Here is a 144,179-nt window from a genome sequence, read left to right on the forward strand (position 1 = left end):
TTCTTTTTTTCTTTTTTCTTTTTCTTTTTTTTTTTTGGTGATAAATTGTTAGTGTGTTCTTTGAAAACAGCCCAGAGCCATTTGTTTCATTCAAAACACTGGAAAAGCTAAAAGAATTTATCAAATTGGTTTGTAATTCATCAGCTCAGATGTAATTCTGCCCCCTGAATTCCCTATAGACCTGGAGGAGAAAACAGCAGAATGGCAACATCATGGTGCACTGAGGTCTTGGCTGAGCGGTTGCTGTTCTCAAGCAGAGGAATTGAGGAAGATTCTGGTTACTTGTTCTCATGTGCTACAGCAAAGGTATATTCATAGAAACCCAGCTGCTCTGTGCAGTGCTTTTTTTTCTGATAAGACTGCAGATAGTGGGGCTGTAGGTGGTTGTCTATGAATGCTAAGTAGATGAGATACACCATAAGCGCACAGTTTTGTCCTCAAGTCCCTGGACAACCTTTTCCTCACCTTCGGTTATGCACTTGCAGTTGTGTACCTGCGTAATTCACCTGCCTGTTGCCCGTTGTTTTCCCCCATGTTTCCGTTTTGTTCCTCCCTCCCACTCATTCTGGGAACAGCCAGGGTTACATCACATTTCTCAAACAACTTTTTGAAGTTACTAACCCCGGTGTTTTTTTCATTAAATTGCTGAGCGTGCCACAAAGCAGGGGCTTCTTATAAACAGGGAGCGCAAGCAGAAATTCAGCATGACCAGTTTTTTCCATTTTCCTGTTTTGGAAAGACAAGAAAATGTGCCGTTTCGTGTGAATCATAGCGAAGTGCACAGCACCTTATCCCGCATCCTTATGTAGGCTGACCTCATAGACCGGCAGTAAGAGTTTCGCTAGGTAAGCAGTGCAGAATAAATGGTAAGATTCATGCTTGCTCTGCTCCTGCTCCCTTAGTTAGGCCATCAATATCTTCTGGTTTTGGTTTGTTTTTTTTTTTTTATTCCCCTGATAATATGAGACCTAGGGCATCATCCATGTGTCTATTTCCCTCCTCCTGTATCTTTTCAGCACATTGGCCATCACAAGTCAGGTGTGAAATGCAGAAGTCTCCGACTTGCCTGGAAGGCAGCAGTTTGGTAGGAGAGAAGAAAACCAAACCAGAGCCTCCACTGGCGGAAAGCCAGGCAGACCACAGCTGCCACCAAATAGTGCTCAGCAGCTGCCGGTGCTTCCCGGTCTGAGCATGTGCAGCTCCAGACTGTCTGTGGCACAGTGCTCTCTTGCTCAGCAGGGATGGGAAGAGATACAGAGAGGAAAGGAGGAGCAGAAGACAAAAGACAGTTCAAATGATGGTAAGAATTAATGTTCTCCCCTCCCACCACTTTTTTCTGCCATCCATGTTGCCCAGCTGTCTCCACAGCTGGTTATCTCATTTACTTGTAGAAGATCCTACAGGCACCTCTGTGTCACTACTGAAGACAGACAGATTCTTGAAACGATGAATCGTAGCTATGAAGAACAAGAGGGAGCACATTCCTACCTGTACTTCTTTTGCAAAGAAACTGAAGTGTGTTGAAGCAAAAAGGCAGTGCAGTATCCTTGACTAGGAAGATGAAGCGTTTGCACTGCAAGCAGGCAGACCACACGAAGGAGGAGGCAAAGGCAGGATGAGTTTTGCTTTTCCATTTGACTGTTTTTGATTATGTGAAGTCTTCTGGGGTAAGTGAAATCAATGTAAAGATTGAACACAATGTGACTGCCAAGTATGATGTGACAATGTACTTCTCATCAGTAGCAGAAACCAACAATGATAATAAACATCAATAATTTTTCTAACCGAACATCTTAGAAAAGCAGTTAGACTGAAAGGATTAGCACTAAAGCTCAACATATTGCATGAGGAATCCATTATTTAATATGAATTTTAAAAATAGAAAACTTTCTCGTTTCTATAGATGCCACTTCTAAAATGCTTGGCAGGAACCTCCAGCCAGGTTCACTTGAGGTTCAGGGAAAAAACATGACCTGTAATATTGTCCACAAAGGTGATTTTGTATAATTCTGTGAATTGACTCACATGAATAAACTACACACGTATGTTTAAATGTTTGCAGGGTTGAGCCTTAAACACCTAAGCTGTCTGCTTCAGTGGGATGGCAGAATTAGTTCTTTTTGCTCGGGGAATACCTGATAACACTGTCTTTTGTCCACTTGTAATGCAGTGCCTCAATTTTTTTTTCAGCACCATAGCACTGAATTTCATGAAGACTGTAAAATAAAAAATATTTATAGGACACACATATGCAGTCTTACTGAAGAAAGTGTGTTTTAAACAGTGTATGATTTAAGATGGTACTTTTCAGAGGACTAAACAGAGAGTAACCTCACATTTTTGCTGTGGAACCACCTAACTTGAGAAATTAGCAACTTTCTAAGAATTGTGTAAGCAAATTGTATGCTATGGAGGCCAAGTGGAACTGGTGATAAGAAATTTTCTCCATGCCCCAAAGCCGCTGTGAGCTCATGCAGCAGTTTTTGCAGGTGTTACTCTCTGCAATGCAGAGTGTAAGGATCATTAGTGTTTTGTTCCAACCTGTTCAAGTGTTACAGCAGTATTTCACAGTAATATACATTCAGCGTCCAAAGCGTCCAAGGGGCTTGAATGTGGTGAATTGATGTTGGTGGTGTTGCTGTTTGGGCACAATGTGTCTCATGCTAGAGGGATGCTTCTCATTCTCTTCCAAACCCTCCTGGTTTTCTTCCCTCAGAGGTTATTTTTGGGGAGAAGAAAGCTCTGAGCATCATGAGCTGAGCGTTTTCGTTAGGCAGAGTTGATGAAGCAACACCACACTCAGATGAGATTGGTGGTTGCTCACATAACTTGTACATGGAGACTGTCAGGGTAAGAGCAGAAGATCAGAGCTGCTGTTTTGCATAGACTTTGCTACAGCCTTTTTTGACTTGTCTTTAAGCCTTGGTTTATATGCCTCTGTCGCTGTCGGGATGGCCAGACTTCTCTCCCATGTCCCCAGTGGCTCATCTACTACAGGTGTCTTCTTTAATATGATCTGGATCCGGCAACAGCTCTGCCTGCTGTCTTCAGCTTCACTGGGCCCGTCCCCACGACTATTTCCAGTCATCTTCCTCAGCATCATGTTGGGGTCACCCACATTTGTGGCGATTGAAATGCACGGACTCCGATATGCAGGATCGAAATAGAAATCCAAATCCGCTTTATTAAGCAAGTGTGATCTTTATATACTTTTCTACCAAGGCCAGTAATTTTCTACTTTACTCGTTTACACCATCAAGTACTCTAAAAGATCACGTTCCCATCAAAAAGGGAATCTCTCTTCCCTGTGAGCAGCACCTCCTTATCTAGTGAGTAGTTTCACACAACTTCATCGTCTGCCAAAACAGTGCTGCAGCTGCTTATTCCTCCCTATTAGTTCTACCACACTTAACCCTTCTTTTGCCTTAGTCCCCACATGCCTCCTTCTCCTACAGCCTCTGGAGAGGTTTCTTTTGTCACTTGAAGAACTTGATTTCTTCTGAGCTTCCTCAGGTTTGGGGAGATGCGTTTGTTGGGTTTTTTCCACCTCTTTGACTAAGTCGGCCATCCCCTGTGCTGTAAACATCCCTGCAAACTCTTCTTTCCTACGTTTCAAGTCGTTTCCCCAGACAGAAAAGCCCCGCTATCTGTCTACATGGAGAGGGTGACTGAAAGTACAGCATGAGGCAGCAAATAGTGTGGAGGACAGGAGGACGATCTCCTCTATAGGGCCTTCTTTCAGCACGGAGCCTGAGCAGAACGGGGTAAATTCACACCCACTAACATGGATGGATGTAGCACCCAGAGTGCTGGACAAAGAAAGGCATTATGCTTTATGCTTTCCCTTTGAAAGATGAAAGAGCTCCCTGACTCTTTTTGCTGCTGCGGATGTAGCATGTGGCTCGACACATTCGCATCCAGCCAAGCATTTATAAAGACATTTAAGTGTGTTGAGCAGGACCCTTCTAGCTTGGTGACTTCAAACGCCTGTGTCCACACATGACTTATTTGGCTAGCAGCTATAGCAATTAAACAAGTTCTGCCAGTAGCTCGGGTCGATGTAGTCTTTTTCCCATTAAATAGGTCACAACATTGTTTTTTGATTTGTGCTCTTGTTTACTGCATTCTTACCCTGCCTGACAGATAGCCTGAAGGCACGATGTTGCAAAGGGGCAGTGGGATGGCTATAGGTCCTCTGATGAGAGATACATCCCTCCTGTTCAGGTACAGAGCTACCACGGCAATGCCCTCCGTACTTCTATGGGAGCCTCTACACAGACAGGCGGTGAGCGAGGGGAGGAGGTGGGGGGGTCAGGGCACACTGTGCGCTGTGGTTTGGCGATTGTGCAATGTAGTGTCCCCAGGGCAGAGAACTAAGCCGGTGCAGCGGTGCATTCGAGTGTCTCCCTCCACCAGACACCTCCCCTTACTTTACCAGAATGCATCACGTACGGGCTGTGCAGGAAATCGGATGTAATAGATAAGTAGTTACATTGCGAAAAAAAACCCTTGCTGTGTGAAATCACCATGTTTGTTTACCTCATGGCATGGTCAGATGAGAGACCCCTCACCTGCTTTCACAGGTGAATTGAACAAACTGTGCCTCCAAGGGTGAACGGGGATGAAATGAGACCCTCTCTCTCCCCTCCCAGAAGCAAGTGCGCTGACAGGAGTCGAGGAAGGATTGTAAAACAGCCAAATAAAGGAGGAATGTTGCAATGGTCATTTTGAAATAAACCTGTTTGTGATGAGAAGTGACTGTGGCGATATTTATGCTATGATTCATACTGAAGTGCAGCACCTGCAGTTTTAGTCTGGATGAGTTTTAGGGTAAAAGCAGCAGCAAATACTGCTCTAACATTTGAGAACATGAAAACAAGCACCAGGGGTGTTCTTGGGTCTGGGACTGCATTAACTTAGACTACAGCTTGTGCAAGAAGCGGCTGGAGCATCCTTCTGCTGCGAGGTGCAGCTTGCTTGTAACTGAGTCACAACTAACAGGGGTTGCACGGGTGCCTATCTCTGTATTGACCTGCAGTCTCTCTTTTATGTGGTAATTGCAATTACACTGGACTCTTACCTGGTGTGTATCATACCGCATTAGAGCTCCTCGAGGATGCCCTCAGTAAGTCCCTTACTCCACCTCCCTCTCTGAACTGCCTTATCTGTGTCCATGCTAGATTGCCAGCGAGAGCGTCTGCCTCTGTGTCTGTAGGCTCCAGGCCCCCCCGACAGCCTCCTTACAGCAGTCTGTGCTGAAAGACACACGTGTTATTCTCTCAGCGCTACTGATAAGTAAACTCTTACAGCCAGGAAGAGGTCAGAGATGGCCACTGCTTTGTATGCCTGGTCGTTGATGCTGTCGGAAGGCAGCTCTGGTACGTGCTTGTAGAAACTCATTATATTCCAGTGGGCACCTGTGGGAGCTGCACATGGTAACACTGGAGAAACAGCTCTTTTGGCGGAATCAAAAAGTCAGGCTCTCATTTCTTTACAGAAACACAGCGTGGAGACTTCAGAATATGGGACTGCGCTCCCACTCCTGGCTTAGGACAACTGCTAAATATTGAGTTAGTGGCAATGCCTGGTTTACTGCCCACCTTACCACAGGGAAATGAGATCAGGAAAGGAAGTGTCCAAAGATTATTTACTCCAAGAAGATATTTGCTTCCAACAAAATCCACAATGCACAGGCTTCTCAGTTCAGTCCCTCAAGGGTATTCAGTGTTTTTTCCTACAAGTGCTTAAAATACTTGAAAGTGCAGTGAAAAATCTTTACACAGGCTGGTTGGATGACTCCTCTGCTTAGCACTACACATGTTCTTTTGTTGTTTTTTTCCTGTAGTCAACCACTGGAGCTAGTTTGGAACAGTTTAAATAAAACACTTTTAAACACTTACGGGAGAAAAAAAAAAGGAAAAAAGGAGTTTGTTCAAATAGACAAATGTCTATCCAAAAGCCTGGGAGAACTGCTTCCTGTGGGAGTCCTTCTTGCTGATATCTTGCCCTTCGCACCTGACTTTAATTTGTCACTTGAAGGAATTTTTGTTTCTTTTAATTTCCATTTCAGACAAGGAAGATGACTTTCTAACTCCTAGGTCAATGCAAAGCAATGACAGATCCCTTGCCTGTCCTAAACTTAACAGCTTTTCCCCACAGCCCAGCCCAGTCCTGCTTACTTATTTATTTTCATGGGTCCTTACATTTGCTTTATAAGTGTAGAGGAAAATAATTCACAAATACAGATTCCCAAAGGCCTGCTAAATTAATGGGGTTTTCCATACATAGTAAATAAAAGACAAAACCTACAGGTAACTAGAATTACAAACAGCTTTCTGTGCTCCCTTTCCTTACGTATACAGACTACTTAGAGACACATAGACTCTGGGAGTTGTACAAACAGACACCCTCTCCCGTTCACATGCAATGCGACCTTCCCAACCTGCAACTCTTCTCAATGAGCTAGACCCAACGCAGACAACATCATGTGGCAGGGAGACAGGGGGTGGCTGCATCACTGATATCTCTGCAGCTAATGCTGTTACACAAGAGAAATCCTCTTCCCTACAAGCAGGGTCAGGGGGGGTGAGAGGTTCTGTGACTTTAGTGAGAAAACATGGACCACCCAGAGAAAAGCTCACCCTAATCTGTGGTTATGGGAGTCTGGTATCCAGCTGCCGTACCTCGGGAACCCACTGTCTGAAAGTAATACCCTGATCCTTGGTCACACCTAACCCGGTGTCAGGGACCAAGTTGTCCTCTGCTCTAGCTCTTGGGGTGGTGCCTTCCTGGGAAGTTTGGTCCTGGAGCATGAATCCTGTGGACAACCCGTACTGTGTGTCAGCCACAGCATAGCAATCCCTGCTGCTTTGAGGGTGAAGAATGAACAGATTAAATGAACGTTGTTCTTCAGAAGCAGGACCACAGAGCATCCTTTAAATTCAACAGGGTTTGTTAAAATACTAGGCAAAGTGCTTTGCAATTCACTTGCAGAGTCAGCATGGTTTGTTGGTTTGGATTTTTAGTGCTCTCCCAGGCAGAGTGACCTAGACTGAGGTCTTGAACCCAATATTTGGTGTGCAAGAAATGGGAGATTGAGCCTTGCTTCGAGACAGTACTTTTATTTTTAATTCAATTTGTTTATTATATTAGTTTAAGAAGCGACATTTACAGCTGTTGCTACATACCTGTTTTTTTCCCTTTTTTTTCTGACTGAAAGGAAAACAACAAATCCAAATGCCAATAGACTAAAAATATCTGCTGGGTATAATGAAAGAGATGAAAGCGGTCAGATGACACACAGATGAGTTTTACTCAGAAACGTTTAATGGCAAGTAGTACTGTGTTTCTTCTTCATGGTCTGTGTCTTTCCATCCACGTCTCCAGCTACCCTCTCTCCTCTCTCCTTTGCCTTTTGCAGCATGTAAAGCCCAAGTCCCACTGAGCTCGGGTGGTACGGCTTGCATCTACGTCTCTGTGACAGTGCTGCAGGACCAGGGCGTGCCCTGTACAGCACTGAGGAGTTTGGCAGAAGCATTGGCCACCTGAAGGCGTACAGCTCCTGCAGCGCTGAGACTTCCACCACTTTTAGAAACATTCCCTGCGCCGAGGCTCAGCCCAGCCCAGCCCTCGCAGGCAGGGCAGTGCTATTATCTGCCTGCATCCCGCGGAGGGCTGAGTCAAGGGTGGACTCTGCGACTTCAGCAATGCCACAGGAATCCTGCAGCGCAGGCAGGAGCACAGCAACCTCCCTTTTTCGTGCTTCAGTACTAACCTTGCCTTCATTACCAGAGGGACCAGAACTAGCTGTACCGAAAGAGAGGTGAGGAGAGAAGGAAAGGGCTATGGACAGCATTCTTCACTCCCTAGCAGGAGTAAAACAAATTGCAATTCCTAGTACTTCAGGGATGGCCGTGAGTCAGGAGGGCTCGTTCCCACAGTGGTGCGTTTGCATGCTGCTTTCCCCTCCACAGCAGAGCTGCTGTAATCATTTCTTGGGGCTGGCTTTCCTGGTTAAACACCCCCCAGGGTACAGGCTCTACCATCTCACTCATGTTCACTGGTGTTCCTGGCTTTGGGATTCCCTGATTCCCTGGAAGAGGGTAGACGACTGTTTTAGCTTACTGTGGTCTTTTTAAAGTGTCTTTTCTGCCAAGGGCCTCTGATATCTGCCCAGAGTTTTAACAGAGCTTGTGGAAATGCTTTTAACTAAAACAAATATTTAAGTCGAACTTTTACAGGGTTTGAAACTATTTATGGGTGTGGTTTCCCAAGCAGCTTAGGCAGATTTGAACAAGCATTACTGCTGGAAAAAAGGCAGTCTGGCCCTTCCCCTCACCTGTGACTTCTCATTTCTGCTCTAAGCCATAGCAGCAAGCTCATCAGGCGGCAGACAAAGCCTACAAAACACAGTGATAGCTTCCTGCTGGGTCAGGGAGCTGAACTGGCTGAGCACGCAACCACATGGGTACTGGTGCAAGCCCAAAAAGACTGCAATGCAAGGGTGGAGAGGACAGGACTTCCCCTTTCAGTGGAGCACAGCTTTTGGTTAGTTTAAGATACTTGGGAAAATGGACCATCAAATTGTACCATGTTGAGACTAGAGTGCTGACTTGAGATAAGGCAGAACTTGGTTAAAGTCTCTTCTGTGTCAGCTGAGCAGGGATTCAGACCAGCCCGCATCAAATTCACCTGGCCTTACATACACACACGCTCTGTTTTTCTCTCTCCATTATTGAGAAAATATTCTGGATTAAAGATAAAAAGAAGAAAAAGCAAAATGTCAGAAACACAGAAGTTGCTGCAAGAGTGTCTCCAACCCCCACCTGCTGTCCCGAGTGTAGTTACAAAAGCACGTGCACCACCCGCACACACCAACTACCCTGCAAATGAGAGATGTCAGCCCTTGATGGATTTGCTGATCAGTTGCCAGCAGTCTCCTGACCAAAATACATGTACTAAGGCTTTAAGTTGTGGCTGTTGGCCAGAAGAGCACCTGCTCCCCGCTCTCTCTGCCCCAAACATGTAGCTACGTTAGTAAACAAAGCTAAGCATGCACCAGCTGTTTCCTACTGCTGTGCTTCTTTTCCAGGACAGCTTAGATAAAGGTGAACACAGCGCTTACGAAGCTGGCAGAGATGGACTCCCTCTCGCAATCGATGCAAAGGAGCTCTGCCAGAACTGGACGTACAGGGCTCTCCAGGAACCTGTACCAGAACATGATCTGGTTTTAGAAAGTGTTTAATCTTACTTCTCAGGTGCACTCAATGCTTAGTAAATACCTATGACTACGGATGAATCAGGGCCTCGCTGTCCTGTCTGTGTCATGGAGGGTAATGCAGAGGATTTGTCACTGCCTGCTGCTGCCATTTAAAATCGTTTCTGCTCCTTACAGAAAGCAGCGGAGATGTTTCACAAAGGTGAATGCCATCAATATGCTTTCTAATCTGGCTATTTCAACACTTAATTATTACATCCCCAAATGTTTTCTTTATTTGGCTCCTCGAAGCTGGCAATCACAGATAGGCTTCAGGTAGCAGGGGTTAGGAGAGCACATCTGGCTTTCCAGGTTTGAAATTGTCCTTGAAGTTTGTTGACTCAATGGACTAACAGGCAGAAGACAGGACGATAGCTATTTGTGATACAGCAAAGCCAGATAGCTTTTGAAATTTGTTCTTTGTGCAAGAACACCAACCTTTTTTTTGACCCTAGACTCCAATTTCAGTCCTTGGTATCTGAACACTGTATCTTTGATCAAAAGCTGTATTTAATGCCCCAACTATGTGGCAAGGGCACATAGGTCAAGAAGCCACTGATTTCACAGATTTCCTTATTTTTCACGTTCCTGTTCTACTCTCATCACCAGCCCCCTTCCATATAATTAATAGAAATGGCCTGAGGTGACAGAGAACACTGAGTAAAGTCTTTCTCACTTATGGCTTACACTGCAGCCCTCATCACTTCACAGGGGAGTCCAAGATATTCCCTTGGTCACACCACCTACCACATCTCTGCCCATCAGGAATAAGATAGTGCCACCCCTCTCTAACTCTGGGAAACGTGAGGAGACAAAGTGTCAAGAGTCTGAACTTGGCTCTACCATAACACCGTGACTGTGGCTGTAAATAATTTTTCTGTAATGTGATTTGGACAACATCCCTCATCAACAGTTGGACTGATTCAAACGCCAACAATAGGAAGGACATCCTGATAATTAAGCATGTGTCAGATGAAAACTAAGTGGCAGAAGCAGTTTAATAACCTACCACCACACCCTGCCTGATGGCAACACTGCATGTCAAGAAGTCACTGTTGTTGGCAGTGCTGATGGAGGCCTTGTCTAAATTACAGAAATGTGCACCTACAGAGTACATCTCCAGATGGGATTTGTAAGTGTTGAGAATCACCCTCAAGCATTGATAGTGGCCCAGAGCCACATATGATAATCATATTTGTGGGAGATGCATGTTTCTGCTGGTTATTCTGTTGGCCGGTGGTGGTCCAATGTACTCTTCTGCTGGACAAAGATGGGAAACTTTTCTGCCAAGCAGAGGAGACAGAAGTCAGACTCTGGCTTGGAGAGAGAGACAGTGCTCTTGGATAATGTTTCCAGTGAGCAATTCCAGACCAATTTCTTAATAGTCGTATTTCAGAATATAGCCCCAGTTGCTTACACTATGAGATTTCAGGACTCTGTTACATTTCCTAGATTCAAAAAAGACAAATTACTTTACTTGGAAGCTTTTTATTTTTTAAACTGGAAATTGCAGAAAGAATAAAAACAACTTGTTGTTGCAACTGACATGACCTTAGAGCTTGTCAGAATCATCATTAGCGCTGTTTGCACACTTTACTTTTTGAGGCTCACCTCAGCTGAATAAACACATGGAGTTGCGGGCAGATAACAGGAGTAAAAGGACAGGCAGAGAAACACAAGCCCTTGAATAGGACTGAGACCAGGTCTGTGAGTCAGTTCCTCCAAGCTACAAATGGCAGGTTGGGCTGCAGCTTATGCACGTGTCTCTTGGCCCGGTGTGTAATAACAATAAGGTTGCAATGGCAGAAGCGGTCCTTGTAGGTCTGACCACCTGTAGAAAGAACAAGCTTCATGCCTGCTGCATATGCATGGATCTACAAGCGTCTAAAGACCTGTTACGGAGGGTAGATGTCATTCATGTCTATCTATTACGCAGAGGCACATGGAAGTCATGACTCTGCTGTGGTAGTTACTATGTAGATGCATAACAAGGAGTTGTGGCTCCAGATTGATAGTGGATTAAAGGAGGTTCATCTATCAGGTTTTGAAACTAATTCTTCTAATGACAGAAACAATTTGCATATTACTTCACTCACCAGTCAAAGTAACAGTCAGCAGCAGTGTCTATTAGTAGCTTCTATGAGTAGAAAATTGCTGCCAAAGGGTTTCTCTCTCCATTGGGGAAAACGTTTCTGTCAGAGATTTCATTGAAAACACATCCTCAAAACAATGTGGACCAGAGATGGAGATGATAAACACTTGCTGAAAACAAGTGGTTTCCTGCTCTTGTACAGAAACCAGCTTCACTTCTGGGAATAAAAAAAGTGTAGCCCAAAGAACACTGAGCAAGGCGAGAGTGTCCCCCTTATTGCTTTACACAGGGGTGCTGGGCTTTATACAAACACATGCGAATGTCAAACCTGAATTTCAGAGAGATCCCTTTGTGCCTACAGTGCCTGTTCCTGAGCTCACTGGTACAATGTGGAAGATGCTTCAAGTCAATCACACCATAAAGAAAAGCACAAGATAGTTTCCCCTCTATTCTCTTTAATGTATGTGATATTTTGCACTTACTGCTAATGCCCCAGGAAATCCAGAGAGATCACATCCACACGGCACAGCTGAATTGTGCTGGAGTCACGAGCATGGTTTGACTGACAGCAGAGAAAGGTCCTGTGACCATAATAAAAAACATGCATTTATCTGTCCAGTGTCAGCAGCCGCCACGTCCATTTGCTTTGACCTGTGCTCTTCCTCTATGCAAGACCTGACTCACCTTGTGCTGCAGATGGCATTTCACACACGTGACATAGCACTCTCCTGTGGTGAGTAAGTTAAAGCAGAAAGGCAGGTCCAGTAGGGGAACTGCGAAACTACTGCACTAGCACGGAAGACTGGAATATTTAAATAACTGAATGTCATTAGTCAAGGAGAATTTTACATAAAGCAAGCCAGATTTTCTCCCTGTCACTTACACCTTCCTTTTGTGGCTACAGAGGTTCCTACAGAGCTTTCCTAGCCACCATGGTGGTAAGAAATATGGTGTCTGCAGAGCGCTAAGTCACAGCTGGGGAAGTGGTTCTTCCTGTAACACTCCTTGACTTTCCACCATTCTTGGAAAGACCTCTCCCTGTTTCATTAAGTACAAATGAACACTGACCCTTGAAGAATGAATGGCAAATGTAGAGGTCACTTGGTGGCTTTGCCTTCATTCTTTACACCCATCCTGTACACCCAAACTGCTACCAGTAGATTAGGCTCCTTCTCATGTTTTCCTGAGAAGGCAGCAACAACCCTTTGGCAAAGCACTTCTCAGCCAGGTGATATTACCTGGGATAAAAAGGTCTGGAAGTCCTCCTGGTAGCACTTCCAAGCTCTGGGCCTTGATTCAGTTCCTGAAGCGTACATGGAAACTGTATTAATCCATCAGTTTAAACACTCACACAGCTCCTCGCTGAACCTCTGTATGCTGCAGGCCTCAAGCTTCCTCTGAAATCTTTACTGGCACTTGACTGCCAGGTCTAACAGCTGCAAGCGGTATTTCCTTCTGACTGTGAGCAACCAAGGAAATTTAGCCCATCCTATCTGATGCTAATTTGGTTACAGTGACTCACCCCCTTCCACGATTTCCAGGGTAATTGCTACAACATTCTCCAGCTGCCAACACAATCCCCAGGGGTCTGTAGAAAACTGATTCAAAGTGTTCTAGTTGTAGAGGATGGTGGTTTAAATCCTTATGTATAACCAAATCAAAGAATCAAAACCTTTAATGGGTGGAAATGCCTCCAAAATAGTATCTTTGATGAATCTTCTGCTGATACATACCTTAGGAATAATGAAATAATTCACACTATAGGCTTAGGAAAGTAGGATCTGCTTCTGTCCTGCAACTCACCTGGGCTTGGCACTGGCTTTCATGTGCACTAACAAATTGCCTTCAGCACAAAATTCAAGACCTATACGCTCTGTTTTCCACAATAATAAAAGTTTTGGCTTAGCAGTAGTTGCTTGCACTCAGCACTCCGCAGAATATTTATTTTTCATGTTTGCAGCCAATAGATAGAACTTAAAAAAAAGATGCCAATGCTACAAAGTTGTAGTGCTTTGTAGGTAAATTTAGCGATAGCAGGATTTGCTGATGTTATCCCAAAGTTCCCAGCAGATGGCCCTTCTCTCTGCACTCCCTTTGCTCAGCTGATTCTCTGCTACATACATTTTGGCTTGTAAGCAGTGCTGTGTAAGGGGTGTGCAAGTGAGACTGATTCATCTCTTGGGGGAAACAGACTATAATGATCAAAGTATCCTTCTTCGTGGCCAGACTAAAATAGCAGATTTTGCAATGCAATGAGCAGCACAAAAAGTGAAGCACACAGTGACTCAGAGAGTCATAAACACGCGATCTTTTACCAGCATCAGCAGTCCAACCCTCCCTCCCTTCTCTCCCATGTTTCCCTGAGAACTGTTTGGAAAAGCACAACTTTATTCTCCCCTCCCTGTGCACCACATGCTGGTGGTGTCTCACCCGACCTTTACTCACTCAGACAAATTTCACCCCCTTGGCTGGGTAACCCCCACCCCAGCCTCAGCCACTGAGAAGCAGCAGAAAGCATCCCGACTATACTTCCAACATATATGGCCTGAAGCTTCTCTAGGTCAGTTACACTCAGCTGTGACAATACCCGAGTCCGCAGGGAAGATGCCTCACCGAGCTGCACTCCTCGGATCCTGTCCAGATGCAAGACAGTGTATATTCCCGAACCTGGACATAGAGACACTAGAAATGACCATTGCAGCAGTTGCTGCGACCTTTCAGCAGAAGGAAGAAGTATGAGCTCAGGCAGCCAACATCTCTTTGCCTGCAAAACCATGCGAGAAAGATGCAACGTGTTTAAGCATTTACTCCTCTTCAAGACCCCTTATCATCCTGCACAGGATTCTTGCTAGTTTTCCTCTCTGCCTGGGAGATGTTGAGTGCATATTAGTTGTGTAGGTGTCCTAGGCTTAGTGACAGCAGGACCCAGAGTTTGGGCAAGACAGTCCAGGTTTGCCCTGTCTCAGGGCAGGGCTGTAATTTTTAAGGTACAACCAACTGACTCAGCAACATGGTTGCATTCTGAAGAATGATCTTTAAATATGCATGTTTCGGATTTGGACATCACCCAGGGTAGTCTGGCTGGTGCAGAAACGCCAGGTCAATTTGGTTAATGCACAAGATCCTCATCTGGCTCTCAGGCAGCATTAGCTGCTGGCCCCACTGTTCCTGTAAAGCCTGTTACGATAAACAGTGCATCCACACAGAGGAATACCATCAGCCCTCTTCTATCTACAGCTCATCTGACTTTTGGAGACCCAAGCACTTCTACCTGCAAAGTCTGAGTGTCTTGCCTGTCACCCTTTTGGAAACCAAGTAACTCAGTCATTGTTAAAAAAAAATCTATTTTCTTCCTTTTTTTCTACCCGCTACCTTCCCTTGCCTTCTAAGCCAGACAAAGACTGAAAAGATATGGGAGTGAATCTATGAATCTGAATCTGTAGTCCTGTTTAATGTTTTTTGTGACCTGCTGGACTGAGTTTAACAAAAAGTAAAATAGAAATAAATTTTAATATTGTACATAATGCATTCAGGCCACCTTCAAAGAAGATACTGCACTGCTCCATCTCCTCTGACCTAAAGAGAGGTTTCAGTCAACAGCACGCTTCATTTACTTTGCTTGAAGTTACAAGTTGGACATTCACCCTCCATTTCATTGGCAAAACTGAAATAGTGATGCGATTCAAATTGAGGCACCTGTTTTAAACAATGATGCTGCAACACAGAATCTTTGGACTACGAAGGTTGCAATGAACTAACAGGTAACTTCTCCTTGGAGTGGGCAATGAAGCCAGCACAGGCTTACGACCTGGAATTGGCTCCAGCACAGCCAGCTCTAACAGCTTCACCATTGCTGTCTCTGCCGACCTGACCATTTAGGAAGCTGCACTCTGGCTCCTTTCTAAGCCTCCTGGCTCTGTCAATCTCTTGACACTTGGGAGTTGCTAAACCCTTGTAGTTTCATAACTCTTTCTCAATCATTTGAATCACAAGGATCCTCAAACCTGTGGCTGTCTCCAGTTTATATCCTCTTAAGGTGAGAAGAATCGTATATATCCACCTCCACCCAAGGTCACCTTTGGATGCCCTTCCTGAACCACCCTTGAAATGATTTGCATGTAGCCACTGATCCCTTGTGGCTTTCCAAACTCACCAGTCAGGTCAGAAGCAAAACTCCCACAGAGAGTATAACCTAATACAAATAGCAGTATGAAGCACTTTTCTATCCTATGCATGCTGCTGCGTGCCAGGGAGGAAAGAATCTACCTGGAAAAATGGTTTGCACCAAAATGATCACTTTCTCCCTGTCTTCGTCTTTTTCTTGAGAATTTGAGTCCAGATGCCAGTAACATACATTTCTAAACTGCAAGATCATCTGTCATGCATTTTGGCCTTGAGCAATTGTGTTGCAAGCTTGAGACTTTGTCTGCATTATGGATTTTGAAGACAAAATGAATGCTGGGGCTAATCTGCTTTATCCTCAAAATTGTGTTTCAGAAGCTCTGCTCTGAAGCTACAAAGAAGTGCAAGGAAGAAAGTCTCCTACTGGTTAGTATCCATATTCACTCGTTTCACCGGCAGGAGCTGAGCTTGGCATGTTCCTTGCACAAACTATGCATAATTAACATTTATGGCTAAACTTTTTTTGATCTTGCAAAGACTTGCATTTCCTCTATTTCTGGATTGAGTCAGAAATGCAAGTTTGACTTGCAGGCAGGATCAGTGCATTTTAAACACAGTTCTAAAAATTGTGGAATGACACTCTTTAGTTGCATTCACAAAACGAAACTGGAAGTCAGTACAAGTGAAGCAACTGAAGGGATGGCTGCTTGTATCACTTTGCTACCTTTTTCTGTCAAAATATTCATTTAGGACAATGATTTTTTTTTTTTCTTCTTCAATGCCAGTGACACATGATTTATAGGAAAGCAATCCAAAGCTATCCTATGACTATGATTCACTTTCCTGAACCTATTACCATGAAAACTGTAAATGATGCAATAGGCTGTTACTGCCATTCAAAGATCCATCATAGCATCCGTTAAGTAACTTATACTCCCATGGCTACATTTTACAGTAAATGAAAGCAGACAATTGTCAGGAATATACTGTTGGGAGAAAAAAAGTAAAAAAAAAAAAAAAAATAGCAAAAAAAGGAAGAAAAAGACTACTGCATCAATGTTGGTAAGCCGACCATGCATCTTGAGTGCACATAAAGCATCTGGGGAGGCAGGCAGGGGAGTAGCTAGCTGGTATCTCAAAATCTTGCCACTCCGCCAACAAGCAGTACCATGGCAAATTAAATTCCAAACTAACAGACACCACTGACAGCCCTGCATGGGAAAAGCATTTCACAGTAGTCTTTGCTCTCACAGGACTTGCGATATCAAGCCCCACTCCTCTGCAGGCACACAGACTCAGTGAAGGCAAGTCCAAGTTTGGTACCCAAGGAACAGGCCTAAAGAAACCAGCTAGAAAACCAGAAAGCCTTACGAGGTGAGAAAAAACCCTCCACATACCAGAATATGACAGAAGTGCTGAACTTGTCCACAGCTGGGAGGTGAAGCGTGGTGGTGGCCATGAAGCAACACAGGCACATACGGGCTGTGGAAAGCTGGGCTCTTCGCTGAGTGACTTTGAGCAGCGGTGGGAGATGCTGAACGTGGTTCAAGAGAAGCAGGAGAATGTCAGAGCAGAGACGCTCAGGGCAGGACTGCTCATTAACCATACTTCTCACTGAGGACTAGACTTTTAAAAAAATTAAACAAAGGAGCACAGTAATGCCTGGGGAAAGTTTTAATAAAGCAAAGGTAAAATATGCAAAGAAAGGCAGTAGGAAACGGCAACTAGCATTTTAAGAAGAGTCTTTTTAATTCCTTTGCAGCATACACAGGGTGGAGGTATTGTGCAGAGCTGCCTGCACAGAGGCTGCGCAGCTATTAGTGAGTGATGCTGAGAGTTTAAATAAGCAGCAGCAGCAGCAGCACAGTCCCTAGAGTGATGAGGGAACCCTTAATGTGAAGGACCTTTACTGCAGCACAGGCTCTAACGCAGTGTTCTCCCCCTTTGCAACACAAAATAATCTGGAAGATTCTCGATGACAGACTTGCATGTGCTGTTCTGGTTTGCATTGTTAAAAAAAAACAGAAAGGAAAAGCTTTGTAGCAAACTGCTTTGGCTTGCCACTTGTCAAAATGAATGCAAACCCCTCTGCTGCAGAGAGACCACCTCCGCAGTAAACAAATAATTAAATATTCCTTCTGCATACTGAGAAATCCCCCTGAAGTGAAACAGGATGTTCCCAGAACTTCAGAAGCCAGGCATTGCCTCTCCAGGATTGCCACTGTAAGGAAGAGAGAAGTTTTAGTCCCTTTTGGCTACAGAATACAAATGACAGGGATGCAACAAGCAACAGTTTATTTGTAGAAAAATCCTTCAAAATTTTACTACATTGTAAGATTAAGGAAAAAATAGTATTAATATATGTACATACAATATATATAAACAAACACACATCGCACCATTAAAATTACATGCTTTTTTAAACAGAGAATGGGTCATATTCCCTCATATCAATTTTAAAATTATCACTGCAAGAAACCTTGCTTCCTTTTAGTTTTTTTATCCCCATCAAAGTTTTCAAGTACAGGAAGTAAGTAATGCAGGATCTAATAGTAGAAAACTTTTGTTATACACAAATTACAATGACAGCTATACAATATTATTCTGCAGTATCCAACACTTGTGTTTTTTGAACTCTATAACGATATGAACTTTTACCTGAGGTGCATGGAAATAATGAAGCATGATGATTGGCAAGTTTAAGAGATTTTCACATTGTGATTTGACTGTAATTAAGTTGATTAGGTATCACACATCTATACCCATAGTACTGGCACAAGAATGCTCTGCGTGAGTCATCACCAATGTCTTAGAAGTGCAGGAAAAATTAAAAGGCAAGCACCACTTGCAATGATAAGCATGCAGACAATTTAAGTGAAACAGAGGTAGCATGTTCTTGTAAATCCAGCAGGGTCATTCAAATCAACTGCACCCTCCCTTCTGCAAAAGGCACTCACTTTTTCAGCTATAAACAACATGGTTTTAAATTCAGTCAGATTGACCACAAATGGTGGATTTCTCTGCTTACAAATATAAAAAATGTTAAGCAGAGGACACAATGAAAAGAAAAAAAAAATGGGTGTAAGAAATACACGTTTCAGGTAATATGTGCTATTCTTCTCCTCCTATCTTTTATGTGGAGAATCAAAATATTTTATAAAACAGTTGCAGGACGTAATCCAAAAATTAAGACTTTCCAGTTAAAATGGCAGTATTAAGCAGCACATTATGTATCAGGAGTAATTTTGAAACACCAGAAGTACACCAGCCTTTTTAATAGATAAAAAGCAACAATTCACAGTTAGAAGTAGAAAGTTTATGCACAAAAAGGTGGTGCTGGAAAAGGATAAAGATCCTTTGATGTAAAAATCTCATAAATGAAAATGCACTGAAACTCTTGTACTGTATCTTTTATCTTTTCTCCAATTTGAAAAGATGTCCATGCAAAACACCTGCTCTTACCGTGACACTACAGAGCTAATTGAGTTATAAGATGTGCCACTGTTGCAACTGGAAGCATAAGCCTCTTGACCATTAGCATCTAAGTTTATTTTAAACACAGAAGATGCCTTCAGTAAAAAGTCTGCTGCATCTCTGCGACCTAATTCCCTCAGCTTAGACATTAGGATACCTACAGTGCTCTCAGGAGCATTACTCCACTCCTGCAGAAGAGCATGGACTGGGCTTGAGACAAAGTCGTTTTGCGTTCCATTATTTGTATTGTACTTTGCAACAAGATCAGGCAGGCCCAGATTCATGGCCAGAAGGCACCAATCTTTGCCCATAGGATCAGGTGGATCCAAAAGTCGACTTAGTTTTCGCCTGGTAAGTAGATTCAGATCAGAAACATGAATATCCATTCCTAGGCTGCCCTGGGAGTAGACATCAAGACACCCGAAACACAGTATACTGCTAAAGCTCTCTTTATATCCCCCCATAGTGTTAGTTAGTGATGTCTCCTTTTGACTCTGTGCACGGAAAAAGTCTCTAGGCTGGTAGACCATTACTGGTTCATGATGTTCCCTCAGCTGCTGAGGACTAAGGTAGTATTTGACGGTCAGAAGGCCTGGCAAGGTTGTGGCCATTAAATTATCAATGGTGCTGCATACAGAATCCAGAAGTAAGCAGCACTTGATCTTCTCTGTTTCCAGTCCTCTAACTTGAACCTCTATACCCTGACCATGGTTGACCAGCAGCACTAAAAGCTCTGCTCCACGATTCATAATCTTTGATCCATTTACCCACAGACGTATATCAGCATCTCCCTCTGTGCTTTGCTGATGAATCCACCTGCAGAGATTCACCTGAACTTTATGAAAAATTCCACAAGGAAATGGGGTAAGATGTTCCACAGGAACGATTCTAACACCACCATAAATCAGCACCTCATCCTCCTCATCTGTCCAAGACCTGTGGAGATTGTCAGTCTTTATGAGAGCAGGAATATCCACCATTGCTCCACTGCTCAGGTCCCTTGCACAAATATCCATGGCATCCAAAATCTGTATCAGTTCTTCAACATCACTGTCTGTCACCAGACGCTGGATGTCCTCTATAGTGTACCGACCTCTGTAGTGATGGAGGGCTTTTGGGTTCTCCACTGACAGGATTTTTGCAAGGACATTTGAACAGAGCCAGCGAGGATCCAGAAGTACAACATCTTGGACAGTTTCACTCTGCATAATGTTAATCTGTTTATAAATATGAAAGTTATTATTTACATCTTGTGAAGTACAAGATGATACCGCATATTATCTCCTTCGTAATTTACTGACCAAATCATTTAACTATCACTTCTGACAGGAGAAAAACAAATAGTGCATTTTATTTTCTTGCAAGTATTTGGAACAAAGGACAGTTCTTTTTCTTCATTTCCACCAGTAACGAAGCCACTATAGCTCCACAGCTGTAAAGCCTAGCCATGCCTTGCAAGCTATTTATGCAAAGGTGTTATCCTGTGATTCAATTTCTAATGGACACACATAAATTTCTCATGTGCAGTGAACAGATTAGGCAGTATGTCATTTAAGATGACAGCATACTTATCCTTTCTGGGTATTTTATAGCCTTACAACTATAGCAATAAACTGTAATTCTCCCTGTTTCAAAAAAACAACATTGAATGAAACAGGAGCCACAACACAGTAACAATATCAAAAAGCATTATTAACTGGTCTCTACTTCTTGCGATGTCTTAAGAGGGAGAAGAAAAATAAAAAAGTATAGACATTTGCTTAAATCCCATTAAGCAATATTCTAGCAGAGCAGTACCTTGCAAATAAAAATATGCAATTCAGATAAAACCACTTACTTCCCCTATGCTATGCAACTGCTGTGCAATATGCCGTAGGTCATCTTCATTTGCTAGGGGATTAAGCTGTTCCTGTACGTCATATACGAACTGCTGCAAGGACATCAGCTGGTTGGGTCCATTCATTTTTCTCCATGAAGGCAGTGTGGAGATTATTTTTTCACACAGATGAGTCATAGGTGGGCAAGTCTTACAAAAGCACAGAAAACATCAATTTGTAATTCTACTCTGCTGATAATAACAGTACTATTGTTGTTTTGGGGTTTTTGTTTGTTTGTTTGGGTTGTTTTTTTGTTTTTTTGTTTTTTAAATGGAGGTTACAAGGTCTAATGCATTCATGATGTATATTTGTGTCTAAAGAGAAATGCTTGTAGTGGACCTTTACTCTTCTATCTGGCATTCGCTTGCTGTAAGATCTAACTTTTCTTAATAAAGTGAGTTCCAGAAACAACTTTTTCACTGAAATATGCAACCTTTCTAAACATCACCATGGTTACCAAAGGGAATCCTGACAAGTGGAATAAAGTTTGGTTTATTTAGTCCTGCCTTGTCAAATGTACTGACTGCTTGAAACAGTGAGTTCAGGATGTATCAATTGCCTTCATGCATCTAGAAGTTAATCTTTCTCTCAGAAATTGTCAACATTTAATTAAAATCTGTACTTATCAGTATCTGTACAGGATCAGTTTACTTCAACAGGTGAGACAGCAGAGTACCAGATAAGAAGTAATCTGTTGATTGTCTTGGATATCACTGATGCCTTCATCCTACACTGTCAAGCCATAGCACGTACTTCTTATGCGGCAAAGCCCTCCAGATTTCAAGCTGCAATTGAACGTTGACTGACTCTTTGATGTCAGGAGTTTGTTTATCACCAGGTCTGTCATGCATGCTGCCAAAAAACCTGAAGCAGCACTCATTTCTTTAAGTTTCATAACGTAAGTACTAAATTTACAGTAAATTATTACACACGATTTTCATGTTTTGGCTGGCCCAACTCAGACCATTAGACTTTACTTACAGAAATTATCTGGCTTCTTATTTCTTGCAAGTGATTTCGGAGAAGCTTCATATCTTTAGACCCAGATGCTCCAGCATCCAAGACAAATAACTTATCTGAAATTTGCAGATCATTTCCAAATCTAAAAAAAGGTAAGCAATTATTTCCTTAGTCCCAAATCCAGTTTTATTTCTTAATACGGTTGTACTTCAATCTTAAATTACACAAGAGTTATTTTTCTTCAAGGAATGATGAAAGATGTTAAGTTAAGTACTGATTATTTTATAAGCATAGACAGTATAGCTGCTCTCAAATTTTCCTGAAAATAAACAGAAATGTTGAGAGATAATTGTTGTCTTTCCTAAGGAAGATGGCTGAAGATGCATAAGAAAATTACAACTGCATCACAGGACTTGTAATTACAAACCCAAACTTTTTACTAGAGAAGGCACAGCAGGAATTACTTCTTTTGAAGGTCTTCATATTTGTTGCTTGCATTCTTCTCACTTTAAATAGTTCAGTTGTCATTGCTATTGACACCATCTCTATTTCTCCCTTCCTTTTGACTTTCCAAGCACACGTACTTGTTTTCTTAGCTCTGGACTTATATGCGTGTAAAAGGATTCCAGCGCCAAAGATTACACACAGGTATTTTCTGCTGGTTTATTTCAATTTAGATACTGCCCTGACACTATTGTGCTGGAATTCATACATTTGTTTCTTGTACAGTCCAGAGAAGTGTCTGTGTTCACAGATGTGGATGCTTCCCCACTTAGGTGCACTGTGAATATAAATTATTGTTACTTTATATAATAGTATGTTTGTGAAAAAATCCCTATTTCCATCTACAATTTGCATGCTCTCCAAACATTTGCTGAAGGAGGCTAGAAGTTTCCATAACTTCTAGGTACCTCTTGTCTGATATTGTCACCTGTGTGACTCTACAATGTCCAGCTCTTCACAAACCGTGTAGAGAGTATTCCTCCATGCCTGTTTAGTTTTTTTTCCTACCCTTCCTAAATCAGTTCAGAGCAAAGGCTCACTCTCCTGTAAGGCTTCCTCTTTTTCACCCAGAGGTTGTAGCTAAGTACTGCCCGTTTTTCTGAGACTGGTGCAAAACCTTGAGCACCAAGATGTTAGACAGATGGTTGATACGGGCCTTTGGATGTATCCCAGTGTTTACAGGGTAAGACTCCCTGAGCCCCAACTCACCACTTGACCCGTTTTAGCTCACTTAAGGCAGGTCGCTCACTTTAATATTGGTAACTGTTTCAATTTTTGCACAATATAAGCTTTCTGAACATACTCAAAGTACTATAATATCACATATCATAAGCTACATAAAAACCTTTTACATATTCCTGTGCATTTTAGTATTCTTTCTTTTCAATTGACATGTTTAAACACTAAATATAAATATACTCCTCTCTTACCTGTTCCTGATTTCTTTCAACAACGATATGTCTTTGTCATACCAAAACTCTCCGGCAACGGGCCGAGGAAGATTCACTATGTCAGCATGTGTGGCGACCAAAACAACACGCAGGGGACTCTTCAGCTTCCCACCGAATGCTAGAAGAGAAACAAGAGCACTCCCTCACTATGACACATTCTTATGGAGATGGCTGTCTTACTGAGCCAGGAAAGTAGCAATACATTTTACATTATTCGTACCAATCACTTTTCAGTGGATTTACCAACTCTAAACATAGCCATACTGTGCTTACACCACTGGTGCTTTGCCTGTTATCTACCTACAGGATTATCTATATAACGTCCAGTTTGAATAGCTAGACTCTTTGAATAACGTCAGATACATTGATATGACATGACTTTATTGACTAATGTTTTTATTAAAACAATAATGCTAATGATATATCTATTAACTACAAACTATAATAGTGTGAAGAAAAACAATTAAAAATAACAGCTTCTTGAAAGGGTTTCTCATAATCTTAGGATGGTCCTTAATATTACAGGTGTAGAGTAGAGGATAAGTAGAACACAAAATGTCTACAGCATTCATACATTGGTATGAATGCTATTTTGCAGTACTTACACAAATAATGACCTCTCACTTAGGTGAGAGTTAAGTAGGAAAGCCTGGCAGAAACCATGAAAAAGAATAAGAAAGAAAGAAAGATACAAATGGCATGAATGAGGTGACAGTATGGAACACAGTTTTCAATCTTTTCTCAAACTGATCTTCCAGAAACGAGGAAACATCATTAGATTATTTTTTAAAAAAAAGATAGTACATCCAATCCTGCTATTTTAGTCTGACAAAACTTCACATGGAAGAAATATGCTTACATATTACATATCACTTCTCAGGTTTCATCAGCTAAGCTACAGAATCTTGGTTCATTCATAAAAAGCCACATTTTTCCAAATCAAATCTCTGCGTAGCACTTCAAGGTAAGTATTTTAAAATTGTAAATATTTTTTTGGCAGCTGAAGGCATGGGTACCCAAACTGAGCTGACCAGTATAAACACTGATTTAAGGAAAATATCTAAATAAGGCCGATAATTAGATTAGAAGGAGAAACTATTAGCTCAAATTCTAACTCAGTCAGACCAAGAACTAAGTATCCTTGCTAGACTGAGAAGCCATGAAAAGCTTTCAGCAATTGTAAGTTAAGTTTTGATACTTTTCTGCAAATTTCTGAGTTTTTACTCCCAGAAGTAATTTCATGTTGGTTAGATCCAAATACTCATATTGTTAACCTTGTGATTGGACCTAAAATGGCAAATGAAAGACATGCAGACGCCTGAACTGAAAAGGTCTGCCTTGGCTTATCATTATCATTATCTGGCTGAGACTATGCGTGCAGAATTGAACCAAAAACAAAAAGAGAGGGGAAATAATCTTCGCACAATTTAAGTATTTGTTTTGATTGTGTGGTGAGTCCCTAGCAGCCTTGTCAATGTCCATGAGCACTGAGTTAGCTCCACTGGCTGGAATAACATTTCGGTTCATAGAACCAAGACACATGTCAGACCGTGGCTCATCCATGAAACTGTCACAGTGCTCAGCGACAAACACAAACAAGTTATACTGTATATATACCTAGACCTACAGACCCTTTAAGGGGAAAAAAAAATGTTGTTGTTTGCCTGCCAAGTAACTTTCAGTTTGTTACAAAGCTTGCACGTAAAACAAGTAAATTCACCTAAAAATTGTGCAAAGTCTGAGAATATGTGAAGTGAAATTTACTAAACACTGGTTTCTGTAATTCCAGATGCACCAGAAGGTTAACATATTTGAAGCCCAAATACAACTCTAGTTAAGCACATTAAAGTGGTATGTGCTGAGAGGTAATGCCACTCCACAATGTCATTTTGTCCTGTTCTCACTGACAAGACTAATTTATGCTGGAAACTCTGTTAATTGGAGTTAGATATAAGTAGAATTTCAGCAATGCATCTAAAACTGGTTTTAAATGGTTCCAACTCTCCAAAAAACCTTTCCACGCAGGTTATCTGGCATAAAACCTCATCTGCCATTTACAGATGTAAATCCCAGTGCCACAAGAGTTGGCACTGTACTTCATGACCCTTTTTAGTTGGACTGATTGTTGTGTACAACTCTTCAGGACTGTTCCATAGAAAATTCCCTTTCTCTAAAAAACCTTTTGTAAAGTTTGTTTGAATACATGGGGATGAAGACACATAGCAGCACTCAACATGGAGGATATACAAACTTGCAGAGAAACACAAGAAGCTTTATCTTATAGTCCCCTAACATTTCATTAACAGGCAGAAGAGCATACCTATTGGCTCCTCAACTGGGACTAGTGATTTCAGGAAACTGAGCCAAAAGGTCACTTGGTTTAACTGGATTTCGTAAGGCTCCTCAAGACTAAAAAGCACTATGTGAATTGAAGTGGGATCATTTGCAGCAAAATAATCGTAACAGCAGAAATACACAGGATTCCCAGAGAATTCCCAGATGCTGAAATCACCAACTCCTGAAAAAGAGGCAAACAGATGAAGAGATCAAATCATATGTTGTCAGTAAGTGTGAAGCATCTTTCAGCCACAGAAAGACAAACAAAAGTGTTAATCTGATTTAAACTTTCACAAGGATAAATCACATGCACGTGAGAAAACAAGACTGCAAAAACAATCATGAAAAAAGGGAATGGGTTTCAGTCAGTCTCAGAGGCTGAGAATTTGGATCCTCACCATCTGTTCCCCTCTCACATTCACTTCTCTAGGACATTCAGCTGGGTGCCACATGGAAGCACCTGTGTGTCAAATGCATACAGCCTCACACATTAAATTGCCTTTTGCCTTGCACAACAGCAACGGATTTTGCAATTCCCTTGAAAAACAAGAATAAAGGCTGCCATTCTTTTTCTGCTCACCCCAAAAAGCTTAACTTTTTTTATTAATTTTTCTTCTTAACATGCCACTGCTGGTATTAAAAACAGCTGAAGGACATTCTCAAAGAAGCCACTTTGCTTTACAGAATTGTACTATCTATATCACATTGTTAAGTCAGGACTGAAGAATCACCACGTTAGGGATACCAACAACAACATGCTTCTTTTTGCCATCTCCTTTAGCTTCAGGTGGGAAAAGTATAAGCATGTTGCCCTGTATGGCACTTCCCAGACTCACCATCTGATTAGGGTGAAGTCTGATGAACCTATACTACCTTTATTTACATAAACGCTGATGAAGACACACCTCAAATCTCTAGAAGAAAAGCAGCCAGAAACCTCAAATCTGCTGTTATGAGTACAGCTATTCAGAGTTCACCCATGTGCACACTTCCCTTCTATATCAAGACAGCACAGAGAAAGAAAAGAAACCCCTACTGACAGTCTGTTGCACAACTCTATTTCACTGCAGAATTTGACTTGGTTTCAAATTGCACTGAAAGAGGAAATTAGCCTGGACAAAGAAGGAGGTTTAGCTACATGCCAAACTCTTCAACATCTAGGACAAACATTTTGTCACTGCATGTTTTAGTGTGCAGATACTGCGTTCGTAAATAGGTTTCTCTCTCCAAAATAAAATCTTGATTAACCCTAATTCAGCCTCAAAATTGCAAATGCTAAGGCATGCAAAACATTTTCCTTATTAAGAAGAGATCCTACTGGGAGATCTATGTAACAATTAGTATGGCTGATGGTGTATATGCACCATTTGTATGGTCTTCTTAGTCAAAAAAACCATATATGTACTTATGACAACTTCTCTGACTGACCCCCCCCCCCCCTTCCCACTAACTGGTTCCAATTGCAGAGCTGTTAGCCTCCTTTCAAAAAAAATTAGATCAGAAGCTCCATTCCCCATGTTGGGTGAGCTCCAGGACTCACCAAACATGTTCCAGACCTGTCATGGTGCAGGAATGGTAGGTCCTTCATACATCTGGGAACCACTTGAGTCTATGGGACCAGATTAAATCTGGTAAAATCCCCAAACAACATACAGTATAGGTGAAGGAGCTTTCACACTAGTAGCTGGTCTCCCAATCCACTCCTATTGCACCAAATCCCTCCTTCCAGCTGCCCCACTTACTCATCTCAAAAACATTTCTATGTGATACTATAAGGATCTGACACAAGTGATTACTATGCGTATTACAGGTAGAGAACAACACGTAGATTTACTTTCTGCTTAAACAAACCAAAGTCCACCAGTGTTGGATTATCAACCACTGTCACTACCATACCAAGTCAGATTTTTTTTTGTTTTTATTTTTAAAAAGAAGCAACATGGCATTAACTGTCCCACAGCACTAAGGCGTGACAGCCCAGGGCTCTGCTTACCATGCAGACAGGCATTTTGAACATCAATGGCCTTGGTGGACTGGTCATCAGCAGAGAAGTGAGAGTGATGAGCAGGTGAAACAAAAGCTTCTAATACTCCTTTGGTCAGGCCCGGCTCAAACATCATACTACGGCTTCTTACGCTGACATTCTCACAACCAGGATAAAGATTCATAATGCTTACTGAAACTGGGTCAGGGAAAGGAAAATGAGATTACAAACCATGTGAAAATCACAACTAGATCACTTCAAAATAAGTATGCAAAACATAAAAGCTGAGTAAAAAAAAAAAACAAACTGCGCTTCAAAGAAAGGTGATGCCTACCAAGCTGTGAGCATACACAAATACATCCTCATTCTGAATGATGAAAAGGAAAACATTAGAATGATCCCATGTGGCACTTATTACCCTTCAGCAGACAGACCGCTGGGTGGGAAGCATAGAACAAAAATGGAATGATTTGGAAACAAAAGGTTTCAATAGTTAAAGTTCTTCTATATTGCAAAGTTCTACTGCTTTTTTAGCTAAGGGCTGCAGTTTCATAGCATGGGCTATTTTTATTGGCATGAAAATGCTACACATTCATATAGTTGATTCCTGTAAGGATAAAAATAGCACCATGTAACACCTGTTTCTGGGGAGGTGGAGGAGAAAAGCAGGCCCTTAACCAAAATTATTTTACTAATAATCAATTTGTTTAGTTCTTTTTTAATTCAAATTCCCTAAGAGTAAACGCAAAACAAATGGGCTTTTTAATTGACTTGCACCATCTAGTGGAGAAAGTAAAGATTTCTTTCCTCCAATAGGTTCTGAATTCTAATAGTTGGGTTTTAATATAGAAAGAAACTACCTATCCGCTGTAAAACTATACTTTCATGTTTGATCTTCTACTGTAATATTTAGGCTTTTGTAAATAAACGCATGACGAATTCCCATGCTTATTGTTACAGAATTTAAACAAACATAAGCACACGATCAAGTATAGACCAAATTGTGCTGGTTTACATGTTTATCTGATTAGGTCACACAACCCATAACATTATTGACATGTTATATAACGATTTTCATCCAAAAAGAACAGATACTGAAACAAGCCAAACCCCCAAAATCCAAATGTTATAACACCACTACAGTAGCTTTTTTTTTGGCGTAGTACTGCATAACTTTCAAGCGTGCATAGCACTGCACAAATTTCTGGATTTACATCTAGGTAGCCTATTTTTAAGTGCATACTTCAAATTCACCATTATTTCTATAAACAGTTGCTAATGTGACTGGCAGTCTTGTTTGATTTTATGATAGTGTGAGTGCATAACACTTATTCTCTGGTTCTGGTACCAACCAACATAAAAACATCTGTCTTCAGTCAAAACCTTTCTGTCACTGCCTCCAAGAACTGATATTTTATGAGTGACTTATCTGCCCTTCTGTGACACAATAAATTAAGATAAATAAATCAAGAACTTCTGACTGATTCATTTAATCAGTTTCTTTATTCTGTTGTCACAGGTGTGAGCCCCTTGTGTTAAGTGAACAGCAAATAAAGTAACAATCTCTGTGCCAGGTATCTTGTCTTATTAAGCCACTCTGAGTGTACCTTATAGCTTTCTCAGGTGACCAGAGAGAGATATGAAATCTACTACTAGCACTGTTCTAACGCTACCTAAAAATGGTAAATGAAACCTACACCTGCAGGTATTATCCAAATGTTTTTAAAGAAAAAGGAAACCCTGACCTCATCTAAAACTTCCATAGTAAGACTACTTCTAAACACCAACTTAAACTTGAGCTCCTTGAAGTGCCTGCTTAGCTTTGTATACATGGCACAGCTCCTCAGTGTTAGAAAAGGGACCTGGGCAAAGGATTCACTACTTTTTCAAGTGTACTGTCACAACTGTGGGTTCTTCCAAAGCTGGGTACATGTTGAAGTATAAACTTAGCTAGTTCCTCCACATCCTAACGCTCTTCCCACTTCACACAGACCAACTGGTGCTACATGGGCAAAGTTTCCTTATTATTTGCACCTATTTACTTCAGTTTAGAAAACCTTCATTTTCACCTTGTTTGGAGACAATTTTAGACACCTCTCACTGGTCTAATCCACTCCTGTACCTTACAGAAAAGCATTCCAAGGCATCAGAGGCAGTACTGAATCCTCTGTTGTTACTTAAAGATCACATACAGATGCAGCACATCAAACAAAAAGGCTGACAGAACGTACTGCACAAACCCATGATGGTGGAATCTGGTCACGACACTGGCATTCATAGCCTAGGACTTCCTGTGAAAAATAAATGCCAGTGTTCAAGAGTCCTGTCCTCCACTCTCCAAGTTCATGTATGCAGCATGTGAGTAAACAAAACCTTAACTACTCCTACACCCTTCACACCCGCTGCTCCTCTTTGCTCTCAGGTCTCTTGTGCACAGAGAAGTCAATACCCTCTCCACTTTGCTTTGGTTTCTTACATGCTTATCTTGTCCTATGTTTTCCAGTACACCCAACAGCTCTTCCTTAGGAGCTACACAAAGAAGAAAATGTTTTCTTGTTCAATCATTACAGCTCTGAAGTCATACCTGAAGGTTTGGAAGACAAAGGAGATGGAGGGAATCTGGTTGAGTTTGTGGAGGAGAGCCTAGGCCTACGTCTTCGGAAAAAGCTTCGTATCAGGCCACACTTGAGAGACTCCACAAGAGTGGTTTTCCCAGCACCAGAGTGTCCAAACAACTTCAGTTTGATCCGGGGCTGTGGATTCTGTGTGTGCCGCAGCTGCTGGATAAAAAGCCCCCGGTGCGTATCCTAAAATTCAATATAAAGGAGAAATCAGAACACATGGCACAGAAATTCTGCCTCCCAACAAACTCAAAACACGGGGTTTAGGTAATGTTTTCTTGCCAGGTTGGTGTTCATCTGGATCAGTTCCCCCATCTGCTTCATCATACTAATGATCAGTTACTGGCAGAAGGGCAGGGACAGGTAGACAAGGCACAGCTGAGTGCTTGCTACCTTGAGCCTTCATGAAAATCACATGACTTCAGGCTCAATATCAGTGAATGGGATAATTTTGACCTTGTTGGAGAGGGCAAAGTAAGAAAAACTAGCCTCTTTCAGTGCTCTTTCTCCTTACCTATGAGTCTCAGTAGCATAACAAATATCCATAATCTTATATTATATACATATGCAGCATTGAAGAATTTTGCAGTGACAGCTACCACCTGAGCAATCTGAAAACTCAATGTGCATTTCTCCTCTTCTTTACATCAACTTTTTCTGTACTACTTGTATTTGGGGGAATTCTCCTCTTTCCTCTCCCTCTTCCTCCCACCCAGTTCTCTGTTTATTTCCACTTCAGTTCTTTGCAAGGTAAATATTGCTTTTCCCAGACCACTCTTATCTCTCCCCACACACTTATTCTTCTTTACCTTAAAAGACCTCTTGTGTAACTTCCATTTTTCTACCCCTCCACTGCAAGTGTACAACCTTCAGCCTAGTTTCCCTCTTTACTCCCAGGCCTCAATAGATCTGCCTCTCTACTTAATTCTCCTCTCACTGTGTGCATCCATTGTCTCTTCCACAGCTGTGTCTCATCCTCCTACACAGGCCTTCCTCAAACCCAATCACATTTCCTACACAAGACCTTTCCAGTTTGAGCTCCCCCATTACCCCTCTGCATCTTGTCTTGTAGTATCTGAAGGATACTCCTTCTGTTCCTGTCAAAGACAGAGTCAGGAACAAATAAATCAAACCTGTATTTTCTCTTTGCCCAGCAAGAGGCAATCAGACATGAAGGCACTATTTTCCACACAAACTGAGCTTGAAAGATCAAGTCAGCAAGAGGACGCAGTGCAGGACAGCAAACTACCAAAAGTCTCTCACCACAAAAGACATCTTTTATGGAAACAGGGAGATAGCAGAAAGGGAAGGGCAAAGGAACTAGTTTCATCTTCCCTTCCTTCATTCCCCCATTTGGAGCTGAGAGAGAGGGTCTGTTGTTCTGCGTTTGTACTCACTTTAACATGTAGGATGACTCATTAAATGAGCACCTACAGCCCCCCAAGATTATAAGCATGCAGCAATTAAGCCGAGAAATCTGACAGAAATAGTAGCACATATAATTTAGTTTCTTCCTCGCTAACAGGCATTTATTAAATAAGTTAGTCACAATGCAAATACTGCACACCCTCATGGTTCCAGAATCCTCTGCAAGAGCCACTATGACAGTAGATTCTTCATGTGTGTGCTATCTGGGACAAAACCCTCCACAGGCACTAAAAATAAAACAAGTGTAAAGTACACTCTACTAAATGATATTGACAATCTTGAGAAGTACTAGACTATTTTCAGTGGTTTGATGTAGTCTATTAATTTCGATTGACCAGATTCTCTGTTGAAAAGTATACTTTGATAAAGTATATAATTATTATACATTTTCCCCACGTATATAGGCAGGCCTTCAATAATTAAGTATACTCTGCTATCAAGAAGAGAGTTACCGGCTACTAACATCTCTTTCAGAAGAGATTTAGATTTATCTGACCTTCTCTCTTTTGCTCTAGGTCAACTTCTATTATTTCCATATTTACATCATGACTAAACCACAAAATTATCCACCTGCATGCAGACACAGGCAAGGGTTCAGTATGGTGATACAATTAAGCAAAATGGATCCTGTTATGACAAATGTTTACAAAAGCTATCATTGCAAAGGAAGCCCAAGCTTTGGCACTTTCTGACGTCTTCATTGACATATTTTACAATCCTAGCAAGTACAGATTTGCTAGCAGAACTGAAGGACATGATTCTACTTCCACCTTGACAATGCCTGCTATACACCGTCTTGTAGTGCTACTCTGAAACGGTCATTTATTTCAGTTTTCCACAGACCCATCAGGATAATTAAAACAGGATTGTTTTAATTGGTCTGGCTCTTGCCTGTAATCTCCAGGCAAGTGCTCCCTGAACCTTCATGGTATGAGGGATACTGCCGATCTAGAATAACCAATGCATATCAGATATGTCAGACTCACTGCCTTACAACAAACTCAGATCACCTTTGCACTCTAGTTGACAGGGGATCTGGAAATAGTGAAATTGCAGAATTTAAAAAAAAAAAAAGACATTAAGAACTTATGCAACTATTCCACATGGCATTAGAGTACCAGAAGGGGCAGAAACCCCTCATACTTCATAACCCTAATGTAACTAAAATGGTGATGGTGGGGAACTAAGTCCTCTTGTGGGATGTGCTAATTCTTAACCATTTATTTTCCAGTTCCTTCTAAACACCTTAAATGCTTTATTAGGCATTGTCATAGACAGGATAAGATAGATCACTGGTGCAGGCTAGCTTAGCCATTTTTGTTAGTATGTAAATACTAGCTTTAACTAAGGGCATCGTTTCAAATAAAAAATGAAAGAAAAAAAAACAAACACCATTCCAATAAGGATTTTTGCAACAGCTTTTTAGAATGGCTTTGATGACTACCTTATAGTTTCCCATGGTCAAACTTTTCTTGGTATCTTGGTATCTTAAAAACATGAAAACCTCAGTTAAAATTAATGCATTCCCAACCTTTTTAAGTCTTGCGAGCAGACTGGCTACATGTTCATGCTGCTCCGCTCTGGCGAGATCTTCTGCTGTTTTCCCATCCTGTTAAAACAAAAATTATTAGCAGCAGTTCCTTCCTTTTGCCCTGTTCTGGTTCCAGCAAGGATGGGGTTAATTTCCCCAAGGAGGCAGGTATTCCATACATGTGACCCATGCCCAGCTATAAGAGGCACTAGCCATGGAGAGGGGGGCAGTTGCCACTAGGGTCGAAATCACACTATTTCAACCAACGAGTTCTGCCTTTTTCTGCCGATTTTTCCCACAGCTGTGGGAGTCGAGTGAGCAGCTGTGTGGTTCTTTGTTGCTGGCTGAGGCCAAACCACGACATGCACACAATAAAAAAAAATAATCACACACAACATTGCTTATCTGCTCAAGGCAGTAACAGAATTGCTGTCAGATGTAAATGAAATTGGGAGAAGAAAAAAAATCAATAACCAACAACCAGTAACAATTAACCCCTACCAGAATCCCTGGTTTTTTTTTAATTGTCAAAAAAAAAAAAAGTACAATGCAGAACAATGGCAGAACAATTTCTTTTACAAATTGGTATCTGGATGCCACTGCAAAAAGATACTTTGAATTCAGAGCTTGAGAGAAACACCAATAGTCGTCCCCCCCCATCTGAATTCCTCTTCTCACCAATTAGATGATAGTGATTTCTAGATATTACATACTGAACAGATCTAAAAGTTTAAAGAGTTCACAAAGAAGAAACACATCAGCATATTCACTAACATGAATAGCAGGTGAATTTTGTTTACTAATGGATAAAGAATGACAGTGGCATACCAGTCACTGGAGGTTTACAGAAAGCTAGAACATTGTAAGGCATGTGGTTTAAATTGCATCAGCAAATTTAAAAGGAGAAGCAAAGCTGCCTTCAGCATTCTGGTCTTGCCATTTAATCACGCATGTGTCACAGGTCAGCAGTTTAATATTAAATGGGCTGAAAGAAAATTTGCTCACTACTTTCACTTTTATGACTACACATTAATGCTATTATGTTGTTTTAAATTTGGGTAACAGGTAACTAATTTACAAGCACTTTGCTTCTTTCACGCTCTTGGATAAGAGCTTTCAAGTATTAAGAAGAAGTACTGTAAAACTAAGATCTCTTTCTTGGGCTTCTATCTTTGACTTTACTAGTTTTTCATGTGAACTTACTAGTTTTTCATGTGAAATCTGCATTGTCTTAAGTAGCTCCCCAAGGTTACTGTAATTATTATCCCTACATATGAGATAAACACCTTTGACAATAAACACCTTTGTCCACCTACAGAAACCATTTTCAGGTTTCCATAAAAATTATTATGTACTCCAGAACTTCAGATAATTCAGGCAGAACAGGAACAGAACATGAGCAAGAAACAGCCAGCCAAAATTGTAGTTGATGGTGTGAACTGACTAAATTTGAACCAATACTTTACCCTTAAATCCCTTCCATAGTTGACATTTAATTGCAGCTTTAGTAAAGAAACATCTGAATGTATTTTTTTAAATTAATTTTCCTTACAGAAGATGCATCAAAGTGGAAGAATCTCTTTGTCTGTGCTGACCCTACCCTCTAAATCCCAGTTAATCCTGACTGCCTGCTGTATGAGAAGAGTGGTCTAGCGGCTGGGCAGCTAGCTTCCCTCAGGACAACTGCTTGAATACTTCTAGTACTTCCTGAGTTTCCAGTCTTGAGCACATCCAAGGGAATCCAAAACCTTCAAATAAAGGGGAAATCTTAATCCCCTTCCCGAGAATCCCTGTGGTAACAGGATGCAACCCTCATAACCTAAAGCATTAATTTTATCTGGATCCTCAAATATTTGGCCTCGGCTTTAGTCCAAAGTAGGACTGCTGCAGCCTGGCCCTGCATTCTTCCAGTCTGCAGTATGTTCCTGTTGCAACATAAGATTGGAGACAGCCTGGCAAACTCTAGCACCAAGCACACATGCAGTGACAGATCCCTGCACAGGCATTGTCCCTTTGAATCACAGCAGGTCCCACACTTCTCAATGGGTATGGCACAGCTGCCGTGGCATGGCTTTGGTAAGTTGCCACCCTGCCTGCTTTGTCTCATTGCTTCACAGAGGTTTGTTCTGGCTTCAAGCCTGGCTTTGGCTAAACAGCTGTACTCTGATACATCATTTGTTTAGCTCAGTCACAGCTATTTGGGCACAAACACAAAGGAAATAACTGTCTGGTAAGTATTTGGCTAGGAGTATGGCTCAGCCAGAGACTGATTGGTGAGCATGGTTATAATGGGATGGAGGTGACTGCTCCCAAAACTGGAAAAATGGAAAAAGGAATGGTTCAAATGGCTAAAAGTCTAAATAAATGTGTGCACAGAGCAAGCCTACCCATAACAGTAGGATGGCACTGTCATGATCCAGAGCTCCCTCCACGCTTCCTAACAGGTTCCTGAGCTCAAGATTGGCTGTCTGATACAGCTGTCTAATCTTGGTTCAGACTGCTGTGAAGGAAGAAGACCTGAAAACAAGCCCCATCAGGGACTTTCACGCTACCTTTTGCTCAGATGTTGCTTTCAGGCTGAGGCTTTTGCCCTGGATTCTCACCTGAGCAACACTACAGTTATATACCTGCATGTGGCCGTGTATCCCATTGACCCGGACCCTGACTTCCAGGTTTGATTTTGAACCTGTCTCTTCACTATGAACTTTCCTGGTGATCACTAGACCCTTGGCTGACCATGGTCATCGAGCTCAATTCCTGACTTTGACTTAACCTCAGACCTGTCTCATTGTTATGGACTTGTCTGGTGGCAAGTCTCAGACTTCACCCCAGACTCTTGGCTGAAGCTGGCTGCCATCACTGGATCTGCGTTGCTTGCCTTGCTTGGGTACTGTGGGGCTGGGCCCCTGTTGATGAGGACACCATCCCTGCTTGCCTTGTTTACTCTTGGCTCATAGCTCACACTCCCTTATGGAGCAATGCCTTAGCAAGGGCATTGTCTGACAAGCATCATTGTTGAAGTTCATGGTCATCAGACCGCACAGTAAACAAGACAGGCAGAAAGGCCCATGGAGTAGGTGAAGGATACCCCAGAGCACTGACAACAAGCACCAAGAACAGCAGAAAGACGTCTAGCTCAAATTTACCCCCAAAAAGCATTTTGAGATGTTTACATTGACAAATGCTAGCAGTTCAGTTCACACATTGGTTGAAAATTTAGACTCAGATCTGGAAGCTCAATTTATTGATTTAACAGGTGGAAAAAGCATTTGCTTCCATGAAAAAGAAATGAACAAAGTTCCCTATATTTGTCCAAAACTATGAACAAGATGAGGCTGTGTAATTCTCTGGATGTACACTGCAGGATGAACTGTAGAGCCCAACAAGAATTAGAAAATACATACAGAAGCAAAACAGCAAACAGGTTTCAGTAAGTCATTTTCCTGCTCAAGTTTTCTTGAAAAGTACAAGGCATCTATACAGTGGAATATCAATGTGTAAGCAAAGCTGGCATCTGAAAAGGGCTTGGTTACATAATCCATAAAAGCATATTTGACACCTGGTGGTAATATTTCATTGCAATTGCTGACTTGCTCCTTAGCTGTAAATCAGACAGCTATACCTGCAAGAGCTGGTCCCGAGTTTAACTGGCCATTTGCAACCATCATAGAATGGTTTGGGTTGGAAGGCACATCAAAGATTACCTAGTTCCAACCCCCCTGCCATGTGCAGGGACACCTCCCACTAGACCAGGTTGCTCAAAGCCCCATCCAGCCTGGCATTGAACACTTCCGGGAACGGGGCATCCACAACTTCATTTACAGTTTTTAAGCAATCTGACAATTGGTGCGATTTTAGAAACCTCTATGAGGTTTCTAACATAGTGCCAGCTAGCATGTGAGCACAAAGATTTTTTGGGGTGATATTCAAACACTGGAAATGATTGTATGCTCCGGGAGCATACCATCTTCTAAGGTCATGTAACAACATTCACGCAATCAAATTAAAAATCAAACTAGTCCTAAAATGGGCTTTAGCCTGGGGAAGAGGCAGGTAAATTGTACTGCAGCCCAGTTAACACTGCAGAAAAAGTTAGCTCCTTAGAAATGGCATTCTGAGAGAAGAAAAAGGTAATTAATTCTACTGCACTGGCTTGGAAAGAGCTGTTAATAAGACTTTTCAGAAAAGTTTGACATTCACCTAGCAAACTAATGCAAAACTGAAATGCTATTAAAATCACCACACACACTTCCTCCCTTTGTCTCCTTGTTTTCCCTTCTCTCTGCCACAATGCTGCTGGAATAATGTTATTTATATTCAGTCTATTTCTCCTACCAGATGCAATATCAGCATGATTTACTTTATCGCCTTCCAACTGATTTAACTAAAGAGATATAAAGTGCTTTTATCTTGGAAGGACAGGGTCTGCACAGGCAATTATACCAACATAGCCATCATGACATAAGTGATGTTAGCTCAAGATACAGCTCAAGAATTCCCTCATCACCTTTTTGTTGTATCTTATCTCTACAGTATGTAGTAGTGAAACATACAGATACACAATGGGACACACCAAGGAAAAAAAAAGAAAAAAAAAAGGAAAGGGACAAAAACAGGTGACAAAGGAAAATCTGTAAAACACCTCACAAAGTCTACTGCACATACATTTCATTATTACTGATCAACAGGGTACATGCAATCTACAATCTAGCATTATCTAAGAGTTATTTTTAGATACTAAACTCGTTTAAGCCACCATTCCAAGTTCACTGGTTTTGATGCCTGCTTTTTGAAGGCTTCCTCCTGCCACATGAGATACACACCGTAGAGGAAAAAAGCACAGTGCTAAATGTACAGGAAAACAACAAACAGATTTGTATTTTCTACCAAATGGCTAAAGCAAATCGAACAGAAGTTTTCTCCTTTTCCCTCCATTTCAGCCATCTCAAGTATATTTTGTAAGAAGAACTTTGAAAAATATGGACTCGACTGAAGTCTAATCACATGATTTCAATATATACAGCAATAGTTATTTCCATGGAGAATGCTTTGGTTACAGGGAGTAGCAATGTAAACTGATCCAACGTATCCGAAAATAAAACATGGTTAGTTTGTTCAAAACACAGGTAATGGTGTGTATGATGCCTATAATGTATCACGTGTCCATGAAGTGTGCATGATGAAGGACACTTCATTCCTGCTGTGTATATGACAGCTAGGAGGACGTTTCTCACTTTAGTGAGAATGAAAAATACCTTCAGTGGTGCTAATTGGATGCAGTGGTGCTGACTGATCTGACAAATTATTTGTTTTACAAGGATACTTGCATGCTAATTCACTCATCCATGCACCCACACATCTCCCACCATGAAAATAAAACTTTTTAATCTCCCGAAAGGAAGAAAAATATTTAAGATATATAGATACATTTGTATGGTAATGTTACCTGACGTGGGATCACACACATCTTAATAACAGTGGCCCACTGTGCTTACAGAAAACACAATGCCACAAGTGATTCTTAGGTGAAGAAATTCTTAGGTCTATATGAAGTGGTAGCTGTACTGTACCTTAATCAGTTTCAAATTCAGTTGTAAGAAGGGAACAAGTCGACAACAGAGAATGCTTTTCAAGCTGTGAACATTCAACAGCCTAACTGTTTTTTTTTTTTTTAATTTCAAAATGTTACTATGTTCGACCATTAGGGTACCCCCTCTCCCTCCCCTGAAGAGATTAATTCATTTCCTACTATCATACCTAAAAGAAGAAAGAAGCATAACACTATCTGTCAGTACTTACAGAGGTTAAAGCTTCTACGTTGGCACCAGTAAGACACAGGAACCGGACAACATCAAGAATGCCATTGTTCGCTGCCAGATGTAAAGGTGTTCTTCCATACTAACATGGTAAAAAAGTATCATTATGTCAACACATTGCTCCAAATTTTATGACTAATAATTAAACATATTGACAGTCACACATACTGATACACAGCAAAGGTCTTGCAAAAACTCCCAAGAAAAGTACAAAGCAAAAATTGTAAGAAAAAAGCTTATGCACAACAGCTTAAAGCTCAATTAGAAACAAAGACTAGATTGACAAAAAATAGGGAACAATTTTATAGTTAAATGCCCCACAACTGTGAAGGAATCCTTTAGAGTTTTTTATCTATATTTGAGAACGTCTTTCTAATTTCCTGTAAATTTAATTCCATTTTGCTTAATTAAATATGAACCAGTTAAGCAACACTAAATCCTTAACCTTTAAAACTCTGGATTCTGTTTCAATGCAGGTATTACTGAAGATCACTTACGTGCAGTCTCCCCCCCTTCCACCCAAAGGAATAAAAGGGATGAATGCAAAAGTCAACCTGAAGGAATTTGTGCTTTCAGTGACAAAGGGAAAGAGCTGTAAGTATTCCTTCCCCAGTTGTTGCTTCCCCCCTAAATCTCTCCACTGACAACAGATCCTCATGACACCCACTTCTGGTCTTTCATGTTCAGAGCTACTTTATCTACTACCTATCTAAGATCACTACGGTGTGTTCTCTGCTTGTAACTCATCTTACTATACCTTCACACATTTTTGTGCTTTCAATACTGTTCTCCCTGTTTCAACCCTTCATTCAGAAACAAATTCACAAACTTACTTCACAAATGAATATTTGAAAGCAAAGCTAACTTTCTAAGAACCGGAAACTGAAAAGACGCCTGGCTCCTCAAAACCATACAACACAACTCAAATGCATATGATGTTCTACTGCATATAAGTCTCCTAAAGAAACAAACAGTGCCTCCAGTCAGTATTATGTACACATGGGACAATGCTAGATGTGGACCAAGAATAGACAGTTGTTATGTTAATGCACTCCCATTACAGGACTCACTGGCTGAAGACGACCAGTAGAAATGAAGACTCTATTTGGTAAGACTCAAACTCCGCCTTTCAAACAAAAAGCACTCTAAAAAATCACTCTAGTATATGACTCATAAAAGCATAACAGTACACAAACTTTAAACAGAGTTTCTGTGGCCATGATCCCACCCCTACTGAAGATTCAAAAATTACTTTTTCCACAGCATGTTTGCAGCCAGGCCATGAATCCTAGCTCAGCATTCTCCATTATGAAAAGAGGTGCTAATCCAGCCTTGTGCTGCATTAACTCACCTTTCCCAAAATGTATTCTCAGCTGTGGATTTGGATTTAATTGCCTAGTCCATCAGGTTTAAACTCAAAGGCAGGACTGGGGAGCTCATTATTGTAAATTTTTTGACTTGGCAGCTGATGATTTTGATTATTAAAACCAAAAGTGATTGCACTGGACAACCCTCAAGCCAAAAGCCTCACAGCTTTCTTTAGTTGACTAATACAGAGAAGGTCAGTGCTTTGGTAATAAATGGAAGTGTTAACTAGCAAAATGTTATTGCCAGAATGCGTACTTTTCCAGAAAAACAAAGAAGCTACACCACCTTAATCAAACAAATTGCAGATTGCAACATAAAGACTTTTACGAATAACTTTTAAACTTAGAGCATACAAAAATTAAATAAGGCAGAGAAAGACATTCAGAGCTAAATATCAAGCTCTAAGCCCCACAGCCTGTCAGCAGAGTCCAACGGCTAACCTTAACCTCGTCAAACAAACCAAAGGAAAGTTTCCTGAAGCAGCTTACTTTTCTCTTAAATATCTCTAGGAAGAAAGCCAGAATGTTAATCCTGTAAAGCATCACATTCAGTTACCCCGTACACTGCAGCAATAACACAGCAGAAGCAGCACACGAGGTGCTAGTATCAAAGTTTACAGACAAGCTATTAAATGCTCTTGTTGGAGACGTGCTTTTTAATTCTGAAGTGCATTTTAATTCTGAGATTTCCTGTACCCTGCCAGTGACAATTTGTTTAATAGATAAATTAAATTCTATTCTAAGATAAATGTTTGATTAGGATTTATTATAATAAATCAACTCAATGCAGAAAACAAACTAGCCAATATAACACTTATTTTCATAACTGGGGATAGAATCTGCAGTTGATTTAAATCTCTTGTTAGATGACAGCACAGATCTTTTCATGTAATTTGGAAGAATTCAAGGCAGATTTCATAAAAATGTACCGGCCTTCAATTCTGTGTATGAATTACTGTCATTAAATCACATAAATTCCAACACCTGCTTAGGTGAGCAGCAATGTATTTCATCTGTTCTTCAGTGCCTAGATGTAATCTGCACAAAGCAAAGCTATACAGCAAGGGAATAAGGTTGGCATAGCCTTCAACATTAGAACTGAGTGACAAAATACACTGTGATAATTCAGTTGGGTTCTTTAATCATGGATCTTGAATCATCTATTCAGCTCAAACAAATTTAGGTAAATTTGCAAGTCATTTAATACTTTGCATTTGGCCATTTTAAGAGAGAAGAAATAAAAAGAAGACTATTTTTCATATGAGAGAACTGGAAAAGGTCATCTAATAAAATAGATGAGCTATTAAACAAAGTAGTTCAGTACCCGTATTCCATTTACCTTATTAGTTACATCCAAATTACAACTTGCTTCACAGAGTGCCATCACAATAGGAACATTCCCATCTTTGCAGGCCACATGCAAGGGAGTGTTGCCATGTCTGTCTTGGAAATCTACAAAACATCCTTGACTGATGAGAGTTTTAACTACTTCTATTTGACATCTTCTCACAGCAAGGTGCAGGGCTATATGACCATCCTGAAATCACAAGACAGCTTGTGAGATTTAATAATGCTAAAAATCAAAGCGTTTTGCAAAGTCACAATCATTTAATGTAACTGGGTGCATAACCTTTCCTCAAGAATCACAATGTTTTTCGTTTTTATTTTGAGGGTGGAGGCAGGGCAGTGCACGGTATCTGTCAGAACAAATGAGCTACGGGATGAAAGCAAATTTCTATTAAGCCATGGGGCTTTACAGTGGAATGGATGAAAAGCAAACACACATTCTCTACTGACATCTTCCCTAAGAGGTGGGAGAGTGACCAACTGTAACAACCAGCTGAGTATTGTAAACCACCCTACGTTTACTGACAGAAGTTAGTGCTGCAAAAGTCATGCAATCTGCTTAGTGATCAGTAACTTTAGAGACAGAGCTTTCTCTCGCCGTGGAACAACTTAAGGAGACAATGTGACTGGAAAAAATAATTTAATTATTTTAGAAAAAAAAAATTCTGAAATTGCTTTAATAGTTATTTAGTAATTATGAGCAATAAAGGTAGCTAAAAGCATACCAGAAGTGTAAGCAATGAAATGCAAAATTTATTTGTTGTGACTACACCATGAAAGACAAAAAATGATTCTGAATCAAATGGAGCTATATTTTTTTAAATAGTTGGAATTTAGCTTACTGGATTTGTCCAGCCCACTGGAATCAAAGGCAAACAGCAAATCAATCTTTTTTCTCTGAACTTAATAGTTTATTGCCAATTACAGAACCCAGTGTTCCTGCCATTTTTCATAGAGTGTTACTCATAAGGTGATAATTGATAAGGTGATGATGAATCAGAAAAAAAATCAATCGTGGAAAAATAATCAGTGGGCAATTAAAAAAAACTACTGCAGTCATCAACAGTTTCTGCATGAACTGCTCAGAAAACCTGCATCATGGAAACAAAGCTAGCTTGCAGCATTCAAACGAAGCAATTCAGAGATATGGCTCTGCAACACCTCTGATCTCTGAACATAATGCCCGACCAAAAGCAACGCAAACTAACCTTGTCTGTTGCATCAAGGTCAGCCCCATGTTCTGCCAAGCATTCCACAATATCATGGTAACCCCTAGCAGATGCTGTCAGGAGCGGAGTCTCCCCTTCTTTGTTTTTAATGTTCACATTACAACTGGCTTCACAGAGTGCTTTGGCAACAGAGTAGTAGCCATGCCAAGCAGCACAATGCAGTGGGGTTTCTTCTTCCTGTCAACATGGAAAATTAAAAAAAACAGCACACCTGAACCAAATGCTGGGAGGAACAATTCCCCAGCTTAACTTAGAAAGACAGGAAGATGACATGCAAGAAGACAGTGTACTAGCTAAGCCATATAAAAGATGTTGCAATTTGTAATGCTGACATTCTCAAAGCAAGAATAATTCCTGCTGCCATACTAAGTGATTACAGTAATACACGAGATTTTCATGATTACCTGGATTCAGACAGTCTGTATTTCTTACCATAAAACTATCTACTGACAACACCTCGCATGTCAGCAATCTTAGTATAGATGTTTCCGTGCTCCTGAAGGTAACTATCTTGGTTCTCTCACTTGAGAACTGATCCTCATTCATAAGCAACTGTTACATCCTGTGTGCTGAGGGACTAATTCAGTGTTTAAAACAGATCACTCACCAAGGAGATGCAAATCCCACTAGACTTGCAGTTTGAGGCATATCACTCTGCTTACCATGTTCAAAAAGCACATCCTCATGATTTAGGAGTGTAGACAGTGACTTGGATACTTAGAAACCCGAGTCCTTTAAACATGCATCACAACAAGCATTTGAACCTGTGGTCATTTTGAGTTCCATTGTGACTGAAGTTCTAATTTACTTTTTGCTCGAAGCCAGGAAGCTTCAAAATACTCACCTTCAATCTCCACAACTATGTGGAACTTCATTAAGAAATTAAAATATATTACAAAAATATGCTATTGAAAGTAGCCCACTGAAAACCAGGTATGATTAAAACCTGCCAAAAAAGTCATTTTATCAAATTCCAAGAAGTGGGACATCCTTTATGTACCTGGCAAATATCAATAAGTAGACAATCGATGTTGATAATATTAGAAGACTTAGCCTGTATTCAAGGTTTCTGTAAAAATCTGAGGAAAAAGAAATACTTGAAAAGCACACCCTGCGGTCCCCTGGTCTGCTGCTGCTTAAGCAATATAAAGGTAGTCCTAGAGGATGTGGCACTTGAGGAGGCTTGTGTAATCCCCCCCCCAGTTAAATTTGGGTCAAATGGATTTTTTTTTCTATTAAGGCTTTTCTTTCCTGTTTTTTCACAAGAGTTTTTAGAGCTCTAAAAGAAGCCCTTCTGAGCTCTCCTCTCATTTTCAAAAATGAGCGCTTGACACCAGAAAAGTCCCATGATGGCTAAAAATAAGCTGAAGTCAAGGCAAAAACTAATAAAAAGCTTTGGCTGAACTCACAGAGCACACACCACCAACCCATACCTTCACAATGTTGAGTTTCTCCATCCTTAAGCTTTCATTTTTGAGAGAACCTGTGTTTTATAACAGTAGTTGGTTCATGTATACTGGTTTTTGAGTAGTCTTCAGCTATTAAAATGTACCAAAACCTCCATAATTCTGTTTTTTCTTTTTTTTTTTTTTTTTCACATGCAAACATGCTAGAGGCTGCAAGGCAAGACTAGGAGTTTTGACCACTCATACTACAGCCTTATTTGTTGATGAAAAACAGTGTCCATGACTCACCTTGTCTTGAAAGTTTGGATTGGATCCAACACTACAGAGAAACTGAACCACATCCACATGCCCATACCGAGCTGCGACGTGGAGAGCGGTCTCCCCAGACTGCAATTACACAAGAACATGTCAGTGTAATTTCATACGTCAGCCCCAGATATACACTGCCGTGTACAGCCAGAATGCCTGTATGCTGCATGGGATTCTCCCCACTCCCCATAACACAGCTGCGGTCAGCAGAGATATGACAGATACACCACCACCTGACAGGTTATTTCTTCAAAGGCCTTCCTTTTTCAGAACTTATTTTCCTACTTAGTTTGTTCCAGGTCACAGCCACGATGGGATTTCTGTGCAATATGAGGTGGCAACTGTGTGTGTAATTGGTGTTGAAACACCATTCATACTACTGCCATGCAGATCCCCCCTGCCCTGTACATACAAATGTAAGGAGTTGGCCAAACAACTTGGTATATCTTGACGTATTTTGGTCATTGCATGTAATTACTTGCAATCTTTTGTTGAAATTATATGAAAAAGAAATGTTATTTTTATTAAGAGAGTAACCTTTTTCCTGGTAGCCCTATCAGGAGTTAAACACTAATTTTGCTAACGTGCCTTACCTTGCACTAGTTCCCTCAACGTAGCAAACTGTTTCACAAGTATAATTGCCTCCGTACTGAAGCTTTGTCTAGTATAAAAACATCGCTATAGTATAAGGTTTTAACAGCAACTAGTTTCTAGGGCAAATGTTGCTCAAGTAATACTGCTGGAGACGAGGTAAGTGCTCATCAGCTACAAATTGTTAGGCTTCATTATACTCAATAATAGTCAAATTTACTTGTCAGACAAAAGTGATTTTCAATCAAGAGGAATGAAAAACAGAATCACGATTTTACCCTAAGTTCTAATGAGAAATCTAGTCTTCAAGCGAAAATTAATTTAGGTTTGTACTTTCCCACCTACCCACCATGTACTCACCACATTTAATATTCACGCTTGGTTAACATTTGTCAGGAAAATAATCAGTACATCCAGCTACTTTAAAGCTGTGTTATCACAGCCCTATATGTCAGCTTATGAAACCACAATAACAAAATCCAGTCACATTCTCGGAATTATGGAAGAGCTGAAAATCATTCCAATTGAAAGACCTCTCTCTTTGCTAAGATAAAGTTATTAAAAAAAGGCTCACTGTATGAAAAAGGAAAAGAATTATTTTCTTACCTTATCCTTAACATCCAAAGGACATTTATTATCATTGAGAAATTTCAGCGTTTCTACATGACCATGTCGAGAAGCCCAATAGATTGCATTAGATCCCGCCTGTCAAAAATATTTGATTACAGATGTTAGTGATAAATTTAGAATCCCTATTCTAGATTTTGAACTGAGGAATACATACACTTAGATGGACACAGATGAATTGAACAGCTATTCAAGCTTATATGAACATATTTATTTTAAAAAAAAAAAACCAAACTTCAAATTGGTTCAACAAGCCCCCATACCAACAATGACAACAACCCCCCCCAATGCAAGGATGATTAACAGGATCACTAATTGCAAGAATAATCCTCTTCCCCCTTGCAAGGGTTTTTTTTGGAAAGAACAGTCATGAGATAAAACCCCTTCTGCTGCTTACTTTATGAGCTATTAGACAGAGAAGCAGTCAGTGCTTCAAAAGTTTGCTTTAAATGAACCCCAGACCATTACAACACATTTTGGAAAAAAAACCCAAACAACTGTTGCAAAGCATACCCTCCATCACATACAAGTTTTAGTTGTGCTGTTCGCCATCACTAAAATGTGCATTTATCATTACATATTAAATAAGGTTCACCATTGTGTTTTAGGACAATCACTAATTTGAACTAATTGAGGCAATTTTGTAAGCACGAACTATATTTTAAAATTAGTATAATTCAAATTACTTCAGCTAATAAGTAATTGAAATCAGAGGATATTCACTAGTAATAAATGACATTGTTAAAAATTTGCTTTTATCTTTTTGCTGTGGAAGACACAAAAGAGGCTTTACAGCCCAGATTTTTTCATTTCCAATACAACTTGGCCTGAACTGCTTGTCCTCTGCTAACTGTACTGAAAAAACTTATACAGTGACAAGGCAGAACCCTGACCTTATCTTGAACATCAATACGGGATCCACGCTTTAAAAGCAACTGAAGCATCTGAACGTTTCCACAGCCAGCAGCAATCAGTAGCGGAGGTGTTCCATGCTAACAATGAAATACAAGAAAGAACGTTATACTTAATTTTTGAAGGATTAAGAAAAGACAGTGGAATAGAAGGCAGGCATTGAGTGGCATCTCTGGATTTCCAGTTTCAAATTAAGTCTTCAGGGAATATTATATAGAAAATAGTTAGTCCCTTTGGTCCAGAGAAAATGATTGCACAGCAATCTTCCATATTTTTGGGATGAATTCATTTTTACTACATGACATACCACATGTTAAAAGGTATGCTTTTCAAATTAGGAATATTAATATTAAGCTCTCATTGGCCCAATTTGGCAAGTATGTTCCCCTCTGCAACTTCTTTATATCTACATTTTGAGCCAGATTACCTAAGGCATTTCCCACACGCCCTCAAAGACACAAGCCACCAGCAACACATGGGAAAGTTCAATGGGACTACACCATTAAACCAAAAAACCACAGGGTTTTCTTGAAAAGGTCAAGACCCCATCACAGTAAAATAACAGGTGCTTTACTTTTATAGTGCTCTTCATTAATATTTCTCAAAGTGCTTTGTAATGAAGGTCAGTATAATAATTCAAAAAAGTGAAAATTAGAGCAGAGACGATTTATCCAAGGTTAAACAGCAAAGCCAGCAAAAGAACTTTGATCTCTTGGTCTCAGTTCCAATACTCCTGTTGGTACAACAATACTGCACTGAAATACTATAGCAGACAAGTAATTTCATTTCTGAAAATTAACACCACCATCTAACATTATGTTCACATAACCAGTTTCTGCAGTATGGGACTTTTGTTTCTAACAGTGCTTTGCAAAGTCAGTTTTGGCAGTTTGGTTATTCCTACATATTCTGCCATCTTCATCCACTGCAAGAAACAAGAACTGCAAACAAAAGCAAAGGCTGATATCTAATATACCACAGCTCTATTTTCAAGAGCTGTTTTCAAAGGCCTAGGCTTTTGAAAAAGGAAAAAAAAAAAATTAGACTCCATTTTCAGGTAGTTTGAGAAGACTGAACACAGAACACATTAAAATTTCTCCTAAAGAAAGGCAGAAGTACTTCGCATCCACTTGTCTTTTCCTTTTCATTTCAGGTGTTACTTTTCTATTTTATAACCATGTTGCTCTATTCAACAGGGTGATAGCTAGTCCCCCGCGCACCTCAACATAGACCCACACTACCTTGTTGGGTTGATTGACATCGTAATTTGCCAGAGATCCCAGAAGGTGCTGTAATCCAGGAACATTGTCATCATTGATGGCATGAATAATAGCTTTCATCACAAAAGAATCTTCCTCATCCTTGTAATTAAATGAGAAAGAAGAAAAATTGTTAGCTTCAAGGAAAAAAAAATCCCTATCTCAACAGCTGCCAAGACATCTAAAAAAATTTTAAAAGTAAAATTTTTAAAGTCTTAAAGAGTTCTTCAGCTGCAAGTTGTAATCCTTTGTAAAGCATATGGCTAGCACGTATGTGTGTTATTTGAAAACCCACACCAAAAACCCCCACACTTCTTCTAGTACAATATGCTTCCCTCTTCTTCATACACGAACCTGTTACTCACTGAGATTCCAAACAGGTTTCTTTCATTAGATATATTTTCTTTTTCCTCCTAGGACTTTCAATAGATGCAATACTTGTGTTAAATGAAACCAATTCCATACATATATATGAACATTAAAAAAAACAAAGCAGTACACAAATACAAGTTGGAGTATCAAGTTTCATGCCATCCAGGAATATGACACAGGAGAGGTGCTTCGGATGAAGCTTTCGTCTATTCAAATGGACCAGTTAAAAATCTGGAATATAAGTAATGAACCTAGATACCTCTGCAGGTGTAATTTTATTTTTCTCTCCTACACTAAAACGTCAAAGAACTGAAATTCACTGAGCCAAATATTTCGATCACTCTTACCTCCTCTCTCTTGAGGTTTCATATTTCTTAGAACACTAACATTAGGCTACAATCTTTTCTGCTGCAACAGAGGTGTGAAATGCTCATCCAGTGCTAAAAGGCATACTGGTAAATGAGGTGGGGGAGGCAGGGAAAGGAGGGCAAGACAGAGAACAAAGAGAATGGAAGCAGAAAGGTAAGAGGAGAAAAAGTGGGAACAAGAGTGTGGAGGTGCACAGGGGGGACACAGGGAACATAATGCGGATAAAAAGGGTTTTGCAGAATATTTGAAGTTTGATCCTATTAATGTGCAGAAAAGATGAGGTTACCCAGCTCTAAACATATTGACATACATACTTTGCTGATCACAGGGAATTTGTGAAGCATGTATTAAAACCTGGAGAGTAAGTTAAATAAGAATGCTTTTGGATTTACAAGCATTTGTAATTACAGAGCGTATAGCAATTGCTCCTGACTGCTTAAATCTAATAGATGTATATAATACCACAAACTGTACACTGGCCAACTTTAAAATTTTCTCCTTAAACAACTGCTTGTTACTATACTGCTGCCTAGCATTCATTGGGTCTAAGCGGGTCTCAATCATTTTGAATATTACATTAAAAAAATACAATATTGTTTTACTGTACACAGTGCCATGAAAAATTCAGATGCAACTTTTTCACATTATAATAGCTATAGTGCAAAAAATCTTCCTGATTTAAAACTTCAAAACCAAGACAGATGACGTTCTGACACTAGCTAGAAGCCTCACTCTGATAATTAATCGATTAAATTTCAGGTTTGTGTCATGCGGAAGATCAGACTAAGGATAACTACCTAAGCCTAAAATCTATTTCTTCTTAGATATGAGGTAAATTAATTATGCACATTTTCAATAGCCCAATATTTCTGTTAGAAACACTTCAGAAAATATATGTCTCAGATGTAGTAAAGCATTCTAAGCATGTAAGTACACACTTACCAGAGTATCATCACTCCTAGCGACGCTCATGTTACTTCTGGACAAGAAAGATCTTGATAATCTTTGGCACAAGGATATTAAGCGCACTGATTGCTTTTTAAAAATAAGAAGAAAAAAGCTATATGTAAAAAAAAATCAAAACAGAATACTTGTGATAAGATGCTGTTGCAGAGATTTTAAAGGAATACTGTTGTATTAGCAAAAACAAATTGGAGTTTGACTTCAACCACCTCCATCTCCTTTTTATATTGCATTTCAACCTTCAATTTCTTTTGACCATATGTAATCCATTCATATGCACTAAGCAAAGCCACATAATATTTTTGGATTGCTACTATTTCACCAAGCTGTTCAAATACAAAGCAAAACAGATTTGTATTACATCCTTTTGTTTACATTTAAAACATTTAAATGTAGATATTCTAAAGTATGTACAACCAGAAAACCTAAACTGCACACAAATTAGCTGCCAGCATTCCTTTAAACGCCATATTACAAAACAGGTTAAGATATTCCTATACACACCATTTCATTCTAGGGCAGCAGACAGGTAATTTTATAAATACCATAGATGTTCACCTAATGCAGACACTAAACTGCAGCAAAAAAATTTTACTGCAGAGTAAAATGGATATTTTGTGTCTTTGGTCCACAGCTTAGCAAAATCATCCTATTTCTTGGACGCTGTGACAATGAATGAAACTCCTTTTCTAATAATAGCAGCCTCTGTTCTCATGTGTCATCTCTCCATGCTAAACAGATTTTTCATACAACAGTCCTGCCCTTGCTTAGCATCAGCATGAATTCCCCTATGTGCACGCTTAAGGAGGAGGCATAACTGTGTTATCCCAACTTCTCCTTGCACAGATCAACGCTTTCAGCTAATACCTTCCCCCCAGCTTCTGGAAAGATTAAGTGATGCCAAACTTCTGAACAGGTTGGCAGTCTCCAAGCAAAAATCCTCTGCGAAAGAGACTAGTATTTCCATCCTACTCTGTTGATTGTTGTCATAACTACCGGAATAACTAACTCTGTGGGACCTGCTTAAGGGATGTTTGATTTACTGGGATTAATGTCACAAAAACACGTACCTACACTTAGAAGTGCTTTTCTCTGGAAACATTACCAAGACAGATAATGACAGCATACAGCTAGATGTGTAAAACAAACAATCCACACACACGCATTTGTATGCAGATCATTAACAAAGAAGTTTTCTCCCATACCACCATACTCAAGCACCTAATTTATTCCAAATAACAGAGGAATGGGTTTCTTCTTCCTTCTTCTCCACTCTTAAAGTCACTGATGTGTCCCTGGAGCAGGTAACACTACTGCATTTATATGTCACCAACATTTTGAAGATTTATTGATCAACTTACTTTCCATTTTCGTCGTGCTGCGAACTTTTTGAATTTCTCCATGTTCACTGCAGACGCTTTTCTACTAAGTGCTTGCTGGGTGTCTTTAGGCTATGCACAAAAAGAAAATAAAGCTGTTGTAAAATATCCCACAATTACAACCAGAACTTTCATAAAGCACCTTCCTGTATGTAAGATTCTGTCCTTCAGTGATTACTTCCATTTACATTATAATAATACTGTAATCATAGTGTAATAATAAAGTAATTGTAAACAAATCACTTTAACATCCACAGCCTAGTGGGGCATGCAGATGGAATTTCTTGAGAAAATGCCGTAAAGGAAATCCAAATCTAAGAATATTTCATGCAGCACTAAAATTTGGGTTTTTTCCTTTTAAACAAAAAAAGCCAACAGAACATTCAGCTTTATCCTTCAACTCCCTCTGTGATGGAGGCATCGGATATCATCTCCTAGATAAATCTTGTCTTCTGGGAAGATTTTCTGGCTGATTTTTAATGCAGTCAAACTTTGTTCCAGTCTCAGTGTAATCAGCTGGATGCCGCTGGGACCCCACAAAACTTCACATCCCACCTACCTGTGCAGCACAAGCTTTAAGGTGCTTCACCCTTTGAACTTTCTCACAGGCTAATACTAAGCACCAGTTCCTGGTGGAGCATACCAAATTTTGCATTATATGATCCCATATTTCAAGTCATTTTTACGGAGAAACGAAGGTAAAGATAGTGATGCGAAGTGGGAAAAGAGGATATGACCAGTGGGATGAGGGAAATTTAGGACAGGAAATTTAGGATGCCTGGAAATTTAGGACATAAAGGAACATAACAAGGTACAAAACAACATGTCTTGATGCAGGAGTGGAGACCTTGGCCTCTGAGAGACAAACTTGGACAAAACTTGCTTCAGCAGTTTAAAAGATTATTTCAACATGTTCAACATGTTTCAACTGTTTAAGATTACCCAGCCAAAGAAGTCAGCAAAGCACAGTGAAATCTAGTTTGGCATAATGGTGTAGAAATGTCTGCCCTAGGATGCTGAACTGTGAACTGGAGCAGCTGTGGCATGGATAAACATTCTGCTAACTGGTTCTCTAGGAAGTGGAATGAGGTCAATACCCACTGTGCATCCCCAAGACCTGGGAAATCAATGGCACTGAAGAGGTTTACTACTCACGATCAGAATGCGATAAGGAAATGAAAAAATTAAGTGGCACACATTAAGGAGAATGATAGGTCCCATTTTCTCCCTTTCAACCTAGGGGCACCACAACAGCTTGATCCAATCACTGTGGAACACTGAAAAAAACGGACCACCACCCCACATCAGCTGCTTTCTTCAGTCTAAAGCAGAAGGACAGAGAAGAGATGACTGTTTTTTTCCCAACCTAAATAAGGAGATTAGAGGATGAAAAATGTGAGAGGAAATTGGACTGGAATCAGAGAATGTATCTTTGTCAGTACAATGCTCCCTGAAGATTAGCTTCTCTGCCTAAGCATGATTTTAATCCCAATAGTGGGCTACTTCCCTATTGCTAACACATATAGAGGATATGTTAATGAAGTCCACATTCTGCATGTATTAGTTTTTGTACAGACAGCTTTACAAAACAGTAAGGTATATTAAACAATTATGAGAATTTTCCTTGTTAAGGAACTTGAAAAATGAAAGCTAAGTATGAAATGAAGAACAATTAAAACCAGGACAACAGAGAATGAATTACATGCTAACCTTGATCCAAGGATGCAGCAAACTATCTTGAATAGTCATTCTCTTCCTTTAATAGAATAAAAGATAGAACTATTTCAGATAGCAAAAAATACATACTGCTATATGTTTATTAAACTAACATCACAAAATATCATGTAATTTGAAATACTAGAGACATAAGATGCAACAGTGTATACACAAGAGAAACAACTCACTTTGGATCCTTGACTAGAAGTCTTCGTATAAAATCTTTAGCTAGGGCACTGGTATTACTGAAGAACTCTTCTTCAAATTCATAATTCACAGCAGACACATTTGCTAATGTTTCCTGTTTGGTTTCTCCAAGAAATGGTGATGCACCACTTAGACTGCAAGAAAGACAGAATATTCCTCTCATCAGATGTTGTAACATTGCTGTTTCAATCCTCCGAGATCAAATAACAGCAGAAAGTGAATGTTTTTCTTTTCTGCTTTAAGACTGCAAATGTACTTTCAGGAAGATGTGCTCTAGCAGGGCATAAAGCTTTGCTGTAATTTCAGAAAATATTAAGATAAAGCCACTGTGGAAAATCATCTACAAATTTGAAGACAACTTACTGTGCTATCCCGATGCTGATTAATGGCTATTCTTTCAATAATTATACTATTGCTTTTACAATCATTCAACTTGAATCATGATGTGCAGTCAAAATGGTTTGACTTTGTATAGACACCATCAAAAACCCAGAGGATAGAGTCAGAATTAAAAAAACAGCATTTGCAAGAGCCGCTCATAGATTTTGGTACTTACAGAATATAAGTTATTACACCAATGCTCCTGGAGTGAAGAGAAGAAGAAAAAAAAAAAAAAAAGGATGAGGGAGAGGGGAGAGAAACAGATGGAGGGAGAGAGAGGAGAGAAAAAAAAAAGGTTAGAACATAAGAATAATCACGAGAGATTTAGTTCAAGTAAGATGCAATAACTTACCACATATCTGCTTCAAGACCAAGAGGCTCATAGTTTACTATTTCAGGAGCTAAAGGAGAAAGCAGAAAGATCAGTACCTAGTCAAAACTCAGATCTGTGTCACTCTGAGCCTATGTATGTCAGAGATAATAAGCTAAGATGCTGACAGATAAAAACACCTTAATGCAAGTCTAAATTGGAACTGAACGCTACAGATTACTTATTTAAATTCCATAATGTCATGAATTACACACAAATTGCATAATCTGTAACTCAGCCAAACCAAGCTAAGCCACATACACTGTTTCACAGACTGAGAAAGCGTAGTTTGAAGGAACAACAGTTTTCTCACCAACAAACTCCGGCGTTCCGAAGATATTTTTGAATTCATTTCCAAAGTCAATTTTGTGTGCTAAACCAAAGTCTATAATCTTGATTCGAGGCTTTGGTACGTTCCTGTCCAACAACATTATGTTTTCAGGCTTTGAGAAGGAAGAAGGGGGAGAGAAAGAGAGATTATAGGCAGGTACAAAATGTCTGACACATACCAACATTCTTCTGCACTGAACACTTCTCTCTACCTCCTTCAGCTTCTTGAATTGTGTCTTCAGCAGAAAAATCCTGTTCTTTCCTATTATGATCAAACTTATGCTAAAAATTAACTACAGTAAATTAGGATTTCATGTTGATGACAGAGTGCTATGATTTCCACAGGGCCAAGATTTTACCTCTTCTGGATACAACAACAGCAGTTTTCACATGGACTGACACTAAGTGAAACACGCTGCCTTCAGTAAAGACCACAGCCCTGAGCTACAGCCACTCAAGCAGTGCTAGGAGCCTGCAAGAAACAAAGTCCTATAAGCTAGCACTTGGGCTTGGTTAACATTACTTCCTGAAAGTAAAGGTTTCTTTCACGCTGCACAAGCAATCAGGGAGGTATATCTTGTTGCCTCTGGCTCTCCAAGAGAAAGTTCAGGAGTGGTCCAGCTCCCAGATTTTGAGGCTCAACATACTTACAAAAAAAGATTAAGAGCAGGTTCTCACATCTTTTCTAACTATACTTTAAAATACAGGCTCTGGATTATTTTATAACAAAGACTTGCAAAACCAGAACAAAGTTAAAAGATAAAATGTCGAGATTATTATCAATGGAGCCTGCTTCTGTACTCCATCACTTTAACTAGCATACAGAACCAGCTACTTAGTCTCCATATCCTGTCAAGTCCATTAGCTGGCATGCTCTGAAGAGTTCCTGGAGCTACATCCATCCAGTTAAGAACTTCTGGAGTCATTAAGGACAGCTCTTCATCATCACCCTTCTTTCACCTCTCTTCCCCGATTACAGGGGCTGAAATCTGCAATTGTAATTTTTTTCCTTCCCTCCCTACATTTCTATTGCATATTTCTATTGTTTTGCATACTTTAATTCACATATTCTTGGTATTTGGTGTAAGGATGCTTTGTTTTATTACAAGCACATTGGTAAAAATTTACATTTCATATTGTAAGAAATGTATTTCTTACTAGATTCACAATTCTTTTCTCTTGCTGACTGTCACACAATGACCAAACATATTACTGTAGGTAATGAGGATGAGACTGGAATGCTTACCCTGAAAGTGTTCCCTTCCCTACCACATCCCCAGAACACAGCACACCTTTCAGAACTGCATTGCCATATAATAATTTTGCCTCCTTTTCCTCCTATAGACATAACTGCTGACTTCAGCAGACTTCAGGGAATGTTCATCTGCCTACCTCTGAAAAAAAATCTTACAGAGGAAAACATTCTGAAATCGAAATATTAAAAAAGCGATAACTGAGTTTAGATACAAGAGCTCTCTTTTCACTGCCAAAAGGATGCAATTAACAGTTTTTGTAAAGACAAACAAAAAAGCCCAGCAAACAAAAAAAGAGGAGGAAGTTATCTGCTCTGTCTGCTCCACAAGAATCTTTGTACTTAAGACTGTACTGTTTCAATTTAGTACCTATAAATACTGTTCACATGAACATAGGATGTATATAACAGCAAAAAAAAAAAAAGTTGAAAAAGGGGCATCCAGTTCAGAATGTTTCATCCAAATCCCATTCACATTCCATAAAATCACAATAACCATTTTTATTTCAAGATTGCTTCCTCAGAATGGTTTCATTTCATCAGAAGTTGGCATTTTCCATGAAGAACCTTACATTAAAAACAGATGGGAACTATTTACGGTTCAGTAATTTCTTTTCAATGGCTGAGCTTTCCCCTGTCTACATAAGCTAGCAAAACAAAACTACAGCCAAGATCTGCACGGTGGCAGATTTGTGGCTGGTGTTACAAAGGACTTTAATGGATGTTGCTTACAGTTGTCAAAGTTTTTATCTGCTCAACGCACCTTGAGATCAAAGTGGGCAATTTGCAGAGAGTGGAGATATTGAACACCATTAAGTATCTGTTTGAGAAATTCTGTGGCTTCCTCCTCCGTGAGAGATTCTTTCTCAGCTAAGAAGTCGAAGAGCTCTCCACCTGCAACACTTGGAGAGCAAAAGCAAAGTTATTTTAACCAATGAGCTTATGGTAACCAACCGGTTCCTTTTAGCGTAGCTATCCTCAGACTCGCCTTGAAAAGGATCCAGATGCTTTAAGTGTTGTCAATACCAAAAAAGATGATGAAAATTACTTAATACCTCAAACAGTTAGTAACTACCCTTCCTCCCCCTGAAAAAAATGCAATAGAGTCTTATTTTTGAACAAAAAAAAAGTTTTAAACCCCCCAAACATAGTCAGCCATATGTAAATTTAAAAGAAGTAAACCCCACCTACTCTCTGTATGCATATTTAAAATAATAAAATTAAATGTGAAGTAAGTATAGTCAAAGCATACTAATGAGACATCTAGAAAATAAAACATGAATTAGGTCATACTACCAGTAAAAGATCAGATTTCCACCCCCCCATTGAAAAGTACAAAGTTTAAAGTTTACTTTGAAATGGTTACTGGTAGCTGTCCTACTATTCAAAATACATTCTGTTCTTTGAAATAGTGTATTACATTCAGCGCATGTGTTGTACTTGTACTCTAACATTACCATACCTTTCCTACAAGAAAAAGCCACTTCTGCCCTTAAGACTATTTCCAGCAAGAGTTTTAGCTGCACAGGCAGAAAGAGAGGCAAGAAGTGAAGCACATCTAGATTTTTGCATTTGAGGGAGAGAAATAAACTCAAGATGACCCTTTCGTCAGCTCAGTCAGCAGTCTGGCAGGAGTGATGATAATTGTCAATAGAAAAGGAGATAATGAAGTGAAGTAAATAAGAAACATGAACTACAACTATTCTTAAAAAAACAACCAATGTCTTTTCAGTTTATGGACACATACTGAGGTGACTGTCCACTGTGGCAAACTGTTTTTCCTGTTTACAAAAGCAGCATTATTACATAGAAATGTCTTAAGAGACTGCCAAGATGGTCACATTATCCCCTATATTTTGCACTGTATTGATACTTAAAAAAATTCAGAAAGCACACCCTAATTTGTGTTGCCTTTCTGTAAGGAAAAAAATAATCTGTTCACGATTTAAAGTTCTGGTTAGGAAAAATAATGGGATTAACACATAACAATAGCTAAACAGTCCAGGCAAATTTCTGGAAATACATTTGACTTCTTTATCATGTCTACTTTTCAAGAGACTTAATCTGCATTATTGTAATGCAAATTGCATGAAAAGTGTATTTTAATGAGTTCTTGGAGCTTTCACTGAGCTGCCTAGACGATAATGAGAGTATTGTTCTGGGTATTATTTGTGTTGTAGTATTTCTGTATGAAAGCAATTATTGAAACAAAGTGCCATTAAAAATAAGAATTATAGACTGGAAGGAAGAGAGGTCATTTTAATTTTTTTTTTTTTTTTGCCATATACATATTAAAATGGAATTCCTAAAAATTAAATACAGTTCATTATTTTACAGAGGCTGCTCAGGAACATCTTACAAATGCATACACATGCATATTCTCTCACTTCTTTGCTTCTGACTGAAAAAATTGCAAGAGGTTTTTGGGCTAAGGTCTGTACCTCTGCAGCATTTTGTGATGATGAGCAGAAACCTGGATGGTGACACAGTGCTGGCATTTCTCTTCATTTCCAATTACTGGGCTAAGGGATGTAGAGATCCCATAGAACTTGTTCCCACATGTTTCCAAGTGGATGTTTGCTGGAGTTGCCGGTAGGGCTGTTAACTGGAGCACAGCCATGCCATGTGGAGCCGGCAGACTCAGTGTGGCTACTTCCCCAGCTGTGGAGAGCTGTGGCAGCAGTCACAATAAAACCCAGCACCCTTATATACAGCACAGTTTGGTACCGGGCTAAACCATCACACAGTTCGGTTGGGTGGGCAGAGCCGGACCCTCGGCTGAGGAAGAGGCTGAAGGACCGCACCAAACACACTGTTATCAGGTCTGCTTTTCATGGAGGTCACCCAGCCTGTGAAACAGCGAAAGTGCCTGATGATGCTTAAAGCATTCATCAGCCACTGCAAATGCAACAGAAGCACTCTGACCATGCATTTTCAGCAATGCCAACTTGCAACACTGCGCTGCCCACTCTGCAGTCTAAACCAGACCGTGACCATGTCACACTGGTATGGGTATGTTTTATGTCTGTCACAGCTCACTGTTATTTCTGTTGGCATTTTAAAGATACACAGTCTCTGTGAAATTTACTAGTCATCTAGGAACAGCAGCATTGATTAAACACATTCCTTTTAGATCCAAAAGAAAGATTTAATTCCTAAGGTTTACTTATTTTAGAGACATCTAACAAAGAAGCTAACTGTATTTGTGTAAAACGTAAAGAGCCTTTTCATCTTCATCTTATCTGCAATCATTCCGTTTTGTGCAATTTCATATCCTGAAAGTTTAGACCCCATGAAATTACAAGTCTGATGTACATGCATTTTTATGCATCTAAAAGATGCATTCTCATTTCAGAATAGTTAATTGCATGAGATCACATGTAGCTCTTCTCTAGCACTGCTGAGTACAACGCTCCTATCTTTGCCACAGGTTAGCTGTAGTGAGATTTCTTTTATGATTATATCACTGGCTTTTTAGTAGTGTGAAATAAAATGTTACCTGTATTTCACAAGTAATATACCTAGTGCTTGCAAATCTTGAAACTGCAGTCCAGAGAAGATAATAGATTAAAAAAATATTTTTTTTTCCTTAAAATTGGAAGTGAATTAGCAAAAGTGGTAGATTTTTCCAGTGTTGCATGCTTCTTTAGGCGCTTAAGCACTACCACCCTAAGTGACTCTGGCAGCCCTTGCTTAAGAAGTAGGTGGATGAGGAGGGACTGGATGTAATGCACTCAAAGCTTTATTCCAGAAGCAGCTGTACCTCTGGTCTGCAGGGTTTTCCTGTGCCTCCTCAACGTTACGCACCTCACCCTTAACGCCTAGGGTGAGGGTTCACCTCAAAGAGCGGGCCATGGCAACTGCTCCTGTTGGTAACCCCTCAGATGCAGGGGGTGAGCTCAGTACCCCACGTTCTCCCTTTGGATGCTGCCACTGCTGGGCAAGCCCAGTGCCCGGCCAGCTTCCCCTGCTTACTTTTACCAGCAGGGAAATAAGGCATGAGAGAAATGGGTTTTTATAGCAATGATGAGTAGGATGTTAAACTAGCACACACAAGAGGGCCTGGAAGCTCAGAAAAGCCCAGCTTCCCAGAAAGGTCCCTTTGCTTCAGGCAGCCTCCAGGGGCCTTTCCCGTACGTGAAGGGCTGTGACCCACGTCCCCGCAGGATCTCAGGAACGCAGGTTGTGTTTCTTAGCTTCCTCTTCACACGCGTCAGAAGACTGGTTATTCCCTGCCTTCCTGCTGACTTCGGCAGGTCTGTTATTAAGCTGTGCCACCACAGGTATACAGAAAACCGTGGTATTGCTACAAGGCAATTACTTCAAGCAAGTCATAGAGTGTTAATACAGATCCACACTCAACGTCCTGTACAAGTTTCACTTCCACAATTAATTCACTGGATTATAGTGCCCCCAGGTCTATCAGCAGAGTCGTCTTTCAGAGATTTCATAATGAGATTATACACCGAGAATCACTAGATGATCTTGACTGGACTTCCAGACAGCACAGATAAAAAATGGGCTAGAGCAAGCCAGTAAAGACACTGGCTACGTAAACTACTGCAGTCTTAACAAACCTCCTGAAATGTTGTTGGGTTTTCAAGTCTAGCCCTGTGCCTCAGCCAAGATAACAGTTCCACGGTAAATAAACACTGCACATTTTCCTATCCCATGGTCTCCTTCTGAGGTCGTGCCAGAAGCCAAGCAGAAAGCCCCATTCCACCAATGTACCTGTGAATATCCCATCTCACACACAAAGGCAGTCTTAATCTAAAGGAGAAGGTGCAGACAACTTCATACATCAGCCCCTATGACTGATCTTTCTGAATGTCAGCTTGTACACTGGTTCCACCTTCATTACAATGCCCCAGCCTTGTTTCTAAGTTAGCTTTGGGGTTGCCGGTGCATGAACACCCTGTTGAAATCTGGCTGACCCCAGATCAGTGGGTGGCTTCCAGAGCCATGCAAACTCACTCCCAGCCTGCCTTTCGGGCTTGGCATCTAACAGACTGCTGCCAACCACCGGCTGGATAAAGATTGCTTCATGAAGGGACTAAAGGCAAGAGATTCATCGAGCATGAGTGTTTCTTCCTGTAGAGCACTTTGGAGTATCTGTACCTAGTATCCTCTGAAAGTGCAGAGCTTCGCTCCGTTCAATTTCTCTGCTGGCTGATACGAATTACCAGACAGCTTTCTGAGCAGTTCATCTGTGCCATGATGCAACTCTGGTCTCCAAAGCGTTAGCAAGTAACTGATGGGCAAGAAGCTATACCCCTTCAGATTAACAGAGGAACTTTGATTGCAATCAAGTCACAGCTAAATTCCTCTACAGCTACAAAGCCTCTATGTTCACCTTCACATACTGTTTTCCTTTAAAGTATTAATTCTTTAATGTTACTGTATAAAACCTTTCTGTTTACCTTTAAACTAAGTCACTGTCATATTTTGCACTCTTAAGTTGTTCAAATATTTTGCTCAATAAAATAAGAATTTTTGACTGATGGACATCACGTCTTAATCCTAAAGGGCATGTTATATTATTGACCATGTTATAACATAGAAAGCCATAAGAGCTGAGTAAATCTATTTTCGCTGTTATAACATGCCTACATTCTATATTGTTTTCAAGTAGCAGAACACACATGTTTAGAAATATTTGGTATAAACATTTTCACTAAGAGCAAAGCTGGTATGTGTTGCTTCCCTAGTATTTCTAGGTAGAGATGCTAGCCTTCTTGAACTCATACAAGTAAAATAAAGCTTTGGGTCAACCACATTCTTTCTTATAAAATGTAATAGTGGTAAAAACACTTCACAGCCTTCCAAAAGGACAGCTGACAGATGTGTTTGCAACCCACATATCTCTCTCTGGGAAAGAAAATACATCACACCTGTGGAGAAAGGATATCTGGACAGTGCTTTTGCAAGTTGCCAGGCTAGCTCAACAATGAAACAGAACTGATCACCAGATCTCAGAGGAAGTCATTACAGGAACCTATGCAGGGAACTAGAACCAATTAACCTTCAAAGTCAGTGTGGTCACCTCGTAACGACTCAGTCACATGCCATGCTGATCATGTTGTTCTTATTGTAATAGTATCTAAATGATAATTAATGATTATCTAAGGATTTCTGATGAAGTTAAACCACAAACCAACTCCAAAACCCAAGCCCAAACTCCATGTTTCAAAAAACTTGACCTAGTGAGCTGAAACTTACAAGGTTTAATTTACTTCACTTAGATTTCAAAACAACATAAACTAGGAAAGTGAAGGAAGAATTCCAACACCAATTTATTCCATTTTTAAAAGCAGGTTTAATTTGATAATTTATCTGAATTCTTCTCTAATCCAAAAATGTCTTCTGTCAACTTGCAAAAGAAACATTTTCCCTAACGATTCTGTGGTCAAATGTCTCCTGTATGACTCCTTGCATTATTTCGAAACAGAAGTTATCAGCCCACGACTAGACTGAAATATTGCTACTTCTGTTTTATTTAAGGTTAAGGGGTTTTACATCCACTTCATTTCACAGGCTTTATGAATTGTGCAGTTCCAAACCCACTCCTCAGAAGTACAGGGTGTACCAAATAGTGTGAAAGAGCAGAACAGGGCTACTAGCTCGTTATATTACCTACCCGCTGAAAAACATTGTACCTAGCTTTTTCTTTATCTTGCTACCAGAAAAATCAAGGCATGTTATTGCATCACTACACCTTGTTATTTTCATTTGTCCAGCTTCTATTACAGACACCAACTACCACAAAATCCTCTCTTTAGGGTGCCTAAATTCTTCAATTATATTGAACAAGAAGCATCGGCCTTAGTCCAAAACCAGGACTAAGATTTAAGCAGCTAAGTCTCGCTAAGAGGAAGACCTGAACACTCCTGTGACTCTTTCCTGCACCCAAACATGGCTGTTATTTAGGTTTTCACCACTGAAGTTCCCTAAGTGCCCAAAGTATGGATAACACACGCGGTTACCAACACTTTGGCCCAGAGGAGTGCCTTAGTATTTTGATCCTGCCTCACACATTCAAATTTAACGTATGAAGAGCATTCAGGTTTAGCATACAAGAGCACCATGCATTTTGCTCAGGGACTGCAGAGCCCAGAAACCAAGTGCTCTCCCTCCAAGATGGACTCGGTGCATTGCAGAGTCACACTGGCTTTCCTTTCTTTTCAGCCCTGTCAAGCCTTCATTCTTAACTGTCTACACATCCTCTGGGCATATATCTGCAGGTCTACAATTCAGGAATCTGAAGTAAAAAAGTGTTACAGCATGTACAAATTAGCAGTGCAGAGTTTGCTTACCTGCTACTACATCCCAGTAAGCACCAAAGATTCAATCTTCCTCTCACAATTCAGTACAAGACCACTCAAGAACAACTTTCTTATGACTTACAGGTAAACTTAACAAAAACTTCTGAGCCATTTCTATCAAAAGACAGCTAAAAAGTAAAGAAGCTCTGTGCAGACTTCAAGCTTCTCTGGAAGCCAAGCTATTATAAATATAACAAGTTAAATTAACTCCCCAATAAGTTAGAAGAGGAATTTAAAGACTTCATCATTATTTGCTCCTATTTACTCTTCAATGAGCAACCCATGACATCATCAGAATTTTTATATATAGATCTATCATCCTCTCCTTGCTTTGTTCTGTTTTGGATAATATTATGAAGATACCAATAAGGTGGCAACTCATTCTGAGACACTAGGATGCACAGGACTAAATTTTAAATAAAGTATACAGGAATTAATTTTTTAAAAATGCATAAAACCTAGTATTTAATGCACAATCACTTGTAAGTTAATGTCATTCCTCTCTTTCTGAGCTAAGACTTTCAAAGCTCTCATTCTTTTTGACATTTAGAAACAGATATTCATCACTCAGATCTATGCTACAAGAGCTAATGATCTTAAATAAAAGACTTGCAATTCAGAAATGAAGGTATGTTTTTTTTTGCAGAAGAAAGTATGAATACCTAACTCCATCCATAGCTTCCCAGTGAAAATAGTCAGCTATTGCTAGCAAACTATTTTAAAAGGCAAGACCATCTGCATTACTTTTGAGTGTTCTAAGTAACTGCTATATAATTCAGGATAAGGGTACTTCTTCGTAGTTGCACCCAGAAATCATAACCAAGGCTCTACAAAGCACCACATACTGAGTATATTTTGTACGTCTGCAGTCTAAATGAAGATATAATAAAGTGGAAGGAAAAACAAAAGAGAAGAGACAGATATTATGTGTCTAAGATTACCAGCAGGCCATCAAAAGGGGAAGCAAGTCGGTGCAAAACGTGCTTGAGGAAAGAAAATAATTATCACTGTGCAGAGGCATCTGTGTTTTCTAGTCTGTGAAGTCTGATAAAATGATGGCTTCAGCAGAGCCCTCTGGAAATAGCTTAGTATTGCTAACATACAACAGAGACTAGTTGCTGCAGCTGGATAGAAAAAAGTACTACAAAATTCTGACTAATTCAATTATTTGTGTGACTGGAGAAAAAACTATTACAGTTAGATGATGAAGAGATAGTGTCTTCCAGTTCATATGTAATATGCACAGCATTCCTTGCAAGATGATGACAGAGTCCATAGAGTGGGAATTTCAAAGTTTATCTCCAAATCAAGGCAAACTTGCCACTAAGAACTAGAAATACAAAAAAATCCCCCATTTCACTAAATATACCAAAAGAGACTGTAATAAAGTAAGGCTTTTCAAGGATATCTCATGCTTGTGTGTGACTGATGAATTTTTTAAGGAAGCATTCGGTTTTAAAAATTAAGAATTAAATGTATTGTAATTTTTTTTTGTAGTCGGTTTCCTGATATAAGGCAGTTGAGAGAAAAACCTCCAAGCACCTATGTGGATAAAGTTTTTGATATGCGGCTCTGTTTTGCATTCAGTGTTGTGAGGACCTTGCCACTGCAATAATTAATGAACTGCCCACATACTTCTGCATACAAATCTCCACCTTGAATACTTTGCTGGCTGACGTAATATTTGCTGCAAGGGAATGAATGGAAAACTTCTGCAGTCAGTCACTCACCTCTGAGAAACAGGTGTTTGATAATGCAGAAAAATGTTTAGGAGTCTACATGCAATACTCTGAACCTCTTGGTGAACCAGGGGATAAAAGTCAATAATGAACAGGCAGCAGACATGGTTGCTCTGAGCCTATGCATTTTAACATATACCAGCAGCCACCAAAAAAAAAGGGCAGCTGCTGTGGCTTGATGTCTGTAAGCTGCAGCTTCTACCAAGAACAGAAACCAGAGATAATTTTCCCCATCACTGCTCACATTATTACACTTGCTTACTAATAAGAAATCAGTGTTTCCTCTGGGTTTTTGTTTTGTTATGAACTATGGAATGTTGATTTTTAGTTTTTCTCTAAATTCTAGAAATAAGTTATACAAAATCCTGTCTGTATGTGGTATACTGTCTCGTCTTATAGTCGTAAAGGAACACAGGTCCCAGGAACAATACTATGTTCTAATCAGAAGGGGAAATGGTCACTTAGGATGGATTCTGAGGACAGCAAAACAGGTTATTTAATGAGCTTTCAGCTTTATTTCTGTTTTGTTTGAAATTGTTCTGTAAGAAGAAAGAATGTCAGGGGAGTGGGTCCCTAGGCAAAATGTGAATATTAGAATGTTCAAAGAAAGGGATTACATATTTAAGTGTCTAAGCATGCGATTAAAATGACAATCTTTTGCCTTTTCAATACCTTTATATAATATCATAGTGATTTTGAGAATTACAAAACTTGACAGCAATTAGTATAGTCGGTTTACAAAGGGATCACTAATGTGTCATCTTTTCCTCTTCAACCCTCTAACTAAATAAATGTGATACCCCCAAATAGCACTTCTTCAACTTGGAAGACTCACATAGCAGTTTGGAAAAGTGAAAAAAAAAAAAAGTCTCCAACTGAAAATATATGGGGATTTTTAACTAGGCAAAACAATTAGCTAAATTGCAATGCAAATAGTTTGCTGTCAAGCTTACAAAATAATAGCACACATTGTCAGAAGCAGTATCTGCTTCCGTCCAGTAAACATTAGTGGGTACACACAGACACATATAGCAACCTTGCTGCCAAAAAAGCTCCTATCTCATGTAGAAAGTGTGGGTTGGGCGGAACAGCCCAATTCATCCTGCCACGGTCCATGATTACTCAGTCTTCCTCAGAGCTTTCCAGTCCAGACGCTGTCCTGATTTCATCCGGACAGATTACAGAGCAGAAAGAAAGCACTGCAGAAGCAGCGATACACTGACAGTAAGGTTATAGACAGGAAGAATGTGAGAGCTAGTATCAAGTGGGGAGAGGAGGAAGCATCATACTAACTCAGTTATGTATTTACGACACATTTAAAGAGTTCTGAACAAAACCCAGAAGTAGTAGATATTCTGACAGGAATATAAAGAAGTTTTACTTCACACAGGATGATAAAGTAGCTTTTTTTTTCCCCCTCAAAAAAAACTTGCTTAAATTTTCCAAAGTTGACAAACTAATGCAAGTGTATACTTCTGGAGCTAAAAGACCAACCCAGACTACAACAAGTATTACAGTAGACAATCACATGCTGGACTAGAAGTGTGTATGTTCTAACATAACAAAGCAGTATCATGCATGTACATACCATAGAAAAGATGAAACTCCAAAAGCTACTTCCTAGTTTTCTTTTTAAATCTATACCGTAAATCTATACCTGTGTTACTGAAAGCATGCAACACTAAAGTATCCTTATAAGGTAAGTGGAAATATCATTTAATAAAGCTAATAAGCAGGAAGACAAAACCTATATAAGAAACAGAGACATGAACAGCCAAGGAAAAGACAAGTGCTGCCCAAGATTCTTGTACCAAATCATCTGCTTGCATGAAATGCTTATTCTAAAGCACATTTAACTGATACAAAGCAAGTACGACAGTAATACTGTGTCAGGCATGCAAACAATGTAAAGACATGCACGTCCCACCAGCAGACACTGCCAAACTAATGGGTGAGTAGTGCTTAACTTCTAAACTTGCAGTCTTTGAGGAACTTGAAGCCAGATTTGAAACAATGCAGAAGTGTTCTCTGCGACATATTTACCTCAATCCATTAGCAATAACCTTGGATGAAAAATAGGAACTAAAACAAGGATATGAAAGTTCAGTTTACGTTTCAACAGGGCAGAACTGGGAAAATTCTGTTCTCTGTTATGTGGGTTAAAAAGAGAAAAAAACATTCAGTGATGCTACTTTACTTCATACCAACATAAAACACAGTAAAACTTGCTAAACTAACCTCAATTTAGAATCTCTATTTCCCTCTGCTCTTATCTCCAAATGAGTTTATTTAGCTCCAGATTATTCTTGTGGATCCATAACATCAACAATGATTAAAGTAACAAGCAGAAAAGATTCCTAAATATGCTGGATTTTTTTAACCTTCATAGCGCATTTACAGTGAAAAATATGTGTAGAAATCAAGAAGCTACAACTCTGACGTAAAAAAAAAGAATTCTCAGGCTATTATCTACCTTCTTTTGGGGTAGCAAGGAACATCCATTAAATTTGTGTGATTCTCAGAGAAAGTATCTATTCAAACAAGCAAACAAATATTCTATTACTCCTCCCCAAGTCTCTAGAGATACTTACAGTTCCAGAATAAGAATGACATCTGTTTTGTTCTCATAAACATCATGCAGTGTGATCACATTAGGATGTCGAATCTCTTTTAGTATGCCGACTTCTCGCTCAATATCTTCCCGGCTCACCCCGCGCCGGCTGGATTTTGTTCTCCGTTTCTTGATGAATTTTGCTGCAAACTGCTGACCAGTGCTTTTCTCACGGCATTTTTTCACTACAGCAAACTGCCCACTGGAAAAAAAAAAAAGAAAAAAAAAAAGAGAGAAAGAATGAAAATGAGTGTTTAGTTCAAGGAAGTTTAGAATTAAGGGTAGCCTCTCTTTACTGCTGTGGGGGAAAATAGCTGTACCTCTGAATTACCAACTTGACTAAAGTACAGTACTGCTTTTTAGGCAATCTAGAATAGTACCTGAAAAAAAATCCTAGAGGAGGCAGAAAAGGTAAGATACCACTTTTAAACGACACAAACATACACATACGTATACCCATACATTTCAGCATATTTGTAAGTAAAAGATAACACCTGTGTAGACCACTGGATTTTTGACAAATATGTGCATCAAGGATTACTGGCGGAAAGTAATGGTTTCTGGATTTCTCTTTCCACATGCATGCTGAGGATATTTATTGTTTTTCTGCAAGAGAGACAGTCCTTAGTTTCTTCCAATCTATATGATCTGCCAATATTCCCTTTATTCTAACCTCAAGTTTGTTTTTTGTTTTTTTGTTTTTTTTTTTTTTTTAATTTTTAAAACAATATTGGGTTTTGGGACACTGCTTTGGTTTAGTTTTAAAACCACTGACTAAATACAGCAATATAGAGAATTAGTTACTGCATCATCTTATTAAGTAGGAGGAGTTTGAAAGTAAAAAAAGTACCAAAGTACTCAGGAACAAAAACCTGTGATTGTGTTACAAACCAAAAGAAACTCCAGGAAGCTCCTGACTCCAGCGCATTATCATTGACATATAAGCCTGTTGCTGCTAGATGTATGTACACACTAATTCGGATCAGAAATCTCCAGGAAGTCTAATGCCGAGTTAAAGCAAGAACAGGATTTCTAATACTGCTGAGTTTTCCTTTTAAGTTTTCTTAATCTCTTCCTAAGGATTCTCTAGCAATTCTGTTCTTGGTTTATTTCACTGTACAAAGGATTCAGAGAATTACAGCATGATACCAATGAGAAAAGTTTCTGAAGATAACCTACCCTGTTAACTGAAGTGGTGTCCCCTGAAGTAGACTTAGAACAGCATTTGAATCAAAGCTAAGCCTTGGAGGCTTGACTATCTACACAGTGATGTAACATGTAGGCATGTATAATTTCAACCTGGAAGAGCAGCTAACCTGTATTAGCGGTTAATTAATTACAACTGACAGAGAGATGTCTAGGAAGATGCATCACCCACGAAAAGGGCATCACATAACGACAAAGTGTCAAGTAGGAATCACTCAAAGCTACACATCTCATGCATGAACTCAATGCACAGTAGTACTTTATTATTGGAGAATCAACATTTGCCAAATACGCTGACAAAGTAATTAAGCAATTAAGGAATGCATGACAGATAGAGAACAGAAGATGATAACTGATCAGCAACAGTTATGCAATAAATGAAGATAATAAAATGCTGTAAGGGAAAAATCACACTCATGATTATTTGAATTTAGACGGCTGATCAGATGAGAACACTTTATGCTGCTGGGTCACCACTGCCACCTTTACTATGCTGACCACATACAGAATCCCCAGTGACAAATTGTCTTGAACTGGGAAATGAAGTTGGGCAAGGCTCAATGACTGTTGCCTGCAGAAGGCAGGGCAGAGATGGATCCTCTCCTATGAACTCCCAGAAAGAGACTCTAGAGTAGCCGCCACCAGATGGGAAGCCTTTGAATGCAGCCACAAGCAGTGAGAGAAATAAACTCTAAGAGAAGTAGTCAAAAGTCTAAATTTTGAGGTTCGGTTTTATTTCAATGTTATAATCTGCATTCAAGATTTATTATTAATTTTTTCATGAAATCAGTTTATGAACTTGTGAGATGACTTTATGTTGCATGAAAAAAATCTGAATCTAAAGCACTGCTCTGTCCACTGCGTTTTTTTGGGCTCTGTCTGGTGAACCGGGCCCTTGACGACTTCTTCCAGGTTTACCAAACAGTGCCCAACACATTATTATTACAAACCGCAGCAGAGCAGTGCTTTAAGACTGGACTGTATCCTCTTCCCCGTTACATGTAGGCTGGAAGACCTGCTTCACTTGCCTAAATTTGGTCAGCTAGTGCTATCTGAGATGCTCTTGAACACCTAAGACATTTATACGGGACTGGCAGATAATGCACAGGACCTCTGGAAGAGCTGTGTCATCCTAAACTGACAGGAGAGGGCTACACAATGTATCCTAAAGTATATCAACCCTCTCTGCTTAGTTCAGTTCAACTCTACAATGACTATTCCTGCAACAGTGGCTCTGGTTTTGATGTCCAAGGTCTGAGCAATTCTGCACTGTGGGTCACCCAGCCAGAATGGACCATGCCCTCAGGTGTTTGCACTGCTGCAGAGAAATGTAAAAAGTCTTTTGGCCCTCGCTTACAGGACCGGGGGAGTTAAAAGCAGCAATTCTCTCACTCCCCCACATTAGAGTATTATTATTATTACCACATAAAGGTATTCAGCTTTATTAAAAATGCAACCAGCTTTTCAGAAAGTTCACAGTTCCAGAGAAACTGCAAAGTTGGGCAGCAGACAGACATGGGCATCACCACAGCTATGAACAGCTACTCAAGCTCACGGACCAGAAGGAAATGAGAAGCCATCGCTGGCTCTTTGGCCACCCGGCTGGCTTTCAGGCTAGAAGGCTAAACTGCCTAGAGGAAGAAAAATATTTCTGCTTATGATTCACCTATAGGCTTAAATGCTCTGTGGCTAACCACTTTCTTATCGATGCTCACCTTGTAAGACTGGCAACAGCTACTGCTTCCTTTAAAAAAAACCCAAAACAATAACCCCCAAAAATCCCGCAACGCAAACCAAATAAACCCAATAATAACAAAAACAACAAAACTTGAAAGACTGAAAAACAGAATTACTGCTAACATCAGCTCTGGAGAGTCTTGGATTGAAATGTAAGTCTAATGCACATGGACATATAATACATTTTGATATCCAAGATGTAATTATAAAAGTTGACTGAGATTAAGAGTTATCTATTTTTCACTGACAAAGCATATATCATTGACTTTTGAAAAATTCTGGTGTTTGAATTTCCAATCTTTGGCCCATGATAGAATTTTTCCTTTAATTCTTCTTCACTGAAGAGACCAATGCATTTTGGGCTTCTTTCTAAACATAAACATTCTGCAAGTGTTTTAATGAATGCACTAACTGTGGACCTGTAAGCTAAAGAAAGATGATTTTTCCACAGTATTATTCATATTTGAATTACATAATTCTCCAAAGCCACTTCATGCTTCTGATGCCTTTAAGGCTAAGGCTGTTTAATCTTATTTTAGCAATAGGTCAACTATGACGTTACAGCATGAGGCTGACCTACTGAAACAAAGGGGACCAGGTAAGACAAGTAGATCTTCTCTATCCTCCTCTTCTGAGTTATGTACCTTTATTTTTTTCAGTGTTTTACTTTTTTCTCCAGCTACAACCGCCTGTTTGAAGGATATCCTGAGCTATCACAATTCAATGTTAAAATGTTATCAGAAGACATATACATTATTTAAAATCACATGACCTTACAGATTGGTGCCATCCATGGTTTATTAGGATGTCAGGCACCAGAAATCTTTCACGTTGCTCAAGACTGCAAGAAAGTTATCAACTAACAGGTATCTAGAATAAGTGCCAGTTATACACCAAATAACCTTCTTATTATTGCTGTTGTGGTATTCAGCACATAACCTATAATTAGCTGTTTGTTATTAAATGCTGTACATGCAGATCACACTTAAGCTGCAATCAAAAGAGCCATTTCATGCCTGGGATCCCTAAGCCACACTATTTTAAAACTCCCACGAAACTCCTGTTGTAAAAGCAGAGGACAGGTATAAATCAAAGGGTATTTACCGGGCTTTAACCCGTAGAACTGCAGCAACAAGTTTTTATAAGTCAAGAGCGTATGGGCTAACACATTTATATCCAGTACTATTCTGTGACAGATCCTACAGTTTCAGATCCAGTATTCATTCATACAGTATCTTCAAAGCCAGAAAAGCCCTTCAGTTTTTTAAGTTCCCTTGCTTTTTGCAGGTTTGATTTAAAGTAAATCACAAACTCACACTTAATAAAGTATATGACATGATTTTTTCCCCACCTGGCAGAATCAGGTTAAACAGCAAAGCAGGATGACAGCTTGACATGAGAACAAATACTTCTGCTAATAACAGTAATTTCTTTTGTGATCTTCTAATTCTTACTCAACTCACAGTTAATTACTATCCTAAATCCACTCTTTTGGAGACACTTGGCATGATATCTCCACATCCAATGATTTTTCAGGCTCACTTCAGAACAAGTACTTATCCTATTACCTAATCACTACATTTCTCCACCTTTTCTACATCATAAGACAACACACACTGACCTTTGCAATACACATATATATGCACAAAAGTTATGCAGAGATGTGATGTAATCACCAATAAAGTGCCTATACACCACTCTTTATTGGTCCTGGCTTAGCAGGATCACAACACAACTACTCATTAGCATGAATTACGGACAGTTTTAACTACAGAGACGGATGTTTTAGAATCAAAGGGGAAAAAAAAAAACCCAAACAAAGAAGTCCTTTCATTTTTTTCAGAAGGATGATCACAATGATTAGGGGTGGCAGACACCCTGTACTCCTCCCCACTCCCAGCTTTCTGCACCAGCTCTTCCCAGCTAGCTCCTTCTGTGAGGAGTGAAACTCTTGCCCCAGGAACCCTCCAAAAGAGGTCCAGGTCAGACACAGAGGTGCTCAAGTAATCCCTAGGGACCAATATTCTAGTATTTATTGCCACAACAGGGCAAGCACAGGGGAATTCTCTATGCCATCTTCTGAGGACTGCATTCAAAAGACAAAGTTTAATGGGACCAAGGCACAGGAATAAGGAAAAGGCATTATGTTGACATCAGAGTAATAAGAAATCTTGGTACATTTCTGACAGGCATTTTTTTTCTATTTTAAAAATCTGGTATTCACGCCTCAACTCTGAAAATGTGATATATTAAGATCCAACTATTTTTACTATATGTTTGACTGCTTTCCTTTTTAAAATTATACAAATCCAACAGAAAGACTTACATAATACTATTATGCTAGCCCTTGAAAGAAACTGCAACTCAATCATAGAGCTATTTGTTTTCCCTAATAAAACAGTTACTAGCAGACTGCAGACATCTCTCTCTCCTTAAAGATCTGCAGCATGGAAGGCCAATCAAGGAGGTGATTTCCTCCCCAAGCAGCATCTCAGCATCAGTCAGCTCCACCAGTCACTGCCACCACCCACATACCGCTGCCTGTCCTCAAGGGTATCTGAGCTGCTTCTGCTAATAAGGTTATGTATAGGGTTTGTGTGGCAAGGTTGTGGTAGTGGGGGGAATTACAGGAGTGGCTTCTGTGAGAAGATGCCTGAAGCTTCCCTTATGTCCGACAGAGCCAATGCCAGCGGTCTCTAAGATGGATGCACCGCTGGCCCAACAGCAACAGGTAGTAGTGGCTCTAGGATAAGGTATTTAGGAAGGGGGAAAAAAAACCTGCTGCACAACAGCACCTAGAAGAGAGGAGTAAGAATATAGGATAGAAACAACTCTGCAGACACCAAGGTCAGTGAAGGAGGGGGAGGGAGTGTTTTAGATACCAGAAATAGATTCCCCTGCAGCCAGTAGTGAAGCCTGTGGTGAGGCAGACTGTCCCCCAGCAGCCCACAGAGGACCCCATGCCAGAGTACGTGGATGCCTGAAGAGGGCTGTGACCCTGTGGGAAGCCCATGCTGGAGCAGGCTCCTCTCAGGACCTGTGGAGAGAGAAGCCCTCACTGGAGCAGCTTTGCTGCCAGGCGTTGTGACCCTGTGGGTGGGACCCCACAGTGTAGCAGGTGAAGAGAGTGAGGAGGAAGGAGTGGCAGAGACAACGTGTGATAAACCGACCACAACTCGCATTCTCCGTTCCCCTGTGCTGTTTGAGGGGAGGAGGTAGCAAAACCAGGAGTGAAGTTGAGCCCAGGAAGAAGGGAGGGGTAGGGGGAAGGTGTTTTTTAAGATTTGGGTTTTATTTCTCATTATCCTACTCTGATTTGATTGGCAATAAGTTAAATTTATTGGGCCGAAGAGACCAGCTCCAGTGAAGGTAAGGCCTCACTGGGGAAGGGGATCGCGGCGGACAAGGCCGGTAAAGGGCTCTTTTGAGGGCTCTCGTAGCCGGGAAAGGCGGCTGGCTCGTGTCGGAACCGGCAGCTCGGGGGCGGGCTGTGACGCGGCAGGGGCGGAGCCAGCGTCACGCGCGGCAGTTCTAAACGGGCTGCCAACACGCCAACGGTCAGTCGCCGAGGAGACCAGCTCCAGTGAAGGTAAGGCCTCACTGGGGAAGGGGATCGCGGCGGACAAGGCCGGTAAAGGGCTCTTTTGAGGGCTCTCGTAGCCGGGAAAGGCGGCTGGCTCGTGTCGGAACCGGCAGCTCGGGGGCGGGCTGTGACGCGGCAGGGGCGGAGCCAGCGTCACGCGCGGCAGTTCTAAACGGGCTGCCAACACGCCAACGGTCAGTCGCCGAGGAGACCAGCTCCAGTGAAGGTAAGGCCTCACTGGGGAAGGGGATCGCGGCGGACAAGGCCGGTAAAGGGCTCTTTTGAGGGCTCTCGTAGCCGGGAAAGGCGGCTGGCTCGTGTCGGAACCGGCAGCTCGGGGGCGGGCTGTGACGCGGCAGGGGCGGAGCCAGCGTCACGCGCGGCAGTTCTAAACGGGCTGCCAACACGCCAACGGTCAGTCGCCGAGGAGACCAGCTCCAGTGAAGGTAAGGCCTCACTGGGGAAGGGGATCGCGGCGGACAAGGCCGGTAAAGGGCTCTTTTGAGGGCTCTCGTAGCCGGGAAAGGCGGCTGGCTCGTGTCGGAACCGGCAGCTCGGGGGCGGGCTGTGACGCGGCAGGGGCGGAGCCAGCGTCACGCGCGGCAGTTCTAAACGGGCTGCCAACACGCCAACGGTCAGTCGCCGAGGAGACCAGCTCCAGTGAAGGTAAGGCCTCACTGGGGAAGGGGATCGCGGCGGACAAGGCCGGTAAAGGGCTCTTTTGAGGGCTCTCGTAGCCGGGAAAGGCGGCTGGCTCGTGTCGGAACCGGCAGCTCGGGGGCGGGCTGTGACGCGGCAGGGGCGGAGCCAGCGTCACGCGCGGCAGTTCTAAACGGGCTGCCAACACGCCAACGGTCAGTCGCCGAGGAGACCAGCTCCAGTGAAGGTAAGGCCTCACTGGGGAAGGGGATCGCGGCGGACAAGGCCGGTAAAGGGCTCTTTTGAGGGCTCTCGTAGCCGGGAAAGGCGGCTGGCTCGTGTCGGAACCGGCAGCTCGGGGGCGGGCTGTGACGCGGCAGGGGCGGAGCCAGCGTCACGCGCGGCAGTTCTAAACGGGCTGCCAACACGCCAACGGTCAGTCGCCGAGGAGACCAGCTCCAGTGAAGGTAAGGCCTCACTGGGGAAGGGGATCGCGGCGGACAAGGCCGGTAAAGGGCTCTTTTGAGGGCTCTCGTAGCCGGGAAAGGCGGCTGGCTCGTGTCGGAACCGGCAGCTCGGGGGCGGGCTGTGACGCGGCAGGGGCGGAGCCAGCGTCACGCGCGGCAGTTCTAAACGGGCTGCCAACACGCCAACGGTCAGTCGCCGAGGAGACCAGCTCCAGTGAAGGTAAGGCCTCACTGGGGAAGGGGATCGCGGCGGACAAGGCCGGTAAAGGGCTCTTTTGAGGGCTCTCGTAGCCGGGAAAGGCGGCTGGCTCGTGTCGGAACCGGCAGCTCGGGGGCGGGCTGTGACGCGGCAGGGGCGGAGCCAGCGTCACGCGCGGCAGTTCTAAACGGGCTGCCAACACGCCAACGGTCAGTCGCCGAGGAGACCAGCTCCAGTGAAGGTAAGGCCTCACTGGGGAAGGGGATCGCGGCGGACAAGGCCGGTAAAGGGCTCTTTTGAGGGCTCTCGTAGCCGGGAAAGGCGGCTGGCTCGTGTCGGAACCGGCAGCTCGGGGGCGGGCTGTGACGCGGCAGGGGCGGAGCCAGCGTCACGCGCGGCAGTTCTAAACGGGCTGCCAACACGCCAACGGTCAGTCGCCGAGGAGACCAGCTCCAGTGAAGGTAAGGCCTCACTGGGGAAGGGGATCGCGGCGGACAAGGCCGGTAAAGGGCTCTTTTGAGGGCTCTCGTAGCCGGGAAAGGCGGCTGGCTCGTGTCGGAACCGGCAGCTCGGGGGCGGGCTGTGACGCGGCAGGGGCGGAGCCAGCGTCACGCGCGGCAGTTCTAAACGGGCTGCCAACACGCCAACGGTCAGTCGCCGAGGAGACCAGCTCCAGTGAAGGTAAGGCCTCACTGGGGAAGGGGATCGCGGCGGACAAGGCCGGTAAAGGGCTCTTTTGAGGGCTCTCGTAGCCGGGAAAGGCGGCTGGCTCGTGTCGGAACCGGCAGCTCGGGGGCGGGCTGTGACGCGGCAGGGGCGGAGCCAGCGTCACGCGCGGCAGTTCTAAACGGGCTGCCAACACGCCAACGGTCAGTCGCCGAGGAGACCAGCTCCAGTGAAGGTAAGGCCTCACTGGGGAAGGGGATCGCGGCGGACAAGGCCGGTAAAGGGCTCTTTTGAGGGCTCTCGTAGCCGGGAAAGGCGGCTGGCTCGTGTCGGAACCGGCAGCTCGGGGGCGGGCTGTGACGCGGCAGGGGCGGAGCCAGCGTCACGCGCGGCAGTTCTAAACGGGCTGCCAACACGCCAACGGTCAGTCGCCGAGGAGACCAGCTCCAGTGAAGGTAAGGCCTCACTGGGGAAGGGGATCGCGGCGGACAAGGCCGGTAAAGGGCTCTTTTGAGGGCTCTCGTAGCCGGGAAAGGCGGCTGGCTCGTGTCGGAACCGGCAGCTCGGGGGCGGGCTGTGACGCGGCAGGGGCGGAGCCAGCGTCACGCGCGGCAGTTCTAAACGGGCTGCCAACACGCCAACGGTCAGTCGCCGAGGAGACCAGCTCCAGTGAAGGTAAGGCCTCACTGGGGAAGGGGATCGCGGCGGACAAGGCCGGTAAAGGGCTCTTTTGAGGGCTCTCGTAGCCGGGAAAGGCGGCTGGCTCGTGTCGGAACCGGCAGCTCGGGGGCGGGCTGTGACGCGGCAGGGGCGGAGCCAGCGTCACGCGCGGCAGTTCTAAACGGGCTGCCAACACGCCAACGGTCAGTCGCCGAGGAGACCAGCTCCAGTGAAGGTAAGGCCTCACTGGGGAAGGGGATCGCGGCGGACAAGGCCGGTAAAGGGCTCTTTTGAGGGCTCTCGTAGCCGGGAAAGGCGGCTGGCTCGTGTCGGAACCGGCAGCTCGGGGGCGGGCTGTGACGCGGCAGGGGCGGAGCCAGCGTCACGCGCGGCAGTTCTAAACGGGCTGCCAACACGCCAACGGTCAGTCGCCGAGGAGACCAGCTCCAGTGAAGGTAAGGCCTCACTGGGGAAGGGGATCGCGGCGGACAAGGCCGGTAAAGGGCTCTTTTGAGGGCTCTCGTAGCCGGGAAAGGCGGCTGGCTCGTGTCGGAACCGGCAGCTCGGGGGCGGGCTGTGACGCGGCAGGGGCGGAGCCAGCGTCACGCGCGGCAGTTCTAAACGGGCTGCCAACACGCCAACGGTCAGTCGCCGAGGAGACCAGCTCCAGTGAAGGTAAGGCCTCACTGGGGAAGGGGATCGCGGCGGACAAGGCCGGTAAAGGGCTCTTTTGAGGGCTCTCGTAGCCGGGAAAGGCGGCTGGCTCGTGTCGGAACCGGCAGCTCGGGGGCGGGCTGTGACGCGGCAGGGGCGGAGCCAGCGTCACGCGCGGCAGTTCTAAACGGGCTGCCCCGGAGCGCAGCGGCCGGCCGCTGCGCACCCAGCACGCGGGCAGCCAGTGGGCCTCACCCAGGCCCTCACTGCGGCACCGCAGCGGGAGGGGGCGAACAGGGCGCAACTTTTCGCAGGTAGGTCGCTGAAAGCCCTGCGTCTGAGCTGAGCGCAAGCTGGGCAAGCGCAAGCAGAGGAACATCGGTGTGCAGGGGTACGGGCTCAGGGCTTGCGGGAAGCTGACAGCGGAGATTCAGCACCTCCTGCCACAAGAGAAGAACATGCCCCCAAAACGGTCAAGAGCTGCTGCGAGAAAGAATGTGGGAACTCAGACCGAGCTCCCACGAAAGCATGTGGCTGTGCAGGTTTTGGGCTGCAACGAATGCCTGAGCCTGGCACTGCTCTCACAGGGAGCCAGTGCCACCGCCTGCATACGGTGTGATCGAGTAAATGATCTGCTCAAGCAGGTGGTCGAACTGAAGGAAGAGGTAGAAAGGTTAAGAACTATCAGAGACTGTGAAAACGAAATAGACTGGTGGAGCCATACCCTGAGGCCAAGGCAGCAGGAAAAGGCCCATTGGAAGTGGATGATCCCCTTCCCTCCTGTCACCAGGCGGAAGGAGAGAACTTAAGGGATAAGGAGGAGTGGAGTCAGATCCCTCCCCGAAGAGGCAAGCGGAACCTCTCACAGCCCCCCTCACCATCCCAATTGCCCTTGCAGAATAGGTATGGGACTTTGGAATTTGGAGACCAGGCAATTGAGGATGGAAAGGATGATCCATCCAGTGAGGCGCCCAGTGCTGGGCATTCACCCCGCTGCCTCAGGACTTCCTCAACCAAGAAAGAAAGGAAGGTAACTGTGGTAGGTGACTCCCTTCTGAGGGGAACAGAAGGCCCTATCTGTAGGCCTGACCCATCCCACAGGGAAGTCAGCTGCCTCCCTAGGGCCAGAATTAAGGACATAAGGGGAAAACTCCCTTCCCTGGTTAAAACACCAGATTACTACCCACTACTGATATTTCAGGTAGGTGGTGATGAGGTAGGTACCAGAAGTCTAAGGGCAATGAAGAATGACTTTAGGGCCCTGGGATGGCTGGCTAAGGGATCAGGAGCACAAATAGTGTTCTCCTCTATCCCACCATTTGCAGGGGTTGACGAGGGGATAAATAGGAGGAGTCAGGAAATTAACTCCTAGCTCTGAGACTGGTGTATCCGGCAGAACTTTGGCTTTTTTGATTATGGGCTCATCTACAGGAAACCAGGCATGCTGGCAACAGGTGGGGGAAGCCTAACCTGAAGGAGAAGAAAGATCCTGGGACAAGAGCTAGCAGGGCTCATCTATAGGGCTTTAAACTAGGTTTGAAGGGGGATGGGGATGAAACTAGGATTACAAAAGTGGTGCCTGGGAGAAGCGTACCAGTGCTTCTGGGTAAAAGTGTTAGCAAGGTCTTGCAGCCTGTCCCAGTGATGGTGGGAGATGGTGAATTGTGTGACAGCAAAGACATGAGGGGTAGTGATAATTTGGTAGCTACAGTAGTGTCTGAGTATGATCAGATGCAAATTAGGGCTTGTCCCCCCAAGAAAGTGGCAGGACAATTAGCCCACCTGAAGTGCATCTATACTAATGCATGCAGCATGGGAAATAAACAGGAGGAGCTGGAGGCCATTGTACAGCAAGGAAACTATGATATAGTTGCCATCACAGAAACGTGGTGGGAGGACATACACAAGTGGAGTGCTGTAATTGATGGCTACCAACTCTTCAAAAAGGATAGGCAAGGAAGGAGAGGTGGTGGGGTGGCCCTCTATGTTAGGGGCAGTTTTGAATGTCTGGAACTTAACAGTGTGGATGATAACACTGAGTGTGTATGGATAAGAATTAAGGGGAAGGCCAATAAGGCAGACATAGTGATGGGAGTTTGTTATAGACCTCCTAATCAGGACGTAGAAGCTGATGAAGTATTCTATAAGCAGCTGGCAGAGGTGTCTCACGATCATCTGCCCTTATTCTTGTGGGGGACTTCAACTTCCCAGACATCTGCTGGAAATACTATGCAGCAGAGAGGGAACAGTCATGGAGGTTCCTGGAGTGTGTGGAAGACAACTTCCTAACACAGCTGGTGAAGGAACCAACTAGGGGAAGTGCCCTACTGGACGTACTGTTTGTTAACAGAGAAGGTCTCGTGGGGGATGTAAAGGTTGGAGGTCACCTTGGGCATAGTGATCATGAATTGATAGAATTTTCAATTGTTGATCAAGTAAGGTGGGGAGCCAGCAGAACTGCCACCTTGGATTTCCAAAGGGCAGACTTTAGCCTGTTTAGGAGCATGGTTGAGTGTGTCCCTTGGGAGGCAGTTTTGAAGAGCAAAGGTGCCCAGGAAGGCTGGGCATACTTCAAGCAGGTGCTCTTAAAAGTGCAGGAGAAGGCCATCCCCTTGTCTCGAAAAACGAGCAGACAGGGAAGACGACCAGCCTGGCTAAACAGAGAACTTTGGCTGGACCTCAGGAAAAAAAGGAAAGTTTACATTCTCTGGAAAAGGGGGTTGGCAACTTATGAGGACTATCAAGATATAACAAAACTTTGTAGGGGGAAAATGAGAAGGGCCAAAGCTCAATCAGAACTCAGCCTGGCCACTGCAGTTAAAGACTATAAGAAGAGATTCTTTGAGTATATCAATAGAAAAAGGAAGACTAGGGAAAATGTAGGCCCACTGGTGAAGGAGACAGGTGCCCTAGTGGTGGAAGACACAGAGAAGGCAGAGTTACTGAATGCCGCCTTTTCTTCGGTCTTCACTGCTAAAGCTGTCCCTCATGAATCCCATACTCTGAAGGCAAAGGGGAAGGTCTGGAGAGAGGAAGATTTTCCCTCAGTTGAGGAGGACTGTGTCAGAGACCACTTGGCCAAGCTGGACATTCACAAGTCCATGGGCCCTGATGGCATGCATCCGCGAGTGCTGAGAGAGCTGGCGGATGTTATTGCTAGACCATTCTCCATCGTCTTTGAACAGTCATGGAGAACAGGAGAGGTGCCTGAGGACTGGAGGAAGGCTGACATCACTCCGATCTTCAAAAAAGGCAAGAAGGAGGACCCAGGGAACTACAGACCAGTTAGTCTCACCTCTGTCCCTGGGAAGGTAATGGAGCGACTTGTTCTGGATGTCATCTCCAAACACGTTGAGGAACAGGATGTTATTGGAAGTGGTCAACATGGATTTACCAAGGGTAAATCATGCTTGACCAATCTGATAACTTTCTATGATGTTATAACTGGTTGGCTGGATGAGGGGAGAGTCGTGGATGTCATCTACCTTGACTTTAGCAAGGCTTTTGACACTGTCTCCCATGACATCCTCATTAGGAAGCTGAGGAAGTGTGGGCTAGATGAGGTGACAGTGAGGCGGATTGAGAGTTGGCTGCGGGACAGAACTCAGAGGGTTGTGATCAGCGGCACAGAGTCTAGTTGGAGGCCTGTAACCAGTGGTGTCCCCCAGGGGTCAATACTAGGTCCCATTTTGTTTAATATATTCATTAATGACCTGGATGAGGGGACAGAGTGTATCCTCAGCAAGTTTGCTGATGATACCAAACTGGGTGGGGTGGCTGATACCCCAGAGGGCCGTGCTGCCATCCAGCATGACCTGGACAGGCTGGAGAGCTGGGCAGAGAAGAACCTAATGAGGTTCAACAAAACCAAGTGCAAGGTCCTGCACCAGGGGCGGAAGAATGCTAGGCACCAGTACAGGTTAGGGGCGGACCTGCTGGGAAGTAGCTCTGAGGAGAAGGATCTGGGGGTCCTGGTAGACAGTAAATTATGCATGAGCCAGCAATGTGCCCTTGTTGCCAAAAAGGCCAATGGAATCCTGGGCTGCATAGGGAAGAGTGTGGCCAGTAGGTCGAGGGAGGTCATTCTCCCTCTCTACTCTGCACTGGTGAGGCCACAACTGGAATACTGTGTCCAGTTTTGGGCTCCCTAGTTCAAGAGGGACAGGGAACTGCTGGAGCGAGTCCAGCGAAGGGCAACTAAAATGATTAAGGGATTGGAGCATCTGCCTTATAAGGAAAGGCTGAGAGAGCTGGGACTCTTTAGCCTGGAGAAGAGAAGGCTGAGGGGAGACCTTATTATGGCGTACAAGTATCTAAAGGGTGGGTTGAAGGAGGATGGAGCCAGGCTCTTTTCAATGGTTCCAAGTAACAGGACGAGGGGTAATGGGCACAAGTTAGTACACAGGAAGTTCCGCTCAAATACACGGAAAAACTTCTTTATGGTGAGGGTGACAGAGCACTGGAACAGGCTGCCCAGGGAGGTTGTGGAGTCCCCTTCCCTGGAGATTTTCAAGACCCGCCTGGATGCAGTCCTGAGTAATGTGCCCTAGGCAATGCTGCTTTAGCAGGGGAGTTAGACTGGATGATCTCTAGAGGTCCCTTCCAACTCTGATAATTCTGTGATTCTGTGAAATTAATTTCCCTGAGTCAAGTCTGTTTTGCCCATGACAGTAACTGGTGCATGATCCCTCCCTGTCCATATCTTGACCCATGAGCCTTTTATCATATTTTTCTCCCCCTGTCCAGTTGAGGAAGGGGAGTGATAAGAGCGGCTTGATGGGCACCTGGTGTCCAGCCAGGGTCAACCCACCACAGGTGGACTCACAAAACTCAATGAGGCAGCAGTACTTAACTGATTCTTTTTCAAAGGAAAGGAAGACTTCTCCACAAACTGTGAATCATAGAATGGTTTGAGTTGGAAGGGACCTTAAAGATCATCTAGTTCCAACCCCCCCTGCCACGGGCAGGGACACATCCCACTGGACCAGGTTGCTCAAAAACCCATCCAGCCAAGCCTTGAACATTTCCAGGGATGGGGCCTCCACAACTTCTCTGGGAAACCTGAAGTGTTATAGCTACCTTAAGTCCCTCTCCACCTTCCAAATCAAGCAAAAACATCTTCAGTTCACCTGCAATGCCAAATTGGAAGCAACATCTTCCCCCTTCTTCTTCTCTCCCTCTTTATGGTCTTGCAAAATACAGTAAACTTTGAGGCACTTGAGAGCATGTCTTGTATGTATAATGATTACAGTACTGCAGCTGAGAGTCACTGGCACAATGTATTATACTTAGCCCACTGAGAAGATAAGCTATTAACAGCATTAGCAGGGTGGGGTAAGCCTCAGTTAATAGGTTAATAGAGCACTCCAAGCAGATATGACAGGGAAGCAGTAGAGTTTCATGTGTATTGTGCTCAAGAGACAACCTATTTCATGGAAGTGCTAGCTACCAGCATTAGGCCCGCAAGGAATAAATCTTCATTGATCTTGACAGATAAAGAAACTGAGATATGCTAAAACAAAGTAACTTGCCAGCTAGAGTTTCTCTAAGTGTGCAAGCACATCTTTTCTCCCCAGAGGGCATTCTAGGGAACATAAGGATCCTTTCCCCAAATCATGTTTTTAATTTTGCAGCCAACGAAAGAGTACAGGCACATCAAGAATGAATGCAGGACTGACTGATAAGCTCGTACCATATTTGTTGGAAATACCTGTATAGTGGTCCTTTTTTTTTTTCTGCTCCTTCCCTTGCCCTGCAATGTTTAATTACCTAGCACAGACACTGAGAGAATGCCAAAGTATTGTTTAGCTGCAAGCCCTCAAGTACTGGAGAGGTTTGAAAAGTAATGGCAAACAACATGAACATGAGAACATCACAGACACCCATAACTGAAGGATACGTGGATCCTGGGTAGATCATTAGGCTATTTCTCTTTTTTTTTTGGTTGGTTGGTTTTTGTTGTGTGGGGTTTTTGGTTTGTTTGTGTTTGTTTTTTTTTTTTTAAACAGCTCTGGCAAAACACTTTTGCAGGTAAGTAACCAGTTTACAGTTTAAGTGCTGACACAGACATACATTTCCCAGTTAACAGTCAGGCTGTCTGCTTTGTGTTCATGGTGGACAAATGCATTTTCACAGTCCACAGTGAGTCTAAGTGGCAGCACTCAAAGTACTTGACCATTTTCTAACATGAAGGAACAGCAAGCACCTAATTACTTGGAAGGAGAAAGAGCAGCAAGCACCTGAAGCCTATCGATCACTGTAAATATGTTTCAGCTGCACATAAACACTTGTTTCAGGAAAGGGTGCACTGGCCATAGCACAGTAGAAGTAGTAACTTTGGGAGACACATGAGAAAAGCAGTACCAAAGAAACCAGGTAAGAGGAGTTAAATGTGATATAGCATTTAAGCTAAAGAGAAAATAGTCGTCAAATGCTGTATGAGTGGCTGAGCAGAACACACCAGCTGAAATCTGATGGTGCACCACAGAGATCATTGTTAGGACTGGTCTTTTCCAACTACCACTAATAAAGAAAAGCAAATACAAAGGACTTAAGTAAATCTGACCATGGAACTATAATAGTAGAGTGCTGCAAGTACAAAGGCAGAACAACACACATTCTGCAATCGTGCAGTGCATTTCCAATATGTACAGAGTTTAAATCAAATTGTAATTTATACCCATCATTAAAGGGCATGCTGATACGTGTTCCTTAGAATTATTTTGTAAAAGCAGCAGAGCCAATAAGAGCAAGGAAGGGGAAGCAGAGGGGGAAAATCAGACAGATTTATAAAGCAAAGACAAACAAATGTACTGACAACTGGTACTTCCTTACTTCTGAGTTCCTTGTTATGCATAGATGTGTTTACACACTTGTGAACTCTGTCTCTTAAATTCCCTTTCCTAATTTCTGACTTAGAGTATCTTTTGGTATCAAATTACCAAGTTTCAGCAGTACTGTGATCCCAATATAGTGACCCAATGCATGCGATAAAATACTTTGATTATCTTTCAATATGAATACATCAAATATTTAAAGTTATTTTACCAAAACATCTGAAATATAAAAAGGACTTCTTCCTATATGTAATATTTTAAGAAAAAAAAAAACAACTTTAAAAATAATCTGTATTATTGCTCTATGAAATACTTCCAGTTGGAAAAAACATTGCAGTATCAGATACCATTTTTTGCTGATGTAAGAATTGACCCAAAACTCTGCTTTAGTGCCTATTCAAATACATATTGAACGGTGTAACTGTAAACTTATTAATAAAATTAATAGAAACACTCTGATAGTATCTATGACAGATGGTATCACAAGGTGAAGCTGTTGGAATTTGAGGTTTCAAAAACTGGAAGAAGCAGCTGGGCTAAGTTAACTTTTTAAGCATACCCATAGACTAAACTACCTACCATAACTTTGGATAACTGAAGTCAGATGGCAGAAAGTAAAAAAATCACAGAAGTATGGAATTTGTCCAATCGTTCTTTTCTCCAGCATTTTATAAGCTAATGCCTCCTATTTTCGTGGTTTCGTTATTTTAAAAGCAACGCATAACACATTTCAGCTTATTTATCTCCTGCAGAAATCTTCTTGTGCTGTCAGTCTCAGCACATTACGCTGATGAAATGGGAGGTCTCTGTTGCTCTGCTGCTTTCTGAAATTTCATTAGGCTGCTAATGGGCTTCTCTAGATGTTTACTAAGCTTACAGAAAAGTGATTTTTCAGTGTTTTTACTATTTTCTTAGAAACCCAGAGGAGCCACTAGTCCTAAGAGAGGACATAGCAGCATGATAAAGAACTTGATCTATGGCAGAGCACAAGAAAGACACCACATTGTTTACTGTTTATTATTATATCTTATTTATATTGCTGAGTCATGTATGAAGAATTTTAGAGGAATAATTACATGGGATGATGGACTGAGAGAGAGAAATGAAAATACAGAAGACTACTTCTTTATCTATGTAAATGTATGTATGCATACCCAGTACGGAATGGAAGACTATGCTACCAAGTGTCTTTATTATATCCGTTTATTATAGTATCACATCACCTTCTGGGCCACACATTTAAAAAGGCAAGTGATCAATGGTGTGACTGGCATTGCTAAGGTTCACTACACAGACCGTTATCCATGTACATATTCAGTCCAGATTGCATCTCACTGAACACAGCTCCCCAGAATAGTAATTACTGTTAAACATGAGCAGATTAATCAGATGGCTCTGGCTGGCTAAGAGAAATGGGGATGAGGAGAGGGAGATCTGGAATACTTTTAGTGTATTGCACCCACATGTTGAAAGTATGACCAGGCATACCAGTGCACCTTCCCATAGCCCTTCCCCAACACCCTCACCTAAAGGAAAGGGGGTGATCCGCTTGGGATTTTCTCATTCTACTCAAAGAACTACAACAAAGATTTTCCACCATAGTTAATGTGAAACAAGTTAAACTGTGGGAGCATGCATGCACGCACACACCTGTGCATACATTTGCTGAGCTGAAAAGCGCTTATTGACTAGTACAGTCCATCACACAGAGATGATGGAAAAATCGATCCTATATATCAGCAGTTTGACAGTAAACTTCAATTGCAGACAACTAAAGAATTGTTCACAATTAGAAACAAGTTTAGAAAAAGTGTAATCTCATGATGATTAGGCTTAATTTTGTGAAGTGGAAGAAAGGACAATTTAAGAAATTGTCCTCCTTCCCTCTTGTTTACATGCAATGCATGCAAATGCTTTCACTCGCTCCATGTGTACATACGTCAGTATATCTCTATACATCATGACAAGAGCATTGTAAAAACAGGATACAGAAATAAAATATGACTGCATTATATTTTGTTTATAGTTTTTATACACATTATACTGTGGACTGACTTGACAGGTATTTGGTATATTCTATATTTGGAAAAGCTCTGTACAAACCAAGCATGAGTCTTCTGTATATACAATACCTAACAAATATTTATTATCTAAACAGAACTGCCACACAAAGCATGTCATTGTGAGACACAGTCAAGACTTACCAAAGCGTTTCATAATTGTTTAAAACTACTAAATAACTAAGTTTACCTAGGACTAAGTAAGAGCTAACATCCATAAACTCAGATTGGCAGATGACAACTCAATAGCATAAGAGAGATTTCAGTAAGTCCTTCAAAAGCTGCCTGCTCAGAAGAAAATGCTTTACAAGAAAGATGCCTCTTAAAGCCTCTGAACAATCCTCAAGCTTAACCTCTGAAGCTGCCTAAGTCCCATGTTTCTATATACTACATTAGTCTTAAATTCAGCTTAACATTTTTATTGATTTTTCACCTTTAAGGGAAAGAAAAACTCCCTATGACTCCATTTCCCTCAATTTAGATAACTGTAAAATGAGTTTAAGTTTTATTTTCCCAGGTTATCTTCACATATCTTTTGGCATTAAAAATAATCCTTATAATTTTCTTTCCTAGCCAACAAAAAGAGGGATTTATATAATTTAGATGCAAAATAAGTGAAAAAAAAACCCACACGTGAAATTATTACTTTATGATCAAGACATGATACAAAACAACCTCATACAAAATGTTACATAAATGTGTAAGACTTAATACTGATGGATCTTCAGAAGATTTAAGCATTCATACAGAGGTCTTCAAACTATTTCTCTGGGTAGTATTTCTCTTCTCAGCATTGATACAATGGAATAATTTTGGGAAGCACTTGATTACTGGAAATAGCTCCTGTCTGTTAAATGTAATACTGCTATTTACACTCTTCCTTTCCATGAAGACCTTTGAATAAAATGTCTTCTTGCTTTAAACATACAGCTGCAACCATGTCATGAGTTTACCTCCTGATTAGAAGTAATGGCAGGGGCAGAACTTGACAAGTCCAAGATTTAAGAGAGTTTGGAGCATGACAGCTTCCACTACTCACCCTCCTTTCCTTTCTTCCAACCCAATCGTGAATTATGTCCTGGTTACAATACATCCAATAAATGAGGCTTTCTGTCACCAGGTGGCCCACTATGGGCACCACTCATTTTGCTGTATTGCTAGTAGTCTTTCTGGGTCAAAGTTTTGCAATACAAACAAAACACCACTTGTTTGCCTTGCCACTTCTTTGAAACACTGTTTTTTGAAACAGCTGCATGGTTTCATAGACTGTTTATTGCTGGTGTTCATCACCTTCAGCCCTCTTTGTCCCATTCACTGAGCTTTTTTAGTATAATTGAACTGTCGTCTTGTCATTATTTTCTCAACTGTCAGCCCACTATATTTTCCTTGTTAAACTTTCTTAATTCCAGATTTTTATGACCTCCAGCTTCACCTCCAACCTCAGCACCCTCGAGCCCACCTCTCCTGTACCTCACTAGGTCTAGGCATTTAAGCCATTGTGTGCAAAACTTGGAAAAATTACAAATTCTTCCTCACTCCGTCCAGCTCTGCTCTCTTCATTATTGCTTTTCCATGTGCTTACACATTCACCTGACTCCAGTAAGATGGCCGTGTACTTAGGTCTCTTCCTGAGGCACAATTAAAGAAATGAATCAGTACTCCCCACAAAGTGTCTCCTAGGAGAGATGCCCTTCTCCAGATCACCCTCTTGCTGCATATACTATGTCCTAAGCACAACACTTGGTTTCCTTCCAACTTACCTAGCTTACCTTCACAATAAAATGTCAAAGCACAAAGAAACATACTTGGGGAAAACAAAAGACAAAGAACAAAAAACAAAACACCCAACCCTGACAATTATGCTTCCTTTCTCGATTAAACCAAATGCTGTACCCCAAACGCGGCATTCATACTTTCCCAGCACCTTCAATACTCAGTAAAGCTCATTTACTATGTTGAGAGAAACAATCAGATAGAATCTATCAAGTTCTCAACTATGGATGTATGAAACAGGTGGACTCATAGCATGTTCAATTTAAAACACAGTTTTAAACATATTCTTTACTATAATCTAAATAAAAGAATAAAGAGTAAACTGTAAGTTAATAATTTAAAGGTTCTACATACCTCATATTAAAAAATACAAATCTATTACTTTCGAATTTATTTCCTCTTTTATCTAGATAGTTGAATAACACGTAGCAATTGTTTTAAGAATAAATAAAAAATAAAAACATGTACGCACAAAATCTAAATTTAACTTAACAGCTAAGTGGCAGATGGCACATCATGTGGTTACCCATCAATCTGCAGCATTGGCAAAAGGATTAATCTACAAATCCTGCTGCATAACTAGCATCAATATAGAAAGTATCTGCTTTCCTTCCCCGCTCCCCCGTATTCTCCCCTCCTCCCCATCCCACATGCACAAAAAAAAATTCTCTTCCTTAGGCAACGGTATTCCAATAGGAAATTCTTGGAAATTCTTTCCCTTCCAGGGAAAACAGAGCCTGTGACCTACCAACTCAATCTATGCATTTTTATGTTGAAACATGCTGAACTGAACATCACTGCTCTTTGTTACTTTGGTATTGGTTTTGTTTCACAGGGAAAATAATTTGTTTTAGGCCTTGATGCTACAACAACAATCACAGTGTACTTGTGAAAGCAATGGATGAAAACCACTGGTGCCAAAACCAGCCACTTTGTTCCTTTCATTAAAAACAGTGTTTTTTTCCTTTGGTAGGATTTGAATGTGCTGTTGTGCAGCACTAGAGATGGCAAATTTGGAGCACAACCGCTGAATAATTACATGGGCTCAGGTTAAGCATGCTTTTTATTCACATGAGTGCTCCCTGTGGAACAAGAATGAGGCTTCTAGTTAGACTTCCAGATGGGATTTGCAAAGAAGGGAAAACATCAAGTCTTTGGAGGGCTGATTGCCTAACTTTTTCCAGAACTTAAAATGAGAAATAACAGCAGATCACTGAAAATTAAAAAGCTTGTATCAAATTGAAATGAGAAATAGGTGCACCATCATTTTATTCATTTAATGGCTTTCTTTAATTGGCTGAAATAAAACAATAACATCACCACCATCCTTTGGGTTCCCATCCATTTGTGTTCCAGATTCTCAGTGGTATCGACTTCCTCTCAAAAACCATCTAATTTTCCTTGCACAGTTTTTAACACGCTTTCTGCCTATAAGCACTTACTTTGACCCATCATGGAAAAAGCCTGCAATATGTATTTAGCTAAGAGCATTAAAAGCTTCATTTTTCTGTTACTGATGCTATGCAGCACATTTTTTTCTATACTTATAAGCAGCTGAGTTGATCTTCTTTTGAAGCATAGAAAAGGATTAAGTGGTTTCTAGATATGTCACCATGTTCTAGCTTTATACTTCATATAAACTAGCTCATTGTTAAAAATGCATATTTTTTCAAACATCCTAAAACTGTATTTTACTCAAGGTAGGTAGAAAAATTACTGCACCTTAAGAAAGATTAGGGAGGATGTAGTGATCCAGATTTAAGGTCATTTGAACAAAAGGATCTCTGGAGACAGCAGCAGTCTGCAACATCCAGAACTTACCTGCATCTGATGATCTGGGATTCAGACTTTCATACTTCCAATATTAATACAACCTACTTAAGGGCTAAGTTCCTTGACTAGCAAGCAGTGCCTCATTTTCACTCTAAATTGTACTTAGGATGAAAGAATTATCTACTCTATATCTCCTAAGCTTAAACTTGCTATAGAAAGCAACTTGCTTATGTGCAGCAGAACTGGGGCTACGCTGCAAGACAGCACATGCGCAGGCAGCCATCCTTCTGAAGCCAGAGTTGTCTCTGGGTAATCTTCTGTGGGCACATAATGCCTCCTCTACTCTAGCTGCATTTCTGCAAGTAGATGTTGTGCGCAGAAACTGTCCTGCAAGCTTTGACCTAACAACACCTCGATTTCTTACTTGGTCAGTATTTTGAAGGAGTCCAAAATCCACATGTATACTTCGGTGACCTTTATGAAAGCTATGAAAACTATTACATTGAAGGCAAGTTCAGGGACTGTGGTAAGCAATGTATATACTGCCATTAATACAAGCAGTATGCTCAGTGAATATTAACAGTGAGAATAAACACAACTGAAAAAAAAAAAAAAAAAAAAAAGATTAGCAAGTTCATTACTAAAAAGAGTTGTTTCCTAAAATTCAGCTTCTGTGCCAAAACAGAAAACCTTTTTCTAAGTTTGGTTTTAACTAACAGGATGCCAGGAGATTTGTCATTCAAAACAGTTGTGTATTTATAATCACTAACACTGCATCAGAAGAGTTTCACTTTCTACAGTAATTCACTCAGTCTACAAAAGACTCACACCCATCAATTCTAGCTTTCAGCGTTGCAGCTCTTTTCTACTCAGATTAAGAGTTAGACATCAGAATAAAAATGCAATCACGTGGACATCAGCATAACAGTCACTGCACACTGCAATTGAAATTCTTTCTTCCCCTGTCACAAGGGCTGAGAGCAAAGGAGTGCACAAACTACAGGAAACATAGAAATTATGGTCTTAATCAAGGCACACTTCTGCAGTCTGTAGGCACTGCAGAATTGGAAATTGTCATACCTAACCTGGCTTTGCCCCCCCCCCCCCCCCCCCTCCAGCCTCTTGCTTTACTTATTATGCATGTGCAATACTACCTACATCAGGGATAAAACAAACGGGATAACCTGGGAACACTTGGTTAGGGGATGAAGCGTATCTCACCACAGATCCAAGATAAAGCAATGATTTTTGAAGTCACAAGTGCCTTTGTAAACAGAGTTTTAACAAGAATATTTTTCCAGAAAGCTGGTGTTCTCCAATTAGAGCTGGCAAACTACACAGTAGAAACCCTACACAGAACGGTATCCATGTCCATCCCTCAGCTGTGTTCTGCTTCAGAGAATTACGAATGAGCAAGTGGGGGTTTTGTACTTCTTCCCCATTGCTACCACCAGCAGTGTGCTCCCTAGATTCACTTCTTCATCTTCCCTCTAACTCAGGACCTCCCTGCATCCCAACTGAAGATGGGCAGGGCCCTGGAAAAAAGCAGAACCAGTCACCCAGAAACATTTCAGTATTTCCAACAAACTTTCTCTGCACATCACTTCCCCCCTCCACCCTTAAAGAGGTATTTCGCCACACCCTCTTTGCTGTCATGACTTCCTCAAAATTAACATAAGAAATCAACTTCCTAAAAGCATTAACTCTTTATGTAATAGATTTCAGAGGCTTAGAGAGGAGTACTCTTCACACACTGGAAGGGTACAAAATGCTTTCAGTTCATTTTAATTTTGCATCAAAGCTCTCTTTGGAAAGTTCTGGTCAGATGTTTCAGTATTACATGGTATTCTAATTTAAAAAAAAATTACCCACAAATGAAAGCTTGTCTTATGGAAGATATTTGTTCTAGTTACTACATATTTTTGCACATGGAAATAAATGACAGACAATCCTGAAGTATTTCACTTCACAAGCGAGACCCTACTTTGGTCTTTGATTTTCTAGATAAAGATGTTTCAAGTAAAGACTTCAAATATTAAACAGCACTAATTCCTGAAATTTTTTTGTATCTATTGCCTTCTTGACAAAGATGTATTCCGCAAAGAAAGAGATAGAAACTACTCAAGCTACAGTAGTGTAAGCAAAGCTGTAACTAATTTTTGCTGCATTTTTTTGTTACAAATCCAGTTCAGAGGCATTTTATTTTGGCCTCAGGAACACAAATTCCATTTATTAATTTCTTTCCTTTTTCTGTCATAAAATCATAGAATCATTCAGGTTGGAAAGGACCCTTAAGACCATAGAATCCAGCCATTAACTAACATTACCAAGTCTACCACTAAACCATGTCCCTCAGCCCCACATCTACTCATCTTTTAAATATGTCCAGGGACAGTGACTCAACCACTGCCCTGGGCAGCCTGTTCCAATGTTTGATAACCCTTTTGGGGAAGAAATATTCCCTAATATCCAATCTAAACCTCCCCTGGTCTAACTTGAGGCTGTTTCCTCTCATCTTATCACTTGTTACTTGGGAGAAGTGACCAACCCCCACCTCATTACAACCTCCTTTCAGGTAGTTGTAGAGTGTCATAAGGTCTCCCCTCAGCCTCCATTTCTCCAGACTGAACAACCCCAGTTCTCTCAGCCGCTCCTCATAAGACTCATACTCTAGACCCTTCACCAGCTTTGCTGCCCTTCTCTGGACATGCTCCAGCACCTCAATGTCAGTCCTGTAGTGAGAGGCCCAAAACTAAATAGTATTCGAGGTATGGCCTCACCAGTGCTGAATACAGGGGAACGATCACTTCCCTAGTCCTGCTGGCACTCATCTGCATGAGTTGTGTCCATTGGAAACATTACCTGGAGCAAGGTTTCACTTTGCAGGGACTGCTATTCTTTCTTTCACAGAAGCACAAATACTCTACCAAAAGCCATTATGTCAGATGACCATGTGCCTCTTGACATCTTTCTGCTTGCACCCCCCACACCAGTAAAACTGTAAGCAGGCTGGATTTCCTACTGCTGGCCACCAGCTTTTCAGCTCAATACAATTTGTCTCAGGGAGGTCAGTACTATGTGCTCTCCCCCAGCGTCATGCTTCATTTTGTTCTTTTTCATGTTGAAATGTCAGACAAAGAAAAATCGCTCTGATGGGGGTTTTCTCTTGGCTCTTTTCACAGGGAAAAACCATCAATGAGGAACTACAAGAGAGCAAGAGATCAGCGTGGTAGTGCATTTGCTACAACTGACCTTGCAGACTAGTTTGATGAGGAACAACAGATTTTAATTGTCCTTTTTCATCCCCAGGACAGGGTTTTTTAAGAAGGACTTATTGTACTGAGTAAGAAAACCTGTGCTGCCAGAGGCAGAGTCTGGCAAGCAGCATTTTCTTGTTTCACCTCCCATAAAGGTCTCACACCCAGCCACAGATGGCAGCTCCTTGGGAGGTCAACACTCAAATGCAGCTCCGTGAAGCTGGGGGGCACCCTGGCATTTCGCAGGATGGCTCCCTCCGTACTCATGGCATCTCAGTAACCTGCCTCAGTGCCACTTTGTGTTTCTGCTTCTCAGTTGCTCAGTGTGCAGAAGTCTCCCTTTCAAATCAGAGTCTTGCTATCCCTTTGCCCCGCAGAACTATTTTGACTGCTTAGTCAATTTCACCAAGTACCAAAATGCTGGGTGCCGGAAAATGTTGCCCTTTTCCAGCAGGACCAGGAGCTGGAAAAAAAAAAAAAAAAAAAAAAAAAAAAAAAAAGAGCTCCACCAGGGTGCCAGTGGCACCCCTGGTGGAGGGGGCAGTCCTGAAGCAGGATGCTCCACTGGTGGGAGGGAGATGACACACAGATGGGGTCCATATTACCTCCAAATCACTCACTCACACCGGGGCAACCACAGAGACCCTAGCATACACAGAGGAACACGACCAAGCATTTGGCCAGCCAGAGGCGACTGTCCACCAGGGAGCCCTCTGCAGGCACTGCCATCCCGGTCAGACCCAGGCCGTCAGCATCAGGGCAGCATGCACCTCCCAGAACAGGGGGAACATCTCTATCATAATGTAATTCAAGGGTACGGGGCCAAAACTCAAACCCCGTTTGCCCAAGAGAACAAGTCTGGGTCCTCAAAACATCTTGGTTTCTTCCACTGCCCTTGCCTGCCCTCTGCTTGGAGGCAAAGAGCCTCACAACATGTCAGGAAGGCAGGTGTGCTGGTGTACGAACAGCATTCTGGGTGGACTGCCTGTCACTTCTCACTGGTTACCTGTGGGGTACATCCACTGTGACCAGCCACGAGCAACCATGCAGGCAGGAGCAGGTATGCTCCTCAGCAGTCACAAAAATCTAACAAAAGCCACTCATGGTCTTGGTAGCCTGTCCAGAAAACATGGTGGCACCTGAGTTTTCATCTGCAGAGCAACAGTCGCATGGCAAAGTCCCCCTTCCCTCACAGGTCAGGTGTGTCATATTCACAGCATGAGACGCTGTGACATCACAGCTTTCTCACGGGTGAACACCAACAATGTGCCAGATGGAAAACAAAAACAAAACAAAACCCCCAAAAACCCAAACCAAAAACAAAAAGTACTACCAGAAATGGAAAAGCACTAGGTCACCAAATAAAGACAGCTCCCTTCCTATTTCCTACAGTGACACACCAGTGAAATTTCTCTAGAATTTAGTGAGTTTGCACAGGTGTTACTCCAAGCGCAATCATAAGACTCTCTAGCTGGCAGAAACATCACTGAAGTGATAGTGTGTTGGTGGTGACAGAGAAAGAGAGCAGGGCTCAGCTGCCATAGCACACAGTAACTTCTGCGGGGTTGGCAGTCAAAAATCAGCTTGTAGGCTTGACATGGAAATCTGTCATATGGAATAGGGAATCCCCAAACACCTTCCCATCTGAAACCATAAACTTATACCCAAAGAGTCAGAAAAGCTTCTGAATTGCATTGCATTATCTTGGCAACAACAGATGCACCAGTGAGCCTTACCTCTTTTCTAACACCTCTCAGGCTTAAATTCACTGTTATTCTCAATGCACTCATTAGGTACATTTCAAGATATTTATTGCTCTTTTTGAAAGCTTTCTCAAAGCATGGAAATAAAAAAAATAACCTTTGGCAGAGAAAGTTTATCTCAAGCTTTGTCTCAAAGAACATTTGAGTAAACAAGCTGAAATCCTGATAGGTGTGTGGGTTCAGCACAGGCATTGCTGCAAGCAACCAGACACAACCTTTGTCAGGGATGCAGGTATAAACTGTCTTCACAGTGAGTATAAACTCCTCCCAATAAAGGTTCCTCAAAACCCCATGTCCTTTTGGAAGACGTAATGCAGTAGCAGTTACAGGGGAAAAAGAAAAGTTCCTGTGCAGCTGTAAACAACCTTGCTCACAACCATTTGATCATGGTGCTGAAACACGACAGTTTATCAGAGATGGAAACATGACGATAAGATGAAAATAGATGACAGTATGGCTTGAAGCAGCACCCACATGAAAGATAATGTGGTCTCTGCTAAGCAGGCTGTAGGCGCTACCAGTAGCGCTACTTAAGCATAAACACAGCTTTCTTCTCATGATCGCAAGTACTGCGGGTACTGGAATTGCAGTGAGCACAAAGAACACTGCCCTTTTCCCAAAGATGTTACAGAAAACCCCCAGTCATGTGGAAACCAGACTGCCACCAAGAAATAGTCGCTCTTTTTCTGGCCTCATGTGATTTTTCATGCTGTAATGCTGAAACTCTTTTCCCCATCTGCCACACGACTAGCAGAAGAAATAACCTTCAGTCAACACGACCAGGGTAGCATAAAAAAAGCAAACACAGGAACTTTAAAAGTAAAAGCAGGGAAGGTAGCAGCTTTTGTAGGCCATGCATTAAACAAACAAGTAAATCAGGAGAGTGCATAAAATTATTTAAAAAGCAGTACTATGAAGAAGAAAAAGAGGAGACTTGTATATGCAATTTATTATCAGTTTATAATTTTCTCCACTCATAGTCTTCCCAAAATAGTATTTTTCCATAATTCAGTTTAATTAATTTTCATATTAACTTCATACACTTTACACATATTGTTGGGCTGGATTGCTAGCGCAGTAGCAATTCTGCAGCATCTGGCACTGCAGAAAGGGTCCCTAACATGTTCCTCCTCTGTCTCAATGTGAAGCTGGTTCAAAAAAAACATCTGTGTACACCTTATCTACCCTCCTGCATGCCCAACTATTTGTTCCTGTTGTCACACCTCTTCTTCAACTGAGGTCACAAAATCAAAATTTACTGCTAACAATTAATGTCCAATGATCCAGTTTAAAATATAATTAAAAAAAAATGTGGTCACACAAGTCAGGGAGGAATGTGATACCATATGTCCTAGGATGAAAGGCAATGAGCTGAAATTCTTCAAGCCAACGTTGCCCTGTATCCTGCAATGAGACTTGGAAAGACAGTACTCTAAAAGAGGCAGGAAAGACCTTAAAAAAGTGGGCAGACTATAACATGAATATATCAGAGATTGTTTTCAACTTCTTTTATACCACTTTTTTATGAACAAGAAAAGGTTGTTTGCAAATACTTAAGGAGTTATTTTCTACTCCCTCAGTTTTCATTCGTGATAGCAAAACCTCTCACACAAGTCTTCTGCTTGGCCAGCCATATCCCAATCATCAACATTAGCCAGAGAAGTCGGAGGAAATATTTTGGAGGTAGTATATGAAAGCCTTTTTTGTTTGTTTTTGCTTCTCAGCAACTAGTAGTTATTCAGCTTAATTTTCTAAAATTTCAATTCCTTTAAGATGCTCCACCAAAGACAAAGATGTGGTTATTTGTCATGCAGTATGACGTGACTAAGGAGAGATTTGAGTGGGGTTCAGTCAAATGCTCCAGTACTTTTCCACTGCACTCAGTTTCTTCCAACTACAGAAAATTAATTACTGTCAAGTTAAGAAACAAAATTGGAATAAATTATAGCTAGTTCGCTACATTTGGGATACTATTCTGGAAACATCAAATTTGATTTTTATATAGGACAGTTACAAAGATGGATTACCTAAAATGAAATATAAGCTCACTATTTTGAATTAATACAGACCAAAAAAAAGCAAAACAGGTCAGAAAATTTTCCCTGTAGATGATTTCCTCCCTGAATTATGAAGTTGAACAGACAGAATTGAAAATATTACACTTTGTTGCACTAACTATCCAGCAGTAGCACCGAACCACTCATGTTAAAAAGTGCAAAGTTAATGCCAAATATTTTCAGCAGCTTTCACTGCTGACAAACTACACCCAAATTCCACAGAAAACAAACAAAAGGGTCACATTGCAATGGTTGCGGAGGTCACTTCAAGTAAGCAGAATGGTCAAACCCCACAGTTGTCCCTGTAACCTAAAATCCAGTAGAAATGCTTAGTACAGTAAATATACTCTTTCACCATGTAGTCTTCTCATCCCAGAAAAGCATCGGCATACAGCTTGGATGCTTTGGAATTTCAGCAGGAAGGTTTGTATAGACAGTGAGGCTGTATGCAGGACCAACTCTGGTGTCTCCAAAGAAATAAAAGTGATTAATTCAACTGTTGCTTCATTATGAGCAGATAAAAAGGCCATGTTACAGCCCCATCTCTGAAACAGTTCTTCATTCAGGTTTAGAGTAACCTCCCCTAACCTAAAATGCAAAAGACTGCACATCCTAAATACCTAAAAAAGAGCTTAAAAGCAATGCAGCTACTGCAAATGGCAAGGAAACCTGTTGCAGTGTCTTATTAGCCTCATAGTGAAAAATTTCTTCCCGATATCTATTCTAAATCTCCAAATCTCCCCTCTTCCAGTTTGAAGCCATTACCCCTTGTCCTATCACTACATGCTCTTGTAAAAAGTCCATCTCCAGCTTTCCTGCAGACGCCCTTCAGATACTGGAAGGCCACTGCAAGGTCTCCCTGAAGCCTTCTCTCCTCCAGGATGAACAACCCTAACTCTCTCAGCCTGTCTTCATAGGAGAGGTGCTCCAGCCCTCTGATCATCTTCATGGCCCTCCTCTGGACGTGCTCCAAGAGGTCCATGACCTTCTTACATTCGAGGCAACAAAGCTGGACACAGTACTCCACATGGGGTCTCACCAGAGCAGAGTAAAGGGGCAGAATCACTTCCCTCGACCTGCTGGCCACACTTCTTTTGATGCATGGCTGGCTTTCTGGGCTGCAAGTGTACATTTCTGGCTCATGTTGAGCTTCTCATCAACCAACACCCCCAAGTCCTTCTCCTCACAGCTGCTCTCAATCCATTCTCCACCCAGCTTCTATTTGTGCTTGGGATTGCCAGACTCCTGTGCAGGACCTTGCGCTGGGCCTGGTTGAATTTAATGAGGTTTGCGTGGGCCCACCTCTCAAGCCTGTCCAGGTCCCTCTGGATGGCATCCCTTCCCTCCAGTGTGTCAACCATGCCACACAGCTTGGTGTTGTCAGCAAACTTGCTGAGGATGCACTCAATCCAAACATCCGTGTCACCAACAAAGATGTTAAACAGCACTGGTCCCCGTACTGACCCCTGAGGAATGCCAGTCATCACTGGTTTCCACTTGGACATTGAGCCATTGACCTCAATCCTTTGAGTGCAGTCATCCAGCGAGTCCCTTATCCACTGAGTGGTCCATCCATCAAATCTGTGTCTCTCCAATTTAGGGATTGGGATGTTGTGTGGGACAGTGTCAAACGCTTTTCAGAAGTCCAGGTTTGCATAAGTCCAGTCAGGATGCTGGACAAAGGCAGGCTAAAAGCACATCACAAATGAAGGAGACACCTGCAGACTAAAATTGAAGATGTTGCCATCCTTTCACGACTATGAACATACTGTAAAATCCCAGTTTCTGGGTGTTTATTAAGTAGTTAAGGACAGCATGATGCATTTTGACACTAAGCTAAAGTCAAGGGAAAAAAATCCAACAGGCAGCAAATATGGTGTTGATATTGAATAGCTGGCAAAGGACAAAAAGCAAATGCAAACAAAGATAACATTGAAGGCATAGATCAGAATGCAGTGATACGTTGTTTCTGATGGCATATAGAAACAACTGAACTCTGACAACAAGGAAGAAAGAGAAGGGAAAAGAAAGGGTAGGAAACTACTGATCTAAACAAAGCTACACATACAAGCGAGTTGCCAAATGTATTTAATAACCTGGTCTGAGCTTTACAAAGATTAACCAGCCTGTCTCTGCGCAACCTTGAAACATGGGGAAGGTCCTAAAAAGATAAGGTGCACAGCAGCACTCCAGGCAGCACCTGACACTTGCAGCTCTGCTTCACTTTTGTTAGAGTAAGTGCCCTGTTCCACATAGCACAAGAACACAGCCATTACTTATACCTACTGTAAAACTAGAGTAAACCTGCTCTAACTCCAGGATAAGGCTACATGGTGCATCTGATAAATGTGGATTATCTGCTACCACCATGTGGGTACCTGTCACCCAAACACACACGTTCATATTTTATAATCACCAACAGGGTGATGTTAACCATATCCATAAAGCTCATCCCTTTCCCTAAAGAACAGATTCAAATCTCAGTTTAAGAAGCATCAAATTACGTTATCTTGCTTTTTCCAGTGTTTCAGCTCTAACTGTAGCTGAGAAACTGTTTCTGTAAGATAACTCCTTTTCTCTATGTCAGCAGAGTTTGTCATTCTTGAGAATGTATGAAAAACCACCAGCACATAAACACTACTAAATATCATAAACACTACCCATATCAGCAGATATAAGAAAGTTGGGTTAAAATGTGACAGCTCAAAAAGCTTTTCAAAGCTCCTAATACCCCAAAAATGAGCAGAAAAATTGGGTGAGGGAACAGAATTTTATTATTAAGCCATTTTATGCACCTGACTAAATGCAGAACCTCTCAAAACATGCCAGTTACAATGCAACCTATGTGTGGTGTAAAAATGGAAGAAAAAAAACAATCACAGAAACCCAAATACCATACATCCTGTATGTCCCCACAAACAGGCACACATAGTCTTTTTCCTCTTCCTCTCCACCCTTGTTTTCAAGAAAAAAAGTGAGTAAAGCTCCCTCACAAATATATTCTCATTTGCCTTTACCTCTCATTACCTCCAAAAGACCTACTACAGGAGGACTTAAGGCTGTGGGGTCAAGGACCACGGGCCTTAAAACTTTACAGTACAAATAATAGACCAGTAGAATTGCATAAACAGAATTAATTTGAAAAGACACCCTTGACAACACATGGCATACAGTACACATGTGACAATTGAAAAGGCAGTCACCCCTTTTTTCCCCTAACTATTTTTTTAAAGAAATTACAAAAAAGACAGAAAAAATGGGATCACTAATACTGGAATACACAAATAAATAAAAAAATCAATGTAGTTCGCATTCTAATTTTCAGCTGAAAAGGACAGTCAGAAGATCTCTCCCCCCTCAGCTTTCTTTCTCCCCTAGAAAAACAGGGGCATGACAACAGCATGAAGGATACTACTCAGTGCTAGAACAGACAGCAGGAGCTGCAGGAGCTGCACAATGGTAGAGAAGTCTCCCTCAAAGGCACAATCAGTCCTCCAGGAAAAGACAAAAGTTATTAGCTCACAATTAATTTATTTAGCTAACGAATCCAATAGCAGCTGCGTAATACTGATGTTTTTCCTTGCACCATACTTTACAGACCATTAACTTCAATAATACTTAAAAACTTCACACTTGACACTGAAGGTCTTTTTTTGTTAGCAAGTGGATTTTCCTGTCACTAGGCTACTCCCTCGGCCAGAAGAATTCCCACACCCCCGCTTAATTTAGGACTTGTTTTAGTAAATACAGATATACACAAGGAACTCAGAAATAACTTCCATCTGCCTCACAAAGGAGCTGGAGAAAACATCTCTTCACTTGACTCATTTATGTTACCATTATGCACAGCTCAAACCAGAAGTGTGTTAAGAGAGTTTTCACAGCGTAGCCCTGCATTCATCACAGTAACAAACGACAGCACAAAACACAGGTTTCCGCAGACGGAGGATTCGCTCTGTGGCAGCCTACAGCTTCAGGTTTTTTGAGAGGTGGTCGTGATGAGCTAGATATAAAGCACCACCAGTACTGAAAAGAAGGCTGAAGGTTTGCAGCAAGGTGCAAGTAAGGAAGGCACTACAGGCTCCCTGAGTGCAAGCACAACAGACAAGGGCCAGTTGTGCTCCCTCTCTTCCCCACCAGTTTTCCACCAAGCAGTTTGCTTGCTGCTGTGCTTTCAAGGTTTTCAGAACACCGAGGCTAATACCCATCATTGCTTTACGTTGTCTTCCCATCCCTTATTATTTATCTGTTTCCAAATCATCAGAGCATTTCAAATTTATACTATGCCTGCACATAAGCCTTCTAAGGAACAACATGCAGGAACACACACCCAGGTATTTTTCATTTAGGGAAAGCACGGGTTTGTGATTCAATCAGGCACAGGTTCAAGAGTTTGTCTCTTCTAAGTGCTGTGCAGCATGAAGGATAAGGGTTTTCAAGAAGAAAAGGTGGCACTGACAATGGTATTTCAGACAATGAAAGAAAAAGAAAGGAGAGATCTTGCAGCTGCTAAATCCTCCACAGACAGCACTAGTACACAGCCCTCCCTCCCGTCAATGTGGTCATCTTCTTTCAAAGGACCACATGACTTTAAAGACATTATGACCACAGGGTTAGCAGACAATATATGGGACTTCTCCATGATCATACTCTGCTAAGCAATTAGGTCAAACTGTGCTCTTGAAAATTAGTTTAGCACAGCTGAAGGTCAAGGAATGAAAGCAGGCAGGGGAGGAGACAAGGCAGAAAAGGAGCTGAAAGATTTATTTTAAATCTCAAGCACATATAAAGCCCATGCCAGAAAGAGGAGTTGTACTGTTGCTAGAACTTTATAGTGTATGAAAGGAACATTCTTGGCACTGAAAAAACTGGCATCTGTGTACAAATAGAAAAAGTGTTGTTCCAAGTTACAAGCTGTACACAGAAACACAAAGGAACTTCTTTACATCAATGTGCTCACCAGTACTGCCTCATTCATTTTAAATTACACTTTTGTCAATGGATTAATGTGGCTTAATAGTCAGGTAAATAAGCAGAATTTTGTTGCTGTTAATCAGAACAAAGAGATATTACATGTTTTTATTACAGACAAAGTTCTGTAGCTCTGGTTTTTTAAAACAGATTCTCTTGCATGAGCAGGAATTCTGATGTCAGATTTTTTTCCTATTCACATTTGGGTTTTGGAATGCAAATTTGAATGAATAAAGTACTCTGGGTCTACATTGGCAGCAGATGTTCAGAAGACAAGGCACACTGAAAAAGCTGGAAGCATTACTGAAAGTTTGATGATTCTGTCCTCCTGGAAACCCATAAATTACTGCAGATACAAAACAAAGACATACTAACAACTTTACAGATCTCTACAAGAAGTTCACTGAATTATTTAAGTCTGAAAGTAGCCAAACAAAGACTAAATTCTCTTTCCTGCTCTTTATAGTGCTTTGAATGGTTAGAATAGGTGGGTGAGAGGCGAACACCAGACAGGCACAGACAAAACCTTCCCTGCTTCCTGTATGTATATAAACAATTCAGCTCTGTCCTCAGTTTCATATTATCTATCCAGCATTCACTTGTACAGTCTGGGTAACACCAGAAATGCGTGCTTGTCACTGAGCCAGTAGACGAGACAAGAAATGCAAGTTATCAACCTCACTGAAACTTTATACAAGAGGCTGAGAAATGGCCAGACACTAATTTTTTTTCCCTCTCTGATCCAATTATTGCCTAGGCAGGCATAGCAATTACAACATTATTGGGGGGTTGGGAATCAAGTTGTTCACTATTCCTTTGTAAGCAAAAGCATATCTCAATGCTGTGACTTAGTCTCTTTAGGAGCTGTAAAACTTCAAGAGAGAAACAATTTTTCGTGGTTCCTTGTTGAGAATTCATTTTACCGTATGATTACTTTTCACTTTTAAATTTGATCTAATATAGTTCAATGTGAGATGGCCTAAGTGCACAGGTATTATACACCCAGTTTGAAAACTTCAGAGTTAGTTTTCAGTCTTCTCCCAGGTATGTTCAGTCCCTCTATTTTTTAAAAAAAATTATTTTTAATGCCAGACTAAGTCATTCTACAAAGGTCAAGAGCTCTTAACTTCCTAATATAGAGAAAACAGCAGTTCTAAACCACACTTTCACATTCTCTCTCTCTCATATATACTCTACAGTTCATAAACCACAAGTGGAGTGCCAGACTGACCAAATATGGGTATTCCATGGTTCTGTGTCAACCTACACTTCCAAGTCACTGATCTTTGACATGTGCATTGATAACACTGTAACAAAAGGGAAAAAGTACTGACCTCTTCTAGAGGACTTTGAAACTGTTCCTTTGTCAGTATGCGGTGGAATAAAAAAAAAAAAAAAGAAATCACTAGATTCCTTGTCAGTTATATCACATGACAAGCATAACATATACACAACCAGTATGAAAGCAAAGTCAGTCTTAACACACATGTATCATCCCTATAAAACTTGGAGATGGTAAAAACAAAATTAAAAAAAGTGAAAGTGGGAAGGTCCCATGCCTCAAGACTCTTAACGCAAGCACTTAAGTGATTGTCAAACTACAGAATGCAAAGAACTAGGTATTATCTTATTTGCCCAAGCAAGTACTCAAGAAAATGCTTCAGACATAAGACTACTCAATAGGCACAGTGGTTTAAAATACCGATGTGAAGTCCGTGCTGAGATGCAGTGGTATTTAATGTATAAGCTGGGGGAATAGGTATGGCTGTAAAGCTTCCAAGGCAGCTGGATGTTAGCCATTTCCTATTAATGATCCTTGGGCTAGAGCTTGCTCAAACCCATTTGGTCTGAACACATATGCGTCTGCTAAAGCCTTTTCAGAAATCATTTTATAATGTAGAAAGCAGAGTACTCACACTTGTAAACAGTTCATGTAATAACTACATCTATGATGGAAAGGAAAAAGCCAGAAAGAACGTGGGATAATGAAGAGAAATGCACAGATTTTCAAGCAAAGGTTTTTTTTTTTTCCTTTTGGCAGTACCCTTACTGCCATTTACGGTATTAAAAAGGAGCTTACACATACTGGTACTTAAAGGATCAATACCTAAGTACATACCCATATAAATAAAGAATATACCATGCCAGTACTTAATGCCAGAGTTTGACTCTTAATGCTTCTATTGTTCTTTAGTACTTCATTTTCCCCTTCATTTGGGCTTTTCATAAAATCTGTAAACCAGCTCAGCAATTAACATTAAATCATAAGTTCATCTTGCTAAATATTAGAAGATGTATGTGAAGTACATCTGACTCAGAACTGAACATAAAAGCTCAGTCATCACTTGCTCAGAAAGTCTTGAACCAGAAGCCTGGGCTGAGGCTCATAAAACATATGAGCATAACAAACATTTGATTTTAGTGATGCTTAAGACTGTTGTTGCTGCTATTTCATTAACAAAATATTTGGAGTTTCCTGCTTTTCTTCTGTAGCAATGTGTTCTGAAGCATATCTGAACTGGGTGTTTGTCCTTCAGCTTGGGGAAGCAGAGTCTATGGATAATGCTTATCAGATCTCAGTTATGCCATCCACTCTTTCATCACAATAAGCAGCTTCCCTTTATTTCACCTTTTCAGAACCTCCCTGTTTTATAGCATATGACCTATGATCTTAATGAGCAATAACAATGTGCCTCTACACAGCATTTCTATGCAGATTTTGACTCTGGAAGATGTCTACATTTAATAGTGACAAATAAAAATACAAAAGTGTATGACATTCACAGTACGGCTGCACCTGTTCGATACACTAAACAATGCTAATGTAAGAAAATGTTGCTTCATCAGTATATTTGAAAAATCATTTAATACAGTGATAGGGTAAGGATCATTCATCAAAAAATTGCCAGGAAAAGGGTAAAATCTAATCACTGAAAGCAGAAGTGAGGATGGACTGCAGAGCCCCAAACAGATTATGATCAGCTTTCCCAAGAGACGACAGTTAAAGGTGTAGAATGGATTTCACCACGTTTCATTACTTCCCATCAGGTACGAAGCATCACTGTAAAATCCACAGGTATTGTACTAACCTTTCAGTACCAGAGCACAAGCAGAAACATACAACCTCAAGCTTATACTCCACAGAAGATGGCAAAGCCATTTTTTGCATGGGAAAATTTATGTTTTTTTTCTCCTGGACTTATTAATTCAATGTTAGCTAAACACACAAGAAACTCACCAACCAATACAATCTATAAACACATCACTTAAGTAAAAAAAATTTAAACCAGTGATGAAAAGACTGCTTTTCTTTGACTGAAGACAGCTTTTCAAGAAGACACAACATTACAAACAAAGCACAGTTTGTGTCACATACACAAATCTCATACCAAGTGCCTTAGTAACTGTCCATATACATTACAGTTTTATGAGTTGCTATTCATAGCCAAATAATTGTCCTCTTCCCCAGCTCTTCAGACTTTATTTTATTTACAACTACTCACTCTTGCAGACAAGCTTGGGCACTTAGGAATTTAGAACATTTTAAAAATATATTCTAAGTTGCTCCCCCCCCGCCCCTGCAAAGGAGGGCTTGCCTGGCTACTCTATAGCTGCTGCCGCAGGAAAACATGCTCAGACTGTGCAGTCACAGATCTCGTTGCCCAGGGTTAATTAACAGTTAGGCTTTGCTTCCCAGTTCAGAGCAGCTCTTCCACATGGTCTTAGCCGGCCACACCTGACGCAGAACACAGGGCACGGGCTTTACGGTGTATGTAATAGACTGAGCCAGCATCTGCCACAACAAGAGGCTTCCCCTGGCCTGATGCTGTGCCAGCCGCTGGCACCGGTACTTCCCCAAGGTGCCCACGCTGACCCGGTTCAGGAACCTCAATCTGTAATGCCCTCCCATTTCCAGGCTGCCCTCGGGAGGGTGCCAGTGCCAGCATGGGAGAAGCTGAAGGAGAATGCAGCTCAGCAGGTGAGGAGCAGGATTGCCCCACTCTCATTAGGCTGGTTTAGCCACCCTGTAAAAATACCTGGACAGGGCAGCAGGCATGTAGGGCAGTGCTGACCAGAAACTAACACACCCTTTGGAGGGACAGTAACATAAAGGTTTATTTTTAAAGGAACAAAAGGGGCAGCAGAAGTGGACCAGGTTTATAAGATATAATCTGGAATGGTTTGTTCTCCAGTTAATGTTATAACTGGCATCAATAACAGGGAAAAGCGATCCTTCTTTTAGGCAGGAATACGAAGTAAATAGTATCAGAAGGCCCTTTCAAGTAAAAAGCAATGAGAAAAGATGAGACATAAGGAACTAAGCCTTTCTCTGATGTGCTTGTTTTCCTTTCCCAGGGAATCAACAGCAATTCTGTGCAGATGGCCCTGCTCATGGCGATAATAGTACCAGAGAGTTAATAAACCAATAAAGTCCTAACTCCCATACCAAAATGTTTAAAGTCTATGCCTGCAGGAAACACGAACACACGAACACAAAAAAAAAAAAAACCAAACCCACCATACAGAAAAAAACACAAAATCTCCAAAAAGATAAAGAAAGCAGAAGGAGACAAAGTGAAATATCCATCTCTGGGATTACATCAGCATCATCTTCATTAAAGGTAACAGGAGCTAAGTATCCCAATAAAGGAATCAAGAGTCAGCAAAAATAAAGGTATCAAAAGAAAGCTAAAATTTATTACCATCCAAGACTCCCATGTACACATTTTTTTCTTAGAAAATTATAAACTGCCAGTTTTGTTGATGGAGTTGTTGGAAGTGTTGAGTTCTTCGCCACAAAGTTGTTAGACCCAAGTAAAATACCCACTAATATTATGTTCCTCTGTGGATAAAGGGGAAAAACTCCGCACCTCAATCTCCATTAAACTTGGCAGAATAATTGAGTTGTAAACAATGCCAGAACAGAATACAATACTATCAACTAACAAAAGTTAGCTCCACCTAGTTATACCTACATAACTAAACAAAGTAAGCACAGTACCAAATAACACACACCACATGGAGTACATATGATTGTAAGTTTTAAGCATTGGCTTTCTTAGTCTCATTTAGAGATACAGGATTACAAAGGACCATCTCAGCAATGAAGTCCAATCCTCTTAAGCTGCAGACAACCCTGCAATAGTCAACAAGACTAAAAATTTCAGAAAACAGAGAAAGAAGAGATGAGAAGCCCCATTCCGCTTATCGATACTCACAAGATCAAAGATTCCAGAACGCTAACACCCTTTCTCTGTCCCGTAAGAGTAACAACTCCAAAACTTCAGCGCTTCAACAGGCTATGTGACCTGGGGAAAATGTCCCTCCGCTATCAGTTCCCATGGCACATAATCAGGTACTCTAAGTGAACACTTCTACAGGCACACCTACCCAGTACCTCAAGTCTTTCAACAACTACTTACTGATACTTGAGAGAAAATTGAGGAAAGGAACAAGAGCCCAGAAGCTAATTTGCATACCAGACAGAAAGTAGGGCTCCTCAAGTAACTTGTGAAAACTTAGAAACACAGTATTAATTGCTCACAAATAAAGATACAGGGGAAATTAAATATTTCTGGTACACCAGTTCAGTTACAGGCTAACTTAGCATCTTGGTTAAGCAAGAAATACACACACAGAATGCTGCTGCCCAAAACATTTTTTTTTTTTCCTTTCCAAAGGCTTACTCCTCTGCATAGTTCAGCAGAAAAGTCGGTTAAATTATACATTTCAATCAGGTTGTATGCACAGTTATAATTTACACTGACTGTGAGCTCTTCCAAGCCTTGGATATGTCCCCTCATGTTTGCGACCACCCAGTAACAGATATATTTTTTTAGGTTAAGTACAGGCAAGACCATCTAAGCCTCCTAAAAACAAATGGACTTGCACCTACAGGCAGACAATACTGGGGAAGACTTGCTTTCGTAAAGAGTGGTACACCACTGTACTGCAAGGTCCGCAGTCACACACATCATCTGGGCAAATGTGCAACGATGCTTCCTCCTCAACAGTATTCCCTCTTGAAGCAGAAATTGTCTGTCACACTTGCTTGCATAATCAGGAGAGAATAAGGGGAAGAAAATACAACATCAAATCTAAGAGAATAAGGTTGCAGACCATCACATGGATTACTGTGTGTGGTGTTTTACAGCAATCCTAAACCACATGAACTATTCTGGATTTGGTGAAAGGCACTCCCCAACATCAGTGTGTGCCACAACCAAATAAACCCACCAAACTCCAGCACACGAAAACAATAACACATTTAGTAAAAAATTACTACATCCCCAGTAACTACAATATGCCTGGAAACTTTCAGAGAGCGTTACAACTTATCTAATATCTACAATGACTGTATCCTTATCAGCTTTCTTCTTCCCCAGGACAGTATTATGAAATCCTTCCCTTTAATTTTAGAAGTTCAATCATGATACAATTTAGGTTCCCTGTTCACATTGGCTTCATTTCAAAGACAAGTCCCAAAGTTCACTCTCCTGGAGGCAAGCAGCCTTTCAACTTTCATCTGTGAATGCTGTAAAATATAAATCTAGTTTGTAAAGTTTCTTTGTTTCTCCAAGCATTTTCATTCTTGCAGTGTACATAAAATCATACCACGCCAGGCTTTGTGGTGCAAGGTTAAACATACCAAAGTCTTAAATCTTGCTTCTTCCCACAGCTTCACCACCTTAGCATCTCTTCTTCACTTTATAACAGAACAGCAGCAGTCTGTTTGAAATGGAGGGATAAAAGCTGCAAGTACCATGTAAAAAAGGACGCAGCAAGGTATTACACAAGGATACAGGGAGATACGTGCCCCTACAATTCACATCTGATATTAGCCTGTTCCATAACTGCACCAAAACCAACAGAAATGTCACCCAAGAACGTGCAGGCTCCACTCCTGTATCACCCCCGAGGTGATGACACCTCAGAGTTTAACATTGCCTATATTAGACTCCTTGGCACAGGCCTTTGTACCCTGTTCTACTAAATTTCACACCATTTATGTTACTCCAAAACTCACCGCATAACGAAGACATACAAAAAAATACTTTAGGCTTCAGTCTTTGTCTACACTTCCCTCAGCTTCTGCCTAGCTCTGCCGTGAACTAGTGATGGTTCAGTAGGATCTACTATGCTGCAGGATAAGTCAATAAATGCTTTTGAGGTTTGTTGGATAATCTTTCGTTGTGTCACCTATCTTCCTGCAATGGGGTCAAAATATAGTTTTAGAAACAGTCTTATTTGAGACAGAGCTCCTATGCAAGCCACTGCCATCCAGGAAAAATAAACTACTGAGCCACTGCTTTAAGTGGCACCTTTTCTTCAGAACATAAAATTGTACCAAGTTCCACAGGTTTGCTAGCCAAGTCAGTTAAACACAGAAGGACACCTGGCCATTAAGCCCAGCTGTGGGTCTTAGGCAACATGCCATTTCTTCCAAAAACTGATACACCTTTGAATACCTCTGACCAACTGCAACAATGATTCGTCAAAGTTACTCCAGAACCACTGCACCAGCTGTCATTCTCCTAATTTCCAGTTTAACTTCCTTGTTGTCGGTTTATGTTCTTCTGCCTTTCTAGTAAAGCGACTTTTTATCTCTGTCCCTCCTACATATTTAACTTGAGGTAGATTTATGGAGGCAATCACAACTCCATGCAGGCTGAGATTTCACAGTGCTTTCAGCTGATCTGAGTGTGCTCTGCTGCCATAAATTAGATATAAGGTGTTTCTTTCCCTGTTTTTGATAGTGCAGCTGCCTCACAAAAAAAAAACCAAACAAAACAACAACAACAAAAAAAAACCACCCCAACAAACCCCACGCAGAAACACAGCAAAGGAAAGTGATACTGCTCTTTTCAGCCACTGAGAGTGGACTGAGCTTGGCACACAGCTGTCATGAAAACGTGGCCTCAGCCTCCCATTTCCTAAGCTAAAGGGGCCAATTTCTGCTCACAGCACCAGCAGAGGAAGTGACATACTCAAACATCTGTAAAGGGAGATAACAGGGAGGAAAACAAAGAAGCACCAAGTGGGGGGTTGGTGGACAAAAAAGCAAACCCTGGAAAGACGTAATTAAAGTTTCAGCAAACCCCTAACATACCAGCTCCGGCACTGATCATGCCTCACTGAGCCTGGCTAGAGGAGAAATCAAAGACCAGCCTTTCTATCTGCTTCCTGATAAGTTTAGATTTACAAAGATTTGTGCATTTAAACTGAAGGCACAGAATAATCAGCAAGCTCTAGCTTTAATTACGCTTCGTTTTAAAAGACCTACAAAGCAGGCATTATTCTCCCCCAACAGCATGAAATAAAATAAACAGGACCAAGCAGTTATACCCAAAAAGCACCTGTACCTCTTGTGCTTTTAATGCAGCAAACCTCCAGCACATTTTATAAGGCAGTAAATGTCACCAGTATCACTGTACGGTGACAGCCTCATGCAGCCTGCGCAATCAGCAGGTTATTACACATTTGTGAAAAAGAGGCATTTTGAGGCATGGCTTGGAGGTAAAGTGACTTGAGATGCAGAAGAATAATTCCTCCCACCATGCTCTCCAGTTAAGAGACCTCCTTTTTCAGTACCTACGCAACCACCAGGGAGAAGACTTGCAGACAGGCAAGGAATAACCATCTTCTCTTTTGAAAGCTGACAAAACCAATACAACATTTACACAGTTCACAAACAGCACAGAAAGGGTTCTTTGCTGTAATCTGAGTTTCACAATTTCCAACTGTCAAAGACAAGAAAAAAAAAAAAAAAAAAAAAAAAAAAGCACACAAAGACACCAACCAGGTTTCCTGCTCAAACAGTGGCTTTGTGGCCAATGTTTACAGGATTCCTTCCCAGGTCCTTGTCCCTAAAAAGCTCATATAGTCCACTCAATTTACTGTAATTATTTATCATGCTCTACTGGAATTTGCATACATGTAGTTATAGAAGTGGTGAATTCCACACTTGCAATATTTATCATTGTGCCTGTACAAATAACACAGGAAACGGTACCGCAGAGGTTTACACCTTCTGCGTCTTCAGTACTTAACCATTTTACCTCTGTATGAAAAGGAAGGTTAACACATGCCTTTCAATGGACCGACAGAGATGAGGTGACAGCATGAAAATCCAAGAAAAGAAAAACTGGAAATTTCAGTGTATCACAGTTAAAAATTTTATACCTTACATGCAATACTTTTAGCCTTACCAGACCATCTTTCATATTGCTCCTTCCCACCCATATGACTTTCTAATATGGTAATTCATAGGGAAAAAATGTTACTCTATAACATTATTAAAGACTGTTGGGGCATGGGTTTTGAATGTGACCATTTTGAAAGCAATTTCACATCCTATACATCTCACAACAGAGCTTGACAATACTCAAGTTTTAGAACTTCGGCTAGTTAGCAAGGTTAGTTTAGGTTGTCAAACCTGAAAAGCATCACGAAGGTCATATTCTAGTTGGCATCCAAGTATTTTTTGTTTGGTGTTTTCATTTCTTCCAAAGACAGGTGCAATGTAGTTACAGTTATAGTGTGTGTATAAATGATGGACAGCCTTCACAGTTCTAAAAAGCAGTGTCTCTAAAACCCGATATGTGAATAACCAAAAATACAGACATGCATATATATAGATACGTATGTTCTGCCTACATACTCCCTGGTTACTACAGAAATCAGTTTCTAGCATCCAGAAAAAAAAAAAAAAAAATTCTTTTCACCCAGCACTCAAAGGTAAACAAATGATTTTCAGATTATACATACGCATTTGCACAACTCCCTGTTTCTCTTATCAGCATCTTCAGCATGTCATCCTATGCATTTTTCTCTCACAACTGATACAGTAATTAGATACCTTAGACAGCAGGGTTAACTTCTTTTTACTGTTAGCATCTCTGCTCAGTGAGCTACGAAACAGAAACACACTGCTTTCCAAAACTGCTGAGATTCATCACAGCTTTAATTCAACAAGTTGCAAGTGTTTCCCTAGTGAGTCCAACAGGTCCAAACAAGCCTGAAGTTTAAGATCGTTAGATACCTCTTCCTACTTTTTGAATCAACAAGGATCTAAAAATTGCAAACCAGAGCACAATGCAATTATCATTCTTCAATTCCAAAACTTTATTTCAACAATCTGCATTTCTTTTAGGAAGCACATAAAAGTTTAAAGAAAAACAAACAAAATAAACGGGGGGGGGGGGGGGGAGGAGGGAGGGGGGAGCTGTATAAATCTCTTCAATTCACATAAATAGACACAGTATATATCTTTCTTTGGGTACCTCTCCCTGTAGTTATTTTAGCAATGCTGCATTTCTCACAGTACTGTGGCAACTCCCAAGTAAAGACAGTCAAAGGAGAGTAAAAAAATATTTTTATTAGTTTGATCTGTTTTCAAGATCTTTACTTGAGTGCTTACCATGGTGAGGTTTTTAATACTGATGAACTTGAACTCCTGTCTTCTGAGCGGACTGAAGTAAAAGCACTGCAGCAGGGTATTTAAAATGCACAGTCACACTGCCTGCAACTGCAGGCAGAATTAAAATGAACAAAATAGCTTGGAAGTAAATTTGTTGCTCTTTCATGATAATCTCTCCCACCCCTTGAAATTTCATGGTTAGATGATAACGCATCTGTAGGTACCCTGCATCTGAACAATGCAAGTAATATATAATCACTTCAAACTTGTAAGACGGGAGAAAAAGTGTATGAAGTGCAATGTACACAATGATCAAGAGCATGATCTTCTTGTATGTTCTGTGCTAAAGATAACATTTGATCCACAAGCCTCACAAGACTGTTTTGGTATGAAAGCTTAAGATAAACCAACCAGAACAATCACAAACGTGTCGGAAGAAATCACATACAGGTGAGACAAATAAGGGTGATCCTGTCAGCATTCACAATCCCAAGTCCCTCTTTTCTTATTCCCCCCAGGCATAGATCAAAATAAAACAAAACAATAAATGAAATAAAACTCAAAACGTTTTGGTAAAAGGATGAGAACTGTTGACTACTCCTTCTGCAAAGGCACTGTGAAACACCAGAAAGCGCATTTTTTTTTCCAGCACTCCTTATTTCCAACAACTCTAGGTTTTATGTTAAGCATTATTTAAGTCTCCTTTATTAGTTTCCATCAAAAATTTCATTTATACAACCCATTTACTTTTTTCAAGACACCTTCCTTAGATTACTTATTCAAATGATTCTTTTATTCTAGCTACTGTTGGACACATTATAAGGTAATAAAGACTGCTAAATAATTTACAAGGGAAAATAGTGAAGATTATTAAAATTTCTGAGTATTTGCATCATCACTGAGCTTTCTCAAAAGGCAGGTTGGCCTGGGAACTGCAGGATCTGTTCATTCAAATACACCTCTGTCAATAAAAACTCATCTGTTCATTTATTCACCTTGTTTGCTGCATGACTGCTGTTAAGTAAGGAAATAAAAGAATTCTTCCCCAAGAAAGGGAAAAATAGGTTGATTTTGCAAAATGCAACCTTTCATTATTGCTTAGCTCAAGTATTAAATCAAATTTGGGTTCCCAAATAAGCACAAGAGATTTTAAAGTCAAAGGTGTTCTTAATGTTCAAGGTTTCTGAGTTTCAAGCCTCAGGGTTGATATTTGCAACTACATTTATATGCAAAAGTAACGGTGAGAAACCTTCCTAAGGGGTAAAGGAGGAATGGAAAGCAATGTGATTTACAAGATGGTATTTCAACCACCCTAAAAATATAAGTTTTAAAAGAAGTTAAAAACACCACTGAACTAAACCATACAACAACTATCCTGAGATTTGCTTTTTCTTACGGCTTTACAGCAACACTTCACAGTGGAATAAGCTGGTTTCTCAAAATGATGCTATGAAAGCTTTGGACCTTTTAAATAACTGCATTCCATTTTTTAAAGCAAAAGCCCTGTCAAAGATTTCACAATGTTTTACCATCCACTGGAATTTTCTCACAAAAGTAGATAAAATTGATGAGGTTCTTAGTTTTCCTTATGTTTTTTGAGGAAAAACTAGAGCACAGTTTAATATTCTTTTAAATTCTTAAAATACTACAGGTTTAGCCTGCATGCCAAGCTTATATAGCATTAAGGTGAATAAAAACCACCTCAGTACCGTAACACCTTGTCTATAACTGATCACATTAATATAACAGTTTTTACTGAACTCCATTATCTAATATTCTGCTAATTGGAAAAACTCCTTTTTTTCTTTTTTTTTTTTTCCTAACTATATAACATTATCCAGGATTGGCACTTCCCTGTGCTGTAAAATGGAACACTTGGTCGTCACTGCTGGTTTCTGGAGCTAACATGTGACTTCCAAAGCATGTTTGTTTGGGAAAATCCCCATATATTTAAACATTTCTTATGTAACTGGCCTAAGGGCAATTGTTCTATTTCATAAATATGCAAACATTACTTTAACACTTTCTCTTTAAAATAAATACAAGAAAGGTTACATAAACCTTAACACTTTCTGAACTAGCACACTGACATCATCTTCTCCCTGAAGAACCTTAAGATAGATAACTTGTAGATTTGTCTTTATTTTCTTCTATAAAGTAAATCCTTTATCAGTGTTTGTAAGCACGAGCATAGTTTTATTTTTTAGAGTCCAGAAACCTAAACCTGAATTTCAGAACACCTTATAGTGTTCTTGCCAAAAAGAATGGAAACTAAATCAATGTTATGTATCTGAACAAAATATTTAGACCACACAACCTAAACTTGCAGTTTTGCAAGATAACATGTCTTTCTAACAAGATACCCAGTACATTAGTATGACTTCACTGTCCAACATAGTCTGTCATTCTAGATGTACGAAAAAGCCAACCCAGAACACTATACAAAAATAAAAGTATACATTCATCATGTATCTCTACAAGTCATGGCAACAAGCTTGCATGCAAATGGGGGGAAGTTTATATTAGAGAGCTCATTGGACTGTATTTAAAAATGTGGTGGCTTTTTGTTCGGCTGATTGTTTGTTTGGTTTTTTTTAAGAGACAGTCTTGCATGTCTAAGTGCCTGCCTATGCCAGTACCTTGTTTGCAACATTTGCTATTACCAGACCCTTCGCTGGAAGGGTACACACAAGCAAACATGGAATCATCTGCCCCACATGCCCTCTGGTAATTAAACACTGATCGTAAGCTTTGAAATCGCTGAGGTGAACACTAGAAAAGGATTCTGCCATACTGGTGTCCTAAAATGCCACCGGATCCCCTCATAAAGAAGGGGGAAGGAAGATGAAAAGGACTTGCACGTAACACAATTCAGTGTTAAACTAACATTTTTAAGACACAGAAAGCACTGAAATAAGCAAGGCATGACTAATAGGTTGAGCTCTTTACACAAACAGTGTGGCAGGAGGAGATCATTACACAGCATTCAAGAATCAAGGTTCAAGCAGGCAGCGCTTCATCTGCAGTGCCCTACTCCACATGCCCTGATCTGACTTGCAGCTCCAACCGCGATGCCTAGAAAGCGATCTTCACCGCAGCAGTATTGATGAAACACAGTTACAGAGTTCCTCTCGCTCCTTTAATCGCGTTATTAAAGCAAAGCCGACATGCGATACGTGCCGAGTCCTTCACTACCAACACAATGCAAACTTCTGCCCGGCGAACCCAGCACGTTCCCAGTCACCCGCCGGGCTCACCACACCAACACTGGCGGTCTCACAGCCGCCCCTCCGGCCCCGAGGCGGCAGGAACGGCCGCGGGCACGACCCCGGCGTGGCCACCGGGCTGCGAAGCCGCCAGCCAGACACTGCCCAGCCCAGCATCCCCTCACACCCGTTTCAAAAACCTCAAACACGCCGTAGCTTAAAAAAGCAACTCCCTTTCTCCGGCTTAGGGCACCCGAGAGGGGGTAGAAAGGCAACTCGGGGGGAGGGGGAGGGGGACGGGGACAGACGGACACTCCCAACGCGTTCCCCCCGCCGGCCCGCACCCACCTGCCGAGGTCCTCGCCCGTCTCGTAGTGCTCCTCCAGGTTCTCCTGCCTGAACACCGTCATGGTCGCCACCTCGCCGCCGCCGGCTTCAGCCGTTGCTCGGCGCCCTCATCACCAGCGCCCCGGAGCCGCCGGGGCCGCTCCGCGCTCGGCTGTGCGCCCTGCGGAGGAGCGCGGAGGTGAACGCCCGCCGCCGCGGCCGGGCGGAGTCCCTCCCGGCGCCCACCCCCCTCCACCGCCCTCCCCACCCCGCCGAAGGAAGCGGCACCGCGGGCCGGAGGGCGCCGGCTTTGCCCCCGCCCCGGGCGGCGGCAGAAGAAAGCGGCGCCCCCCGCCCTTTCCCCGGCAGCGGCGGCCATACCGCCGCCGTGGCGGCCACACCGGCGCCCGGCCGCCGGCCCGCCACATTCCTCCGCGGCTCCGTTGCCTGGTCAACCGGGACGTGCCGCCGGGGCCTGCGGCGGCAGCCCCTGGGTATCCCCGCACCTGACCCCGGGCGAGGGCGGGTAGGGCGAGGTGGGGTATCCCCTCCCCGCCACCGGACAGGGGCTCGTGGGGCCGGTCTCCCCGCCCGCTCCCTGCCTCCCTCCCTCCCTCGGTTGCGGGTCCCTCACCCGCTCCTGCTGCCGCCGCAGCGCCCCGGCCGCTCCGCGACCTGTGAGGCGGCGATAGCGCCGCGGCCGCTCCCGGCCGCCGCGCAGGCACCGCGCGACGCCGCCGCGCCGGGCTCCGCCGCCCGGCCAATGGGAAGCCGCCCACCGCCTCCCCCCGCCCTCCGCCGCGGCCTGCCCGCCCGCCGCGGCCAGGTGCGCCCCGCCCCGGCGGCGGGGGGAGCCCACGGCGGCACGACCCCGCCCCGCCCCGCCCGGCCCGGCCTGGCCGCGGGCCTCCCGGCGCCTCCGCTGCCGCCATTGTGTGCGCTCCTGCCGGCCGCGCCCGCCCGCGGCCCGCGCCGACCCCCTCCCCCCTCCGCCTTGTCTCGCCCCGGGCAGGGTGAAGCGGGGCCGGTGGCCGCCGCCCTCCTCCCACCCGCTGTCAAAGAAGCGGTCGCCGCAGGACAGAGGGCGGCGGTGCCGCGATGGCACCCTCCCTCCAGCCCTCCCGCCCGCGGCAGCGCCCTGTGCCGCCGCCGTCGCCCACCGCCCCGCACCGGCAGCCGCCCCAGGCCCCGCGTCTGCCGCCGGCGCCCCGTCGGCGGTCGGTGGTGCGGAAGGCCCGCTGCGTGCCTGCCCCCACCCCGGGCACCCTCAGGGGTCCTGGGCCCTTTGCGAAGTAAGCAGCGCAGTGCTGTCTGCAGGTGGTCTTTTATCACCAGGCAACAATAATGGAGCGGGTTTTAAAATGCAAAACATACTAAATTGCCTCCGCAGAGTGCTGCACCTTGTATTCGGCGCTGGTTAGCGTTTCCTATCTTTGCATGTGCTGCCGCTGCTGAGGTTCAGCGTTCCCAGCGCACGGTGGTTTGTGTGGTGTGTTGGTCCCGCGCCAAGTCAGAACTTGGCCTGCCGCTTACGTTTTGGAGGTGTTTTTCTTTTTTTTTTTTTTTTTTTTTTTTCCCCCAGTCGCTCTGTTTTCCTCCCATCTGTGCTGTTCAGCCCCGAGTGAGTGCATGACGTCGGGTAACTGAACAGCTTTTAACTTCCATCTGAACTCTTGAGATCTCTCAGAAAGAAAATTGCTCATCAAAGGTGAAAAATAGTTCAGTGCAGTCATACGATTTTACACTTGCTTGATTTAGCACTTGAGAGAGCCTGGCCTTCTTCAGGCACAGGGCAATAAGTACAGAAGCCCTGAAATTTTCTGAGTGAGTCACGGCATGACCTTGGGCAAGCGTCAAAAATTTTTGTGCCTCCACTGATGTCATCTGTAAAATGAAGGGGGGGGCATTTGAATGGGTTGCTGGATGTGAAGTTACATAAAGCCATCTTCAAAGAGGGCAGCACGGTGGTGTCTCCTCAGGCTGAGTTACATTCAGAACTATGCACCCCTCACTATTTGATTTACAGCCAGACACGCAGGAGTATGATGATGCCATGCCTTATCTTCAGCCTATCTTCTCTGTATTTATCTCTAACAGGGTTTCAAAGCCATAACTCACACCCTTTAAGTTGTCAGATTTTCAACACAGCTCAAGGTGTTTAACAACCACTGGATACGGGTTCAAAAGTTCGTTTTGGTTTTAGAGATTCTTCCTCTGCTGGAAATGAGGACAATCACTGGAGCCAGACCATGAAATCTGAAGGACTCTAACCTTGCTTCATCTTCAGCTGTTTTTCACTTCTTTGTTTGGGGATTTTTTATGATGGTCCTGAGCTCATACAAGAGTAACATTCATTGCAGCTTGTATGTATTTTGTGCTGCCAGCACTACTCCAACACGCAATTCAGTATTACTCCTTATGACCCAGCCCTGCTTTAACTGAAGTAATTGAAATTTCGCTATTGATTCAGGTAAGAGCAGGTGCACATTGGAATCAATACACCATAACAGAGATAATTACCAAGATGCATAGGATCAACAGAAGACTGAAGTACTTAAAATGTTTCTCTTTTCCCTTTCATTTGAAGGGGGAAATGTTTCTCCTGTCGCCTGTCCGTCTAGGTCTGGGATGCCCGAATTCTGTTGTTCAGGCCCCTCAGTGAACCTGAGAGTTATGTTTGAGTACTCTTGTGGCCACAGCAACAGCACATGTCACCATGTCCTGTGCATGAGGAGGAGTCACAAGAAAGCCACGGTGGTGCATCCATGCCATGGTGTACACAGGTGCAAAAGGAGACATTCACCAGCTGATGCACCTTTCCTGTTTTTTTTTTTTTTTTTTTTTTTAGAGAAATACTCAACCAGTTTTGTTTGGTGCAGCCCACTTTGAAAGGACTTGCCTATTCCTGGTGGCACTTGTCTTGCAGTCTGGGAACGTTTAATCTAGGTGAAAACCTTAGCCCCATTGCTATGCTTTCAAAATGCTCGTCGGCTTCCATGAGAATGGTGTTGGATTGCACACATAGCAAAGGGGAAAAATAATTTTAAATTGCTGTCAAACTGTTCAGCAGTTGTGATTGTGGTTTATGCTTACAGGTTTAGTAGCACATTGGATGAAATCCAATCCTACTAAACTCAGTAGCAAAATCTCTGTGATTTCATGGTTCCATGATTTCAAGCCAATGTGTACTTTTTGTTTATTGTAACATAACAGAAATAATAAAGCGAGATTAACCCCTTACTTATCCTGTTGTAAATCAGGAGTGATATTGATGTCAGTAAGATTATTTCAGTGTGAAAGAGGATCGGGAGCAAGGTTAATAACAACAAATGTGTTTTCAAAGGAGCGATTTGTTCCTGCCAGCTTACTACATCAAGTGGTTCATGTAGATTTTGCTATGTAGAAAAACAAGCGCTCTGTTTCTCAACAAATGTTACAAAGAATTCAAATTTGCAGAAAGCATCTGCGTTCCTAAGCAGTGTTAACTGAAAGGAAAGCTACATTATTTCTGCAAGTCAAGTGATTTATAGCATTCTTCAGCCACTTTGTTACTGAAGGTACACATCCATTTCTACATAAAGTTAACAGACTAGGACTCATATTAAGTGTATTGTTTCAGGATAAATCTTTTCAAGATCACTGATTTGTCTCTGTTATCTGGGTAAGATGTCTCTCCTAATAATGTAAGATGGCAAAGAACATAAATAACTTAGGCTGGCTATTATTTCTTCTGTGTATAGTTTTCTTTTCAAGACATCAGCATTTATTTTTTACTTGACTATAAAAGCAATTTCCTGGTTTGTGTGTGATGTTCTGTGTGCTGATTCATAGGTTTTTCATACCTATTTTAATTTCTCACAGGGCGATCTAGTTACTGCCCCTGAAAGTTGCTCATCTGTGTCCATCAGAGACACCAGGGGTGACACTGGAATGGGAGGGTGACGATTAGCATCACAGACCCACTCAGTTTTGGTAAACCCAAAGCATTCTTCCTGCAAAAGGAGCTCCAGATGTGCCAGTGACTTTTGTGATTAGGGCTTACATCCCTCAGAAAGCAGGCTGAATCCATCAATGCCTTTTACAAAGGCCTGAAGCTGCTGATGAAGAAGGCAGGATCTGTAGCTTCACAAGGCAATGCTTTTAGCACTGTAACTAGACTCAACTAAGTGGTGCAAAGTAAATGTTGCAGGCAAGAAAAACCATCCCTTAGCATTACAACCAATAAACAAAACACTATTTAGGTAAAAATTGCTAAAATTAATTTTAATTGCTGTGTTTTGGAAGCAACACAGAAGTCAAGTTCACAGAAAATTGTCAGAATTGCTCTTCTGAAAGCACCACAGTACCTTTTACATTCTCTGGGTATTTATGTCAGTTCCTCATAAAAAAAATATAAATGTGTTTCATCTTCCAAGAGAGATACAGCTGATCTAGGATCTGCTAATTCATGTGCTGATTCATCAGGGGCCCATATCATGTACATCCCCCAGTGAAGCCTCTATTTGGTAAGACAATTAATTGAATGCCTGACTTGGACCAGCGAATAGCAGATTATCTGAACTACTTGAGGGCTTAAATGCAAATGTTTCAGCATCTCCCTGAATCAAACTCCAAAGCTGCCTCTGGAGTTTGGGTTACACAGCTGCATGACGCTCCTTCTGTGACAATGCCCTCCCAGGGCAGCTCTTCTCCACTGGAAAAGTCAAGATGTTGATGAAAAAAGTAAGACTCATGTCTACAGTTGGATGGGTCTTTCCCTGAAACGGAATTAAGATTATGAAAGCCTCTGACAAACGACCCAAGAATAACCACTAACCACCATCAGAACTAAATAGCAATTGCATCTGCTTGACTTAGCTTTCCTGTAACTATTCTCCTGTGTAGATTTGCTCTTTGTATTTATTTAATGGAAAACAAACTGCAGATGATTAAATTTTTAGCAGAACTGTTTCTTTCTGAAAAGAAGGTTTGCTCCAAGTCAAAACATTTTGACAAAGATTTTGTTAATATGTAATTTCAGTAAGGTAAATGTCTGACTTGTTACATGTAGTTAAAATGTTACTTTTAATAGTACAATATATCTTTATGTTGCATATAGGATTACAAAATGAGACAAAATACATATTCTAAAGTAGCATCAGAAAGTCCTTTGGATTTTTGGCTTTTTAATTCTGACCTCAAAGAGATTTCCTACAAAACCAAAACCAATCGAATATGTAACATAGTGTTTGGTAATTTTCTTCAGTCAGACCAAAGAATACTGCAAATCTGTATTTGAAAGAAGAAATCAAGAAAGCACTTGCTGGAAGTTCTTGGTAATTCTCAAGCTGCTTCAATAATTTTACAGGGACAATGAAAGCCTTATTTGTACAGTATATTGCACTATAAACTTTGAACTTGACTGACATCTCAGTATTGTGATATGCATGTTTAATAATGATAATTTATAACATTTACTATCGTAAAACGATAGTCTTTGCATCAGCTTCTTGCACAACAGGTACTAGAATTCCTGCCTCTCAGCTTTGAAATGCAAAAGTTCAGCAGTCCTATCAGTAATATATGATACTATGAAAATGTATGTACTTGGATTAGTAAGCTCCCAGAGGTAATGGATGAGAGGATTAGGTAGCACTTGCTGTCCTGTCTTTATGCCTATTTCTTCTTTTTTCTTTTTCTAAGGGAGGCTCTACAAGCCGAGTCACGAGACCAACAAAGAAAAAAAAAATAAAGTCAAGGTGTATATATATAAAAGGAAAAAAGACTTAATAAGGGTAATTAAATTTATATAACAACTTTCATTCAATGCTCCCCAAATGCTTTGCAAACACTGGTTGATTTAATCATCCTTTGCTACACCTCTGTAGCAGCGAGGGCTGTTAAGTAATTATGCTCATAGGTGCTGTATGGTGGTAACAGGCACTCACTGCACTTGTTAGGGATGAGATCGAGCTTTAGAGAAAGCCATGCAGAGGACAGAGGAAGTCGGTTGGACCGTGCCTGTGGCGGTATCTTTTGATGCTGTAGTTGTCAGCCAAACCTCTCACACCACTTTCCTGCCGATGTCAGCTGTTAGAAGGGAAATGTGCTTGCTGACACTTGGCCTTGGCACGCTGCCTGGCAAAGCCACTTGTGGGTTCAAATTCCTTTGGCCTAGTACAGTAATACAATGGTCATAGCCTTATCCTTAGAAATAAATGCTGAGTAGCATTTAACATAATCATTTTACAGATAAGGCATTGGAGGTGCAGGCTGGCTACAGGGTTTAACCATGGATGTGTATTTGATCGCTGGAAGCAATTTTTCTTTTTATCTAAATGTGACTAAATAGCACATGCAGAATGTCTGTAGGATCAGTCTGAGTTACACAGTATCGCACTTGAAGTGAGTGATGATGACTGAAAAAAGATGCTAACTTTACGCTTAACTCCTTATTCCAGTTAATCCCTAAGACTACCTCGGTCAGCTCCCACGAGCCAAGACACCCATGTGGTGGTATTCTCTTTGAGGATGCACTGTGAAAGTCTGCCTGTAAAGCCGTTAATGCTTCTAACTGCTGCCCCAGATTCTTCCTGTCTCAGTAGGTCTGGCATGACAAATATGCTGCAGTGGAGTCCGCATTAAATGCCTCATTATTACAGTTAGCATTATCGTGTCTCCTGTTCTGAAAGAACATTTACCAAGGGAATCCCCAAATCTGCACACTGTGCTGATCCAAAACACTATCTCTACAACTGGTGCTTGCGTGTGCCTATCACAATTTTTGTGGGAGAATAGCTTGTAATGCAAGACCTGACTAGTGCTAATCCAGAACAGATACAGCAGGTGATATTTAAAGGTGAAATGTGGGAGATTTCTTTTGTTGGATTAGTACACGACACAGGTCCCTCAAAATACTAGGAAACCAAGGGCAGCAGTTTGAAAATCATGGGATGGGATGAACTTATCAGCTGCCTGGCCCCCTGACTAGCTACAGGGGGGGTGTTATGAGAGCAGCACTCTACAGCTGTTGGTGAAATGGCTACATGTGAAATAATTAGCATATAAAAAAAATGTCTGTTTGACAGTTTTGCAGCATTTGCTCGGTGTATTTGGGCATTTGTGAAAGCAAAACATCCCTAAGCATGAATCTACAACAAGTATGTCTGCATGGAGTTCTAATCTAGGTGTTTGGGAGATAAAGGAATCATGTTAATCATGTTTCATGCCCATACATTGCATCTGCCTGTCTTGCCTACACGTACAGCAAGCAATGAAACATTTGTGCTGTAATTTGTGCAGAGAGGAATGTCAAGTTTGCGCTCAGTTTCCTTTGCATGTGATTCCCGTGCCCAGGTACTGTCCATGACACACTCTGATCCTGAAGAGTGCTTTTGTGTGCATGCCGCGCAGTTACCTAGGTAGGAGCATAACTAAGCTTTTGCAAAACAGTGAATTCACCAAGCAAAAGGGTATGGAAAAAAGTACAAAAGGCTTCTGTTGTGTGACACTTAATCTTGGCTGGCTGATTAAGCGATACTGTATATTGTTCACGTACAGTAATCCAGTCAGTTGAAGTTCCCTGTGGTATAGAAAAAATCCGTCTTGATGATATGCCAGTTTCTGAGGTTTATCTCTAACTTCACCAGGCATAGAGAATAATGGTTGTGATGCACAGTCATTGTCTGCTGCATTTTGGTTCTCTGGCTCTCCCCATTCCCTCTGTTTCCCCTAGCTTCATTGTTTAACTCAAAGTAACGCAACCTAGGTATGTTCCACCTTACTATGGATGGCTACAGTAGCCTGTCATGACAGTTATCCTGATAGCACTTCTTTGCTGGGAGTAAGATGGGAGTAAACATGGTAGAGGAAGGGCTCTGGGCCAAAATAATCATTTCCAAAGCAAGGCAGGATGTGACTGTGGTGTGGAGGGCCAGCAGTGAGCACCTCCCATGTCGCATGATGCAGAGTGTGTTAAAAGGGTTGTAGAATCCATTTTCCCCAGCTGAATTAATCCCTCCCAGCATGCCTTTAATTCATTTAGTATTGTATCCCTGTAATTGCTTTATTATCGTATCACAGATAAAGCTGAGCAAGTTACTTAATGAGTTCAGCTACTAGAATGGATAGATTATTTGTTCCGTGTTTTGGTAATTATTTTCTTTCTGTGCAATTTTCAAAGAAAAAGCAGCAGTATGTATATCTACATACTTAGCTGTCCCAGTAGGATTTTACAACCTGAATCAAGGACTTCCCTTCTCCAAATGCCTTAGAGGCTCGTCAGCCACAGATAGAAGAGGTGTGACAAGTAGTGCTACTGCTGTCATAGCCAAAACCAACATATTTTTCTTGGTGGATGTCACCATCACCCATTTTAATGGAAAATTCTTTCAGGAACCTGTCGCTGAGATTCAGCAAAGTAGATCTGGAGGTCTAGATGCTAGACACAGCATTGCGAACTCCGAATCTGGTGGAGTAAAACTGCTCACACAGGTACAGGCTGGACAGTTCATAGTCACTCTGCTGGGTGAGCATTTGAGCATGCAGCACCCTGCAGAACCAAGGGTGAAATTCTTACTTATGTGCTTAAATAAAGGGACTGCTTCTCAAATCCAGATTCTTCTCCTGACCTCAACATGTAGGGAGCAGCATGGGTTTGTCCACCATTAAAATACAGAATGCTATTTTAGTATTCTTGGCATAGAAGTAGCATCATGATTCATGCATAATCACACTACATAAATGATACATTATTTACATGTATATTGCTTAAATTGATACTATTGTATCCATAAAGAATTACTAAATGGGCAGTAAGCATTCAAAACATCTTGTTCCTGAATTAACAAAGGCATGCATTAACAGTGATGTGTCTTGTACCTGGAACCATATTTAGCAGCTAATTTAACTGACAAGCAAGGAGAAAGAGTTCTGTCATGCAGCTCCTTTTTTTTTTTTTTTTTTCCTTTTGTCTTTCAGCTATCATGCTGTTGCAAAGACCTAATGCATAATACTGTGCAAAGCACTTTTTTTTTTTTTTAAACCATACATTCTATTTAGCCAAGTAGAAACTTTTTATTTTGCAAAAGAATACTGATATTTAGAAAAGAAAAATATTTTACAAGCTGGCCAATGAGAGAAAAATCTAGTCAGGATGCATGAAAGAACAGCAAAGACGTATCAAGAAATTAAGATTAAAAACTAGAAATTACTGTTGAAAACCCAGTGAATGTTGCTCAAGGGGAGAGGCAGTCCCAAATCTGAGTGAGGGAGGTGCGTGAGTGTATCAGCTATGTATGATCAGGACCTCTGACCCTGGATCGAAAGCAGTGCTAAAGGAAAAGGAGTAGGACTGGAGGAGGAGCAAGGAAGAAGCTCATGTCCCTTCAATGCTCTTGGTAAATCTGTAGTTGCATTGCTTTTGCTGAGTAGTGAGAATATGAAGAAACACTAGAAAACACTAGCCTCTATTTCAAATACGGTGAAAAATGTTCAGTAATATTAAATGTCAGAAAGTTATCCAGGGCTAGTTCTTCAGCTAGTGTAAATCAATATAATAAATTGGTCCTCTAAAGCAATGGGACCAGGGTAACTTAAACAAGGTGGGTGTTTAACATGAGTTAACTGTTTAACTTAATCACTTGTTTTGATTTGTGGGGTTTAGTGTTAAAAAAGCATGTGTAAATCCAACCTTGGACAAATACCCATACAGCTAAACGCAGGGCTAGATACTCAGCAAAGAGAGTGATAACTAACTGTATATTGTTGCAGAATAATTACATCATAGAGGCCAGGATTGATTTATTTATTTATTTATTTATTTATTTATTTATTTATTTATTTATTTATTTATTTATTTATTTTAAGCACCGGTACAAGCCTGTTAAATTACATTACATTGTGTTCGAATCTTCAGACCACGGTGCACGTTCGGCAAGCTCCTGATCTGCTGTCAATCTGTTACAGAGGTGTTCATTTTTAGGTTGCGGTGCCAGGGTGATGTGGCACGCTGAGTTAATGTGATAGCATTTTACCTCAGGAAATCAGGGTTCTACTTCAAGCTTGACATTGCTTTGGCAATGCCAGGCAAGCGTAGCTGCTTGCTCCCACCCCTCCCAGCAGTTCCCAGTACAGTGCTGTAGATCTGACACCGGCAGTTAGCGCTTGTGCAGGAGAGGTACAGGACTGCGGACGGACGGGCCCTCACAGGCGTTGTCGGAGGGCACCAGACTGGAGACATTTCAGGCAGCACGTCCCATGCTTCCTCAGCGTGCTGAGAATTCACTTGGCTTCTCTGCACCTGTCAAAACAATAACTATTATGTCCTCCACCCCAAAACATGCAGATGAATAGAGGCTGGGGGTGGGGAGGATTTGCTGATTATTGATGGTAATGAAGGGGAGTGGGTGGTGATTGCACATTGCAGAAACCTAGAAGAAAGGCAGTATGATATAATTTCACCCTGGGAATCTATTGCTATGGCAACAAAGAACAGATTTTTTTTTTTTTTTTTAAATAAGGTTCAATACAAAAGTATCACAAAAGCAGAAATAAGATTTTTAACAAACCTTTTCTCCTCTTTGCTTGTATTTTATTCATTTGTATTATTACTGAAATGTTTGTAAGCATGACAAATAAGAGTGGCCCACAGACATTTCCCCCAAATGAAATAAAGTATTGCTTTGTTAGCTTTATTGACTTGGTGTGAAGTCACAGCAAAAATCCTTGTGGTGTTCTTGATGTTCAGTCTACAGACCACTTACAGTTTACATTCCATTTACAGCTATTAAACTGTTCCTCCAGATTTAACAAGATGTAACTGAGGTCAGGATTCGGCCAGCACCATTTTCTATTCCACATAGATAATTAATTAGTGAGCACAATTATTTTTACTTAAAGCCACCGAAGTAGGTTTTGATGGCCATTACAAGACACTCTGCCAGCAGCATTTCACTTTGGGAACTGCAGTGGCTTGGGCTGGTGATTAGGTGCTCGGGGAGGCAATCTTCTGCATTTTCTGTGTGAGAACGATTTAAGCTCTGGAGTAACATTAAATGAAGGACCAGCACTCATCACCCCTCTACAGGAAGAAGTAAGGCCTTTTGTCAGAAGGCCAAAAAAGAAATCCAGGAGCCAGGTGATACTGTGTGGCTCTGCGCCAGTGCTGCCTGCCAAACCCCTGGGATCACCAGTTTGAGTCTGCTGGAGACAAGCTGCCGGTAGAAGGAATAGTGACCAGTTCTGAGTTTCTTTCCCTCTTCAGGGTTTAAATGACAATTATGGCTTACCAGCTAGATGAGCCAAGGATTAGCCCATATCCAAGATCTTCTGTTTCCCCTCGAGACATCTTTGTTTTGTTCTTTTAGGTTTCATCCCACTCCATTTTCCTAATGCTTGCACTATGGTAGTCACATTTGCTGTTTCTCTGCTCAGACACGATGTTCATTTCAATTACACACTCATGATTATGCTATTTTAGCTCTACAGCAGGAATAATTACATTTTTTCATTATATTGATCATGTATTTTACAATATCTGCAGGCTTTTCATGTGATATTAAAATGAATTTTTTCACATCTAGTTTCTGACATAGAACTTGCCAAAGAGATCTCTGCTGCTGTGAGCTCCATGCGCAAAAACCTCTGGGAACATCAATAACATCATTAGTCAAATTACAAATTTGGTGAAGAAGGGCAGCATGCCTACAGCAAGAGGCATTGAATCAAGGAAAGCAATTTCTCTCTGTATGACTAGTTTGCACAAAACACAAACAAACCAAACTCAAAATTAAAACAAGAAACAGAGAAGAGACAAAAGAGAATGAGGGGCTCATTTTGACAGAAGACAAGGGTAAACATAGAGATGGGGTCCTGAGGGCTTTTCCCTCCAGTGTGAAGATAGGACAAGACAAGGATGTTGCTCTATTTAAAAGTCAGTTTACAAGCACCTACCAGCCTGAAACACTGAAGTCCCATACTTTCACTATATCTAGCATACATATATGGCAAATTAGATTGCCAGGCATTGCTCACCTTTGGATCATTTTGGGAAGCTAGCTGGGGGCCTCTGTTGTGTATGGGAATCTGTGGTTGTCATTGACCTTACCCAGACAGCTCTCCAGCACCCACTTCCTCATCTTTGCTGTCAAACAAGGCTGCAAACAAACCTTAGCATGTACTGGGTGTCCTGAGATGAGAAGATAGGGGAGAGGGAAGCCTTCTTAGGGCATATGGAGATGTGGCGGTTGTTGTCTGGCAGAACTGTCAGTAAAGATCAGTGGTACTGAGAAAATTTCTGAGACCAACTTTTGCTTTTCTCTTCAGATGTCTTGCCTATAAATGATGAACTTGCAATCAAAGGACTCTGTCCAGCAGACAAAGCTTCCACCGCATAATTACTGCTCACAGAAACTGAAACACTTGTATTTGGATGGTCAGTGACTGAATTATATTTTCATGACACCAAAGAAGTGAAAATTGGTCTCAGACCTCTTGCTGCTTAAAGACCAGGGGCAATCTCATTGGCCTTTTTTGGCCTGGCCTCGGCTTTTAATATTTAGTTGCTCTTCTTGTTCTTACAACAACACTACCAGTTTTCCCACTGGCAGGTCCTCTGGCAGGAGCCCCAGCCCCTCTGAAGTGAGCTGGAGCCTTGGCACTGCCGGCAGTGGCAGCGGGGTGTCAGCTTCTTCTATCCCTTTGTGTTGTTAATGGAGCTTAAAATGAACACAGCTTTTCTATGTGTTTGGACAGTAACTTCACACTGCTTTTTTTCAGTGTGCCTTTTTTTTTTTTTTTTTAAATACTAATCACCAGATGCTAAATTCACCTGTGCTATTTACTCTACCCTAAGCAATAATTTTATGGCAGGCATAAGTATACCCTCTGTGTTCTTCTATGGCTGATGGTTATTGGAGAGACCTCTGTGAATACAGTGGAGTACTTTTAGTTTGCTGTTAGTTAAGCCTAACTTACAATGATACTTTTTTGAAACAAGCTGTGTTTAGTATGAACTGATTTTTGTTGCGTATCAAATGCTTGAAATTTATGCAGGAGAGACTTCCCACCTTGTACATAACAGAAGAGAAAAGTAGCAATTTTACCTCCTGTTAAACAATACAGATTTACTCTGCATTGTATCTGTGTAGGCTGCAGAAAAGGTACAGATTTTTTCTATGGAAAAGCCTTATTGAATTGAGCAGGGAAGAAATCAGTAAGATTCCATAGAAATTCAGCAGCTAATAGGTTTGAATGGAGAACTACATCCCTGTTGCACCCTGGGTTGTTCTAAGCATTCTATAGAAAGTTGGTCATTCCCTATTAAATTCCATAGGAATTTCACACAAATGTTGTTTTTTGAGCTACTGGGACTAGAAGTAGATCCTAATGGTTAGTAAACACCATCTATTTCTTGGACTACCAAAAGTTATAATTTAGCCTGCCTTACATAGCTGTCGTTCCTCTGGAACCACAAGGCAATCCAAAACCTGGATTCCATTATGGTGCTGCACTTACCCAGAATTGCTGCTGTAATGAGGGGGATTCATTGCAGCTTCACCCTGATAGAAAGGACAAGAGAAATGGGATTCTCATTCTGATTTTAAACTCCAAATCAGCAGTATAATCCACATTATAAGGTTTAGCTGCACTACTGTAGCGTTGGGTACTGTTTAGGGGCTAGCAAATGAACATATTATTGGATTGGTGGGTTTTAACACGTACTGTGGTGTAAGTGCTGGAACAGTGTCTGCCTGCAGGGTGCAGAAGGAAAACCTACTGTTCAGGGACTGCGCTCCCTTGAATGACACCGAGTCTACGTGATTCAGGTATCATAGCAACCTCCATGAATCACGATCTTTGTTTCTCTGTGACTTGTTTATATAAAAAACACTGCTAGCGTGGGGCCTGCCCTTCCACTCTTCACATTGAATGACTGCAGAAGTGGTCCCATAAGCTCCAGCGTGAGTCACAGGGGAAGGACCCTCTCCTTCTGTACCAAGTTCTCCGTGGTGGTAACTGCTCTGTGCTAGGTGCCTGTACAGGCTTTAATACCCACGGAGTTTTCTGACAATTATGCAGTTTTAATAATGAAAGGGCTTAGTTTTGCAATAGCACAGAAAATAAGGGAATATCACTTAAAAAAATGCTTCCCAAATGTGCTTTTCTAAGAAAAAGAAAGAATTTAAGGAGTTAATGTGCTTGTGCAGAGTAATGCTGTGTGGCTGGCCTTCCTCTTTGTGCTCACCAGGTCACACTGCATGCATCACTGAGAAGGAGGTAGCTCAGGGAAAGTAAATTGCTTCAGTGCCCGACAGTAAGTGCTTTGCTTTGCTTATGCTCACTGCTGTCTTTTCAAGTTGGAGAAGGTAACCTCAGGTCTGCACTCTTCTCACTGGGCTCCACTTCCTCCCTCCCTACCATTTGCAGTAGGATTAGGGAACAGAGACTTGGCTCCAAACCAGGCCAACCAAGAAAGCAAAGGGGTGAGATCGATGTAGTGAGGCTTTTTTACCCTCTGCTTTGGCAGGTAAACACAAAGAAGGTGGTGCTAGAATTTGCTCTTATGTAGGAATGCAGAAAGACAATGCCATGTAGAATAACTGCAGTGCGAGTCCTTGGGCTTATAACTTTTGGTCAAGCTATTGTTTCTTTTTGGCCCTGAAACTTCTGTGCAAGAGAAAATGCTTTCATTAACAGTTTCCCTATGAAAACATAAACTACCACAGTGTCAAGTATTGCACGGAGAGGATAAAAAGGAGAGAAAGAGTGAATCATCAATATGACCAAGCAGAACAAGACTAGCTAGCCATAAATTTCTACTGATTTCATTTCCTCTGCTGTCATTGGTATTAGTTCATGCATTTGTTCAAAATGGAAAATAACCAGTTCTTAAAGCCACTGTAGTTAGATGATATTGGTCTGAAAACGAAGAACATCCATTAAACCCTTGAAGTTCTGTATACAGGAATAAGAACATACTGTCTTTTGTAAAATAAAACTGAGGGATTGAATTATTACCTTGAGTATTACATTAAATATCTAAACTACAACAACATCTTATGAAATTTCATAAGCCAGTAGTGCGTTTTTAAACTTAAATTACTGATTCTGATATATGGCAACATAGATACTATTGCAAAGACAAAGCTAGTGATAACTTAAAAGCTCATATCCTTGCCGGACAAAAAGTGCTGTAGATATCAAAGACCCTCAGAGCTACTTGTACATCCTTCTCCAGACGAAGAATATTTTGCGGTTGCTGGGAACTTGAACATCTGTAATCTTGATTCAGAATGCAGCCTTTTGACAATAACCTAAATTTGATACTGCAGTCAGTAGAGCTAAATCACAGGGGTTCAGAAATGAATTGTAAAGATGAAGATCAGACATAAAATATCATTCTAGGTCAAAAAACCCCAAAACTTCAGATGACAAATACAAAACTCCAGAATAAATGTTAATGTTCTTGTCAGTGGTATAAGAAAGATGCCCCATAGCATTCTTGTGCAGCGATAGGTGTGAGCTCCATGTATGCATGCATTAACCTCAGCTCCAGGATTTCAGGCCAGTTGGCCTATGGGAAGTAAAACATTAGTCCTGGCATTATACAGTGTGCAAGCCACCTCCACACTTCACACTTTTATTTATGGTGTTAACAGAGAGGCCAAAGTTGTGAGTAATGTGGTGATTGCCTGAACTGAGTGTTTTGCTTCCAGGGAAATACTAACATACTTCACTGCTGAGCACTCTGTGTGGTTACAGCTCTGGTTTTTTAGCTCTATTTTTTTTTTCACACCCCCTCACCCCAGTGTGAAACTGGTAAAAGAAGCATTTTGCTCATGCAGTTCTATCTACATGGGGGTTCCTGTTATATCTGCTGCATCAGTTAAATTTATTAAATATTGTAGATAGCTGTGGCAGGTAAGCTGCAGTTCCTTCCAGTCTGAACTACCCTTCTTGTTTCTCAACAAGGTAGGGACATCCTGAGGAACCAGTAGAGGTGGCAGAAAGGTTCCAGGGAGGAATGTATGCCCTTCCTGACTCCACTGGAATTTCTTTACTCTGAAATTACAGGTGCACTATCTAGAGGAGCCTAATGCTGTGTAACTCTCGCTCATTTTAAACTTTGTTCTTTAATTTCTCTAGTGTATTTCTTCTTACTTCCCTTTCACCCCATTTGCCTGATCCCCCTCATATCTCTTAGTCTTGCTCTGTTTCCCATACCCTCCTATTTTTGGTTGCTGGAGGCTCTTTCTGCCTTGGCCACTTCCAGGCACCTGGGCTCTGCCCATGCAGCTGAGGCTCGGTGAGCTGCCTGATCCCACAGACCAGCCTGGTACAGCCCTGTGCTTCCTTCCTCCAGTCTTAGACCATCAATTATGAACTGACCTTGGTCTATCAAATCTGGGATCAAGGAACTTGGAACCTTGGCCTGTGATCCTCTTCCACTTTTCAGTGATCCTAGAAATTAGAAAAAACACTAAGGGCATCTGTCCGGATTTTCTGCGAAAATCTCAATACAAAGCATATTGTACCCATTCCTATTTTAATTCTTCTGTTCCAGTCATTATTTCCAGAAGACAATGATGAATTCCTGATCTCTGATTTCATCTGCTAACAGGGCTCATTACAGTGACCTTGCAGTGCTTGGCAGTGCCAGATACCTGACCTCTTTTCCTGACATTTAACAGTCAGTCTGGAGGTATAATCTGTTTACAGTTCTTGAAAACCTATTTGCCTCATATGAAGCTGGTGTCCTTGACCACAAATTGAGGGCAGCTGGCTCTTTATGAATCTAAAGGGAAACACAGGAGCAATGCCACTGACAGATAAATGGAAATCAGACAAACAGGTGCTTATAATGGTGACATTCAACAAGCTGGGCCCATGGGAAAAAAGTTACCTCATGAGCGAAGTAGGTGGTATCCAGGAAGCTGCTAAAAAAACAAATCCATAAAATGAGGCAGATTTCCATAGTGGTTACATATGTTTTTACAGCAAAAGAGTTTTTGGGGATGCCTCAGATGTAGTTGTAAAGGACACAAAGAGCAATCTCTGTTCAGTATTTGCAGATTAATCAGAACATGGAGCGTCATCTTTTCATGTGACTACTCATGTAAGAATTAAGTTGGTGCCTCCAACATAAGAAGAGAAAAGATCAGCAGTTAGCACACTGTTCTTGACATAAGAAATTACTTCTGGCGTTTCCACAACATGGTCCCAGTTTGCAGACCATAAAAGACAGAGTGCCTTCCCATATAGATTCTGGATACAACATCACAGTAACAGAAGTAGTACCCATGGTTGCCAGGGTTCAACTCTGGGCTCTTTTAGACACCATGCTCCTCAGCGGAGCCTCCATAGGACTTAAACAGCCCCAGTGGACCTTCTGTAAGGAAAAGAGCACAATAATGTCCTTCTCCAGTTCTTTCTAATTCAGACGTTTGCCCTTCTTGATTGTTGTGAGTGGTTGCTAGTGGAGAGTGTAGCTAAATGGCTGCAGTAACAGAAATAATTAATCTATTTTTAACACTTACAAAAAGAGCTGACAAGCCTTGGTTCACCAAAAGAGGTATCTGCTTTCATTCATTAGGTAGGGCGAGGGAGCAGAAAGGATGGAGCTGGAAAGGTCTTTCTTTTCCAGGATGAAACTATGCTTGTTGCCTCTTTCCAGACCTGGAAGTCTGTGGCAGACTTTTAGCCAGGTCTTTAGAAGGTATGCTGGTAACAGACCCCTGATGCCTGTTCACAGGGCTGTTGGAACAGAGCATTTCACCTTCTAGTTAGGCTTGGTAAGTAAAGTCTTTTCATCATTTGATTCAGGGTACTTAGAAGTCAGGGGGAACCACCACTGCAGGTAGCTCCATTATGCAGCTTAGATCCTTTAGTCCAACACGCAATTCCCACTACCTGGTCTAGCAGGAGGTGTCCCTGCCTACGGCAGGGGGGTTGGAACTCGATGATATTCAAGGTCCTTTCTAATCTAAACCATTCTATGATTCTATGATTCTCCCTTCAGCTAGAATATGCTTTTCAGATTTTATTTTCTTCTACTTTCTGTACAGTTCAGACTAGGAGATGCAGTTCATTTCCAAATGATGTAGACTATGTTAGGCTCTATACTTCTTCTCTCCCAGCAGGAGAGAATATCGCTTGCTGAGGAAGCTGCATTTCAGGGCCGCTAAAGTTGCCTTTGATTAATACCTTTGCCTTTCAACGGTGACTCACCCTGTTCTTTCTTCCTGTGAAAGCTAATCTTAGTTGTTGTTTTGGGACAAATACTTTACAACTGCAGAGTTATTCACTAGCAGTGAACTCAGTTCCTTTCTATTTACAGCAAACTTCCCACGCTCTGTTTTCTTGTGATAGATCTGAACTTCACAGAATCACAGGGGATGGCACTGTACCCTTCTGTGCTGAAAAGAGCTTGAGAAAAAAACTATGTGATACAAGAAGCAGAAAAGTGGGAAAGGGCAACGGAATGGTCTTCCATGGAGATGCTTTGAGACATGTATTTGCTTCCGAGGAGGTGGAAAGGAAGCTGAAGCCCTGAGAAACTGTGGGTCATTCAGTAGCCTCTTCTTATCCAAGCTCAAGAAGTCCTATGTCCCAGGTTGTCAGAAGAACTCTTAACATACAGCATTACACCATCCTGCTGGAGAAAGGGAATCCATGTACGAAATACCTTTCACTTGAGAGAAATGCTGCCATGGTCAACAATCAAGTTGTGTGACTGTGTAAACACAGATAACTCTGTATGCCCCAAAGCTTTTGCTTCCTGCTGGGGAATTTATCAGTGACCGATGGGTACCTACACCTATGCTACAGGGAAGCGTAAGACATATTTAAATGTGTGTCATGGAAAATAAGACAGGGAACCAGGACACAATTGGCTGTCCAGGCTGTAGTGACAGTGGGATCTGTCAGCTTTATTTAGAGGTGTGTTCAAACCCCTGCATATGTCTGAGTATTGCCAGATGCTACTTTGTTCCCTGTCTCATTTATTTATATATTTTTCCAGGTTAAAAGCAGCAAGGCAGCAAAACAGTCTGAAGACCTAATAGAGGGAAGGAGAGACCCCCAAAGAAAGTGTTTATGTATGGCATCAGCCTCCAGGCTAACAAAGGTTTGTCAGTGCTGGTTTGGGGCATGTGACTCCCATCCTGCCCATAGGACTATCATGAGCACTAGCTGGTTTGACTTCCATGAAACTGTACCCCAGATGTGTCTTGATGAGATTGTGCAATATGAAAAGGGTGGTTGTTTCTCCAGAAACTGGGTCATCCTGCTCCCATCTGTTGCTTCTGAGTCCATCCTAGTGTTACACCACCAGATTCGTTTACTTAGTTCAGGATAACAGACTTTTAAAGAAAGTATTTAGCATAACTTGTCTTCATTGCTAGCTATTGACACAAGATGCAATCCTGCAGTTGCTTTGCATTTTTATAGAAAAGAGACACAAGTGGTAGCTATGGGGAAAGGCACAGCATGGTTTTCAAACTTGTTCATGCTATGTTACTAAGGGACTTTACTTTCTGAACCTAAGAATCTCTTTTACTCTCATTCACCATTGTATACCATCCCCGTGGCAACACCAGTGATTACTTACAAGGAAACATAATGTTACAAAAGAGTGAAACGTATTCCTAGCAGCCTTTAATCTACCTTGGTGGGTAAGAAATAATCTTCCTATCAAATACCATTTACTCCTTACCAAATACCATTTAGTCCTCATTAGAACTATTCTGCTCTTGCAGATTCCAGATTCCCATTCCAAAGTGTTCCAGGGGCATAACTGAAATCAGCTGGGAGATGGGAAGCTGAAAAGGTTTGAGTATTAGGCCTAATAGTTACATATGTATTCTCAAGTTTAGATCTTTCCAGAACGTGAAACAGAGAGTCAAATAAATTGTAGAATGCAGAATCTAGCAGATTTTTTCCCTCCTCTTTTTAAAATGCTACAGTCACTAATGAAGCAGTGCATATCAAGTGTGATGCACACATAGCTTCCAGATGGCCAGACATGAGTCCTAACACTATACTTCAGCCAGGACATAAGGAATCAAGGCAAAGCACTGATGGTCTTAGGAAAATTGCTAACAAGTTTGTTTTAGTGTCTAGATGCAGGAAGGTCACATGACTTCATGTTTGCAGTAGTTAAATGCTATCAGGCAGAATTTGAAAGGAAATTACCTGTAATTTCTGTAATCCAAAACAATTTGCAACATTTGCTGCCAGCACAGATTGTTCAGGTTCCAATGTTGATTGAAGGATTAAAAAATACAACCTATGTGAAATGGGTTATTTAACGCTGAAAAGGACTAAACATTTACTATTGAAGGCACAGAACAAGCAATTCTTTCTACATCCCTCCTACTGTACCTCTACCCTCCTTACTTTCCCTTCCCCAGGCATTTCATTACAGCTGCATTCTGCCCTTTACAAACTGCCCTTCTTTTCTGTCCCTTTAATAGAAGTTGCAAGTCATGCTGGTTTGCAACAGCTCTGTGGTGTAGGCAAAAAAGGAGAAACGGGATCAGAGCCCCATGCTCATTTTTGCATGTAGCCTAGGGAAAGGTTTGAACTCAGGTTTGCAGGAGGAAAAGGCATCATCTTTTTTGTTGTTACGATTCACAGTATGTTTCAAAAACTGTCATGGCCTAAAGCCCACAGCTTAAAACCTGGTGTTGAATTTGTACTTCGTTTGATGAGAAAAAAAACCCGCTGTGCTTGTACAGGTCTGAAAGAATGTAAAGCATAGCACTGAGTGCAGGTCTTTTATGTAGGCAGGCAGAAATAAACTGCTCACTTACTGTTTTCTAAGATCTTCTGACATATTGAGGTACACCTTTTATGAAAAACTGTTCCCTGTTTCCAAAAGAACTCTGCATGAGTTCTTGTTTGGTAACTCAGAGCACAAATGAAGGTGGAACAAGACTTACTCTTTGCAAATTATTATACATTTGATCGTCTAGGGTTAACCTTGACCAGCCGAGCTGCTCTGCTAGGTCAGTGAGGCCTCCTGTGAAAAGTTTGGCCCACATATTTCCTTGACGCTTGCAAACAGGCACTCCTGAGCCTCCCTGGAGCAAATGGATGGGAGTGATTGCCTCAAACAGCAAGGCTGCTGCCCTGCACGTCCAGTCAGTTAGGAGGTAGGAGGCATTTGTTGCCTCAAAAGTGCGCAAGAAGCAAAGCACAGCATTGTAACTAACACTCCACTTCCTCAAAGGTCCTGCCAATGACAAGAGAGAAAATTTTCTTTCATGAGTCCCAGTCTGACAGTTGGTTTAAGGCTGATTATCTGAGCAGGTCTCAGAAAGTGTTAGCTTTCTTAGCAAATTATCTCTGCAGCGCAAGATAACTTGCATGGATCCCACTGTAGACTTAACAGGCAGAAAAAGAATAGCTGGATAGCAAAGTATGTGGACAAACTGTCCAGGACAAGAACCAGATGTTCTTGAGTGAGGATTTATCTTGGAGATTCAAAGCTGTTATTTTCTTCTCTGGCTTGCTGTGCAGGATTATGAAAGGGTACACGTTAATGGTGTTTGGCTGTTCTCAAAGTACAAGAGATACACCAAAAATAAATGTAAGTCAAAAACATCTCCTATCATTGATGAAAACAGTGGTTGGACTATTATGAAGTGGTAACTTTTGTGTGATTATTTCATGCTATAACTTCATGCTGAATATTTATTTCCAAAATCTAAAGCAAGGCCTGGTGAATATGACAGAAATAGTTTACAATGAAATAGGATTCAATTCAGGAATGATTTCTGTCATAATCTTAGATATTGGAAATAAATGGATACAATAGCCTGCCTACTGTCGGGTTAGAATGACTATTTAGTAGATTAATGTAATAATCCAGACAGTTATTATAGGTTATCATGTGCTTACCTGGGATCAACCTAAAGATACTGAGTGTTGTTTACAAGTAACTAAGTTTTGAAATGCATTCAATGCACTTCATTACATAAATACTTAATTTGAAGAAAATGGGTACCTGAAATAAGAAAGTTTTTACACTTTTTGCTGAGGGGAAGCCAGAGCAAATTAACAGAAAAGAAACGTAAGGACAAAGGCAGGTTTATCTCTCCTAAGTGGTTGATCATTGCTCTATAATTGCTACATTTGGTAAATAGAGCATTTCATTAATAAACCTAATACAAAACTGTAAAACTCTTATATAAGTACAGATTTATTTTATACTATTTGAATTCAGAAAATCCTTTTAGTTATAAGATTCTGAGACTTTGCCTGAATCACAACTCACTGGAGATGGAGGATTTGCTTTTACAAAAACAGTGCTCAGACCTCCATGCATTAAAAAGTGAGAAGGATGCACAAGACTATGGGTCTGCAACACTCATCCCCTGCTTTAAAGTACTCCTTCAGCCAAGGAAGAGCTGTTTCTATCCAGACTTACTGTATTTTCTACTCACTCTACCTCCTCCTGACTGCTTCCAATAGACAGTTCTTGCTGCCTCCTTCCGGTATGATGAATGGAGAGAATGAGCCCTTCGGTCCTTTGGTCCCTACCTGTCTTGTGGGCACTGTCTGCTTTTTAGAGGGAAGAAAATAATGTGGAGAACCAACCCTTCGCACTTTCTCTTCTGGGGTCCAAAGAGCCCGTGCAACCACCAGCCTGAAGGCTTCTCTTTGAAAGCAGGGTTACTAGAAAGACACCAGGTAGCTTTTTACTTTTCTTCACTTTTGGGCCCCTCTCCTGCAGATGGAGGTTATTTGATCCCCTGCCATTCAGTTTGGCTGTTACTATATGGTACCAGCTGTGCAATTCTGTGTCTGTATAGAACCCTCCCATTAAAGATGGTAGGATTATCAGTTTCTATTCGAGAAAATGCTTGAATTCCATTAGTGTTCATTGACATGCATTCCTTCAACTCTCTTCACAAGTCCTTGCTTTGGAGCGTGAATATTTAATTAATTGTGTCAAACTTGCTTTTAAAATGAAAAGAGACTGAGACTGAGTTAATTTACATTTAAACAATTGTTACTCTTTTCTGAGTTATTGATTAATTCTTTTTTTGGAAGGATATTTGAGTAAGAATGAGTTGCACAGCCAAATGCTGCTTCTGTTTTCTATATTGTACACTCTACATTGATAGTCAATACTCCTATCAAATTAAGTAAATGCTTTAATTCTGGCATTCTAATTGTCACACTAGGAACCGAATAGTACTGTGTCTGACCTAGGATTTAGACACTTATTTATTTCTATTTTATTTTATTTTCTATTTTTAGTGGCCTGTAAATCTCTACAGGGAAGAACAAGTTACAGTTTTAAAAAAAATTGCTAGTAGGGGCATTTTACGTAGGTTCAAATATTGTCCACCGAGATTTTTCGGCACAGTTTGATAGCAAAAAGTGAAACATTTCAGAGAAAATATTTTTTTACCTACTGAGGTAAGATAACTTAGTGTGAAAAGTGGACCTGGTAGAATCTTTTAACAATAAAACATGGGTATTTTTTGATCTGTAAATATATATATAGTGCAGCTGCTGTCAGGAAAAACAGTCTTCCTCAATTAAAATAATGGCGAATTTCCTCTGTAGTGTGTTTTTTTTTTTTTTTTAATGTAATAGTGCATTAGGACTCACTTAAGGCTTTTTGCATTCCCCTATTATCACAGATCTTCAGTTTTAAAATAGGCAAACCATTTTATTTTCTTCCTCCTGAAAACAATATCCTGTACCGTAATCAAAGGGATCAGCTTATTTTAAGATACACAATTAGTGCAGAGAGACTTTTATCTTACTTTCACAGAAGTTCAAAAGCCGAGTTTGTTCTGCATGCAAGCTCAAGAGAAGTGTGTCGGCAGCTGTGCAGACGCCACTGGTCCAGCAAAGCATGTTGACAAAAGTAGTGCGTTATTGCACAGGATGGAACTAGCTCTCCTGCCATTGCTGTCCTTCTTTTCCAGGAATTCTTGCTGTATTATCACTGTCCCACATCCTGCTTCCTCAGCCATCATCCTCCAGAGTTATCAGAGCATAATGAGTAATGTATTCTTTTACTAATTTTCCTTGTCTTTAAAAGAGGAGATGGTGACTGTTTTAACCACCATATTAGGAACACTACTTGTGGCAATAAAAACAGAGAAACACTTTCTGGATGGAATATCTGTTTTGTTACCCAAGATGCTGGGGGAATTTACTTTGCCTCTAGGATGCTGTTTGCTTATACTGAGCATAAAAAAAAAAGACTGGAAGACTGTAAGTGAGCATGTTGCCATTTAAAAAAAGAAAATGAAAAAGTTGCCTTGCCATGAACCTGCTCAACCTTACATGCTAATACCATAAGAGAAGAGGATCCCTTGTCTCCTGCCATACTTCAGAAGTAGCCATGAAGGAGAGCCTGCAGTTCCCTCCCATCTATTTCCAGAAATGCAACAACATTAGGTATCTGACTGGGTAAACTCTGTCTGCCTACCCATCTGAATTCTCCTCATAAACTTCTCAGCCTTTCATTTGCATCCAAAGAAGCATTTACATATGGCTTGCTAATGAACATTTTCATTGAGGTACACCATTAAATAAAAGGTGCTGTGCTACAAATTTATTCTGTTATGTGCTGCCCGCTCTGCATAGTGTCCAGGAAGCAGTTCCACATGAATTGAAGTTTGGGAACCCTGGCTTTAAAAACTGGTCTGATTCCCATTGCTGTAACATGTGTTTGCTAGCAGCTTCCATTCTGGAAGGCATCTGTCTGTAGCAAGGTCTTATTTTGAAGTCTGACTTCGGAAAGATGTGGGAAGAGAAGTGTACGCGCTTTATTAATATTGCCAGAGACTGCTGACTCCAGAAAAAAACAAAACAAAACAAAACAAAACAAAACAAACAGGTAAGAATAATCTTCTTAAAAAAACTCAAAGGGACTGAATAACTTTGCAACACCTCAGACCTTCCAGACTTTTCTCTGGAAGGCCAGAAAGCCCTAATTGCAAATAGACAAACTTAGAACTCAGCTCTGCAGGGAGAGGGGGAGCACCACAGAGGAGCCACAACCTGCTCCCATCTCCCTGAGCCACAGGAAGAGCAGTGCAGAGAGATTTGAGCAGGCTGCCTAAAAACCAGGCTGGACGCCCGGCTTCCCACGCACCACACTGGAAACACTGGCACGGAAGCCAGCTTTTGCAATGCGCTTCTGCTTGTTAAAAGTGCTCGGCTAGATGGATGTCCCTGCGTGGGTCTCTGCTAGCACAGGGAACCCTCACTGGGCTCTGTCCCCACTTACTCAGCTCACAAAGCATGGGTTAAGTTTTACATTAGTAATAAACCCTGGCCTGTGTCTTTTTATCCTGGAAGACTAGTTGAGGTCTGCTCTTGTTTTTTAATCCTGCCTTTCCTTTAGAGGCTGTTGTACGCTGGCACAGATTACTGCAGACTGCTGTAGAAACCATTTAGCTCTACTTGGTAAAGCACAGGAGATGCACACAAAACACTGACAGAAGGCAAACCACATTGTCAACGATCATGTGGCACTTCTGAGGATGGTGGTTCTTCTGCCCTAATGATATCAACACCAGCAGCAGGCCTTATGGAAATGTGTCATTTCACAAGATGGGAGACACAGAGCAGAAACCAAGGTGGCAGAAGCTTCCGGCTGGCAGCATCCCAAGAGTTGTAGCAGTTCCCTGACCATCCTGACACAGCATGCCTGGAGGTGTGAAAGCCTTGTAAGTGCTTGCCATAAAAGTTGAGCAGAAACCATGGCAACAGTAACTAAGGCTGTGACTTATCATCATTTAACTTCTCATTCTGGCCCAGTTTTAACTTTTCTACTTTTAGTGTGACCACTTGTCTCGGGCACACATTTGCCTGTCTCTTGGCTAGGTATTTTGGCCTGATTGCTTAAAAAAAATCTTTATGGAGTTACAGGCTCCTGTATTTTACCCGGATATTTCTGTGTAATATTCTACAAGAGGTTTTATTCTACACATAATTGCAACCACAAGCTACCTCTTATGTTGTAATGCGTTGTTTACTAGATAGACGCAAGGACTAAGGTGTTCACTGGGTTATGGATTTCTCCCTTAAAGACCTAGCAGTCTCATACTTTACCCCGCATTTTATTCATTGCTAAAAAATGCAAGCAAATGGAAAAACCCAGCATTGTGTGTGCTTTGCCTTCAAGAGATATTATCACAAAATCTAAATTCTTTGTACACGTCAATACAAAGATGTTATCATGGGAGATCTGCTCTGGAAAAACCCTGCTGGACGTAAAGTAATTCAGAAGAGTAAGGTGATATAAGTGCAAGAAAGGTCTGATGTTGCAGAGAGATGAAAGCCATACAAATAATTTGCTTTCATCACAAGTGCTTCTGCTTTACGTGGTACAAATTGCTTTTTCTGCTGAACGTGTATCTGGAGCATGAAGTTATATCCGGACAGATTAAAGGACACAACTTTACTTTCTGCTTGTACTGTCAATGTTCTATTTTTTGCATTTTTGTAGACTACTTTCTCATAAAGTAGCTGTGATTTTACAGGGCTTCATGCTGCAGTGCTCATCATCTCTCTACCTGATTTGGGTCACTGGCCACAAGAATGGGAGAAAGGTTAGACAAAACCGCACTGGAGCAAAATCCTTGCAATGGCTACTTCCCTGCTGACAAGAAAGCATTGCTGCTAAGCCACGTAACTTGCACAGATATTTGTGAAAAAAAGCAAACACTACTGATCAGCTCTAGCTATATATGTTGCATCTACACAAACTAAGGCTTTGGTCTCAGACCCCATACCCTTACATACACTCTCCTGCCTTGCTCTAAACCATGACTCAAATACCATGCATGTTCCACCTTCTCAATTTCCTGTATTTCCTGTTTCGTATTCTGTACTTCTGAAGCTGGACCCATCATACATACTGTCCCCATTTCCAGGACCTTGCCTTTTTTGATTTACAAGGTTTCCTGTACCCCACACAAATACCAGCTAATTTTTCAAAAGCTGCATATAGATAGAAATATTTGCTACCTTGGCCAGAATCATCCTGGTACTTGCAGGGTCATGTCCTCTTTCCTGTACTGTGAATGATGCCAAATGCAGTAGACCATCAATAGGGCAGTCTGGCTACCCAGGGCAACAGAGGACCACAACACATTCTGCCTTGCAGCTGTGCAAAGGTGACCAGGAGCTATGCTCTCATGGGCCCCACTAGAGAGTGCCAGGCCAGGGCTGTGTTGCTCTTCCTCTCCAGGCATGTGGCATATGTCATGACAGAGAACCCAAATACCAGAAGAACCTAGGTTGAGAAGAGAAAACTGGGGAGAAACTAGTAAAAGAGCAATGCTTCAACCATTCATGAGCTTTTGTTAGACCAGTCTTAGCAAAGAGAGAAAACAGATCAGCAACAGACCAAAATTAGGGAATGCCTTGTTTTAACCACATGCATAGTTTCTTGGATCACTGATACAGGGTTGTCATTATCTTCTATATCAACACTGAGCTTGATCTTGGGTTCTTTTTCTCAGGGTTTTACTGTGCCTATTTACCATAATCCTTACAAAGGGACCCTGGAGTAGACCACAAAGGCATTGAAAAAATGCCTTGAACTTCTTTTCTAAAACAAATTTTCATCTGCCTGCATCACTGTGGAGAACGATGGCTCTTTTAAATATAATGGAATATACCAGGTGCTATGTTATGTTATTGAAATTTGTATTGCCAGAAGCTTCTAGTAAATTGGTCAGAGTGACATAACAAAACCTGCTATTTATGCTTTTAAGCTCTTCTTTCATCAGCAGCTTAATCATCTCCTACCTTCAATCAAGGAATTTGTTTTGCAGATGAGGAGTACGTAGGAGAATAGGAATGTTATTCCGAAGGGAAAATGTGAAACCTGCTGGTTTCTGACAGCTTGATCCAAAACACAAGGGAAGCATGGAGAACAGTTCTGATGAAGGAAGTCCACTGCTAATGCTGAAAAGCCATTCCTTTATGTCATGGGTGAACACTTTTTTATTTCCTACAAAGATGTGTTCTGGAGTCCTGTGTTTCACCAGTGCTTACAGTGTCTTAGTTAATGCCTGAGATGAAATCAGCTCCTGTATGTTCTTGAATCATACAGATAAAAACCAAGAAAGGACAGTCAGATAGTAAATAGTTCCTTGACAAAAAAACACTCCACAGCTAAGCACCTTGGGAAAAATATTGCCAGACTCTGCTCCCAGTACAATGTTGGAAAAAAACTAACACAACATGATGGGTGATGAACTCGTAAGTGTTTCTTTGTTTTCCTAATTCAGAAAAATATGTATGAAAAGCCAGTCCAATGTAGTCACATATTCCTAACCCTCTAGATGGTTTGATTATAAGTGTTTGATCATAATTGGTGGATGTAATTTTTCTAGATTTTAGTAAGGCTTTTGATACTGTCCCCCACCTTCTGGACAAGTTGTCCCACTGTGGGATGACCAAGTTCATGGTGCACTGGGTGAAGACCTGGGTGAAGGACAGAGCTTTAAGAGTTTTAGTGAATGGGGCTACACCTGGTTGGCAATGGGTCACCAGTGGTGTTCCTCAGGGTTCAATTCTACGGCCAGTTCTGTTCAACATGTTTATCAACGATCTGGATGAAGGAGTTGAATGCACCATTAGCAAGTTTGCTGAAGATACCAAACTGGGAGGTGCTGTTCACTGTCTTGAGGGACAAGAGGCCCTGCAGAGGGATCTAAATAGATTGGAACATTGGGCAATGATTCATGGGATGAAATTTAACAAGTCCAAATGCTAGATTCTCCACCTGGGATGGAGCAACCCCAGGTAAAAGTACAGATTGAAACATAGAATCACAGAACATCAGGTTGGAAGGCACATCAAGGATCATCTGGTCTGACCTTCCTTGGCAAAATGACAGTCTAGACAAGATGGTCCAGCACCCTGTCCAGCTGAATCTTAAAAGCGT

At 41.6% G+C, this 144,179-nt stretch overlaps 1 protein-coding gene and 1 long non-coding RNA gene across 3 annotated transcripts; both read right to left on the reverse strand.

The window, feature by feature from the left end:
* Positions 1–10,753: 10,753 nt before the first annotated feature.
* On the reverse strand, positions 10,754–12,693 carry LOC309683630. Of its 2 annotated transcripts, none has more exons than XR_014270223.1 (3): positions 12,587–12,693; positions 11,831–11,929; positions 10,754–11,087 (listed from the first exon to the last, which is right to left on the reverse strand). It is a non-coding gene; the product is annotated as an uncharacterized lncRNA (long non-coding RNA). The 2 variants fall into 2 exon arrangements; XR_014270224.1 differs by lacking the exon at positions 12,587–12,693 and adding an exon at positions 12,033–12,075.
* A 5,991-nt stretch (positions 12,694–18,684) lies between these two features.
* On the reverse strand, positions 18,685–115,347 carry DAPK1 (death associated protein kinase 1; the record flags this gene model as incomplete). Its single annotated transcript, XM_082497147.1, has 25 exons — positions 18,685–20,161; positions 20,782–20,970; positions 21,803–21,923; positions 23,215–23,353; positions 25,556–25,753; positions 27,566–27,754; positions 30,141–30,363; positions 33,137–33,214; positions 38,936–39,034; positions 41,659–41,856; positions 42,875–43,072; positions 44,590–44,688; positions 45,808–45,906; positions 46,722–46,820; positions 47,982–48,101; positions 49,683–49,775; positions 51,065–51,154; positions 52,793–52,838; positions 52,987–53,139; positions 53,562–53,588; positions 53,739–53,787; positions 54,070–54,199; positions 56,102–56,240; positions 66,991–67,212; positions 115,286–115,347. 25 exons carry the CDS (start codon positions 115,345–115,347, stop codon positions 18,929–18,931), a joined length of 4,293 nt encoding a protein of 1,430 aa, XP_082353273.1. The 3' UTR covers positions 18,685–18,928.
* Between the last annotated feature and the right edge of the window lie 28,832 nt (positions 115,348–144,179).

This window comes from Vanellus vanellus (genome assembly GCF_965231255.1).
Source record: "Vanellus vanellus genome assembly, chromosome: Z".
In the NCBI taxonomy this organism is placed as follows: Eukaryota; Metazoa; Chordata; class Aves; order Charadriiformes; family Charadriidae; genus Vanellus; species Vanellus vanellus.